The sequence below is a fragment of the Sitophilus oryzae genome, unplaced genomic scaffold, assembly GCF_002938485.1.
Source record: "Sitophilus oryzae breed Bouriz unplaced genomic scaffold, Soryzae_2.0 scaffold_302_pilon_pilon, whole genome shotgun sequence".
Classification (NCBI taxonomy): Eukaryota; Metazoa; Arthropoda; class Insecta; order Coleoptera; family Curculionidae; genus Sitophilus; species Sitophilus oryzae.
This window is the reverse complement of record NW_022146866.1, coordinates 2,232,705-2,376,883: the sequence shown is the minus strand read 5'-3', so window position 1 is coordinate 2,376,883 and position 144,179 is coordinate 2,232,705. Positions and strand designations below refer to the sequence as shown.

The following is a 144,179-nucleotide window of genomic DNA, read 5'->3' as shown; positions in this document are numbered from 1 at the left end:
GCCGAAATCGACAAAATATCAAGAGACAACTTTTAATCGGCATTAAACTGCTTACACTATTTCGCTAACAAGAGAAAAAAAGTCATTGGTTTACATTTTTTTTTTTTGAAAAATATTCCAGTCATAACCCCATAATATGCACGTCCCTGATAAATATGTCGACCCTTTTTTAGCTTTAAAATATGTCGCATTTATAGTAACTTTTGCCCTCAAAATCTCATTCGAAACGCTAAAAGTACTTGGACGAAAATTATAATAAATCGAAAAAATATTAAGACTTTAACACCCTGTAGCTAAGAATCGGACACATGTTGATATGAAAAATATAGCTTATTTTTACGCGAGGAAAAAACGGATAAAAAAAGGAATCAAAAATACAAATTAACAACGATTTTAAATAGTTTTATTTTTAACTTTTTTAATTGGAAGATTCCTGTTTCAACAAACATTTTTCAATAACAACCTCTTCAAAACTACCAAATAAAATGATGTACTCCAGATCTCACAGTTATCTGAAGTAACCCACATATCCTATATTTTCTAAAGAGTGCTATTGAAAGGAAATAACTCAATGCCATCAGACACCGTCAATTTTAATTGTAATTGTTTCTAATTGATCTTAAATACTGCCGAATGCAATTTTCTAGAACGTTCCAAGCAACGTAGGCACCTCATGTTGGATAATCGTCAACTAATTCTGTTTTCTGAGGTTTGTCCAATGATTCAGCTCTAATAGATAGAAATATACGAGTTCCTGTAACAGCTGTTAAATTGAAATCCATTATTCATTTAATTACTTGTTTCATCTCTCCAGATAATTGACTTTACAGTTTTTTTTCTTGATGAACTTATGTTTGATGTATTTCTCGCTAAAATAAGTATTGTATTGTAGCTAATAGCGCAAACATTTATTTTATAATTAAAAAAAAATATTTCTGTGTATTTCAAATATAAATCTATAAAAACTTGTTTCTTGAAAAATTTAATTATCTTCATTTTATATGTGAATTTTAATCTACATTCACCGGCACGAAAAACAGTTTTTATATATTGTGTTCTAGTGGACCGATTTTGATGATTTTTCAGCAATTTAAAGCTAAATTATTTGACTTTCTAGTATCTCTTTCTAAATTAAAAATGAAAGTTGCCATCTGTCAATTATACGAGGAAAAACAAAATGTTGATATATTTTTTGTGAAAGTTTGTAACACCCTGTGGAATATGTTAACAAAGCAGGGAATTTAAAAATAATTTTATCATCTAGGGGTATCTTTTCTCGATAGTTTGTTTTTTGATTCATCTTAATAGCTTTATTTCATTTGGAGATATTCGAATTTTTTACATTAAAACCATGCCGTTGCTTTTGGTCCTAATCAACAGACCTATTGTAATCGCAAAACATTTCCCGATGCACGTCATCAATCATATCGACATTGACACTAAAGTTGTAGCGTTTTTTAAACAACTACCATTGCGAACGGCAGCTTTTCGTTTGTAGAGCAGTCGTGGATAAGGTATTTCACTGGAAAGAAACTAATTAACAATAATAACTCGAAATTATAAATATTGGGCGCCAGGCATGTACAGAGAAAGAAAACACAGTTGTATATTACTTAAAACTAATGACTATATCTATTCATGATGTTCTTAGATGGTACATGACATTGTAGAGTTCTAATAAATATATAGTGGTTATATGTCAAAGAAAGTGGTGGTAAGAGTCGTACTAAATATCAATGAAAACAACTACGATGAAATACAAGACATGTAAAGTTTAAGAGAATATATGAAATATAGCATTACTTTAATTAATTTGATATATTCCATATGATGCTAAATCGAAGATGTTGCAACCTGTAGATTCTAGAATCTATGTTTGGTTATTCCTCTGTTAAAATAGTGCGATAATAATATCTATAAAAGTAATACCATTACAATATGTAATGCAATGAAACCTAAGATCTAAATTATATTTAATATTAATATTTATATTAAATATTAAATCGACATGAATGTTCTTAACAACTAACCACTAAACATAGTCTGTACGATATTATTTAAGATGTACGTTATTGTTTAAGACTGTAAATGTTTTAAATGTTAAATGTAAAACTATAACTTAAATCTACACTTAGCTGTTCTTTATGTAATCTTGCTTTAAACAGTAACAGCGTGAGGTGGTCTCGCATCTCTGTACTCAGCCATCCAACACAACCAAAGGGGCCAGAATGAGGGCACCATGAATTGATACAGCCGTAACTAACTAGTTACAGCTGGGAACGAAGCAGCATGGGACTCAAGCTACATAAGATACTAAGCTACTTTAGATACATAAATATTAGCACAAAGGTTCGTTTAATCGACATTAGTGAATTAGCTACACAAAGCGATTTTAGGAAATTCATCCTCTTAGAGAGTAAAATTATGTCGGAACAGGTTGTTGTATGAAAATTCCTTACTATCTGGTCTAGAAGAATGAAATTCTACAAAAAGAAATAGAAGAATTTTTTAAAATTCATCAACCAAATGGGTAAAGTTAGTAAAAATGTATATAAAACTTTGTGACCTCTGGATTATAAACATAAAAATTGGCACAAAGATAAAGCGATTTTATGAAATTTATACCCTTAGGGAGTAGAATAGGGAATGAAAGTTTGCTGTAGGAAAATGCAATACTATAACATTCTAAACCAGACAGTATACAACTTTATACAAGGCTTTATTTAGTGACATTATAACGAAATATTTCTTCTTAAATTATCCTTCAAAGAATAAAAAATAACGTATAAAGAGAGTATTAGTGCTCTTAATAAATAAAAAAAAGATGAAAAATAAAAAAATATCAAGGGAGTATATCAAGAACAAATATTCAATTGAAAACTTTATATGTCAAAACTATTTATTTTAGTAATACAGTTTATATGGGACCATCGCCATCGGTAGGGTTCTATCTATAGGGGGTAAATAGTTATTTCACTATTTATTATTTTGGAGAGATTTTCTTTTTTCAGATTTTTTTCAGATTTTGGAAAATTTCGTCTCTGGTTCGATTTCTAAAATACCCTATACATAATTAAGAAATAAAAAACCACCATGGAAGATCGCCATCCACCCTCTAACAAACCATACATAATTAGTTTCAGTCAATGGAAGTAGTTAGAAAAAATTAAAAAAAAAATTTTAAAAAGCAAGATTACTAATTTCAGACGGGTGTAATCAAAAGTTTTTGGTATACAAAGTGTATCATAAAATCATATACAGGCGATGAAAAAATAAAAAACGGTTTTTAAATTTTTGGATATTTTTAAATACACATAATAATATTTAAAGAAAATAAAAATGTTCTTGAAATTGGCATATTGATGGTTTTTTTATAAATTTTAAGTAAAAAATGTTTAGTAAGTTTAGTGCAATTATCCTTAACGGTAGTATATTTGACCCCAGAAACACGATTATGGGTTTTTTGAAACACGATTGTGAAACACGATTGCGAAATTTCTTTTTGAAAATTTGGAATTTTTTGAAAAACCTTTTAGATTTTTTTTAGTTTTTAGTTAAAAACCATAATTTCTTGATAATATGGCAACAGTTAAACAACCAAAAAGCTGCAGTGATTCTCAAAATTTACGCAAGGTAGTATATTTGACCCCAGAAACACGATTATGGGTTTTTTAAAACACGATTGTAAAAGACGATTGCGAAATTTCTTTTTGAAAATTTGGAATTTTTTGAAAAACCTTTTGGATTTTTTTTAGTTTTTAGTTAAAAACCATAATTTCTTTATAATATGGCAACATTTAAACAACCAAAAAGCTGCAATGGTTCTCAAAATTTACGCAATTTTTTTTTTTATTTTTAAAGTAAAATAACTCGGTTATTTTGGAGTTGTTTGATAAACGGTAAAGAGAAAATATCATTTTTTTTATCGAGATCTACCAGCCCTGAAAATATTTGCACTTATTCAAGACTTGCCCTGTATAATACTTAGAAAATCGACAATTGATAACTTTCATATGAAATACGAGTAGCTCTAAAACTCTTAAAAACATAGTTTAAATAGTGCATTTGTTTTGTAAGGCTCACTAGCTCTATCTATAAAGAAGTGAACAATCATTTAAATCAATGCATGAACGATTCGAGGTGTAAAGGTGCGTATATATATATATATACCGCACTTTCATTCGTTCGTTCGTTCATTCGGATAATGAATACGCACCTTAACGCGAACGTATTAAGGTGCGTATTCATTATCTGCACGAACGAACGAACGAATGTACGCTAGTGGTATGGACGGGGATCGCACGATAGGACCGCACGAGAAGACCGGAGGCATTTGTTGGCGAACGCCTTTGATGTACCGACTCGAAACGGATGGTCGAGCGAACGAACGAACGAACGAACGGCCGCATGCGTTCGGTCCCCATCTAAATATACCGCACTTTCATTCGTTCGTTCGTTCGTTCGTTCGTTCGTTCGTTCGTTCTGTTGCGGGCCGGTGTGGACTCGACCTAACCTCACAATATGGCCCGCCCTCGGATGACCTTAACATCGCATAGACACCGCAATGATTCATTCGTTCGAGAAGAATCGAGTCCCACTGGAATGGACGAGTACATACGAGAACATTCGAAAACCTTCTCTACGCACCTAACGATCTATGGACAATTCTAGAGTTCTTTACCTGCCGGTATCAAAGCCGGCGGCCGTGGCCTACAGGGGGCAGTTATAAATATACCAGTGCAGTTGACGCGCTAAAATTCAAAATAAATTCTTAGTTATAAATCGTTTGTAAATAGTTCTATAAGTCTTTTTTATCGTTATTGTTTTTGTTAATAGTGTTAAATAAATAGTGTTTAAATAAATTGTGACTTTCTATCCACACGGAACCGACGAAAAACGTAACAATTGGTGTCAGGTGTGGCGTGTGTGATAAGAAAAATAAAAAGACTAACAATGGCTCCGAAGAAATTGTTGAAAGACTTGAAAGTGTCCGAACTGAAATCCATATTGGAAGAGAGAGAGTGCGAGACAGATGGAAAGAAAAGTATTTTGCAAACCAGACTGAGAGACGTTTTGAGGGAGGAAGGCGAGGATCCGGACACATTTTGCTTTGAGTTCGAAGGTGACCTTGACTCGTGCCTACAAAAATTAGAAGATAAAATGACGGAAAACTCTCAAAAATTAGAAGACAGTTTGAATGACAAAATTACAGAAAATTCCCGAGAATTGCAAGACAATTTAAACGGCAATTTGAATAATTTAGAAGATAAAATCAGTGATAAAATGATGAAAAATTCCCAGGATTTAATTAATATTTTAGAAGATAAGATCGCAGAAAATTCTAAAGATATACAGGCCAGCTTTATTAATAAAATACAGGAATTAGAAGAAAAGATAATAGATACACAAGATAAAATAACAGAGATTGAGGAAGATGTAAATAGAAAAATCGAAATTTTAAAACAAGAAATAGCAAAGGCAAATTCACCAAAATGTCAAGAAACATCGGAGGCACCGAAACTATTCGAAAATAAGTATATCTCAAAGTCAGTTATTAAGCCTCCACAGTTTGACGGAAAGACCGCTTGGGCCAATTATTTTTGCCAGTTTGAGGCCGTTGCGAGAGCGAACGGATGGACAATCGCTGAAAAGGCTACCGCTTTGACTGTCGCACTGCGAGGAGATGCGACTGATATTCTGCAGACATTGTCACCATCGGAACAGGGAGATTATCAGCAATTGGTACGACATTTAGAAATGAGGTACGGCCAAGCTCATTTGGAACATGTCATTCCCAGCTAAAAAATCGCATTCAAAAGTCAAATGAGTCTCTGCAGGAGTTTGAAGCCGACGTAGCCCGCCTCGTTCGCCTTGCGTACCCTGCTACGCCAGAGAATGTTATGGAGCGGTTGGCAGTACAGGCATTCTCCGACGACTTACGTGACAACGAGACAAGACAAGCACTTCTCCTAGCCCACCCAACGCACTTGGTGGATGCTTTAGCACGTGCCCTAGAATTTGAGGCCGCGAAACAAAGTTCTCGGTCTTTAGGAAGAGTACGGGCCATCGACGAATGTTCTGACGAATCCGTGGAAGGGATTATTCGGAAGATAATGGACCAGTACATGGGCAAGAAGGGACCGATTCATTGCTGGAACTGCGGACAGGTAGGACACGTGCGAAGCCGTTGTAAGGAGAAGAACGAAGAACCGGCTTCGTCGAGGTCGGAAAACTACTAAGGGTCGAAATGAAGGGGCACACGTCGACCTGTACCCAACATGCCCCAACGAAAACTGCTCGAGTCGCCTCGCTACAACACAAATTCAACAGCATGTTTGTGGATGGTTTTGTTGATGGAGAGTTCCGGACTATGCTGTTGGATACAGGAGCGACGAAAACTATTATCAGACCGGACATTCTTAAAACATCGAAGAAGGTTAAAACAACACAATGGCGACTACGTACTGCTACGGGGGGCTCTGCTGCTGTCCATGGAGAAGTAAACCTTAATTTTGTTATTGGGAGCACCAGTTTTGAACATCCAGTGGTAGTAGCAGATATCGAAGATGAACTTATTCTCGGAATGGACATCATGGCCACTAGAGGTTTTGAACTAAACTTCAAACAGGGAATTTTGAAAATAAATGAAGAAGAAGTGGTTCTACATCGAAAATGTGAGGAGACGCTTCGCGTGGTGGTAGCAGAAGATGTTTCGATCCCTGAGCGCTGTGAGATATTTTTGGATGGTTGCCTGGAAGATAAAATGAATAATGGGAGTATTATTCTGTTGGAGCCAAGGAACCATGACAGCGAAATAGGACGGGGGATCGCTGTTGGAAAAGCCCTGCTACGAGCGAAGAAAACTGTACCGGCGAGAGTAATGAACACAAATTATTATTCTGTATCCTTGAAGAAGGGAACCCTTTTAGGGTACTGTTGTTCGGCTCCTCAGTCATTCGAAGCGTGGAAGCCTCCAAAGTTTCGACTTCAAAAATTCCGGACAAAATGGTGAAGGAGTTAGTAAACGTTAAAGGATTATCTCCCGAAAATAGTAGAAAATTGAGAAACCTAATAATCAAGTATCAAGACGTGTTTGATAAAGGAGAAGCAGGAGATAGAGGTCGTACCAATTTAGTACAACATAAAATTGACACCGGAGATGCACGACCAATCAAACAAAATCCGAGAAGACTTCCGCTCGCCAAACGTGAAGAAGCTGACAAAATCCTTCGAGAAATGAAAGAAGAGGGTGTCATCGAACCATCTAACAGCCCGTGGACATCGCCGGTAGTACTAGTAAAGAAGAAAGACGGTACCACCAGGTTCTGTGTTGATTATCGGCAGCTCAATAATGTTACCAAGAAGGATAGCTATCCCCTGCCGAGGATAGACGATACTCTAGACACATTGGCGGGGTCAACGATATTCTCTACGTTAGATCTGAAGAGTGGATATTGGCAAGTCACATGGCGCCGAAAGACAGAGAGAAGACAGCGTTCTCGGTGGGCACCGGACTGTGGCAATTTACCGTCATGCCTTTTGGATTGTGCAACGCGCCAGCTACCTTTGAGAGACTAATGGAGTCTGTGTTAAAGGGTCTATCCTGGACTACCTGTTTAGTGTACCTGGATGACATCATAGTGGTTGGGAAATCCTTTGACGATCATCTGAAGAATTTGGAAGAAGTTTTCAAGCGACTAGGGAGCTCTGGTTTGAAACTTGGGACATGTAGTCTCCTCCCAAGGAGTTGCGGTAGATCTACAGAAGACCAAGACAGTGGAAGAGTGGCCAATACCTAAAGATAAACATGAACTACGAAGCTTTTTGGGACTATGCACATATTATCGCCGCTATGTACAGGGTTTCGCCACCATCGCAAAACCATTGACCAGACTTACCGAAGGCGAGAGGCGTTTCTCTTGGGACTCAGATTCTGACGAGGCATTCCGAAAATTGAAGAAGGACCTGACTAGTGCGCCCATACTTAGCTACCCTCTTGGCAACGGAAACTTTATATTGGATATCGACGCTAGCAATGTTGCGTTAGGCGCTATTCTGTCTCAGATCCAGGATGGTCAAGAAAAAGTCATTGGATATTTTAGTAAGACCTTGTCAAAACCGGAAAGGAACTACTGTGTAACCAGACGAGAATTACTAGCAGTAGTTAAAGCAGTGGAACACTTCTACAAGTATCTCTATGGAAGAAAGTTCTTGTTAAGAACAGACCATGCTGCTTTGAAATGGGTGTTGCAGTTTAAGAATCCTGAAGGGCAGGTAGCTAGATGGATTGAACAATTACAAGAATTTGACTTCGACACAGAACATCGAGCTGGGGCAATCCATTGGAATGCCGACGCACTTTCCAGAAGACCTTGCGCTAAGGACTGTAAGCATTGTTCCCGAGCAGAAGAGAAAGAAGTGAAACTCCTAAGAACAACTGTGGTTAATGATAGTTGGCAACCCGAAGATCTTGCAAATGACCAAACCAGTGACCCAGAATTAGGTTTAGTAATTAACTGGAAAACACAGGCCAAAGACCAACGTGGGAAGAAGTTTGCAGATATTCGCCGAACGTAAAGTCGTACTGGGCCCAGTGGAATTCCTTGGTAATAGATAACGGACTACTTCGCCGTGTGATCGAGAGACCGGAGGGACAAGAAGAGAGAAGGCAGATCGTCATTCCAAAGAAGAGGGTCCCAGAAGTCTTGGAGGAAGTTCACAATGGAACCAGCGGAGACATCTTGGTGTTACCAAGACACTTGGCAAGCTGCGTGAACGGTTCTACTGGGTGAACTGCAAAGAAGATGTGAGGGCCTGGTGTAAGAAATGTGACATTTGCGCAGCCATTAATGGGCCACAAAAGCGTGGTAAAGCCCCTATGCGCCAGTACAATGTTGGTAGTCCCTTCGAACGAATAGCGATCGACGTGGCTGGTCCTTTCCCGGAGACGAACGATGGCAACAAATACATTGTGGTAGTAATGGATTACTTCAGCAAATGGGTCGAGGCCTACGCGTTGCCAAATCAAGAAGCGTCCACGATTGCTGATGCCCTTGTTAAAGAATGGATCTGCAGGTTTGGTGTTCCCATGGAGCTTCATTCAGATCAGGGAAGAAACTTTGAGTCCAATCTGTTCCAAGGCGTCTGTGAAGTCCTGAACATCCGCAAGACCAGGACGACTGCTCTACATCCACAATCCGATGGGATGGTTGAACGCATGAACAGAACTATCAACCGTTATCTGGCCAAAGTAGTCTCTGACCACCAAAGAGACTGGGACAAATTTCTTCACCTGTTCCTGTTGGCCTACCGTTCATCCGTCCAAGAATCTACAGGGCAAACTCCAGCCAGCATCGTTATGGGACGGGAAGTGCGCCTACCCTGTGATCTGAAATTTGGTTGCCGACCGGGAGAAGAAGTCGCCGGAGAAGATTATGTCCACACACTACGTCAAAGGATGGACGACATTCATCAGAGAGTCCGCCTAAATATTCAAAGTGCTAGTGACCGAATGAAGGAACACTACGACATTCAAGCTGAGCATGGAGGATACCAACCAGGGAAGTTGGTGTGGCTATATAACCCGCAGAGACGTCGTGGGTTATCTCCGAAGCTACAATCCTCGTGGGAAGGGCCATACGAAGTCATGGATAGAATTAATGACGTCGTATACCGTATCAGAAAATTGCCAAAAGGAAAACCGAGGGTAGTCCATTTCAACCGTTTGAGCCCCTACCAAGGCGAAATAGAAGATCGTGCTGGGACCGTGAGAACCTGCAGCTTTGATCCCCCTGATTCGGAGATGTCCTTTGACGATTTCATGGCCCGATACAACAGCAGTGAGAAGGCTCGCTATGGTGTAACCAAAGAAGATCAACGAGACCTCTTTTCCGTGCCTCCTGATTATTCGCTCGCTCATTGTGTGGCTCGAGATTTGCGGATGTCCAGAGGAATCGCTGCGACGTTCAATGAGAAGTTTGGGCGTGTCGGAGAACTACGCCGACAGGATCCAGAGGTTGGAAGCGTCTTGAGGCTAACCGACAATGCACATGGTCAAGCAAGGCACATCTTCTACCTGGTCACCAAGGAATGGTCCCCGAGTAAGCCGACTTATCTCAATCTATGGAAGACCCTGATTGAACTGAGAGAAGCCCTGCTAAACAACAACATTGCACGATTAGCCATTCCGAAGCTGGCGTGTGGACTCGATGGTTTGAGTTGGCGTACAATCCGGAACATGATTGAAGTCTTGTTCAGATTTACGGGAATCGAGATCCTCGTTTGCTGCTACAACCCAAAGCTGAGATCGGGAGAGAAAACTGTAGACTGCTATTTCTACCAGACTTCGCAATGTACCAGGGGCCAGCTTTGCAAATACCTTCATTCACCGTATACATCTCGGGACGAGCATGTACCTAAGAAGGGGGCAGTGTTGCGGGCCGGTGTGGACTCGACCTAACCTCACAATATGGCCCGCCCTCGGATGACCTTAACATCGCATAGACACCGCAATGATTCATTCGTTCGAGAAGAATCGAGTCCCACTGGAATGGACGAGTACATACGAGAACATTCGAAAACCTTCTACGCACCTAACGATCTATGGACAATTCTAGAGTTCTTTACCTGCCGGTATAAAAGCCGGCGGCCGTGGCCTACAGGGGGCAGTTATAAATATACCAGTGCAGTTGACGCGCTAAAATTCAAAATAAATTCTTAGTTATAAATCGTTTGTAAATAGTTCTATAAGTCTTTTATCGTTATTGTTTTTGTTAATTAGTGTTAAATAAATAGTGTTTAAATAAATTGTGACTTTCTATCCACACGGAACCGACGAAAAACGTAACAGTTCAATGAATACGCACCTTAAAGGTTGAGTAAAGGCACCTTGAACGAACGAACGAACGAATGAAAGTGCGGTATATTTAGATGGGGACCGAACGCATGCGGCCGTTCGTTCGTTCGTTCGCTCGACCATCCGTTTCTAATCGGTACATCAAAGGCATTCGCGTCCGGTCTTCTCGTGCGGTTCTATCGTACGGTCCCCGTCCATACCACTAGCGAACATTCGTTCGTTCGTTTGTTCGTTCGTTCGGATAATGAATACGCACCTTTATAGTCGCGGGAAAAAGCTAGTTAGTTATTAAATTAAAAATAAAACGAAAAACTCTTTTTTAAAAAATGATATAATAAATATATTGTTTGTCAATTTTAAATTAAGATTAATCTCATAAATCCATCATAATCGCTGTTCATGATTTAGGTAATGTCACTGTCTTTGAAAAATCATATTATTATTGTCTGTTGGGCAATTACTCTGGAAAATATGGTTTTAATATGGAGGATATGGTCTTAATCTCATAAATCCATTACAATCGCTGTTCATGATTTAGGTAATGTCACTGTCTTTGAAAAATCATATTATTATTGTCTGTTGGGCAATTACTCTGGAAAATATGGTTTTAAGTCCAAAAGTTTATCTCTACTATGATCAATCAAACCAGCAATAGCCGATACTTCAGAACTTAAAACCGTCTCTACCATAGTAAACGTCAATACACAATAATAATATGACTTTTGAATGACAGTGAGATTATAAAAACAATAAACACTATTTTATAAGTGTGTTGATGAGAACCCAAAATCAATGCTAAAATTGCGTCAAAATCGTCACTGTGTTATTCAAAAGCGAATATCTCCAATAAAAATACAGCTATTGAGATGAATAAATAAACAAACTATCCAGAAAAGACGTACCTAAATAATAAAATTATTTTTAAATTCCTTACTTTGTTAACATATTCCACAGGGTGTTTCAAACTTACACCAAAATATCAACATTTTGTTTTCCCTCGTATAATTGACAGATAAAAATCTTCATTTTTTATTTAGGAAAAGCCAATTAATTTAGCTACAAATTTCTTAAAAATCATCAAAATCGGCCCACTAGAACACAATATATAAAACTATAAAATACAGGAAAATTTTAAGGTGTCCGTTTTTCGTGCCGGTGCGCGGTGGGTGTATAAAGAAAAAAATTCCAGAAATGTTAGATGATCATTAAAAATATCGACCTACCGAAGGAAAAGAATATCAGAATAAATATTAATTTAGTACATCAATTTACGGGTTATTTTTCTTACCAATAACTTGTTTGCTTGTACTAAGATTTATCGATTGCAAATATACAAAAATAGCGTTATATTGACATTCCTTTTAGTAGAATATCACTTCAGATCGCCCTTCCCAAACTTTTATTACAGATAAACTTACCTAAGTATCTTTAAAATAGATAGCAAAGAATATCAATTAACAGAAAATTCATTTCGGAATTTCATTACTTGTATTTATAAGAAAGTTTGTCAGTTTGGACTATCTTTTCATATTCTTTCAATCGGGCTTCAAGTGGTCTTTTCCCGCATCCAGATGGATATGGGTAAGGTCCCTTCTGTCTTAAGTCTTTCTTTATATTTGGTGTTGAAAAGAGACACATTTATGTCTGTATTCATAGACAAGATGTGTTGTAGAATAGTCGTATTCAAAACAAAAACCTACATTATGACTTCTTAACGATTTATAGTTTGCATAATGGTCTTAAGATGGCTTTTATAAATATATTCGTTACTATATCTATCATAATCATCATTTTCAGCTTATTCAACCACATTAGCGTAACTAGCAACTTATTCTATGGGGGGCCTGGTTTTTTTTTTTTAAAAAAACACATTTTTTGAATGAAACCTTTACATGATTTTCTCTATCAATAAATTTCATATACTTGATTATCAAACCGTGTTCCCGTAGATTACTTAAATACCTACAAATTTTCTAAAAATATAAAAATTAATACATTTTTTGCACACAAAAAAATAATATCAACTAAACATAACTAGAAAACGTCTTTTTTACTACATCACAAGCAAATAAAAATTAATACGGAGCCAAGAGTCATAATTTCAAGATTTCTCTTTTTTCAAGGGGGGGGGGGCAGCAGTACCTGGAGGGGTCCCGGCACCCCCGGGCACCACTGTAGTTACGCCTATGTTCAACCATTTCTAATTATGCCTCCTTCACATATTTAGATACTCTCTTTGAACTAAAACCCATTGTTGTTTAATGTTGGGTTTTTTTCCGGTGAGGGGGAAAAAATCTTGCATAAGATACACACAGTTGGGTAGTGCCGGCTAAAAAAACCCTCCTCCAACTACCACTTTACACTGGAATCCGCTCTCACATTGCTTCAGTGCAAAGGGTGTCTATAGATTTATGATGTTCGTTGTCTCTCTTCCATCTCTTTACAACTTATTATATTTCGGACTATCCGATATACTAGCTTCCATTGTACTTCCCCTTTAAATAGGTACATCATAAATGCGGGTAAGTCAAAGTCTATGCCGGTTTCTGTACGGAATTCTTCCCTCAGGACCTGCCATCGTTCACACGCAAATAGTGTATGTTGAACATCATCATCTTGACCACAGTAGATACATGATGCACTATCAATCCTACGATGATCGTATAAATATTTTCTAAAACACCCATGGCCAGACAATGCTTGACTCATGAGGTAATCGACTTCTCCATATTGTCTGTTCAACCATAGTTGTATGTCGGGTATTAACCTGTTAGTCCATCTGCCATATATTCCGTTATTCCATTTCTCTGTTGGAGAAGTTTTGTCCTTGCTAGATTTTTATCTATACCATGGTATCTATCATATCGTTCAGCAGATCAATAGGCGCTATTTCAGCTATAACTCCAATAGCCTCTCCAGATACAGTTTTGTATGTGCTGCATACCCTCATACCCTAATAGACATAATGCGTTGTATTCTGCGTAGTATTTGCATTAGCTTGCGATTGTTTGTGACTTTATGCCATACCGGTGCAGCATACAACAGCTGCGAGTGTACAACACTAGCAAGTACTCTTCTTTTGGATGCTCTAGCACCTCCTACATTTGGCATGAGTAAGGCTAAAGCGGTGACAGTTTTCTCGGCCTTGGTGATGGTTTTATTAATATGGTCCGCAAAATTCAATTTGGTATCCAGCCACACTCCTAAGTATTTCAAAGAATTACTTGGGTAAATTACAGTTCCTTGTATATAAAACTGCACCGGGGATATTTTTCTTTTTCTGGTCAGCAATACTGCTTCAGTTTTATATGAAGCTACGGTCAACAGATTATTCTCCATCCAGTTTACAACTCTTTGGATTGCCAAGTTGACGGTGTTCATCAGTACATCTTCATCCTTTGCACATGATACAATGGCAAGGTCATCTGCAAAAGCAACTAAAGTTGTTTCATCTGGCATTTGTATCCTCAGTAGTTCATCATAGAGTACGTTCCAGAGCATAGGTTGAAGGAAGAAATTTTTAATAATCAATTTTTGAGGTATTTGAGTAATTTTATCATTTAGGTACTATTTTATTCATTTTCATTACATTATCAAAAAACAATTAACTGCGGCAAAAATAGATTTTTCTATTTGTATGCTGTGCCATTTAATTAATTACAAAAAGACGCAAGAGTTAGATAAGGAAAGTAAAATTTATTGCATAATATTTAGTTACTAATATTAACATGTTTACCTACTGTACATATACGTAAACAAAATATATAACACTAAAAAAATGTATATACATAAGCTGTCAAGGGAGATAGTAATAAGATAATAAACGCCTACACGTGTTTGATGTTTGTCATTTTTGCATTATAAATAAAGCAAAAATCGAGGCAAGAATTATGAAATCATTTAAAAAAATGACTTGTATAAGATTGTATATTAAGGTAAATTAAAATATGAGTTGCTTGTTTAATTCGTTCAGGGTTATAATATGTCTTTTTTGGGAAAATTATGAGTTTTAGTCCAAAAATAAATCGCCATATTTATCTAATACAATATCAAGATCACGTGCGAAATCGTATTGGCGCCAAGAAAGAAATCTAGTGGCACCAGATTTTGTTTATTCAGCTATCGGAAATTCTAAACTACACGGGAGTCAATAAATTAATGTCACTATTTTATTTTGCAAATATATTCAGAGAGAGAGATTTCACAAAGATTTAGTGCGATACCTGAAGCCTTACCTATTGGAGGTATTAAACTTTGAGTGTAACTTTAAGGGCCGTTTAGACTCGTTAATTTGAGCAAACTGTTTAGGAATAATATTAGGCATAATAGGCATAAACCAAACTGCACCAATATTAAGCTATCTTCGTAGATCAATGAAACAAGTTTAGATTGGAAAGTGCCCATAAGGAGAATGTAAACACTATTTGGAGTTATTCTTGCAACGGTCGCGACCCAAAGCTTTTGATAATATTTGAGCTTTTTCCAGAATTATGTCGCCAAATATTATGTATTCAAATTTATTATTATTTTCTTTTAATTTTATAAATGAAATACTGTATGTTGCATACAAGAAACTTTATTTTATATAAGGACCTGTATGAAATACCTATGAAACATTGGAATCCAACGTTAAACCACGATCCAAGATGGTTTTTGCAGTTTACAGTTCACAGCACAGCTTTTTAAGTTTATAATGCCACTTTTTCACAATTATCACGGGTTTGAGTAAATAAAATTTAAATTAAGCTTACAAGATAGCAATAAATACTTTGAAAATGAACACTTTTCGGTATTTTTTCAATTAGAGCGGTTTAAATTTTGAAAGACTTTATAATTTTTGAAGATTCTGACTGATTCTGACTTTGACAGAAGGAATTTTTAGAAATTCCATTTCCAAGGGGGTGAAACCACACCTTAAATATTACAATATTTTTTATTTAAAAAACGGTCAAGTTTCAGAAAAAACGCTTAAACACGTAATTTTATTTTGTTTTTTACATATTTTAAAATTTTTTAAAAATGTGTACAGGGTGTTTCGAAAAATCTGGTTATTGATTAATCACGATCCTGCTTAAAGCGCTTGACGTAAAAAGCTGATTTTTGGAAAACGGATTGACTTTCGGGTGTAGAAGTTCGATAAGAAGGGATTTTTCGAAACGCAAATTCTAAAGCAGTGAAACCACCTCTCAAATATTAGAATATTTTTATTTAAAAACCGGTGAGTTTTTCGGAAAAACTCTTAAACACGTATATTTTATTTTGTTGTTTTACATATTTTAAGATTTTTTAAAAATTTATACAGGTTTCATAAAATACCATTGAGTAATCACGATTCTGCTTAAACTGCTTGACGTTTAAAGCTGATTTTCGGCAAACGGATTGACTGTAATTGAAGTTCGATAAGGAGGGGTTTCTCGAAACTCAAATTCCAAAAGGGTGAAAACGCCCCTCAAATATTACTATATTTGTTATTTAAAAAATGGTTAGTCTTTCTGGAAAACGTTTGGACACGCATAATTTATTTTGTTTTTTACATATTTTGAATTTTTTTAAAAAACTATACAGGGGATTCCAAAATGTTGGGTAATTGATTAACCACGATTCTGCTTAAACTGCTTGACGTAAAAAGCTCATTTTTGGGAACGGATTTTCGAAAGTCAAATTCCAACGAGATGAAACTACCCCTCAGATATTACCAAGTTATATAATAATATCGCCATATTGTTTTTCTCATGCTGACATAAATGTGAGAAAATTTTATCCAGTTTGTATGTTAATGGAAATTCTTGCTTTGCTTTATCATCACCATTACAAATGATTAATTCGACACGAACGAAATCGCGGGTACACGCTAGTAATTTATATACAGTTGTGGAGATTCTAGCATTTTCAAACATGTCGTCACTAAATTACAAAATATCAAATGTGACGTTCATGCTTCATTTAATCGCTACTATGCAAAACATAAATATCAGTCATAGCCCCCCCTCTCGCGGTTTCAGTTCACCTCACCATCACCTCAGTTTGGTTGTGCCTAAATTAACTAAGAGTCTGTCTAAACAGTCTGCCTAAATTAACTAAGAACCAACTGTGCCTAAATTAACTAAGAGCCTAAACGGCCCTTTAGGACTTAAGCTTTTACCTGAGCTGCCAAAAAGTGAAATAAAAATAAACAAGACGATCATACAGTTAAGAAAAATATACATATAACTTTACATATTTAATGATTTTATATATTTATTACTTAAGTCTTTAATTAATAAATTTTATTAATTAAAAAAACAAGTAAAATTTTTTTATGAAGAATGCATTTTTCTCAAATTGTCAATAATAAAAAAGTTTTTCCTCTTGTAAAGACAATCGGGCGACATATTGTATATGTTCCAACAAATATTTTTTTTTGCATTAAGATAAGCTATGATATTAAATAAAACGTAAAGTACGACAGACACTTAACGCGTTTTTTTCCTAAATAAGGCCACCTTATGGCATCTGTCCTACTTTTAGAAAAATCGTATTTGTACATACGACAATCTAAAGTATGTTATACAATTACATTGATGTCTGTTAAAATACCTTGACAGGTAAAACATCTGAAATATAAAGTATTGTACTATAATATTTTTTTCCATTAAACAGGGCAAAAGAAATATTATTGTTGTAGTTATTGGAATATTCTGCAGATGCTATAAAACGTAAAATATATTTTAACACTCTAAAAGCTATATAATTTCACTAATAATTTAAAACAAAAGCAGATGATCTAATTATATTAAGAGCATCTTCGTAAAACATTTTGTTATTGGAAATCAAAATAATTTAAAAACAAAGCAAGTGTTAACAAATCATGCAATAATTTATTTAGCAAATATTATCATAACAAATAATGTCTACACGTTTGTATAGAAAACAAACCAAAAACTTTAGAAGATTAATATTGGCACCACAAATATAAAATGTAAAAAATACTAAGTCTCGCAAGGCAATTTTTCCCATACATAAATTTATAAGATCTCATCACAGATAACGTATAATCCATTACTAAATTACTACCGTGATTACTATGTTATCTGTGCATATACCGGGTGCATTTCAAAAGTGGCTCACCCCTATAACTTTTTTATTTTTTCAGGTAAAAAAAAAAGAAATTTGATATGTTAGTATATAACATAAATTAGGATTTATTGACGTATTCAATTGTTTTTGGTCACTTCCTGTTTTACCGGAAATGACTACAACTTTTGATTTTTAAATGACACCCTCGGTATTTTTTTACTTTATTTTATAGAAAATAACACTCTCAATAGAATGACATATCATATGTCAACTTTTGACGTTTTCGCATATGGTTTATTTTAAATTATAACTTGCAGTTCATAACGAAAATTTGACTCGAAATACCAAGTGTGTGGTATCAAATTATTCGTAGAAAAATGCCTTTTCCAAATATGCTAATGAGCCACCATCGTTCTATTTGATAAAAATTAGATACGATTAAAAATACGATTTGAGCATTTTCTAACTGGCCAGGATAAGACCCTAAAAACATTAGACTATCCAATCTATTTTTCCAAGGCTCCTTGATTAAAAATTAGTGTTTTTAACACAGTCATGACACTATAGATTGAAATTTAAAATACAATTGTTTATTAAGCGAGAATGTCAAAAATTGACGTATGATATGTCATTCTATTCAGAATGTCATTTTATATCGAATAAAGTAAAAAAATACCGAAGGTGCCATTTAAAAGTCAAAAGTTGTAGTCATTTCCGGTGAAACAGAAAGTGACCAAAACCAATTGAATACGTCAACCAACCCTAATTTATATTATACAGGGTGGGCTGCTGAAAACTTACAATGGCTATAATTTTTAAACCAAAAAAGATACCTAAAAAATACCGTTTCTATAATATCGAGGGGGAATACATATGACGTATTTTTTGAACCACCCCAAGCTACCCCTTAGGCGGCACCTTGACTCACTAGAAAATTTGCCCATGAATATCTTATTACCCATTATTTTATCTAAAAAAATAAAAAAGTTATAGAGGTGAGCTACTTTTGAAACGTACCTGGTATGTTATTTTAACCATTAAATAAAACTAGGGTACACGTCTTCTCTTTGCTTTCTTTGGTAACATCCTTTATATTTTTGGTACAATCTTCTATCTAATAAGATTGGGACATATATATTCTATACTCCTATACAGGGTGAGTTTTAAATAAGTGCAAATATTTTTAAGGGTGGTATATTTTGACCCCAGAAACATGAGTTCTATGAGTTTTTTAGTTTTTAGTTAAAAAATATAATTTCTTGATAATATGGCAACATAGGTAGTTACTAAATTAAATTTACAAGAGAGAAGATCCAGTGGTTCTCAAAATTTAAGCAAAAAATCTCTATTTTTCAAATTTTCAAAGTAAAATAACTCGATTATTTTGGACTTATTTAAAAACTGTAATGTTTCTTTTATGGAGATCTACCGGTCCTGAACAATTTTTGAACATATTTGAGACTTGCGCTATATAAAATTTGTAGCAATGAGACAACGGAGATAATTTATTTTAATCAAGATAAGAAAAATCCTGCTGTATATTAATTAAACATGGTTTTAAAGCCAAACAAAAAAGTTTTAAGCAAAATAATAAGGAAATTCGTGTAGCCTTCAATTTAATTGTTTTATATAGAAATATCTAGGTTATTTTTTAATTTCACCTCAGATCAATAATTATCAGTTACTAGAAACAATTAAATCACAGTCTCTATGTACTAAACACCTGAACTAAAGCAGTTCAAACAAAAGATTGGTGAATAAATAGGGATTCTTACCCAATCCATTTTTTTATATCTTATGTCATCGAAGAAATTCTAGAAAGATGAATGAGTTGCTGTAATTCGCCTTGGAAATGAACGATTAGGGTAAAATTACAATAAAATACCATTTATGTTAATTTCTTCATATACAGAATGTCCCATTTTCATTCGTTTTATATGGTTTTTTGCTTATGATTGGACATAGAAAGTTGCGGTTTTTGCAGTAGATGAATATTATTAATGAAACAAAAGATTCCGTGGTAAATTTGTCATAGCCCTCTTGGTTTCCATTATAATGATTTTCATAAATTGTCGTATTCAAACATCGCTTACATCGCAGGCATCTAAAAAGTTAATGTAAATATCATAATTCATCTTTATAGAGTCCTTAACGTTGAATACAGAGTGGTATAATAGTAAAATACACTTGTAGTTGAAACTTTTGGTGTTATAACAATAGAATAACACACTAATTCACCATAATTCACCAAGTCATTCTACTTTTAACACTGGTCGCGCGTTTCTCTGACCGTGTCATTATCAGCAAATGATCAAAACTACCGTGTTAGTATGTTATACTAATATAGCAGTGTTATAAATAGGGTTTCCGAACCGGGATCCCTGGGCATGTTTAATCCCGAAATCCCGATATTAAATCCAGGGATCTTGAAAATCTCGAAGAATTTAAATGCCCAATCTAAAATGATTCGGCTTGGTTAGGTTAGGTTATAATCCGAAAATTATCGATCCCGAAAATTAAAAATCCTATAGTTATAAAGTAACTTGAGTATGTTAACAAGCGCTTAAGTATGTTCAAAGCGTAAAAAAACTTTAGCAGCATTATCAAAACTATTCACTAAGACGAACATGATGAGAAGCCTTGAGGGAGGAAAATTATTATGGGAAACAGCAAACAGATATATAATAATTTACTAGTAGAAAAGAAGATAAACAACGCCACATCATGGTGTAGGTAGGAATGTTCGGTCTTAAGATTTCAGTGCCGGTATCTGGTATCACAAAGTACCGGTCCTACAACCGGTATACCGGTTGAAAGAATTAGGTCGATGGGACCGATAGTTAACCGGTATACCGGAAGACCGGTTGGACCGGAATACCGGATGAACAGGAATATCGGAAAGACCAAAATAACAGTTTGGGTTGCTGTGCCAGTGGGCATATACCGCTGATACCGTATAAAAAAATGTAAATGTATCAGATAATTATTAATTTAATTGTTACAGAGGATTTGTTTACGTTTTTGTCCTCGTAGCCTTCGAGAAGCCGTGACTTTTTAATACGACCACCCAATAATAATAATTAACCGTGTTAACGAACAACCCCTTATCTGACGGATTAAAAAAGTTAAGATCTTGTTTGTTAATATTTGTAAATAAAGCACTTTATATAATATAACCGTCGGATTTACACTTGAGAGTATATTTCATTACACTACAAAAAGTGGATTTCAAAGATAAAGCAAGAGAAGGTCTTTTTTTCTTTTTATTTATCTAGTTGGAAAATATCTTTGATTTTTTAATAACACACTTGAACCTTGAAAGGCATTTTTCTTTAATAGGTTAGAATTTTGTATGATTCTTGTATTTCTATGTGAGTTTTGTTATCAGAAAGAAATAATTAAGCTATAATGAGGATAATATAATATAACAAGATAACAGTTTGATATATTTATTACATACAAAACAAGAACTTATATTATAAAACAAAACTTTCTACTTATATTACCGTTGTTAATAAAAAAATAAATTATAAAATATGAAAGGAAATGCTATACATTATTTATACAAACCTAATGTATATGCTTATACCGTATGATTTGGTTTTGGTTTGGAAAAAAAACGGCGACCAGTTGGCTTGGAAATGACGATCGATGACATTTTCCATATAATTTTACATATAAAGTGATAGCGATCTTCATTTCATAGCCATCGCTGACACCGTTTTTATTCGATCATACGGTACTTAGAGTATGGAAACACAATCAGCTCTGTACAAAATCCGGTACCGAAATCGTTATATATACAGGTTTTTTAATTATCATGAACCTATTTTTCTGTATCGATTGAAAACTCCGTCTTCCGATAACGAATTTCCGGTATCGGTACGCAAACCGGTCTTCCGGTACCGGTACCGATACCAAAACTGGTATACCGGTTTTGTAAAAGACGACACCGATACAGAAATATTTCAAAAGTACCGATCCTGGTACCGGTATACCGGAGGACCGAACATGCCTAGGTGTAGAATTTCTGTGTGTGTAAATATGTGTAAAATACTTGAACTAGTATGAGGAGGTTTTTTTTAGCCGGTAGGAATCCGGCACTACCCAACTTTGGGTGTCTTCTGGAAGATTTTTCGCTCCTCATCGAAAAATAAAGTATGTTAACGGTTTAATGTATAAATATTTTTTACATATTGAATTTTCTTCTTAAAAATTAGAACATTACTAGCAACTCAATTATATTCGAAAGTTTGTTCTATTTCACAAACTTTTTTAAAACTGATAACATATTATTAACTCAAATAGGTACACCAGCGAAGGTGTTATTTCCTATGAATAAATTTACTGCGGAATGTAGCAAATTTTGTCTGTGTATTCCAAATAGTATTATTTACCAATCTATTATAACAAAGTTAATAACTTGGGACAATATATTACAGAGACTTTTGTTATTTTCTTTATCATTTATCATTGAAGTGAAAAACATTTTTGAACTGTCTCACTACATTTTACATTACTACGTATAAACCAGTTTATTTTTCAAGGAAAAGGTAAGGAAATAAAACTGCGCCACTTGGGTAGCATTGCCAAAGAGTAATTCTTAATCTTTGCCATTGCGTTGTACAAAAAATTAGTTGCTTCTTCAAAGTTGCTGTAAACAAGTCTAGAGTAAGTAGTTGGGTATGGATTAAAATCCACTTTATGATATCCATCTATTCTTTTACGGTAACTCTTGGTTATTCCCAGCATATTTCGTTCCATTGAGCGTTGTGCGACCTGCAGTTTCCTTATAATGTCCGTTTTAAGTGTCCAGGTTCCTCATGCATATGTATATAGTATAATGATGAGTTTGATTGAGTGAATATGATTGAGTTTCTTCCGTGAGTACTCCATGCTAACTTAATTCTTCTGTCGATTTTTGCTAGTAAAGATCCCGAGCTGTGTATTAGTTGTCCCAGAGATATATATTCTTCTACTCTTTCCATTGTTGTGTTATTTATTAGAATCTTTTTTTTTATTAGAGTCTTTTCTTTCCACTAGTTTGTTGTACATCACTTTAGTTTTTGCTAAAACCCACTTTATTTCTGACTGTATTTAGTTCATTAAGTTGTGTTTGCAGTTTTCCAGGGTTATTAGTAATTAGGACTATATCATGAGCGTATGGTTAAGATATTTTCCATCTATTTTCAATTCTTTGTTGTCTAGTTAACCGAAGATTTCTTCTAGTGTAGCGGTAAACAGCTTTAGGGATATCTTCAACAACATCTTCATGCCGTATTCCTTTGCCACTTGGGAATTCTGGGGTTGTTTTATACATCATTACTCTAGCTTTAGTTTCTTAGTATATATTGACAAGACTTTTTAGAAAAGATATTTCATCAGAAGTTCATATATACCTACAGTGCAGTAAATTCAGTTTTAATATCATTTAATAATACCTATCTTAAAAGTATTTTAGTTAAATTACCGTCACGGATATAACTGCTGTGTTTAATTTTGTACAGCCACTATTGAAAGCTAACATACACATAATATATAGAAACACCTATACATAATTCATGAAAAAATAAAGCATCAAAAAGTGTGAATGCCTATTCTTTTTGTTTTGTTTGTGACACGCTCAGTAATAAAAATGCATTTAGAACAACGTCAAATTTTACGCTACGTAAATAATAATACCATAAAATGCACCGGGTAATCTATGAAGTTTCTGAAGCGTGAATATTTTTTTCAACGAGGCATTTTCTCCGCTTCCTGACATGGCTGCGTTCAGTTTTCGATTAAAAATACAGATAAAAAGGGTCCATTAAAAAATGTTCATTTTAAAATTATGTAAGCAAAATACAGTAGTAGCTGAAAAACTGTTCAAAGCTCTAGATCTTTATTCTAATAGATGAGAATGCCGATGTGGTGTCTGATTGGAGAATAGAATTTCTCTAAATATTTCCAAATGTAAAAAATAACAATCTCTTTAAAACAGCAAAATTTACAGTTTAACTATAGGATGGATAAAATGGTTTTAAAGGAATCTCATGCAAAAAAGCCGCAGATGCAACAAAAACGCAACGGAGAAATTTTTAGTCAAATTAGAAGTGTTATGTTTTTGTTATTTTTAGCCCTATTTTCATGATTTTTTTAGCAAGCTGTATATTATCATTATATCTACTTTAATTCGTAAACTCAGTTTACTAACTTTAAAACACCCTGTGCAATAATTTCGTGTGTATATTTTCCTAAAATATAATTTTACGGTCAGAACCATGTCTCCAGAGCCTTTTGTTTCTTGATTCATGTCAATACATGCTTTGGTTAATTTTTAAGAGCGAAATGAACTGATCACGATCAATTTGCAATTTTTTCAATTATCATTACTTTTTGATGTAATTTTTTAATATGACGAGATGGTTTTGGTAGCTATTTTCGTAACGTCATATTACGCAGCATCGGATGCTCTATACTAAATTAAAAAAACGTTAAAGACTCATGTGTAATATTCACGTATACAGACAGAAAAAGAAATTGTAAAAATTACCCTAATACTTTGCATTGCTGCCCTTGGCTACTATTACTGCCTGCATACGTCCGTTCATACTGTCATTGAGGCTGCATATATCACATTATGTTATGCTTTCCCATTCTTCTTTAAGAACCAAGCGAATTTCATTTAATGAAGTTGGTACCGCTTCGCGACCTTTAACCCTCCTGCCAAGCATGTCCAAAACGTCGAACATGATGGGCAGTTCATAGTACTAAAGAGTTCACAATAATCACCAAAGCCAGCTTATCATATCGGAAAATAACTTCAAATAGAAATGATAATTGAAAAAATTGCAAATTGATCGTGATCAGTTCATTTCGCTCTTAAAAATTAACCAAAGCATGTATTGACATGAACCAAAAAACAAAATGCTCAGGAGTCATGGTTCTGATCGTTAAATTATAATTTAGGAAAATTTACACACGAAATTATTGCACAGGGTGTTTTAAAGTTAGGGTAAAAAAACAACCCCTCGATTAGCCCTGTATAATATGCCGAATACTAAAGTTTATAAAAAACTGAGTTTAAGAATTAAAGTTGATATAATTATATACAGCTTGCTAAAAAAACTCATAAAAATAGGGCTAAAAATAACAAAAATATAACACTTTAAATTTGACCAAAAATTTCTCCGTTGCGTTTTTTTTGCATCTGAGTGTAGAAAGGACCTTAGAGTTTATATAGTCGTTTAGCTACATAGCGAGACCAAGCAGGCATCATTGAAAATGCTTGGCTTTGTAATCCGCACTGTGAGAAAAACTTTACGGAGAGTCATCATCATCATCATCATCATCAACCAACCACTAAAGTCCACTGCTGGACGTAAGCCTACTTCGTTTGCTTCCATAACTCCCTATCTTGACCTCTTTACATCCAGTTACTGTGGATACGTCTTAAATACTCATGCCATCTAGTTAGAGGACGGTCTCTGCTCCTGCTCCTCATTGCTAAATTCGTTTTAAGATCCACATTATTGCTGGCTGTATTTAGTTCATTAATTTGTGCTTGTAGTTCTTTTATGCAGGACTACTGGTCATATATCATCAGCGAATTTTTTTTTTTCGATGAGGAGGGAAAAACCTTCCATAAGACACCCATAGTTGGGTAGTGCCGGATTCAATGGTTTTATCTACATGTATATCCTTTTCATGTTTATTTACTTGTATGTCCTGGTATATTGTTAGTTGTAATTATTGAAATAGAAATAGTTTATATGTTTTACCAATGCATATTTCTATATTTGGTTTGGTTTGTATGATATTTTATTAAATACATATATTAGCTTATGTTGTATTAACAAAAAAGGGTAAGTTAAATTAAAATTCTTTATATTTATAAATTTCTAGATATTTTTCAGATGTATACTCTTTTTTTGTTTTTTTTTATATTATTTTTTATTTATATATTTTTTCCTTCGGATCAAACGGTGCTTTATTCAAGACTCGGGATATTATCTGAGAGTCTTTCAAAGCAAGTTCCGAGGGGAAGCGTAAAGATTAATGTTACTGTATTATATCATGTTTGTTTGAATAAATTATTATTATTATTATATTATTATTATTATTCCTACCGGCTAAAAAACCCTCCTCGTTCAACTAAGCACACCACGCCGAAACCGCTTACGCATTACTTCGACGTGGGGGGCTGTGGCGTTGTTCCTCTTCTTTTTTACTTAGTATATTATGTATGCATTTGTTTACTGTTTCTCATAATAATTCACCTCCCTCAAGGCTTCTCATCAAGTTCGTTTCAGTGAAAACTAGTCCACTCTCCTTCTTAAAATTATCTCTCTCATCGTTCCATCTGGGACAATAGACATACATACATGTTCAACATCGTCTATTTCACCACAAAATAAACATGACTCAGAGCTTGCCCGCCGCATCTTATAGAGGTGGTTTCGGAAGCACCCGTGTCCAGCATCAATGGCAATCTTAGATGGTTAAGATATTCTCCATCTATTTTTAATCATTTGTTGGTCCAGTCTAGTTGACGGAAGATTTCTTCTAATGTTGCTGTAAACAGCTTTGGGGATATCGCGTCTCCCTGTCGTACTCCTTTGCCAGTTGGGAACTCTGAGGTTGTTTTATATATTATTACACTTGCTTTGACTTCTTTACTATTTGTTTTATATTGGCTAGAGTCTCTATATAAGGTCTGTCAATACCTTGTTTCGCTAGGGCTTCTATTATTGCCTCAGGACATGTCGAGTCGAAAGCCTTCTCAAAGTCTATAAAGGCTATGGCTAGTGGAAGTTCATATTCTTTTGTTCGACAGTCCTCTATATAAATTTACATAAATTTGCGATGTTTGAAATGTGTTATTTAATTTTTTTAAGAAATATTTATTGTGTATATTGGTGTGTATTTTTGAATTTATATTTGTTTAATTGTCTTTTATTTGAGTTATGTCTGTTGGACAATAAACTATTATTTCGTCCCATTGGTGCCAAAACTCACTAACTTACTTTTTATTACTTCCGAGAAAAATGCGTCTAAAGATTATTGCATTGCATAAAGTTTTTGTTAGTGACTAAGTATTCGGTATTAAAATCCAGCATAAATGGCCAGAAATCGTAGTTAATAAATTTTTCAATAGATTCTCGGCTTCAATACAGAGGGTGGTCCGAACTGTATTCTGGAAACTTCGGCAGCATATTCTGCAGATAAAAATAAGTAAAAAAGTTCGTATAAATGTATGTCCTAAAATGCTTAGTTTCTGAACAAGGTGTAGAAGTTTCATTTTTATTTTGATTTTTTCCAAATGATTCCTGAAGTAATAATAATATTTGGATGAAAATTTCACACCTCTACTTTTCAACCAATAACATGCTTTAATGTTGACTAGTTACCATGGCAACTGAAAAAATTTCCGGAAATTTTTTCGAGGCGCCACGAAACTTTAGTGGAAATTTTTTGACAGTTGAAAAGGTAAACATAAGATCTACAATCATAATGTGAATGAACTACAATGTCTATATATTGAAATATTACCCATTTGAGTTTTAGCATTTGATGTAACTAATTAAAAATATAATAATATTTGTTAATATTATTAACAAATTGAAATTATTTTAAAATGTCATGTTGGATTAATATTTTTTTTTTCAAATTTAGGTGTGAAATTTTCTTACCGAATACCACGCAAGCTTAAATTATTCCTGGAAATTTTCTTTCGGGCACGAATATTTTAGGAAAATTATCCCTCGTCTTCGACTCGGGATGATTTTCAAAATATTCGTGCCCTCAAAAAAATTTCCGAAAATAATTTAAGCTCTTGAGATATTATAAGTGAAAATTGGTGTCTGGGAGTTTTTTGACATGAGAAATTTGATTTTGATGTCAATATGACTTGTAGAGCGCTCCTACTTGTAGAGCGCGCCACCTACATGTTTTTTAACTGGTTTGAAGAGTAACAACTTTTTGTCCGTACCTGTATAAGACTACTGAGTAAAAAAAATATGCATTTACGACTCTTTTTACGTAAAAAAGGTCTTTTGGTAAAAATCGCTACGCGTAATGGTTCTCGAGATATTTGAAATCGAAATTATCAATACCTGTCATCATTGACATAAATTAAACATGTCGACTAAATGTGTAATTATTAGACCGATCATCAATTTGAAATGTTTTTGTGTCAAAGGTTCCACAAAAACTGTTTTATCATCATTTTTTCGAAGAAAAATTTATGATTAATTTAAAAAAATTAAAATTTTCCAAATTTCCCATTTCAGTCAAATAACTATCTACTCAATATAATAATATTATATTGAGTAGATAGATAAACATAATTTTATTTTTTGTCAATAATGACATGTATTGACTATTTCCATCCTACATATCTTGAGAACGGTTGCTCGTAGCGATTTTTACTAAGGGACATTCTTTACGTCAAAAATCACGGAAATGTATATTTTTTCACTCAGTAGTTTTATACAGGTACGGACGAAAAGTTATTAACTCTTCAAAACAGTTAAAGTTAAAGCATGTGTAAGTGGCGCCTCCTACAAATATGAGTCATATTGACATCAAAATCAAATTTTGATCAGACACCAATTTTCATCCAAATATTAATGTTACTTCAGAAATTATTTGAAAAAAATCGAAATAAAAATGAAACTTTTACACCCTGTATCCCCGAAACTAATAATTTTAGGACATACATTTATACAAACTTTTTTAGTTATTTTTATCTGCAGAATATGCCGCCAAAGTTTCCGGAATACAGTTCGGACCACCGACCGATTGAATTTTCAGGTTATTCGAACAAATGTTGGGTAGTGACCATTGGCAGCAATAGGACGATTTATTCATTTATTTACGATTTATTTAATACACCACGGTCATAAAAAAGAGAAACAATAAAATAGTTTTAGTAGGTAGTATTACTTTCAATATGTTTTCTATATTCCATACAAATGTGACAATTTTACGATGTAGATTTTATGTTTACTACAAAAAACTCATCATATGCTACGGGAATTTTAATAATAAGATATTTTTATGCATCTGAGAAACAATCTCCTTACCATTAACAATGCTTTCGTGCAAATATTATAAATGAATACAAATAATCAAATGCACTTTCAAAGCCATAATATACAGTGTGTCAAAAAATAGTGTATCTAACTTTAGTGGGTGATTCTACAGATAAAATAATACAAAAAGTTCCTATGAACATATGCTCTAAAAAGCCTCCCGAAGAAATTACAGCGCTCGAAAGGTTAAATAAAGATAGTATATTTTGTTTATTTTTAAGAACATATTGGTAAACCAATTTTCCTGAAATTTGGTACTTTTACACACATTTTAGTGCCAAAGCGAATGGAGATTATGAAAAATTTTGTAACAGCCCGGAGAGGGTACTTTCCATTGGGGTGGAGAGTAGAGGTGGGAATTCTAGTCCTTGGGAGGAACTAGTTCCTTAGTTCTAGTTCCTCTAGACGAATAGTTCCTTGAACTAGGTCTTTAGTTCACAATAGTTCCCTACTAACATTGACATCCCCCTTGCTTGATAATGCGTTTCGTTGTCAGTCAGAACTATTCACGTTATGATCTGTATAATTTTTATAATGTACGGAGATATAACGAGACGTATAATTGTGTATGCTAAAAACATGTAGGTAAGTTTTATTGCAGATAAAAAAAATAAAAAAGAAACTCAAATCAGAGTTTAAAAAACTATATCACAAATCAATTGGAGCAAATATTACAAAAATTTTACGAAAAATTGCATTTTTCCTCACAAAAATTCAGAATATCTACTTCGTTTTATAAGATATTTCTTAATTTTAGGGACCTAAAGTGAAACATTCCCGTAAAATATTAACTAAAAATCAAAAACAGTATCCACGACAATTTTCTGTGGTAATTACGCCGGCCGTGGCAATAGACAACGCCGAATCCATCGTCGTCGCCTTGTATTATATCTCGGATCTGCCGACTGAATAGATTCCCGTGAAGTAGTCTTATAATTAGTTCCTCTATGTCAGGATCCGATAACATACGGCTGGCACTCCCCACACCTGCCTAACATCAATCGCGCTGGCTGATCCATACGTAAACTAGTCTTTTATTTAGTTCCTCTAGTTCCTTTAAGTCCGGATCCGATAACATACGGCTGGCACTCCCCACTCCTGCCTAGCATCGATCGCGCATCGATCCTGGCTCCTGGTCTTTTATTTAGTTCTTCTAGGTCCGGATCCGATAACGGACGACTGGCACTCCCCACTCCTGCCTACCATCGGGCTACGCGCGCTGGCCGATCCATCGCCGTCGCATATTATTATATCTGTCACAGTCTCGATCCCGGAATAGGTCCTGAGGAACTAGTTCTTTGAGAAACCAAGAACTAGTTCCTTTCATTCCGGGGTCGGAATAGTTCATTGGAACTAGTTCGTTCACGAACTACACACCTCTAGTGGAGAGTACTACTGGTGGTACTTCTTTTATCCTTATAGATACAGTAGGCCTACACAATTTTGCTGACAAGATAAAAAAAGTTCAGTAAAATATTCCAGTGATAACCCATATGCACGTCCCTGATGAATCTGTCGACACTTTTTTAGCATTAAAATAATTAGCACTTTTAATAACTTTTACCCTCAAAATTTCATTTGAATCACTAAAATCACTTGGAAGAAAATTATAATGAATCGAAAAAAGATGAGCACTTTAACCCTAACCCCCTGTAGCTACGAAACAAAACAGAATCGAACCTATGTTTGCACATTTTTTTAAATACCCTGTATATCATAATGACACACGCCATTTTATTTCAAACGTAAATTGTTCTTGGCAATTTTTTATTGTTCGTCGAATTCTTCGTGAATTCGTTCCATTATTAGAAGGATTTTCTAAGCTTTTTCTTTCATTTAAAGAACATTTTATATTATCCTTCCATATTAAAATCGTTTAATGACAATCATAGCATAGAACACTTTACAAAACCGGAAAGTGATATTTTGCATCTCTATACCAAGCAGATTTAGTCAAGCATATTTCTCGTATATATATATATATATATATATATATATATATATATATATATATATATATATATATATATATATATATATATATATATATATATATATATATATATATATATATATATATATTCTCTGCTTTTACGTTTGCTTCTTCTTTTCAATGGAGTTTATTATTGAAAAGTACTTTATTAATAAACTGTTAAACTCGTTAAATAGCTCAAGTGAAGATTTGCAGCTCCAATATTAAAACGATCAATAATAAATAAACAAATCTAATCAATATTTATATTTTTATGGCTTACAAAACATTCATGATTACTTGTTGTCTTGTTTTTCATGTTTTCTTTAAATGCTACTGACTTTAAGAAACAATGACTGCATGATAAGTTTAAATGGTTCTAAAAAATCATTCTGTTTAGTTAATGAAATGTATTTACCTTTACTGCCTACCTCCATTGCTTTTGGATGTAAATACAAAATATTATAATACATTTTAGAAATTAAAAGAAAATTTCACTCGAACTTCCAATATTTGCTTGATTTCTGTCACATAAATGACATGGATTGACAAACAAAACTAGAAAAACCAGCCTTCTCACGCTGCGCTGGTTAGTTTGGTGACAGTTATAACCGAATTTTTCAGGAACTGTGTTCCGTAATAAGAAAACTTTCAGGAAACCGACGGAACATAAAACCATAACCAAGGTAATACACCCATAGATTTGTGAAAATCGCCCTTTCTATATACCCTGTATATTCTCTCGTGGGACAGATGAAAAACGTAAAATACCTATAACACTTAATATTTCAAATAGTTCTTTTATTGTTGCAAAACCAACAATCAAACCTTTGAATCAAACTACATAATGTCAATTTGACTGTCATATTTGGCTTTACAATTAAGAATAATAATCTTTCTAGCTAGATATATTCTTTGTAATAATCTAATAATATATTTCCGTATTTACAGGTTTGTGATCGTACACAATGGGCAATGCTAAGGAAGTTTTGGGCCTAAACGACGTTTCGTCATCAAAGGCGGTCAGCCAACTGTTGAAAGCTCTCCTTGCCGAATTTTTGGGCAATTTCCTGTTGAATTTCTTCGGATGCGGATCGGTGGTGATAATGCAGAGTACCGCCGAAGGTGCCAGACCAAATTTCGTCTTCGTAGCGCTCACTTTTGGACTGATTATTTTTATAGGAGTACAGGTAACTCATTTACCAGTTCTTTTTTTAGGAAAGAATTTTTTGACAATAAAGGCATTTATTTATTTATTTTGTTTTTTAAGAGAGAGTTTTTAAGAAAAAGTTTTATTTAAGAGAAAGATAAGAAGTACCGTTTGATCCAAAAAAAACAGCGTCAAAGATGGCTGGGGAATGACAGTCGATGATAATTTTAGCGTGGTCAATCACTAGACGCCGTTTACTAAAAATTGACATAAAACTTTACACAATAATAAACACTAATTACACAAAGATTAAAGAAGGATAGACGTTTTCCAGACACACAAATATATTTCCAAATAATTATTTTTGAAGTGAAACTTCTTTACGCGCGATGGGATAAAAATTGAAGGCTGTGACACACGAGACGCGACAAGAAAAGTGGTAACGATTGGAGGTTACGACAGAGCGTCCTAACACGGGCTGTATGTGATATAGGCGGTTCAAACCAGAAATGTAGATCTTTTCTTGATATTTTGACAACGTTTCGTGCACTACGTAACCCCATCATCAATGAATCAATTAAAAAAATCGTCCGATTTAAATGAAATTTGGTAGGACGATATATTGGACCAAAGCCAACTTGACCGTGTACGACAAGGCTACTATATTAAACAGGTTGCCTCGTAACTTTTTGACCAATAGGAGCGAAGCTGCAACTACGTCACAGGGATGCTACAGAACGTATAAAATCATAGTTGAGTTATAGATATGTTACGGTTAAAGTCCGATGTCGGGTTAATGTCGACATTACCCGGTTAATCTCGAGAATAACACGCAACAAAACAACCAAAAACATAACCTAACCCAAACATTAACATGTTAATGTCGACATTAACCGGACATCGTACCTTAACCGTAACAGATATACGCAGACATACGCAGACAATGATATACCTAGTACAATATTTAAATATGAAAATCGCAATCGCAGGTTACAGTCGCTGCGATTTAAAAATCGCAATCGCAGTTTCAATTGCGAATGGAGAATCGCAGTTTTGCTCATCTCTAGTGCACACAGTCCCACCCTGCAAAGTTGGATACGACGTTTCGTTTGCATTTTAATCAGGGTGGGACTAACAATTTGATATTGAAGAAAAATGTAGGTCGATTTCGGTATAATTGGGGAGGGGCTACAGGATAACGCCCTCGGCGTTTCGAACTGATACCTCTAAATGGAGCGAATTTTCAGGATTTTTCTAAATTATGGGTCTTCAGACGGACAGACAGACAGACGGAAGTAAGAAGAAGTTTCACATCATGCGCACACAATTTTTTTTAAATAACTTTCTTAGGGCCAATTAGCAGTAAGCGAAATTAAAAAAAATAAAGAAGACTCCGGACCAAGTAAATGACGTCTCGAGCTTGACCTCGCCAAAACTATCATCAGTTGTCAATACTCAGCTGTATATGATAGCCTTTTTGTTATTAATGGTATGATACTTATTTTGTATAGTCTGTGAAGCAAATAACTTTGAATTTGACAGTTCCCGCGGGCTTTTCTAGTGTTAATTTTATTAGGTTAGCAACTTGTGGCCATGCTGACGCAATGCCGTCTCTAATAGAACAGCCTCACTTGACTATGGCCGAAATCGCACTCCATAGTCAATGTAGATAGTTTTAGTGTTAAATAATTTAAAAAAAACATGTGGTCATCTTTTGACAAGTTTATATTAGTTTATTAATTGTAGTAAACATTATGTGGTGTGTGGTGTGAATATTTTATATGTAATTTTTTGGATTATATTCGACACTATTTTTTTCATATGACACAACACTGATGAAGGCTATAATGTTACCCGAAACGTTTTTTTTTACCAAATAAAAATAATGAAAAACCAAATAAAAACTTAATCAGCGTTTTTCCCGAACCTAAATACCAAGAAAATCAAAAATTTTAGAATAATTTTACATATAAAATGACAGCGATCTTTATTTCATAGCCATCGCTGACGCCTTTTTTTCTATGATATTGTATTATTTGCAAATATAATTTTTCGAACATTGATACTTGCAAAATATACATATAAATTTTGTGTTTTTTTGTTAAATTAGATCGATTTTCAAACCCCAAAATTTAAAATATATTTTACATTTTATCCATTTATTAGTACCTATTCATTATTTGTATATTTTAAAACATTTGCTGTATTTGTGTGGTTCATAATTTATTTGCCAAAGGATTTATTAGTATAAATAGGTATATGTATTGTATTTATTACCTGTATATTATGTATATTTTATATCATTTTTAAAATACAATGTTTATGAATGAACATGTATCAATAACAATGTATCATGAATACATGTTTTCCATGTATTCTACAACATATTTATTAATCCGTAGTATCTAACCAGCGTGACGTCATCAATCTCGCTCCGAGGCTGTTCTATTAGCGACGGCATTGGTCTGATATTTAGAAATGTCAAAAGCTGATGACATTTTACTTTTGGCAATTATGACATTTTGTGTTGATTTTTGCAAGAAGAGGAAGAACTGTCACTTGTTTTATTATTTTCCTTTTCTATTTCACGAAAGTAAAAAAGTTACCTATCTGATTCGTTCAGGCACTCAGTTTAAAGAATATCAGTAATTTTTTTGACAGAGGGATTTTATATTTAACATGTTGGTAAAAAATAACGGTCAAAATTCAAAGTTATTCATTTTATAGACTATAGTATCTATTTTATTAAAGAAAAAAAAGCATATAATTTTTACTAAACTAAACGTTCTCATATAATTTTAAACAAAATATACAGGGCATCTCAATATTCCATGGACATAGAACTATTATACTATGTATTTTTGAAACCAAAATAAGTTTATTAGACACAATTGAAGTAGTGGCTGTAATAACCAGGCAGCTCCACTTTTCACGAAAACGAGATTTTTAACTTAGTTACCGTTTAAAATTAGGCCGTCTATATAATAGAACATAATATGGCAACGTTATTAGAGCTACCTTCCTTTCTGTTTGCAGCAAAATGAAATCGAAATTATATGTCATAATATGTTTTAAATTTAGATAAATAGCTCTATCAAATTTACGATTCAGAAAGACAAAAGTTTCTGTCTGTCTTGTCTTTTCTAGATGTCCTTGTCAATAGAACACGAGACAGTAAATAATTTGTCAGTCAAACCATTCTCAAACATCGAAAAGAAGAATAGTTGAATATATTTGATTCTGCTTTGTTTCGCTTTTATTTATTTTTTTCGATTAAGTATAATTTTCTTCCATGTGCTTCTAGCAATTCGAATGTAATTTTGAGGGTAAAAGTTACTATAGGTGTGACATATTTTAATGCTAAATTAGTGTCGACATATTCACCAAAAACGTGCATAGAATTCAATTATTCATAATTTTGTTTCATTCATTAGTTTCTTTTTCGTATTAATTTCTTTTTATATTGAATAATTTGTTTTGTGAAATTGTTTATTATGTTTATTCATATTTTAATACTTTTTTCTTTTTTTTAGGCTCTAGGCCATGTCAGTGGAGCACATTTCAATCCTGCTGTGACAGTTGGACTTTTTTCAGTTTGTAAAATCAACCTGATCAAAAGCTTACTATATATTGTAGTACAGTGTATCGGTGCCTTAGCAGGATCTGGCACTCTTAAGGTATATTTCTCCCCCTTTTCATATCATAGTTTATAATATATCTATATATAGTTCATATCAAATAAACTTTTAGTCGCGTGATTAAACTTGACCGGCACAGCGTTGCCTAATTTTACATATTTTCTTTTAATCAAATTATTTTAGGTAAGAAAAATAAATTAATTATTAATATATAAACAGTTATTATTTACATCAACTAAACTCACCTTCTTAACAGCACTTAAGAGACATAAAGGGCCATTTCTACCGCTTTCCCGTTCAAAATATTCTAATAAAGTTGCGATGAGTTTTTTACGGCTATTAAGCTGTCTTGTACATTTCGCACTAAAAGAGGTTTTAAAAAGAACAATGTTCGACTGCAAGGTCTGCTAGTAAACATTTTTAAGCTTAAAGTATCACAACACTATTTATTTAAACCAAAAACTCGTAATACAAAACTAAAATGTCAAAACGAATGACGGAAAGTCAGGAAATAAATAAATAAATGTGGCAACTTGATATTTTTTACAGCAGAGTTACCACATGAATATTGAGTAAAACTTATTTTTAAATGGTGTACTTATTCTCGTGATTCAAGAAAATATTTTACCTTCAATATCTTTTTCTTAATTTTTTTTAGTTTTATTTTTTAATTTGTACATTTTTAATGTAGTTTAATTTGCACATTTTCCAAATAAACCTTAGAAATTTTACATCAGGGTAAACTAAAATTTAATTATTATATTTTAAAGAAAAAACGAAATAGAGGTACAACTAAATTATTCTAATTCTACCATTCTGGATATCATTAATTAGCAAAAATGGCACAAAAAAATATATTTTTAATAACAAAAGAACAAAACATAACTTTAATTTTTAGTTAGAGTATTAGAAAGAAAAGATCGGTATTGTTTTGTTTTAAAAAAAATTAATGGAACTAAAGACAAAGGATATGAATCGATTTAATTGCACCTATAGTCTTTTGTATAACCATTTTGCTATGTCATTTTTTATTCTACGATGTTGGCTAACGCTAGCTAATTAAGTTGATTAATTACGATATACAGAGTAATTCGATTGTAACGACCGTAAAAATAAAAATTTTAAAAGAACATTCTTCAGCTAAAAAGTTTATATAAACACGTGTCATACGAGGGTTGTCTTTTATATTTTGCGTATAGAAACGTAGTAGGCACTCGTCAAGAAACCAAACCAAACCAAACTAAAATCTAAAGAAATTTCCAATTTGGAATTTTCAAAGTTTGGAATTTTTTGAAAAAAATTTTTTTCGCAAAAAAAACCTCATTTAATCGTGTTTCTGGGGTCGAAATATACTACCCCTAAAAATATTTGCACTTATTTTAGACTCATCCTATACCGGGTGCGTCTCAAAACTAGCTCACCCCTACAACTTTTGTTTTTTTAGATAAAAAAAACGAGATTTGACATGTTAATATATGATATAAATTAGAATTGATTGAGGTATTCAATTGTTTTTGGTCACTTTCTGTTTCACCGGAAATTACTACAACTTTCGATTTTTAAATGGCACCCCCGGTATATTTCTACTTTATTCGATAGAAAATGATACTCTGAATAGAATGACATATCCTATATCAACTTTTGATATTTCCACTTAAAAAAATCGTATTTTAAATTTCAATCTAGAGTGCCATGGATGTGTTAAAAACACTAATTTTTAATCAAGGGGCCTTGGAAAAATAGATTTGATCATCTAATGATTTTCGTGTCTTGTCCGGGCCCATTATAAGATGCCCAAATCGTATTTTTAATCATATCTCAATTATTTCAAATGGAACAAGGATGGCTCATTAGCATATTTAGAAAAAGCATTTTTTACAAGTAATTTGGTACCGCACACTTGATATTTCGACTCAAATTGTCGTTATGAACCAAATGTTACAATTTCAAATAGGTAAACCACATGCGAAAATGTCAAAAATTGATATATGATATGTCATTCTATTCAGAGTGTCAGTTTCTATCGAATAATGTAAAAACATACCGGGGGTGTCATTTAAAAATCAAAAGTTGTAGTCATTTCCGGTGAAACAGGAAGTTTAAAGAAATTCAACCATATTTTAATGTTTGTTTTAATTTTTTCTGAAACGGTATGGAAATTCGGATAAGTATAAACGAGATTAACAATTTTAGAACAAGCAAACAATTTTATGAAGAATGCATTTTTCTCAAAATATCAATAATAAAAAAGTTTTTCCTCTTGTAAAGGACAATCCGGAAACATACTGTATACTTCAAACATTAGTTTGATGAATTAAAAAATATGCGCCTTTTGAGAGATTTGTCTGACTTTTAAGCTTGATTAAAACCTTTTTTTAATAATTTATTGTGTCATGTTTTAGGCTCTTCTGCCTGAAATCTACCACTACGCTGGACTGGGAAATACTGCCTTAAATCCCACTTTGACGGCTCTTCAAGGATTTGGTTTCGAATTTTTCTTGGGCTTCGTTCTCGTACTCGTGGTCTGCGGTGTATGTGATCCTAACAGGTTAGTACAAAAATTATACATGTATCTAAATGATTTCATTTCATACTGCATCGTAAAACACGCCTTTACAGTAATAAGTCTCAGGAGCGCATATATGGGAGGATTGGTAATTACCCCCCAAGAAAGAAATTATTGATAAATAACATAAAATAAAATTCTCACATAAGAAGACATATATGTCGCATAGTAAATAGGGACTAATCCAAGTTTATTTATTCTACAGTCACAATACCTTCGGCGAAAATTTAATTTAAATTTACTTAGTACTTTATTTAAATATTGCTACTACCCCTCCCAAACTCAGTCATCTAGATGCGCCACTGATAAGTCTGGTAATCTTTTTATTTTTTTTTGCCGTCCTGATGATATGAACTGCCCTGTATAGTATTGTTAGATTTCTCCAGAACTTTAATCCGAATTAGATTTTCAGTACTTATCGCTTACATTTTATGTTTTTTTTTTTAATGAATAATTTCCTTTAATAGCACTGACTTTTAGGTGACTCAACTGACGTGACCTAATACCCTAGAATTGTTGATTGAAGAAATAAGAAGATGCGCAACCTTTTGGGCGATTTCGTGGCACAAAACATGTCCGAGTTGTAGGTGGCGTTACCGTCAGCCTGTCTGAGATTTAGGTTAACTCTGCGCCGCTGCGCGCTGATAGTCGTTCACGTCGCAGAAATAAAGAATGCTGTACCGTAGTTCTGCTTTTAGTAGACAGAGCGAATGGTTGCTGGAGACAGTGTGCCAGAACTACGGATTAATCCGTAGATATACGGATTTTGGGTACAGTACGTTAATAATACGGATTTTCTATCATTAGCAGCACCACCTCAACTCAAGGCCAATCAACATGATATGGGCAAGGCAAATATGGCGGCGAAGGTAGCGCATTATTAAATTGTTTACCTTTAACCTGTAAAGCCGGAAGTGGTTTCTCGTTCCGATTGCATACCAGAAATAATTAATTATCTCTAGTTTGTTGTGCTTTGGTGGGTCAGCATGGTGGCCCGGCCGCGGCCGTGTTGCCGCTTTTCAACATGCCAGGTGTGACGTATTAAAAATAAAGTGCGGATTTTTATTCTGGGCTTTTTTGTTTTTATTTATTTTCTTAAGAACGACTTCAAATTTTTCGAAAGTGAGATATCAGAAAATTTTAGAATTAATTGCTTTATTCAATTATGCTAATTCCAAAATATAGTGAAAGAGCCCATTGTATTCATTTCCAAATTGAAACTGAAAATATAATAACCAAAAAAACTGAAAATGCTGATAAACATCACACTCGTACTGTAGCAGTTGATCTACTTAATTTGAGAATAATATCCCACACAACTAAACCAGTAACTCGGCAAAATCACCAACAAAAAATCAAATTTTAGGTTTTTGTTATAAAATAAGCTTTCTAAGCGTCTAATCTATCTATTATTGTCGCGATCTATAACTTTGGGAATTTTGGCTACGGTCACGTAAATTCCAGGTTCTCTCTTTAGATTAAGAAAACAATTATAAAAAAGGTCTATTTATTAAATAAAAACACAAATGTAATAAATACGAGGAAACAGTTTGGGAAATGCCAAGACAGAGTATACTGAATTACTTACAGAAACATCTCGGGACTGCGCGATCTCGCTGAGCTGACTATAACTCATCTACTCAACTCACCGACTCATTAACTGACTATTAACAATCAACTCATCATCTGACTGCCTGCGCTGTCTTCAGCATACTCTTTTATACTCGCCTTCACGTCGCAGTCATCGGCTGTTGCGTCATCTAAGAGTTACTACCACCGTATACCTTCATCAACGAGAGAAACTACCACCGTATACTTCCACCGCAGAAACCTGCGCCGAACTTCGCCTTGAATTCTCACGTTACGCCAACCTGATTTTAATTGTTTAATTAATAATGTTTATTATAATAATATCTATTAATGCCTTGGGTTTACATCGAATTGGCTTACCTACTAGAACACGATTTTTTCCAAATTGATATAAACCCAAGTTGACCTATACATAAGTCATGACATTATCTATCATCTTCCTTAGTGTTTGAAATAATAAATAACTTTCTTTTTTTCTACGTAGGCCTGAAGCTAAAGCTGCTGGTCCACTCGCCATCGGCATTGCTGTCGCTGTTGGACATCTAGGCGCTATTGGCTTCACCGGATCATCCATGAACCCAGCAAGGAGCTTCGGAAGTGCCCTCATAGCTTCACAATGGAACGATCACTGGGTAAGGGTTTGTTAGAATATCCTAAATTATGACAATATTTTCACTTTAGTGTCTCTAGAAGCCTCCACTGGTCTACCGAATCGAAGACCTTCTCAAAATCCATGAAGACAACTTAGACCGCTAATGTTTGTCTTCGTGGAATAATGAATATAATTTTAGATAAACAATATTTCCATCTTTTCTAGATCTACTGGGTAGGGCCAATCTTAGGAGGTATAGCAGCGGCCCAGATCTACCAAAACGTTCTAAAAGCACCATCACTAGACGAACATATCGTGGAAAGGTATAGAACGGTTGCCGAAGCAAAAGAAGTAATATATTTTGTCTTTTTTCTGTTCGTTTTTAACCCCCTGGTGACTGGTACTAACACACTTATTTTATTTTCTATAATTACTTATTTTGTTTGCAATAACAATAAAGTCTGCCCAACGAGAAGACACATGACAGTGACCTTTGTTGTCTGTCGTTTTAATTTAGATACAGATATTGTAATTTTTCTGTCATTTTTTGTATGTCTTCTGTCGAAATTTTTCCTGACTCGTTGGACAGACTATAGTTGGTAAGCCATCGTTTGTTTAACATTTATCTCTGTCAAGAAATGCTTTGACTACGCTACTGACTTTGAAAATTTAAAAAAAAATATTTTTCGCTTACATTTGGAGAACAGCTGGATCTTTTCTGGGTTTTCGTTCTTGTAAATTTATTTTACTACAATACCTATGTTGCCATATTATGAAGATGCTAGCGTGTACCCGCGACTTCATTCACGTCGAATTAATCATTTGTAATGGTGATGATAAAGCAAAGCAAGAATTTCCATTAACATACAAACTGGATAAATTTTTTTCACATTTATGTTAGCAAGAGAAAAAACAATCGAGAAACCCCTCCTTATCAATCCTCTACACCCCACCGTCAATCCGTTTGCCAAAAGTCAGCTTTAAACGTCAAGCAGTTTAAGCAGAATCGTGATTACTCAATGGTCATATTTTATGAAACACCCTGTATAAATTTTTAAAAAATCTTAAAATATGTATAACAACGAAATAAAATATACGTGTTTAAGAGTTTTTCCGAAACACTCACCGGTTTTTAAATAAAAAATATTCTAATATTTGAGGGGTGGTTTCACTCCCTTAGAATTCGAGTTTCGAAAAATCCCTTCTTATCGAACCTCTAGACCCTAAAGTCAATCCGTTTTCCAAAAATCAGCTTTTTACGTCAAGCACTTTAAGCAGGATCGTGATTAATCAATGACCAGATTTTTCAAACCACCCTGTATACATTTTTGAAAAATCTTAAAATATGTAAAAAAACAAAATAAAATATACGTGTTTAAGCAAGCGTTTTTTTGGAAACTTGACCGTTTTTTAAATAATAAATATTGTAATATTTGAGGGGTGGTTTCACCCTCATGGAACTGGAATTTCAAAAAATCCCTTCTTATCGAACGTCTACACTCTATAATGCCAAAATTGAGCTTCTTACGTTGAGTGGTTTGAGCAGGATCGTGATTAATCACTGAGTCAGTCACTTAAGGATTTTATATATTAGTATAGATTATGTTTTTTAACTAAAAATTAAAAAAATATCAAAAAATTGCAAATTTTCATCTTTTTTTTCGAGAAAAAACCTCGTGTAGACGTGTAAAAATGGACGTGTCTCTGGGATCGAGATATACGACCCCTAAAAATATTTGGACTTATTTAAGACTCACCCTAGCTGTATAATAATTTTATAAAATCAAAGCCAATCTATATTAAAACAATATTAAAATTAGAAATAATTATTTCTAAAATATATACTGATACGATTGATTCTAAATTACATTAAGACATGAAAAAGTCTATGTACTCATGAACATTTATTTAATATCTAAACTCTATACGTATAAGTGCATAACAAGTGCAAAAATTCGAATATGACAGCTTTTTGAGGAATAAGTTTTTTCCTATTGCATTTAAAATTCTTGACTTATACCAGGTGCGTCTCAAAAGTGGCTCACCCCTATAACTTTTATTTTTTCAGATAAAACAACGAGATTTGGTATGTTTGTATACGACATAAATTAGGATTGATTGAGGCATTGAATTCTTTTCAGCCACTTTCTGTTTCACCAGAAGTGACTACAATTTTTGATTTTTAAACGGTACCCTCGGTGTTTTTTAACTTTATTTGATAGAAAATGACACTCTGAATACAATAACATACCATATGTCAACTTTTGACATTTTCGCTTAAAACAAAATTGTATTTTAAATTTAAATCTAGAGTGTCATCGCTATGTTAAAACACTAATTTTTAATCAAGGAACCTAGAATAGATTTGATCGTATAATATTTTTAGTGTTTTATCCTGGCCGATTAAAAGATTCTCAAATCATATATTTAATCATATCTCAAATTTTTTCAACAGGAACGAGAGTGGCTCATTAGCATATTTGGAAAAGGCATTTTTTACAAATAATGTGGTACCACACACTGGGTATTTCGAGTCAAATTATCGATATGAACCACACGTTTTAATTTCAAATGGATATGCGAAAATGTCAAAAGTTGACATATGATATGTCATTCTATTCAGAGTGTCATTTTCTATCGAGTAGAGTAGTAAAATACCGAGGGTGCTATTTAAAAATCAAAAGTTGAAGTAATTTCCGGTGAAACAGGAAGTGACCACAAACAATTAATTGAATACGTCAATCAATCCTGATTTATGTCATATATTAACATACTCACAATCTCGATTTTTTCTCTGAAAAAAAAAAGTAATAGGGGTGAGTTAGGTTCTCTCTTGATGATCCCATAATCTAATATTCAGGACAGCATAGTTGGATTCTCTGGAATAGTGATCAGGGTTTCCTCTGCCGTGCTTTTTTACTCGTGAATTCTAGTCAGAGTACTGTACTCCTTTCATTTCATTTAATAAAATAAGTAGGGCTATTTACAAATTTAGCGTTTCACTTACATAACCTATTCTCCTCAAATTTCCCAAAATGTTGCTTCTGTCGGGTGCACATCCGAGGTAATCACAGTAAAAAAAAATTTAACACAACGTAGGTTCCTTTCTTTCATTTAAATTGCTTGTTATACAGTTGGCCAAAATATCACCTTTTCAACTTTGTTGACTACCCTGGGTTGTTATACAGGGAACCCTGTATGTCAATAACAAATATTTGCCAAGTATACGAGTCGTCTGAACCCGGCTTAAAATTCGAATATCAGAGTACTTGTAAACAACTTTGATAAACTAAACCCATATCTCCAAATGTATGTTATGCACTTAAAATTTTATTGTAAAAGGGTTTTATTTAGTAAGAGTTTTGTTCCAACAATCCAACTATGCTGACTTTTCTTCGAATATTTTTTCTGTTATACATTTTCTTCAATGGAATTGCTTCAATACTGCAATACTCTTATCGTCGGATTATGCTAGCTAGCGTGCAACCTTCAAATTACGTTCAGAATTATTGTCCATGGCAGTTTAACAAACTTATTAGTTTAAAAACTGTTATTTGCCTAATTAAAAGATATCTTTTAACGTAAAAAAATATTTTTCATGCCAATTAGTGACCGATTGTGAAAAACTTTTATAACTATATTTAGAGTTTAAATATTTAAAAAAGAAAAACTTCGTCTACAAGACTTAATTATTAAATAAGAGTGACGAATAAATAATTAAATGTTATTTTTAACATGTTCAATTAACACATTTTAGAAACAGGCACAGGTAACAAAATACCAGTTTTTACTACATTGATTTTTCTACTATATTAAAAAATAACTCTCATTAAGATCTGATTAATAAAGGTCAGTTTTTTGCTGTTAACCTAGATACCATAACGATATTCTTATAACTCGATTTCAGATCCTCAGAAACATACCTAATGATTTTATCTAGTTATCTTTCCGAAAAGAAAAACTTTAGAAATAAGCGTCTTTCAACCAGGGAAACGTGCACCTGTATTTCCGATAAATGTGGCAACGCCGCAACAGTACCCCGTCGCATTTTTCTCACTCCGACTTATTACGATCCCTACGCCATTCACTTTCACACATGTAAATACCGACCCAATAGCAAGACTTGTCCAGCGCAGTATACCTAGCCCCAATATACCGATTTGGTCATTTTAGAAGTGTGAATTTTAACGTGTAAGACAGAGAATAATATAAATGACCGGTTAGCAGACAGAGAGACAAAATCAAAAGCGGCATACAGTGTTGCCGGTTTTTACGTTTGTAGGAAGATTTGTGTAGAAAAAAAATATATAATATTTTAAAAACTTTCATGTATACTACTGAAATGAAGATAGTATATCTAAGCTAAATATAATCTATTACATCTGTAGTAAAATGAGTAACTAATTGTGAAAAATAAGATTCCAACCCTAGATGCGATATTTTCCATAAACGCCTACTTGTGCGATTTGAACTTTTGATGCAAAATTCGGCAATACCGTATAGAAGAAACATATCAACTTAATTTTTCTCTCTTTTTAATACATTTGATTTTCCATTAAGCTGCCTAAATCACTGTTTTATACGTTGAAATCCAGACCACACTTCTAAAAGGACCAAATCGGTAGACCTCTAGGCGTAGTCAGAATTTCTTGGCATTAATAATTTTGAAAAATATTTGGCTTTTTTTCCTTGTAGCTTGTATTCCACTCTAATAATTATTATCTACACTTTTCAGTTAAAGAGATTGGACGTCACTAAAGACAACTTTGCGTGAAGAATCACCCAGTGCAATGTATCACTAGAAGTACAACGTTGAGAAGGAAAATTGTGTGCCTCAAATTTAACGATATTTAATAAGAATTATTTATTTTGTGTTCACTTAATATTAAGCTGGGCATTTAGTCGTGGAGTTGCTTAATTGTTATTATTAGATGTAAGTTTGTATGCTTAATGTTAAATTAATCACTGTATATAAAGTTCATGTATTAATAAAGAAGATTGTCATTTTTTAACAAATTGTTTTGTTACCTTAACAACGAGTCTAACAATTAAAAACATTATATTATAGTCTGTCCAGCGAGAGAAGGGACGACTCTGACATCCCATATTTTTGGAAAAAACAATCTACTTTTGAATTAAAATGACAAACAAGAACTGTTTCTATTGTACCTATATTATTTCCTGATTGGTCAGACTATATCTAACCTCTTTAATGGCCTCATCAACGCTGCTAACTTCCCACAAATATGGAAATGTGCTCAATTAGTACTTGTGGAAAAGCCAAAAAAGGATGATGATAAACATTCATACCGACCTATATGCTTATTGGATTCTATGGGTAAACTTTTGGAAATGACCCTAACGACGAAATTGGAAGAAGAAATAGAACAAAAAGGAGGTTTGAATAAGAGACACTTTGGTTTTAGAAAAGGAATGAGTACAGTAGATCCACTTAGCAAGGTTACTAAAATGGTTAAAAATCTCAGAGAAATTAGCTTGACAAACAGGGACGTGATGCTGCTCATAACATTAGATGTTAAAAATGCTTTCAACACAGCATCCTGGAAAGTAATAATAAATGAACTCAATGGAATGTATATATATATATAAATGAACGTCAAATTGGAATGTTAGCCAGTATTTAAGTGAATGCATCAAGAGTTATTTAAGTGATCGACCGATTTTGGTGGCCGACTACGACATGGAAATGACAAAAGACGTGCCCCAGGGATCCATACTAGATCCGCTTTTCTGGAATATTCTATATGACGGACTTCTCAGGCTTCGATTCCCCTATGGAACTGAAGTAGTGGCCTCCGCTGATGACATCTTGTGACATCGCTTTAATTATTAGGGCTGGAAGCACAGAGGAAATAAGCGCGATGACAGAACAGGCAACGTCCCAGGTATGTTCCTGGATGGGAGAGGTGGGATTGGAAATTGCCCCTCACAAAACAGAATCTGTTGCACACGTAGGAGGTCTCAAATTATCAGGCCGGGACATTCTAGTAAAGTACAAAGCCATTGTGCTTAAAATCACAGTGAAATACCTGGGAGAAACGTTTCAGGCTGGAGGTAATTTCACTCAGCACATACGCACGGTTGCGGCGAAGGCAGAGAGGCAATGTATACTGCTATCAAAGCTTATGCCGAACTGGTCCATTATGGGGGAAACCAAGCGCAGAATGTTAGCCGCCGTTCAGACGTCTACCATTCTGTATGCTTCCGAAGTCTGGGGAAAGTCCGTTGAAGTGAAGAAGAATAGAGAAGGGTTAAGGGCAGTTCAAAGGCGATTGGTGCTGCGAATATGTCGAGGGTACCGCACTATATCAGCAGATGCGGCAGAAGTAATTAGTTGCATGATACCGATAGATCTTCTAATACAAGAGAGGATGCAGAGGAAGGCGTGTCCGGATAGATCGCGAGAGTATAACCGAGAAAAAATACTGAACACATGGAGCGACAGATGGAAACACAATATAGACGGGAAAGCACAGTGAACAAGACAACTTATACCACATATAAGAAACTGGATAGATAGCAGCCATGGAGAAATTACCTACGCTATGACACAATGTATAACAGGACACGGATGTTTCAAGAATTATTTATATAAAATGAAACTTACCGATAGTCCAAAATGCATCTACGGTGACAACGATAACGACAATGCAGAGCACACAATCCTGGAGTGCAAAAGGTGGACCTATGAAAGAAAGAAATTAATGGAGAGTCAATGATTCCAACAATGCTTAAGTCAAATGAGAACTGGAAAGCAGTCCGGGAATATATGGAAGCGCTGATATCTGCAAAGGAAAACGAAGCCAGAAGGTTTGGAAAGTAAAAAAAAAAGAATAATAATTTGAATGTACTTACCATACTGCTCTAGTACTGCTCTGTACTTACCACACTCGCTAGTGTCCAACTTTCACTGAAGTGCTCAATTACCTGCAACAACACACTAAAACTGCCTCCCCCAGAGGTAATGCCGAAAGGTAGTACTCCTTGGGGAGACACTCAAAGCGGTTTGTGGAGGTTTTTTTAGTCGGTAAGGTACCTCAACCATCCCGACAGTACCACTTACGGTCTCGGGTTTGCAGATTTTTCTCCCACGAAAAAAAAATTTTTATGTACGATATAAATAAAACCCGTATTTAGTTTCGTATCAATTAGAGATATAAATTCACAAAACAATATTCTTTTCTCTTAAAAAACACGCTCACTTATAACTTATAGTACTGTATAAAACATCTAGCAGTTAACTTAAACCAAGGAAATCATTAAAACCTGGGTGAGTTAAACTAAAATTGCACTAAAATACAAGTACCAAAGTACATATGTACCTATAAAAAAAAAATGAAAAAAGCATGGAATTATAAATAGTAACATTATTTTCGATGAAATGAGTAGTTGAGTTTTTTTTTAAATATGTACATTCTTATACCATATGATCGAAAAAAACGGCATCAGAAAATGAAGGGATGGTTGTGAACGCCGTTTTTTTTCGATCATACGGTGTTTATAACGTATGTCAAAAAATGTTATGATCTTTCCAGAAGAATTGTTAATCTGGAATCATAAATATGTGATCATGGAACTTTTTGATAACATTGTATACGTTACTAAATAACACAGCGCTCAGTTTTGGCTACTAATAGTCTGAGCTTACAATTCACAGTGTCACAAATTAACTACAACAGATGCGAAAGAAAGCGACTGCATCGGAAACCGCTCGGCAAACCCGACACGCCTATTGAGTGGTGTAAATACACCAGTCGTTTAGTCCGGAAACCTATGCTGTGTCGTATTCGCTTGTTGGAATGACATAGTGCGTGGTTATATGTTTCTTTTTAAAAACGCGTGTAGGATTTTTGTTGAACTTTTGAACTGTTATTTCTAAGTTTTGGTAATTTGTATATCTTATTTAAAATGGGATGCCAATGTGTTTATTTATAAGGAAAAAAAAAGATATTTATAGTATAAAAAATTAATTTATTTAACAAAATTTAATTAAAAATGTGACAAAATAGTTACCTTTCTATTGGTTCTATCGGACTTCTTTCGACTATATAAATCTTTATTTGTAAACTTTAATACATCAAATATTTTCAATCTAATAAATCATTTAATGATGTAAATAAGAGGAAATTTCTCACATGTGTGGTCAAATTTTATAGTTTTCACTCGAGTTTTCATTATATCAAACAGCCTCTGAGAAATGTTTTCAACTCAAAATGCCTTTAATTATGTTTGACTACATCATTAAAAAGGGTCTTCAAATACATCAATGTGATATTTGTCTAAAATTTGCGAAAGAATCCGAATCTCTGGATAACTCGAAATTATTTACCCATTTAAAAGCCTTTGATCATGAAAATGGAAAAATTTGTTAATTTTATTTACAGGCTGGAAAAATTATTTATATTAAATTTTGATGAGTTTTGCACTGAAGAAAACATTCAGAGGCTGTTTGATATAATGAAAACTATAGAATTTGACCACCTATGTGAGAAATTTCCTCTTATTTATATCATTAAATTATTTATTAGATTGAAAATATTTTATGCATTAAAGTTTACAAAAAATAAAGATTTATATAGTCGAAAAAAGTCCGATAGAACTAATAGAAATGTAACTATTTTGTCACATCTTTAATTAAATTTTGTTAAATAAATTAATTTTTTATACTATAAATATCTTTTTTTTCCTAATCTCCGACGAGCTGATATAATATGACGAGCAATCTATTAAATTACTGTGAGATTATACAGAAAAGTCCACAGACTTCGAGGCATAGAAAAATCAAGTCCATTTAGCGTGTGTCCTAATTTTGACAAGTTTTCAAAAATGACAGTTTTGTTTAGACTGACGTTTAATTTCACCTGACTTCTCGGTGAATTATTTCTTTTTATGGGGGTACATAAAATCTAAAATTTACGGCCATGAAGAAATTCAAAACTTGGAGCAGTTAAGGCAGAAAATATTTAATGCCTTTGACACTGTCACCCCTGATATGTTATCCAATGTGAGGAGGGGATTTTATGATCGTTTGGGTTATTGTTTAATGCAAGAGGGAGGCACTTTTGAACAATTATTGTAATTTTTTAAATTTCATTATCCTGTTTTTTTACCGTTTACCCATTACCTACCTTGACGAACATGGAAAACGAAGGTCCTTTTCAGGACCACAAATATTTTGATTGAGAAAATTGGTAACTTTTTTTTGGATTAAAAAACAAAAGTTGTTAATATAATACCAATTTAAAAGTGTTTTAGTAGTTTTAATACACACTATGATATAAAATTTATTATTATTACATTATTAATACTATTGTTCATTCGAAATGGCATTAAGGCCCAATTGCAACAATGATTTAAATTTTTCTTAAAGATAAGTAGAGCTTAGAATGAGCTATATTTATATTTACTTTAATATTCACCTTAAATGAGGGAATTTGACTGATACAATTTTTGAATTTGAATTGTTTTAATGATACTAACAATTTTAGTTCAATTTTTAATAAAATTTATTTAATATTAATAGAAATCCAAGAGATTTGAAACCTCTTTTAGCGATTTATAACATTCTCAAATGAATTACAGGTGCCTTATTTTCTATGAAAATCACACAGCTTTTTTCATAGTCGCTGCAGTTGCTATAGCTATAAAAACTAATTTTTTAAGGTGTGAAAATTGCGACACACGCTAAATGAACTTTCGTATGTCTCGAAGTCTGTGGACCTTTTTGTATGCCTCGATAACATATTGGTGCAGATTATTTTCACCCAAACAAATAATAACCCAAACTATACATTGATGCGGATTGTCTATGAACTCTTTCTGAAGGTCACAGAAACCTGAACGCGTAATTCGGTGTTCTTTCGCATCTGTTATAGGTAATTTGTGACAGTGTTGTGTTAATTCGCTACTTTCCGCGCCAATTTTAAATAACAACTACATTTTAAAACACAGATAATAATTTACCTAAAAGTACCGTATGATCGAAAAAAAACAGCATCCAGTTGACTTAAAAAGGACGATCTGTAACATTCCCCGTATAATTTTACATATAAAATGACAGCGATCTTCATTTGATAGCCATCGATAACGCCGTTTTTTTTTCGATCATATTGTAAAATCCCAATAAAAAAAACGAAATAAAACGGCAAATTTGTTTCATTAGAAAAAATACCACTGATAATTTGGTGTCTGTTGGATCAACTTAGTGGTGTTTACAAAAAGAAATATTTATTTTTCTTCTAGTGGCGAAAAACCCTAAAGTATTTTCAAGAAATGAACCCGCTACAAAGGTATACAAAAATGACATCTATGGTATACAGGGTGATTCATTGCCATGGCACGTTAGACTTTTATGAAGAACCGGTGATTGCTTGAACTGGATTTTTGCATAAATCCAGCACACAGACACTGATTAACACTTCAAAGAACCAATGAGAGTTGGACTAAATTTAAAATTGACAGCTGTTTGAATTTTTTACAAACCTCATTGGTTCATTTAACGTGTCGCTGAAGACTATACGAAGTTCTGAGAACGGGGCTTAAAAGCACCTGCTCCATCTGTCTAAATTATTTTCAGCATTACAGTGTTGTCGCTTCATACTAAAAGTGGTAGCATCTTTGTTATTTTAAATGGAACACCCGGTATATTATTATATCTTTCGAAACTACTTCCATATCTCAACATTTTTCAATCATACTAACCTACACCAATCTCTGATAGTTTTCAAGATAAAAAATAAAACGTGTAAAACTGACAAAAACATTATCTTGAATAAGCATTGGTTAAAAAGGTTAAATCATAAATTTGGCTTATTGAAAGCTAAAATTTGGTGTATATGTTGGAAAGTCGACATATTCGATCTGTCTAATAAATCGACTGATTGGATATCATACATGGAGATCAGAAAAAATAATTATTTCCGTTTGTTATAAAATCGTTCAAATTATTGTTAGTTTAAATTCAAGCCATGTATATTATTTAAAAAATCAAAACCCAAATAAAATTGCTTTTCAACGATATAATAATATCATGTTTCTATAGCTAAACCTTCAGGTTTCTTCAGTAAAGCCATTTAAAAGATAATAATAATTCTATTATAATTGTTTCGTTTAAAGAAAATCGTTACCACGACAAATATTCAAACTTTATAAGTATTTAATTCAAAGATAAGTATCAATTAAAGTACGTCCTTGGTCCTAAATTTCTAAAATTGTTATGGTAACGAAATGAAATTATAATAATAGGATTATTAATTTTTGAATATCTCTACTTAAGAAACCGGGAGATTTAGATATAGGAACTTGATATAACGTTGAAAAGCAATTTTATTTCTGATTTTTTGAATAATATACATAGGGATGAATTAAAAAAAAACAAAAATTTGAGTAATTTTATAACAAACGGAAATAAACAATATTTTTGCTCTGTATATCTAATCGGTGTATTTAGACAGATCGATTATATCGACTTTCGTTAACTTATAACTCAAATTTCAACAAATTGTTCAATTCATTTTTACCAATGCTTATTCACGCTCATGTTTTTTGTCAATTTTACACGTTTTTTTATTTCAAAAACTATTAAAGATAGGTACAGGTTAGTATAATAGAAAAATTATGAGGTATAAAGGTACTTTCCAAAAATGTAATAATATACTGGGTGTTCCATATAAAATAAAGAAGATGCCACCACTTTTCGAATGATGCGGCAACACTGTAATGCTGTAAAATTTTAGAAAGATGAAGCAGGCGCCTTTATGTAAAAATCAAAATTTTCAAAAAAATTCTATCACCGGTTCTCCATAAACATCTAACGTGTCATCGCCTTGAATCACCCTATAGACATACAGTGTGGCACCTCCCATCCTCCCATACGACGCGGAGGCTCCAAGGATATTCTGTTGAAATGAAATTTTGTGAGCATATAAATAAATAAATTTTTGTAAATATGAATTTTCTTGTACCTTCATAGAATTAGGATTGCTTACCAAAACGATATAATTATAAAAATAATCAGACAGTCCTACTTCTGATATCGGGCTTGTATTACTAATATAAATACAATGAAATGTATAACAATATAAATTTGACACATGCCTATATCTATTCTAATACTGTAAATTAGTATTAGAAAAAAGAACAAATATTGCGTTTAATTAGATATTTCTTTTTCAAGTTGAATTAACAAAAATGGTTTATTTAACTTAGAAATCATATCTTATTTTACATAGTTATCCAAGGAAATAAAAAAGTACATAAATACTTTTTTTATAAAAAACATATATTTTGTGTAAAAAACAACAAACATATTGTCCCTATCTCACGGAAAGGGGTAACTGAAAAATCGAAAAAAATAGTAATGCCACTTCAGACTTCCCTACAGGCAGTGGCGGATCCATGGGGATTCTTGGGTAAAGCCAAGTAATACGATATTATTAATTTCTTTGGTCACAAACGACTCCGGAGTATGTACTTTAAGTAAAATTTTGTGTCTAGCCCCTCTTTCCCAAATCCTGGATCCGCCCCTGCTTACGGGCGCAACTTTTATCTCAAGAAGTACTGTTACTGTAGCTATCAGGGCATCAAGACTGTGATACTATTCAGATTCAATGTATCTTAGAAAAATTACAATCATAATGGAGGTAATTTCTTATTCTGTTCTCTCTCAATCAATTTACTAAAATACGAGTCAGTACATGAGATAGGGGACAATATGTTCAAGTTAATTTTCACTAAATTAAAAAAAAACTCTATCACAGAACAAAACATGTCCTCAAAGTCATACCAGATCAGAATAATGAAATGATTTTTCTTATTATTTTTATAATATAAGAGAAATAATTCATATCATAAAGCACTACTATATACAGTCAATAAATAATACAGACTTTGAAACTTTTACATTATAAAATGTAACAGTAGATTGTTGAATTGTATCTCCTCTATTTAAAAATCTCACCTAATAAAAATTCCAAATATAACTGTTTAGAATTAAAAACCCTAGATATACTAAAAAGTAAATTTTGTTACTGCCATAATCCTGCATAGTTTCCTGTTAGAGTGGCAGGTAGAGGTCCACCCGCTGTAAACAATCTCGTACCGCTTGTATCATAACAATGTGTATATATTGCTGGTACATATTTAATATTGTGAATGTTGTCCATATACTCCTCGTCAGGAAACTACAGCAAAGAATAAAAATTAGTTATTTTACTTTGAATATAAAATTATGGTTACTTACCACATATCCTTTGCTTCCTTTTAATACCACAGTTCGAGATGTATTAATACTACTTTCTAGGTACTTCCCTGCCCTTAAGTCATAAAACATTAAAATACCTAATCCTGTTCCTACCGTTAATATATCTCCTTGAAAACTAGTAGATCTAACTCCACAGCCAGAATACCTCGAGGATACTTTTTTGACAGCCTGAAAAATACGTTTATTTCATTATTTGAAACATATCATTTTTATTCTGCATACTTGTAAAGTTCTACTATCTAAAAGTAAAGTGTAGGATTTGCATCCAATAGCGTATAATCCAGAATCCTGAATAGACATGCAGACATTTTCCTGTGAAGTAGGAAGTTTTCTAGATAGAGTTTGTCTAAACGTTTCAGCTGACCATATGTGTATGTATCCATTTAAACTTAAAGCAGCTATTTCACGATAATCTTTGTTAAAACACAAAGCCCTAATCTGAAAAAAAAACTCTCAATAAAATCTTCATAAAATATGCTATGACCTTACTTTCTGAGCATTCCTGCATTCTTTTAATGCTACAGGAGACAAGCTTTTATAAGTTGGCACTTCCTGTTTGGATTCCAGTACTTCTTCTGTAATTCTCCATAAAGACAATTTGGTATCTCTCGATCCTGAGACCAGAAATTCATCGTCCAACCAACACATGTCAAATACCTAAATAATATTTTATTTAATAAGCAATTTAAATTAATAAATTGTGTCGTTATTACCCAATCTTTATGAGCATTCTCTCCAACACATACTGGATCTAAAGTAGGTAATCTATAAACAGCAATGTCACAAGTATTTCTAGCTCCTGTAGCTAATAAGGTTTTAGATGGATTTAACTGTACGGTATGAATTCCACAATGTTGTTGGTCTATATGATTAGAACTTTCTCTCCTACTAACTAAAGAAGGAATTTGATCTAACTTATGAGTTTGTACATCATAAACCATCAACTAAAAATTAGTTTGTATAGCAAATTGATAATAACAAAAACCTATGTCTGTTACCTTATTGCATTTAGTACCAAACACAACCTGTCTATCACTTAACCACTGAGAACAAAAAACTTTATTCATATTTCCTAAATTAATAGCAGTCTCTTTAAACATTTCATGTGTCAATATGTGTCTATTTCCGTAGTCTTTAGTTATTGAACACTGCTTTGAGGTCTGAGCTTCACGATGTTTTACATAATCAACAAAGTTGTATGAGGTATTCAACGCATCTTTCAAAATAAATTCTGGCTCCTCTTCAGACTCGCTACAAACATTAATATATTATCTACTTTGAACAATATGTAGCTACAACAAATTTTACCTATCCTCGTACATAATAAAATCTTCAGGCTTCTCTGACTTTCTATTTTGTTCAAGTAATTTTAACACCTTTGCTTTATTTTTCCTCTCTTGAATTCTACTCTGTAATGAACATGGTGGATTTCTTCCATAAACAGACCGAATTTTCGTTTTAGACATTGTTGTGTTTACTGAAATTATACCAAATTTCACTTTCTTGGACAATAGCTCGAAAAGTGATAAATAAAATATGTAAATAAATACCTTATAAACGCTGTAGTCGCTGATATATTAAAAACACTAGGAACGGAATCGGTTTAAAATACTTTAGGTACTTAAAATTATTATTTGTGCTTAAAATTAGTAAAAAAACTATTTATTTAAAAAATAACCCTTTTAAAAACAACAAATGTGTTGTCAAAAAATATCAACATTCAATGACAGATGATACGTCATCGAAAAGTGACAAAGACTGGATCAGTTCACCGAAATACTAAATATTCAAGACCTATAATACAGGGTAGATTGAAACTATACTTCAGAATCTTACAGGGTGAAATAACTAATCGTGAAAAATACGCTTTTATTAAATTTGTCGGTTTAGTCGATTTGGTTATGTAGGGAGATATTTTGTTTAAATAGAAAATAGAAAGTACAAGACGACTTTCGAGCTGGTGATTAGAATTTGCACTAATTTATTTACACCCATTACATTACAATTAAAAAGTACTTAGAATCTTTGTTAGTTATCAGAGGAATAAAAAGAAAACAGAAATGACTGACAACTTTTATTGAAAAACATCAGATAAGTTTAGAAAATAAATCAGATAAAACACTTAAATATTAAAACAGTAAAAAAATATTATTATACAAATGTAAGCCTAACAATATACGCACAACGAACAATTCAAAAAACTCGTTTAAAAATTATAATATATGTATTTTCTTGCTTATGTGTAAAACTCGTCTGTTTTTTTATGAATTCTTTTGCAACTGTGATACAATAACAGTTTTAACTTCTGTGTATTGATTCAATCCATATTCTCCCATTTCTCTTCCATGGCCAGAGTCCTTGTATCCTGAAAAGAATCAAATAAATTATATCAATATGCCTAAAAACCAGGTTGCATTAGAGTAAAGCCACTTACCTCCAAATGGTGTTTGTGCAGTTAAAACATTGTAGCAATTCACCCAAACTGTTCCAGCTTTAATACCCTGAGCCAGATAGTTAATCTTATCAATATCTTTGGAGAAAATGGCTGATGCAAGACCATAGTTTGTAGTATTGGCACGCACGATAAGTTCATCCAAGTTTTTGAATTTCAACAATTGCTGGACAGGGCCAAAAATCTGTAAAAACATATCTCAGTTAGCTTATTTTCAGATGACACATAGATGTAAAATCAAATTCTGAACAAGGTTTTTCTATGTGGCTTTTCAATATTTTTTCGTTTGACCCAGCTTCTTAAAATACATTTTTGAAAATTGCCACTATGACAGTTGACGCATGACATATGCAAATATATTTTTTTTATTGGCCATGCTCAATTGGTTCCACATTTTGGAAAAAAAGATTAAGAAGGGAGCATATTAACCAGAATTGCAAACTGACAGAGGTAAAAAAAAACTTTGTCTTTTTTTGAATTTTTCAAAAGCTGACTTAAAACTTAAAATTTAAGTCTTTTTCAAAATCATTTGTGATTTTAAATCTTTATTCCTAAATAGCAAAAGAAGATTAAAAAGATTTATTAAGTCCTTTTATAAAAGGCCCAAGTCAGATTTTTATATACCGGGTGCGTCTCAACAGTGGCTCACCCCCTATATCTTCTATTTTTTCAGATAAAAAAATGAGATTTAGTATGTTAGTAAATGACATAAATTAGCATTGATTGACGTATTCAGTTGTTTTTGGTCACTTCCTGTTTCACCGGAAATGACTATTGATTTTTAAATGGCACCCTCGGTATATTTCTGCTTTATTCGATAGAAAATGACATTCTGAATAGAATGACATGTCAACTTTTGGCATTTTCGTATAAAAAATCATATTTTAAATATCAATCTAGAGTGTCATGCCTGTGTTATAAACACTAATATTTAATCAAGGAGCCTTTGAAAATAGATTTGATCGTCATATTTTTCGTGTCTTGTCCGGGCCAGTTAAAAGATGCCCAAATCGTATTAATCATATCTCAATTTTTTCAAATGAAACAAGTGGGGCTTATTAGCATATTTGGAAAAAGCATTTTATGAATAATTTGGTACCATACACTTGGTATTTCGAATCAAATTTTCGTTATGAACCTCATTTTACAATTTCAAATAAACCATATGTAAAAAGTTGACATATGATATGTAATTTTATTCAGAATGTCATTTATTAACAAATAAAGTAAAAAAATACCGAGGGTGTCATTTAAAAATCAAAAGTTGTTGTCATTTCCGGTGAAACAGGAAGTGACCAAAAACAATTGAATACGTCAATCAATCCTAATTTATCTCATATACAACATACCAAATCTAGTTTTTTTATTAGAAAAAATAAAATAGTTATAGGGGTGAGCCACTTTTCAGACGCACCCGATATCTTGAGTTCTAAAAAAAATATTTCTAAAGACTTTGGACTGTGTCCGCTCTTGTGACAGCTACTTCTTTACAAAGCGCATAGTGGGGTGTCCGCCGATTATCTTCTGTCAGCTATGGCCTGGAAAGTTCACCAATTTGTGTCAGCTATGGCCTGGTGCAATAAAAAATACTCGTTTTTCGACAGCGATTCAATAAAATTGGCTTGTCGCTTGAATGTGTTAAAAAATATTCATTTCTAATAAGAATAGATAAGTTCTAATAACTATTTAATAACAAAAATAACAGATGCGCTACTAAAACATAAAAAGATAAAGTCAAATTGACGTATCTTAGTATTATTTTTTACAAGTAGTAAGCTAAAGAGAAAATGCAAGAAAAAATATATAACTTTTGAACAAAACCATTTTGTATTTCAAATAAAATTCAAATGGATCAATTGAAACGTCAAAAAACTGTCAAATATGAGGGCCACGATGTCGTTTCCGCCTCTAATACATGATTATTATAAATAATATTGGACTCAGTCCTTTTATTCAAAAAGTCCACATAAACTTTCTTTCGATAACTAAGTAATATTGTTTCCAATTCGTTGCAATCTTTTTGGTCAACACTGTATACTAAGAGTCAGCATTTCTGGTCTTACTAGATTGCCATAACGACTCACTCCTATACATGTGAACGCCGACCCGAAGGTCCGCTTGCCAGCGGGGTATATTGCGTTGATTTCAACGAAATTTTAGTTTCTAAACTAGTAGTTATCGCATATAAAATTTTATTTGGTTTAATTCTTATAACTTATAAATAGTAATAAATACCTCTTCTCTGGCTATAACGTGGTGATCTTCAACATCAGCAAACACTGTCGGTTGTACAAAATATCCTTCATTGCCATGTCTTTGACCACCATGAACCAGTTTAGCTCCCTGCGATACACCTTCTTGAATTAATCCCAAAATTTTATTCATTTGCTCTTCATCAACCTAAATTTTAAAAATACATATAAAAATGCATCAATAATAAGTAATAAGATGAATTTTGAAAGCTTACCTGAGGTCCTTGTTCAGTTTCTGGATGGAATGGATCTCCAACTCTACGTTTCTTTGCTCTTTCCACTGATCTCTCAACAAACTCGTCGTAAATCGACTCTTCAATAAAGGTGCGAGTACCAGCACAGCACACTTGTCCTATAACAAAAAAATAAGAGATCATAAAACTGAAAAGATTTTTTAAATATTAGGCCAGTAGACGAGGGTTTTAGGGTCCGAATTCTGAACACCTGCACCGATTGACGAGAAATGCTAACAGTGAATAGAGATATATGTAAGAAACAAAAGTTACAAAGTAGCGATGTGTGTTTTCACCCTGGGTGTGAGTGGCACCCCTTTTCGGGGGTGAAAAATAAATCACCCATTTTAATTGTAAAAATCAATAAAGGAATGAATTCTAAGCAAAACATTTTCTATAACATTTTTCAGAAAATTAAGATTTTCCTAGTTATTTGGGATTGAAAATGTTGATTTTTCATCTAAAAACTGCATATTTTTCTGCCATTTTTTATAAATAACTCGAAAACCTTGCGTTTTATCGCAAAACTCATATAAAAAAAATGACGCTTTTAAAATAACTAAACGGTCCATTGTTTGTTGATTACCGTAGGTGTAATAATAGCCGAGTTATCACTCTGTAAAGGTGATTTTTTATTTTTGGAAAACTAAATTGCAACCTTTTACCGTAAAATAATGACAAAAGAACACATTTTTCAAAGAAAATGAATGTGACCGTTTTAAAGTGCTTGAAAAGATCTTTTAAATGCTTTCTTAAAAAAGTTCATAGCTCAAAAACTCGCGGAGTTATGATAAAAATAAAATGGTCACCTCATTATTTTGGAAAAAAATTAACAACAAAATCTATGCCTAAAATCATAAAAAGAAAAACTAAGCGTAATACATGTACAATTGGCTATTGTTAGGTACTAACAATGGACCCTGCAAGTTCGAGCGGTTTAGAATGCCTAAATTTGGAAAAAAAAGTAAAATTGAAGGTCTTTTTTGCAATATTTTTGCTTTTTTTTCAATTTTTCTGTAGATATCTTTATTTCGTAGATATTACGTTTTTTTAGTTTGACTTGCGTGTAAGGACCACCTTCTTTGAGCCATTAAAACCCAAAAATCTCGTGAAAATGAAGATCGAGTTCAAGACTGTTCAACTATAGAGATTAATTTGTAGCTCATGTAATTTCCTACAAATTGATAGTTTTTATTTTTATGACTCTAGTCATAGATTTTGTTATTTTTTCCGAAAAAATGAGCTGACCTTTTTATTTTTATCATAACTCCGCGAGTTATTGAGCTACGAACTTGAAAAGACCTTTTAAAAAAAGACATTTTCTTCGAAAAATGTGTTCTTTCGCCATTATTTTACGGTAAAAGGTTGCTATTTAGCTTTCGAAAATTAAAAAATTACGTTTACAGAGTGATAACTCGGCTATTACTACACCTACGGTAATCAGCAAAATATGAATCGATTCGTTATTCCAAAAGCTTCAATTTTGCTTTAATGAGTTTTGCGATAAAACGCAAGAATTTCGAGTTATTTATAAAAAATGGCAGAAAAATATAAAGAATTTTCAATCCTAAATAACTGGGAAAATATTAATTTTGTGAAAAAATGTTATAGAACTTTTTTGCTTAGAATTCATCCCTTTATTGATTTTTGTAATAAAAATAGGTAATTTATTTTTTACCCCCGAGAAGGGGTAGCATTCACCCCCAGGGTGAAAGCACACATCGCTACTATGTAACTTTTGTTTCTTACATATATCTCTATTCACTGTTAAAATTGCACGTCAATCGGTGCGGGTATCAAGAATTCGGAGGTAATACCCTATTTTTATCCTCGCTTACTGGCCTATATTATCATGAACTCAATACCTTGATTGAAATAAACAGCTTGATGAGCCTGCTCTACAGCCTTTTCAATATCAACATCAGCTAAGATAATGTTAGGACTCTTACCACCCAATTCAAGAGTGACACGTTTCAAATTACCAACTCCGGAGTTTTGTTGGATCAACTTTCCGACTTGCGTGGATCCGGTGAAAGCAATTTTATCGACCTATAACATAAATTAATATTAAGTTCAAATAAAAAGAAAATTATTTTTTTTTTATTTACGTTGAGGTTAGCGACCAAAGCTGCACCAGCATCACCATAACCAGGAACGACATTAAGAACACCTGCAGGGAATCCAGCTTCTTTAGCCAACTGAGCTACGTACAAGGAAGTTAAAGGTGTTTGCTCAGCTGGTTTCAGTACGACAGTGTTTCCTGTGAAAAAAAGCGCAAATAAAATTGTGTATACAAAGTATATTACTATAGCACAAAAGACATATTATACAGTATGTCCCGAATTGTCATTACAAGAGGAAAAACTTTTATTATTGACATTTTGAAAAAAATGCATTCCTCATAAAAAAACTTTGCTCGTTCCAAAATGGTTAATCCAGTTTATACTTTTCCAACAAGTTACTTAGGACTTAAAACCATATCTGCTAGAGTAACTGCCCAACAGACAATAATAATATGATTTTTTAAAGACAGTGACATTACATAAATGATAAACACTATTTTATAGGTCTGTTGACTAGGACCAAAAGCAAAGGCATGGCTTTAATGTAAAAAAAATCGAAAAAATGTTAGTGTCTTCTTCAAAAGCTAATATCTCCCAAAAAAATAAAGCTATTAAGATGAATAAAAAAACAAACTTTCGAGAAAATATACACCTTAGTGACAATATGATTTTTAAATTCCTTGCTATGTTATCGTACTCCACAGGGTGTTTCAAACTTTCACCAAAATATCAACATTTTGTTTTCCTCGTATAATGGACAGATGACAACTTTCATTTTTAATTTAGAAAGAGATATTAAAAAGTCAAATAATTTAGCTAAAAATTGCTTAAAAATTCATCAAAATCGGTCCACTATCATGAAAACTTTAGTTTTAAACCCGTTTTTCGTGCAGATGAGTATGTAAAATGTATAATAACACCCAAATGAAATAGTTTTACATAAACGAAAATTGATTTTGTAAAGAACAATACAGCAACAATTTCTAACCTAATGCAAGAGCGGGTCCAATTTTCCACGCCATCATAAGCAACGGGAAATTCCACGGGATAATTTGACCGCACACTCCCACAGGTTCGTGTCTGGTGTATGCGAAGAAATTTCCGTCCATGGGGATAGTTTTTCCATGATTTTTGTCGGCCCATCCGGCCATATACCTCAAAACTTTGATGGATCCAATAACATCGACTGGATAGGATTGATTGAATGGTTTTCCATTATCCAGAGTTTCTAAGCTCTGAAAGAAATTAAGGCAAAATATTAATTTCACGTAGAGTAATTTATGTTTAATAAAATGTCAAATGATAATAAAAACGTATTCATTCAAAATACCCATTTTAATATTAAAGACAATAAGGATTCCTGAAGAATTGATTATTTCATTTTATCACTATACAAAGCACACTTCTTGATCATATTTTTTTATTGTACAGGATGTCCCATTGTTATTAGTGAACATTGAAGGGTGCGATTTGCACAAACCTGTCCCACTTTTTTGTCAAACGGAAGATCCTGTAATTACAGTTGGAGGTTGGAACCTTTGATGTCACAACAGCAAAATAAAACACTAAATTGCCACAATACACCAAAACACTTTTACTTTTACACTGGAAGTTTTTAATCATCTGCTGATGACGCTAACATGGTTAGCGAAACGCGCATCCAGTGTAAAAATAAAAGTGTTTTGGTGTATTGTGGTTATTTAGTGTTTTATTTTGCAGAAGATGCTGTAAACAAAATTTTCATAGCCCTCTTCGTTTCTGAGCTACAGGATCTTTTCGAAAATTTTGCAATTTGGGACACCCCCCGATCTCTGTTATTGCGAAAGGTATCGAGAAGGTGAAAACTGTTTATTATAGAACTTTTTACGTTAATACGGTTTTGCTTAATACAGTGGCGTAGTCTGTTATTCTTCAAAAAGAATATATGTATTTGAAGATATGAACTAAAGTTATGTTTGCCATATATTTATAAATTATATTATCTGACTTGCCATAAGCTTCTCAAAAATATATATTACTCTATATTTATTTACTACAATATTAAGTTTTTATTAAATGATAATTTTATTAGTAGGCCATGATTGATAATAAAAGAAACTAAAAAATTATTAAAAGTATACTGCTATCTGTCACTTTTTTTTATTTTGGGCGCCACTAATAAATTCTTTATATATAGGGAAACTTGTAGCTCAGAAACGAAGAGGGCTATGAAAATTTTGTTTACAGATTCTACCGTTTAACAAAAAGGTGAGACAGGTTTGTACAAACCGCATCCTCCTATCTTTACTAATATCGGAGATACTCTATGATTTCAACTAAAATGGGACACCCTGTACTGTATTTAATAAATATAAAATTATTGGAAATTAAGTTGATATGTTTTGTATGTTGAATCTTCACCAAGCAAGCCAACATATCATGTCTCCTATTTTTGTGTTCCTATGGTCATATTTTTAAACAAAAACAATATATAATTAGTTCAATGATATATTATTAGCCCAAGGTTAAAATATAACATTCAGTTACAATATGTTATTATGTATATTCCATGGTATTCTATTTTGAACACAAAATATTTTTTGAAAAATAACAAAAAAAACGCTCAGGCATGTAAAAAATCCATTAATTCAAATACGTCGGTTATAAAGAGTTATATTTTGTACATTAAATTTAATAATAGATTATAATTTATTAATAGACTCCGAGATAGATTCCGAAAATCAAATTATGTAGTTTAACGAAAACTAGTTTACAAGTATCCTTTTATACTTTTAAGGCTTTTATTAAACTAAGAAGCAAGCAAACTAATTGTGTGGCAATAAGATATTAATTTATTAATAAATAAAATAAATGAACCGTTTGTAGATAATGACACGGTGTATTTTTTGACCCTTCACATCAATATCAACGATAATATTTTATCTAATATTTATATTGTCTAAAATATCCACAAACGAACAGGATAATTTGGGAAAATACACATAAAGTAGATAATGGAACCACCGATACGTTTAATGCATAATATTAAGTAAACATGTCAAGGATATGTCCCAACAAAAAAGATCTATGCATAGGATAGGTAAATTTACATGTATTTTAGGAGAAAATAATAAGAGGTAAAAAAAAATTCTGATATTCACTCTAGTAAAACTAGCTTGACCTATCGCAACCAGAAATTTTTATTCTCATCTTTTTTTGGGAAAAGTTGTGTCCAACTTGGTTTGAATATTGCCTCCACACACTTTTTTTTCTAAGGAGAACGTCAATATCTAAAGGTTATATTTCCGAGTTTGCTATATTTTTTTTTCAACTAGAATTGAATTTTTTTTTTAATCATTAAATATGAATGTTACTTTGTTTTGCCTATTTTAATAAAGCTCTTTTCTCATTTTCTTTTATTTTCAATTTCATTAAGTATTTTGTTAAATTAAATTTATCATTCTGATAGTCAATTTGGGAATCTCGGGATAATAGGTTCTAATCCCGGGATTTCAAAACGGTATCCCGATCCCGAAAATTGGAAACCATATAATATAAACATACATATAGCTTCTATTTTACAAAAAAAATCGGTCTTGCTCTCATTTTATCATTACCTCTTATTATAACAAGAAAAAAATTGGTCAAATGCGAGTCGGGCTCGCGCACGAAGGGTTCCGTACCATTCATTATCTATACAACATTAGACACTATATTATTATAAACTTTTTTTCCGATTTAGCTGAAATTTTGAATGCGCGTATAAGTATTTTAAACAAAATGAAGAAACACATTACTAAAAATTGTATTAATCAATAATAAATATGTAAAAATTATAAAAAAACTATTAAAAAAAGTCGCCTTGACTAGGATTCGAACCTGCCTTATTACGGATCCAACGTCATAGCAGCGTAAAGTCCTAACGCTTTAACCACGCGGCCACAGAGGACTTGAAAGATTCTATGTAAAATTCTTACTTAAAAGATAATGTTTAGTGAAAGTCCTTTTTGTTTATAAACATTTATTTAATTCTGTTTTTAGTATTTGTTCTTATAGCGGCAACATAGATATAGTAAACGCCACGAATGTTTGGGAGTGATTCATCGCTTGATGAAGTTAGAATCGACACGCGCGCTATCATTTTTACTTTAAAACGTAAATTTTTACCGCAGACATAGGTTTTTAAACGCCCAGTCTAATCATCTACCTGCGCTCCTCCTACTTATTCTAAAATGTTAGCGTGATTGATAAAGACGATACTATATAGCGTTTCTTTGATTGATTCGTTTTTGTGCGTCAGTCCATTGGTGTGCTTGCAGTGCGACCAATGGGGCATTCCATTTTATATTTATAACCAAATATATGTTTTGACAAGACTTTGACAGTTAAAACAACAAATTACAACAGATTATATATTGATTATTAGATGACTTGAAACACCACGGCACTGGAATTAAGTTTTATGTGACCTTGAACAGATTAGTTCACATGGTAGCGACCGATGAATCACTCCCAAACATTCGTGGCGTTTACTATACATTATCTGTAAAAATTTCAACTGTCTATATAGCTATAACTGTTCATAAGATAGACCTTTGTGACAGACGGATGGACAGACGGACGGACAGGGAATCTTAGTAATAGGGCTCCCGTTTTTACCCTTTGGGTACGGAACCCTAAAAACGAAGATTATGAGCTAAAAAGTGGCCTAACAGAAAAAAAATCGGTCTATTGTGTGGATGATAATGATATCTAAAATACATACGTTTTAAAATATTTTCTTAAAAAACGACAATTTAACATTAAAATCTTTATTTTAAAATGTTGTAAAGATATATTTAGTATACGTTATAAATGAGTTTATAACACACAATCTATTTATTTTTTAAAAATATTTTCTATAATCCTCTCACGTAATTTTTGTTTGTTTTGACATTTGACATCGTGAACGTGAATAGTAACAGTTTGGCTCGAAAAAATACCCAAGTAGTAGAAACAAATAATGCGAGCTGAGGTAGAGGTTGCGTTATATGGTATGGCCCATATTAAAATATTTGTATGTTAAAGATGTATGGATCTTTTTTTTTATTTTGCTTAACTTTTTTATTATCCCGCTAAGTTTTATTAGACACATTGTAGCAGCATTTAGAAAAATCATATGAACAAAAGTAATTGTTAAAAATTAAAATACTAACGATAATTACAATATAAATTAAATACTTTAAAATATACAAACAAGCTCCACCTTGTAGATCGACATGCATAAACACCGTATGGTAGCAATTTATTATATCATCTAGTATTGAGAAACAACGCGATAACAAGATATGAGTGCATTATCTGTGAAATTATAGTCTTTTCGAAATATAAGAGCAGTACAAATAAACCCATAGAATGTTTAACTTAAAATGTTATATTTTCGTAATGTTTGAATAAAAAAATGATAAAAATTCAATGGTACTAACAAATACAAAAATATAAAAAAAAAGAAATAGTCCTTGTACGAACTATAATCTTCTTGGTACTATACATAATCTGTGTAACTACCAGAGTTGGCATGAGTTAAATCAAGTGATTTTTTTAATTTTAATCATGTGATTTAAATTTAAAAAAAAGATAATTTTATTGAAACTTTAAAATAAATAATAAAAATTAACTGTCAAAGTTATAAAAATGTGTCCCAGAAAACTATAAAAAATATTTCTATAACAGATAATAAATCGAAAAATAATAATTGTAAATTTTATAAAACTATATAAAAATAGCTATTCATCAATTTAATTGTTGGGCAGATTTTTGAACTAATTTCGTGTGAATCCATTATACCGCTAAACGCAGGGATTTATTTTAAAATTTATGTACCTATAAGTGACAAAAATTCCAATATATATCATTCGCTAGTCTAGTGCAGAACTATGTTCTTCTAATATAGAGACTATATCTTCGTTCCCGAGAATCTATAATCGTTGTCAGAAAATATTTTGTTTTATATTTTTTTTGAAACGATTGTATGTTTCCAAATTCCTACCGACATTTTGATCTGCAGTAAGTACTTTACACTTTGACATTAGATAATACATACTAATTTCATTCTCGACTTAAGACTTTTTCCGAACAATAGTGTATTGTTTTATTAGGAGTAAAAATTATACTTTTTTTGACGATGTACCTTTGTACCTTTGAAGGACCACTGTAAAAAGTACCACTACAAAAAGTACATTTTTACTCCGAATAGAACATACTATTTTTTCTAAACATTACAAATAATTTCTTAATCAATTTCAAACATTGCAAATAATATAAACAGTAATCGAGCAACAATTTGAACACTCGTTGAATTTGACACTTAATATCAGTTTAATAATATATTTTTGTACTTTTGTGCATAGGCGAAACAGTGCTTTACTTTTACGCCTAGGCGTTAAAATGACAAAAATTAATATTTTTGAGACGTTTGAAAAAAAAATCCTTTTGATCTGAAACGAACGACTTTTTTGCGGAATATATTGGTGACCGATGTGGAAAAATCACACGCCCCATAGAATTGTTAATGTTATCGGTATCGGGGTATAGATTTAGCCATTTAGGATAGAACTTTAATTGGGAATAAGTCCTAGTCATTTGGAAATCTGATTTAAATATTATTTTGAATTAAAATCCATAAATATCTGATTTATATAAAAAAAAATCTGATTTAAATTAAAAAAATCTGATTTTTTTTTTATTTTTTTAAAAAAATCATGATTTTTTCCAACCCTGGTAACTACTGCTCAATAAAAATTCTATATTATTTATATTTATTACTTTTTTCTTTGAGCATTTTTTTGTTAAAATAGGCAATTCTAAAATTCAAAATCCGCACATAATTTGGGATTGTTACTCAATTGATTATGTATTTACATTCTATACAGTCTGTTGCATCGCCGACCTGAACATAAAAAATCTCAGGTAAATTTTAAAAATGATGGATAAGTTTTACCCACTTTATTTCACAGGAAAATATATTTGAAACTTTTTTAAAGAACTACTTAGAACGAAAGAAATTGTTCGCTTGAGTTAGGAAAGATACAAAAATACTAAATTAGGCGAGAATAAAAAAAGCCGAGAGGCACGTATTGCCGCCCATATGTTAATAAAAAGTTGGTAGGCAGTTCTTTTAGTTTCAAAGTAAAGGAATTTTTCCAATTTTGGTCCGCGGTTATTTTCCCTATCCGCCACCTCTTCTTTATGAAAAATTACAACAAGGCAAATACAGTCACTTTCGACTTAATTAACGAGTAGTGCAGAAGCCGTTTAAGACTTCTAAAAATTTGATATTACTCAACATTTTAGTATTTAGCTCTACTAAATACTAAAATGTAAACTACTATTTATTATTACTCACAGCAATATATGCGGCATCTCTTTCAATCAAGTCGGACAACTTATATAAAAGTCTGCCTCTTTCTGAAGCATCTAAGATTCTCCATGGTGAATGTAGACGGAAGGCTTCATTTGCAGCGTCTACCGCTATATCTAAAAATAAAAGAAATAAACAATCAACAACAGCAAAAACAACAATAACATTTTGACATTCACATTCAACTTTAAATATCAAAAAAAGATATAAATAAATGTTTCATAGAATTTTTAAAATCATCTAAAAGTATTAACTCTACAATTTTATGGGTTGGACTAGAGTCGTTGATTGAAGAAATAAAAAAATTCGCAACCTTATGAGCGATTTCGTGGCACAAAATCTGTCCAAGATATAGCTAGCGTTGCCGTCAGCCTGTCCGAGAATTCCGAGAGTTAGTTAAGCTCTGCGCCGCTGAGCGCTGATCGTTTACAGCGCAGCTGCGCGACAGAGTGTGTCGTTGCCGGAGACAGTGTTGCCAAAACTACCGATTAATCCACAGATTTACGGATTTTGGGTACAGTACGTTAATAATACGGATTTTCTATCATTAAACAATTTAATATAATATTATATGATTAAACAAAGAGCGACGTCAGAGTTGGCTTGGAAATGAAGATCACTGTTATTTCATATGTAAAATGTTATGGTAAACGTCAATAATCGTCATTTCCAAGCCAACTAAACGACTTTTTTCGATCATACGACATATTCAGTACCTAAAAAAAATTATTTTTATTATTTATTCTATGTTTAACACGAATAAACGTTCAATACATAACGCGGATTTTTCATTCAAAGATATTTTCGTCAAATCTGTTACAGATATTACACATTGTAATATGGCAACACTGTCGCTTTCAGATCCGTAGTCTTCGATATGTCTTCGCTGGCCGAATTAGAGAAAATAAGTGTTTTATGCATTGACCGCAGAACGATTGTTGTCTCCACCATACAGCTCTTAAGGGGAAATCAAAAAGTTGCCTATCTTCCCAATTCTTTCAATCAACTCTAGAGTTCTAATTACCAATATCGGCTTGAGAGCCACGCTGTACTTCTGCAATGACTTGTCCATTTGATGGATTGATTGTCTGAAATGTGGCGCCTGACTTTGATTTGTGCCATTCATTATTGATGAAGACCTGAAGAAAAAAAAAAGATTAAAATAATACACATAAAATCAGAACACCGTATCAGCAATTACAGTAGACTAATGTTTTATTTATTAAAAAAATTATCTAGTTAAATCAAAATTATTATGCTTCAATATGAGTTGGTTAGGTTAGGTAAACAATAATCTAATAACATCTATCATATATGCACATAGGATTTAAATTTGATATTATTTAATCTTTAGATTCGTGTGCGTGTAATATCTTGACATTTTCACAAAAAAATATGTATGTTTTTAATATGTAGACGACTAAACTTATCTAAACAGATAAGGTCAATCACATTTAGTATATTTTTAGATCCACCAATTTACTACCTAGCACTCGCACTGTTGATTAAGCATGCACAATGATTCGTTAGTTTTTTAAAGCAAATTAAAAATTTCAGGATTTACAATAATGGCAGAAAATATAATTTGCCTGTTGAAGTAAAATGACAGACTCTATAAACTATTAGAGATCCTGTCGTTAGGCAGACTATAGCTTAAGGTTAAGCTGTAGTATATCTATATGCATTTAAAAATCAGTCTTAAACCGTTGATTGAAAGAATTGGGAAGATACGCAACCTAATGGGCGAATTTGTGACAAGGCTGATTTGATTTCCCTTTACGTTTCAAGTGCTGTACGCTGTACGGTGGAGACACCAATAATTGTTCAATGTGCATAAAATGGCAAATGCATAAAACGCTAATTCGGCCAGCGAAGGTATATCGAAGACGGTGTGGAATTGAAAGCGACAGTGTTGCCATATTAAAATTTGTAATATTTGTAATACGTTTGACGAACATATCTTTGGATGAAAAATCCGCGTTTATATATTGAAAATGTATTCGTGTTAAACATAGAATAAACAACAAAAAAATTACAACCTAACTCTGACGCCGTTTTTTGTTTAATCGTATAATATTAAATTGTTTGATAGAAATCCGTAAATCTACGAATTAATCAGTACTTCTGGCAACACTGTCTACGGCAACCACTCACTCTGTCGACTGAAAGCAGAACTACGGTACAGTATTCTTTATCCACTGCGCTGTAAAACTGTAAATGACTATCAGCGCGCAGCGGCGCAAAGCTAAACTAAATCTCGGACAGGTTGACGGTAACGCCAGCTACATCTCGGACAGGTTTTGTCCCACGAAATCGCCCATAAAGTTGCGCATCTTCTTATTTCTTCAATCGACGCTTAAACTCTACTATTATAAAACAAAATATTTTTTAGGAAAGTTTACCACCCTGTATCTCAAAAGTTAAGATGTTTAAGACATGAATTCATATGAAGTTTGTTTCTTAAAATAGCTCCAAGAATCATTCCTTTACCTTTTTTTTTAATATTAGCATGTAATTAAGGAACACCCTGTATATTTTGGTTTGTATAGGAAAACATACAGGGTGTTTAATGATCAATTAATGTTCGGTTAGGTGGAAATTAATTATTTTGGTTTGTACCGGAAAAGTGGGCTAGTATCCCACTTTTCCTATACAACATCCAAGGGGGATGTTTTGTGCACTAATTAATAATAATTAAATAGCAATGGAGTACGTTTGGACATGTTTATACACACGTCATTTTTATATATATTCCATACCAATTTAAACTTTTAGTTACGTAATCGAGAGCGTGATTTTTAAATTCATTGTTGCCAACCATGGACATATTCGGCGCCAAGCTGACTGACTGGAATTTAAATTTCCCGCTGAGGATTCAGGTGGCAGCTCTGCTGCAAAAAATATCAAGTTGCCACATTTCTTTATTTCTCACCTGACATTGTCAGTCGTTTTGACACTTTAATTTTGTATTACGAGTTTTTGGTTTAGATGAATTGTGTTGTGGTGATACTTTAATCTTAAAAATGTTTACTAGCAGACCTTACAGTAGTGGAACACTGTTCTTTTTAGAAACTCTTTTAGTGCGAAGTGTACAGGGTGGGTCAAATTCGACGCTTTTAAAGGGAAACACCCTTTTCTATAGGAGATAGACGAAAACTAATATCGGTGTCTGGAGCTCAATTTTCATCAAAAACATGATGATGAAAACTGCACGTCAATATCTGTTACCGTTTCGGAGTTACGGGGTGTTTTTCAACAATGTCATTTTTAACAAATCGCTGTAACTTTTTTGCTATGGAAAATTTTGTATTTCTATGAAAACATTCCCAAAGCACCTTTTTACGTAGAATTTAATGGCTCAAGTATAATTTTTTTAAAATTAATAATTTAAGACTTATCAACAGGAAAATTGTTTTTTTTTTATTTGGGACACCCTCTATATTTTCAATTAACTGAAAAGTATTTAAAATTACCTTTCCAAAAAGATAGCACACTTGATATTTTGTTATAATCCCCTTCGAAATACAGAATTTTTAAAAGTTCGCCACTTTTAGCTAGTAGGCTTTGGACCCCTTATTGATGATATGCCCTTAATGGAACTCGAAAACATATTTTTCCTGCAAGACGTCGCACCGCCTCTGAACGCTGAAGTTATCAGCAAATTTTTGCAGCAAATTTCAAGAATAATTGAATAGCTAACCAAGATCCCAGCCGTTGGCCGTCGAGGCCGCCTGACTTAGTGCTCATGGATCGAATTCTATGGATATATTTGCGGAAGAATATAGGTTACTTATTCTTCCGTATAATCTAGACAAGAATTATAAATACTTAGCAGTTATGAGAGGGTACCTTTCATCCCCACTGAGTTAATGAATTCAGCGAGAAATGTTCAAAAACTGCCCCGTCTGTCCATAACAGAAGACGGTCGATATGTCACACCTGTAGCAAAATCTCATGTCTTGGTTTGCTATTTATTTTTATTGTTATTAGATATAATTTAAATGTGTTGATGTTGATTAAATATATTTTAAATTGTTATAAAATTCTGCATCTCTCATAGTAATAGCTATTTATGTAACTAGTACCTAAAATGATGTTTTTTAGGACGAATCATTACTGTTTGCGGACGAGGCGTTAGCCGAGTCCGAAATAGTAGATGAGTCCTAAAAAACATAATTTAGGTACGTGTTACATACACTATTTTTTGTCATACGCTTTTTACAGTTTTTTAGAACGCATATTTGCAAATTTTCCATATTTGAAATTATAATGTTTGAAAAAGTTGGCTTATAAATTCATATCTTAGTAACGAGTTTGTTTATTTCATCGCATTTTGACATGTCATTCGAAATTTGTCACAAAATCACACAAATTCATCAACAATTTTAAAATGTTCCAAAATCCCGAATATATTGCTAATAAGGCCAAAGAAATCGTGTTGGATTTACTTCCTGTGAAGTCTCGTGCCATTTACCAGAAAGAATATGATGTTTTTAATGAATGGAAAGACAAAAATGGCGTATTCGTTGTAAATGAAGATGTATTGCTAAATTATTTCCACGAAAAAGTAAGTACCTAGGTACCTATTTAAAAGAGGCTTTTAAATTAAAATATTCTTAAATTACAGTCACAAACATTCAAACCATCGTCAATTTGGTCGAAATATTCCATGCTGAGAGCAGTGTTAAGTGTTAAAGAAGATATTTATATTGACAAATTTCCAAAACTTATTGCTTTTTGAAGAGGAATTCGGTTGGTTACGAGCCTAAAAAGTCTAAGGTTTTGTCCATAAAAGAGATCGGTGATTTTTGGCCACGGCTAGTGATGAAACTTATTTACTTACTAAGGTAAGTTTGCGATAATGATTTTTAAAATATATAGATGGTTTCTTATTCCATTGTATTTGATTTTTAGGTAGCTCTTGTCATTGGCCTTTGTGGAGCATGTAGAAGAGAAGAATTGTACTCTCACGAGTGCAAGACATCATAGAAAAAGACAACAGCTGCCTTTTAGTTACCCTTGCGGATACAAAAACTAATATCAAAAGAGTGTTTCCGGTGGTGAACGAAGGGAACGTTGTCAATCCAGTTGAGTTGTATAGAAAATATGCTTGTCTTAGGCCAAAAAATGTACCACATGATTATGTCTTCATCTCTTATCGTAAAGGAAAATGCACCGTGCAACGAGTCGGCATTCATTCATTTGGGAAGATGCCATCGATTGTAGCAGCATTTTTAAAGTTGTCGAACCCAAACGAATATACAGGTCATTGTTTCCGACGTAGTTCTGCTACTCTTGCTGCAGATGCAGATGTGGATTTTACATCGCTGAAACGCCTAGGAGGTTGGAGGTAAAAATTTTAATATTTTCCGATCTTGTTCTAAACAACAATAATTATTTAGGTCGTCCACAGTGGCCGAAGGTTACATAGAAGAATCTATTGAGAAAAAGAAGAAAGTTTGCAAACTGCTAATGGGGGAAAAGAAAATCGCGACCACTTCCACGGATGTATTACCAAGTACATCATCGTTCGCATTTACTCCACCTCATCAGAAAGTAAATTTACCTGCCAATGGAGGAGTCGTTTCGATTGCAGATGCAAGTTTTCAAAATGCACAAAATTGTTCATTTCATTTTTATTTTTCCAAATAACTTAGCTTTTGATATTGTTAGTATTTAATAATTTAAAAATCAAATACAATGGAATAAGAAACCATCTATATATTTTAAAAATCATTATCGCAAACTTACCTTAGTAAGTAAATAAGTTTCATCACTAGCCGTGGCCAAAAATCACCGATCTCTTTTATGGACAAAACCTTAGACTTTTTAGGCTCGTAACCAACCGAATTCCTCTTCAAAAAAGCAATAAGTTTTGGAAATTTGTCAATATAAATATCTTCTTTAACACTTAACACTGCTCTCAGCATGGAATATTTCGACCAAATTGACGATGGTTTGAATGTTTGTGACTGTAATTTAAGAATATTTTAATTTAAAAGCCTCTTTTAAATAGGTACCTAGGTACTTACTTTAAAACAAATAACTTAGCTTTTGATATTGTTAGTATTTAATAATTTAATTATAAATATATGTATAATTTTATGTGATTTTGTGACAAATTTCGAATGACAAAATAAAACAACCAAATAACGAATTTAGACATTTTAGTCCATAAAGGTTGCCATGACGACCTTTACGGCCTAGGCCGAAAAAGAAACATTTTACGGACTGAAATGAGTCCGTAAAATAGCTGTTTTTGGGAGCGTATGACAAAAATATTATTTTCGTTTTAATTGATGCTCACAGCTAGAATTTTTTTGCATTACAGCCAGCCGGTGCCGTTCAAACCTATACTTATTTAAAGCGGGCGAATTGTTATATACTCTATATCTCGAAGAGGAATCGAGCAAAATATCAAGTGTGTTATATTTTTGGAAAGGTAATTTTAAACTCTTTTCAATAAATTAAAAATATACAGGGTGTCCCATATAAAAAATCAAATTTTCTGTCGATAATTCTTAAATTATTAATTTTAAAAAAAACATACTTGAACTATTAAATTCTACGTAAAAAGGTGCTTTGGAAATGTTTTCATAAAAATACAAAATTTTCCATAGCAAAAAATTTACAGCGATTTGTTAAAAATGCATATTTTTGAAAAACACCCCGTACCTTCGAAACGGTAACAGATATCGACATGCGGTTTTCACCATCATGTTTTTGACAAAAATTGAGCTCCGGACACCGATATTAGTTTTTGTCTATCTCCTATAGAAAAGGGTGTTTCCATTTAAAAGCGTCGAATTTGACCCACCCTGTACAAGATAGCTTAATAGCCGTAAAAAACTGATCGCCACTTTATTAGAATATTTTGAACGGGAAAGCGGTAATATACAATTATATATACCTTTATATCCTGTAAAACGGGCCACACGTTATACGATTTTGTATAGTAGTAGTACTACATGTTGTACAACACCAAATCGTTTCGACCGTTGTTGGATCAATGGTTGGATAGTTAGTGGCATTGTAGTACAATTGCAGCTCGACTCTGTCGTATCGTACGGAAGTACAGCATGCATCAAATCTGTAATACAACGCAGTAGTAGATACGATAGGTTTGATAGTTTGTGTGCAAGCACTTCTTGTTGAAACGAAATCTAAACATTTTTCGTGGTAAATTAAGTACAATACAGTTCATAAAAATTGAAAATAAAAAGTTTGGTCAGAATTTATCAAAATATATCGTCCCCCAAATTGGTGTGTGGGATTAATAAAAAATAAAGGAAAAATTACGAATACTCAAACAAAAATTAAAGAAGTGCATGTTATGAGAATCTATTGGAAAAATTAAAAGGAATAAAAGCAGATGCTACTTTGGAATATTTGATTACAATTTTTGGGAGGGTTTTTCATCTTCGACTAAAAAACTACCACAATTGCAGCTATTGTCCTTTTTGACTAACACAAAACAACGGCGAACAGGGCAAAATAAACTGGGAAACGATTTATTGTACGATAGACATTAAACTAGTAGTTTTCGTGGTAGTAAGTTCGTGGACAACAGTGCATTCAAATTTTCATCAAATTTGTGTTGTACAACCTGCAGTCCGATAAATTGTATCATGTGTGGCCCGTTTTAGTGCTGTTAAAAAGGTGAGTTTTGTTAATGTAAATAATAATTGTTTATATATTTATAATTATTTTATTTTTGTTTCCTAAAATATTTTGATTAAAAGAAAATATGTAAAAGTGGGCAACGCTGTGTCGGTCCAGCTTAATCACGTGACTAAAAGTTTATTTGATATGAACTCTACATTTTTATCGCCATTATGGGACATTATCGGGCTATTAAAATTGCTTATCTTTGATAAATAATAATACAAAAAATACAAGTCATCTTTTTTTGTATTTTAAATAGGAATAAAATTTTAATAAATACAATAAAATTGTGTAAAGGGTCCAGGGAAAAAACTTGATAAGCGCAAATTCCTTAATTTTAGGATTTTACAATATTATAGTAGGTCTAACTGGTCCCTACAAAATGTATAAACTCTGCAGTGCAATAAGTTGTTAAATTCTATCTATAATTGTCTATAATATATGCCTAGGAAAAATATAGTATACACTATATACGCAGCAAGAACCTGATAACAACTAACAACTACCAGCCGTCCAGCGCTCTCCTGTAAAATCAGTGAAATGGTGCTTATATTATTCCCATGGATCCCTCAATTACTAAAGCGAAGATTGATATTATTAAAGTAAAAAATAATATTTTCCTAGGTATATCGGATAACAAAGATTTTTTAACTAATAGAGTGATAAACAATTATTATGTAATAAACTTTATTTCGGTATATTTCTAGCTGTGATTTTTCTGTAAAACTGTTTTATTCTTTAAAGATTCTTCAAGGTATATGTTGAGAAGCTGCCAAAAGTTAACACGTGTTTAAAATTTATAGAGTGAAAAAAATATGTTTTCGTTAATTTAACTAAATACATATTCGTATGTTTGATATTAACAAAAATATCAGCAAATACTTAATAAGTAAGTACATGCGGTTAAAAATATTCCATACAAACATTAATTAATTAATAATCTTAACTTGTTTAATTTAATGTCAACAATTAAATATGTGATAGTGACATAATGACCGTGAATGATAATAAAAATTTAAATTAATGATATTAAAACAATCGATCCAAGTGTAAATACCGGTATATGCAGATTTAATTAAAAAATTAAAACTGCAATTATAATATGCAATTATTTATTCCAGTTTTTATCTAAACATTGGTATATCACGCATATAAAAACATAAAATAACGATAAAATAATTCCAAACCAAACAAAAAACGAGATTTGGTATGTTCAATGACTAAAGAATATAAGGACATGTAACGCCCCTATACGGGCTGCAGCAGAATTTGTGACATTAGAGACCTTTCTTTTGGTGGCAAACAATGAGTCATCATTTGGTCACCAGCGACAATTTTAGCGATTTTTAATAGTTTGTGTGTAGTAAACTTTGTATAAACTTTATTACAATGGTGATTAGTTGTTCAGCTTTCAAGTGTAAAAGCAGCAGCGATAAGAAAAAGCCAGGAGTTACGTTTAGTTACGTTTCATAGGTAAATAAACAGTCCACTCCAACTTTTTAGCGTTTTCTTATTGAATTCGATAATTATTCTTCAATTTCAATTAACATGTATATGTACTTGATATGTGCTATACGTCGATACTAGTTTTGTACCTTTTGTTAACATTTTAATACGTTTTTTTCGTAATTAATTAGGATGATACACCATAGGCGTAGTCAAAACAATTATCAAAAAATATAAATATTACTTCAAACAGCTAGGTTAAGAAAGATATGTACTACGGCACTGTTTGGTGACATCGTCACAATTTGCACTCGGGTGTTATTTGTCCTTGGATTCTTTAGTCATTGGGTATGTTAGTATATGACATAAATTAGGATTGATTGACGTATTCAGTTGTTTTCGGTCACTTCCTGTTTCACCGGAAATGACTACGACTTTTGATTTTTAAGTAGCACCCTCGGTATTTTTTACTTTATTTGATAGAAAATGACATTCTGAATAGAATGTCATATCATATTACGTCAACTTTTGACATTCTCGCTTAATAAATAATTGTATTTTAAATTCCAATCTAGAGTGCCATAGCTATGTTAAAAACAGTAATTTTTAATCAAGAAGCTTTGGAAAAATAAATTTGATCGTTTAATGTTTTTAGTAAAGATGCCCAAATCGTATTTTTAATCATATCTCATTTTTTTCAAATGAAACGAGGATGGCTCATTAGCATATTTGGAAAAAGCATTTTTTACGAATTATTTGATACCACACAATTGGTATTTCGACTCAAATTGTCATTATAAACCACATGTTACAATTTCAAATAAGCCATATTCGAAAATGACAAAAGTTGACATATTACATATATGTCATTCTATTCAGAGTGTCATTTTTATCGAATAAAGTAAAAAAATAGGGAGGGTGTCATTTAAAAATAAAAAAGTTGTAGTCATTTCCGGTGAAACAAGAAGTGACCAAAAACAATTGAATACGTCAACCAATCCTAATTTAAGTCATATACTAACATACCAAATATCGTTTTTTAACTGAAAAAATTGGCTCCGGGAGACACGTATAGCCGCCCATACTAAAATATGTTAATAAAAAGTTGATAGGCAGTTCTTTTAGTTTCAAAGTAAAGGAATTTTTCCAATTTTGGTCCGCGGTTATTTCCCCTATCCGCCACCTGGGGTCGCGTCCGATGGGAATTTGGAGTTTTCCACACGGATTTTCTCAAAAACGGACTACGGAAACACGGTATATCTCAAAAACTGCGACTTTGACTGATTTTGATGTTATTACAAATTTTGTTGCAAATATTATTTCTAATCTTAAATTGAAAACCGCGTTTCGCTAGCTACTGTAATTTTGGAGTTACGATTTTTTTAAATTTTTAATCACCTCCCATACCCCCTTACTGTTAAAAAAGGAGCCGTCGCGAAATAAAACTAATTCGTTGGATTCTCAACACAGACTAACTTTATTTTCAAAAATATCTTACAACTAAAAGACCATAAAAGAAACAATAAAAAACATATGGTCCAACTTTCCCTTAGAAGACAAGGGTTGAGGGTCACCCATAAATACTATCCAACATAGTGGCGTATACAATATTTTGGGCTACATTTCAACACTCCCATTAGCACAAAATATTATTGTAAACTAACTAAGCCTAGTTTATTTACAAACCTATTATGCTTCTCTGAACTAACACCTTTAGTTAAAATATCAGCGGGCATGTCAGCTTCCTTTACAAAATGATGCCTTATATCTATATGTTTCGACCTATTGTGAAACATTGGATTTATCGACAACTTTTGTGCACTCTGATTATCATTATTAATCGAACACAATTGTTAAATCCCGTAATCTCTGACAGAATATTTTTCAAAAATATATGGCTTCCTTAAAAACTTCAGATAAGGCCATATACTCGGCTTCGGTACTGGAAAGAGCTACAGTTCGTTGTTGGAAACATAAGAAATTACATGCAAATTTTGAACTGCTCAAATGAGGAGCAGACTTTCTAGATGCCATTTTGTCCATTTTTTCAAAACAAAGAAAAACTGAAGTACTATATTAGTAGACTTGAGAAATGGATAAAAAATCTTTGTAAAAAATCATAAAAATAGTAAACCTACAGTGAAAAATCTAGTTTTAATGATATCTGAAAAGATTGAAAAAAATTGTTGACTGCCTTTTAGACGTGAAATGTCTCTTCAATTTTCTGTTACCACGGTCCATATCCCCAACTACATGATTCCCAGTCGTAGTGCCCATTCATTATTTTAAGTAGTATCTATTATTCAAAAAATAGAGAAGTTGTAGTACAAAAAAACTCTTCATCTGGCAATGACAAACAAATACCAGTATGTTCACAGCATCTTACGGACATACTTCTGTTTGTTTGTCTATCGCCAATGGACATACAGCATACAGCACATAGAAAGATAGAAAGTATCAGGTATTTTCGCCATTTAATTCGAATTTCGAATGGGATAAACGCATTAAAAACTTCGTTTCTGACGTAATATTAGGTTCGTTCCAACCCGCGTAAGAAACGGTTTCTTACAGTAAGGAGTTTGCGCAGAAGTTGAAAAGCGTTCCAACCGGATTTACTGTGGGTTAGTAAATCATATATTTTCTGTTCCATCTTAAATTGAAAACTGTTTGAAAACTATCAGAACGGTTTGCAAAATTTTCATTTATCCGACGCATGCGTATTACCGTTATAACCACGCCATAACTAATACAATAATAGCAAATTTGATTATACTCGTATCTGTTTGAATAATTTTAAACGGGCTGTTTAACTAATTAAAGACTTGTAAATAGATATCATGAGTGACGAAGAGTATAGTAGTGAGATTAGTGACGTGTCGTCCATGGAAAGTAGTGATGAGGAGGATTTAGAATTGCTACTAGATGAGCACAGTATTTATAATCAAAATTATTTTGGTAAAATCGACATTTTTGCACATAAATTTATCTAATCTCTTATTGTGTTAATATTTTCAGAGGAAACCGTGCCTCAATATTCCAATGAAGTTTTCTTTGAATATTTTAGGCTTACAAGACAAAGTGCTAATCGCGTACATAGCTGAAAGATTTGAAATAAGCCAGCATTTTAATAGCCAAGTTGGCCAATATGGCAATATTCGTGCTTTGCATCAAGTAAAATATAAAATAATCATTTGCTGAAATTGGTATATATTTTCTTTAAAGATAATTACCTTGTTGAGCCATTTTCCTAGTTTTTTCGGAGACAACAACCACAGCAACAACCTTGTTTACTCATTGTTGCCTTAGACGAATTTTAGGTTATGTTATTTTATTTAAAATTGACACTTGACAGACAAAATGTTAAGCAGGTGTTCCTACCCTAGTTTCAAATTGGTCAGAAAACAATTAATTTTACAGACATGCGCATTGGACAAGATTTGCAAATTGTTGCAAATCTGTTTATGATTCATGGTTGGAACGAACCTATTGTAACTCTGCGCATGTAGTTTGCAATGCCACCTTTGTGGAAAATCTTAAAAAATGGACAAAATGCATTTTGTAAAGGTTCGTTCCAACCATGAATCATAAACAGATTTGAAACAATTTGCAAATCTTGTCCAATGCGCATGTCTGTAAAATAAATTGTTTTCTAACCAATTTGAAACTACGGTTGGAACACCTGACACATTTTAATATTTCCGGTGACAAATTCAAATTACTTAAAAACATAGAAACTCGATAAATAATCCTATTTATTGAACTAATTTTCACATTAAATCTATCGGCAACATCTCGAAAACTTGTAGTCTGGTGTCCCGTATACCACAATAGATGAGAACCTGAAATTAAGTTACATCTTTAAAGAAAATACCAATTTCAGCAAATGATTATTTTATATTTTACTTGATGCAAAGCAGGAATATTGCCATATTGGCCAACCTGGCTATTAAATTGGAATTGGAAAATAATTGGAATCTTGAGGCACAGTTTCCTCTGAAAATATTAACATAATAAGATATTAGATAAATGTATGTGCAAAAATGTCGATTTTACCTCAATAATTTTGATTATTAATTCTGTGCTCATCTAGTAGTAATTCTAAATCCTCCTCATCACTACTTTCCATGGACGACACGTCACTAATCTCACTACTATACTCTTCGTCACTCATTGCGAGTTAATTATGATATCTGTTTACAAGTCTTTAATTAGTTGAACAGCCCGTTTAAATTATTCAAACAGATACGAGTATAATCAAATTTGCTATTATTTTATTGGTTATGACGTGGTTATAGGTTATAACCATAGACTTAAAATAAAATATAGACTACACTATTTACATCTCAACGCGGTCAAACAATATTTTTTGTATACATGTTTACTTCTGGGTACAGTCGACCGAGCCTTCCTCATTCAGCCTATGTTGTCACGTCTTTAATATTATCAATATTTTTTTTCTTGTTACACACATATACTGAGATATTAATACTACAGTTTAATAAAGTAGGTTTTAATATTCCATAGATGTATTAAATAGTCCTTATACTACTAAATTATAAGTCGGATACTGTTTAAAAAGGATAAGTTCTTTACAATATGACAACACCGATTAGAGGCGAGGGAGCCTATTCATTCATTTATTACCTTGTAGTACGCATCGCACGTGTGCGGTAAAGCTTTGTTGCCGCTATGTCCCCGGCTGTTTTAACGCATTTTTTAGCTTGTAGTCCTTAAGTGTTTATTTTATTGACATTTTCTGTTCAAGAACTATAAAATATGGTTCGCCAATGCCAAATTTGTAGAAATTTGACTTAAATAATCCATTTAAGTCTTGAAACGACTTTCGACCGGTAGGCAACTCTCAATTTACCCATTGGGAGTCAGTGGCGTTGTTGTAGAAAGGCGCTTATTTAGATAATATTCTAGTAAAATGTAAAATCTGAATTTTTTCTCTTACATTACATTATTTACTTACTTACATTGTAACAAAATCATAATTATAACCCTGTTAATAATTAAGAATGTTTTTATTAAAAATATATTCCGGTTTATTCTAAAATTATCTTCAGAATCTAAAATAACATACAAGAATTTTAAAATGATATTACATTATGAAACAATATTTTTTAATATACCGGGTCGTATATTAAAAAACAAAAATCGTACAAAATTGGCTCACCCCCTATAACTTTTTTATTTTTTCAGATAAAAAAAAACAGATTTGTATGTTAGTAGGTATATGACATAAATTAGGATTTATTGACGTATTCAATTGTTTTTGGTCTCTTCCTTTTTCGCCGAAATGATTACATCTTTTGATTTTTAAAAGGCACACTCGGTATATTGCTACTTTATTCGATAAAACATGACACTCTGAATAGAATGACATATCATATGCCAACTTTTGACATTGTCGCTTAAAAACAAATCGTATTTTAAATTTCAATCCAGGGTGCCATGGTGTTGTTAAAAACACTAAGTTTTTATCAAGGAGCCTTGGAAAAATAGTTTTGATCGTCTAATAGGTTTCGTGTCTTGTATAGGCCGGTTAAAATATGTACACATCGTATTTTTAATCATACATATGTCAATTTTTTCAAATGGAACAAGGGTGACTCATTAGCATATTTGGAAAAAGCATTTTTTTATGAATATATTGATACCACACACTTGGTATTTCGAGTCAAATTGTCGTTATGAACCGCGTGTTACAATTACAATTAAATCATATGCGAAAATGTCAAAAGTTGACATATGATATGTCATCCTATTCAGAGTGTCATTTTCTATCGAATAAAGTAGAAATATACCGAGGGTGCCGTTTAAAAATTAAAAGTTATAGTCATTTCCGGTGAAACAGGAAGTGACCAAAAACAATTGAATGCGTCAATCAATCCTAATTTATTTCGTATACTAACATACTAAATCTTGTTTTTTATTTGAAAATATAAAAAATTATGGGGATGAGCCACTTTGGGACGCACCCGGTATAATAAAGACAGTACCGAGTTAAATAAATGTAGTTTTTATTTTATCCACTTCCTATCACCTTCCTTGCTTTAATGGAACAGATTTATGTTTTCTCTAATTTACATAATAAGACATCACTTAACCAGAAAAAAATTACAACAATCATATTTTTTCTCTCCCTGTCGCCGATTCTATTATATCTGTGGAATAGATCCTGTTTTGATTAATATTAGAAGTTGTAAATGTTTGACTAAAATTAATAATTTATTATTAATTTCAAAAATTACGTAATTTCGATTATAAAATTTCTTCTATAACGTGTATTTTATTATTTTTATCCTTTTTGGACTCTATATTGTTTCTTCTAAACTTTTATTAAAAAAACCTGTCCTAAATCTTAATAAAATATAAAAAAGTTTAAATACGATATATTTTTAATTTAATTATAGCTTCATTGAGAAACGAAAGACAGTGTTGTGTTTCTCGACAGAGTCGTCAGGGAACGACCGTTACGACAGAGACAACCTATCTATCGCTCGTGTCGCACTCGTTAAAACCTAAAACAATAACACAACAATAGCAAGACAGTGTCTGACCGCATGTTCCAGCTATTTATGAATGAGATGCTCGGTCTATATTTTATTTTAAGTCTATGGTTATAACGGTAATACGCATGCGTCGGATAAATGATAGGAGAAAATTTTGCAAACCGTTCTGACAGTTTTCAAACAGTTTTCAATTTAAGTTGGAACAGAAAACAAATGATTTACTAACCGTCAGTAAATCCGGTTGGAACGCTTTTCAACTTCTGCGCAAACTCCTTACTGTAAGAAACCGTTTCTTACGCGGGTTGGAATGAACCTTAAGTCTGCCTCTCAAATACTGGCTCCCCTGTTAAGTAAAATAAAATTTACAATTTATTTTATTAAAAATTTTATTTTTTGTTTAATAGAACACCCTGTATAGTTTAAGTATTTTTGAAAGATTTTTTCTTCAGATTTCAAATATACAATTTGTCTATATTTGCTTGAACCGTTTTTGATATACCTACATTGGTTTAGTCCTTGGACTAAAATAAATAAAAATAAATAGTCTAAGGTTTAGTCATTGTATTTAAAAGTTTCTTTCAATAAAATTCTCGACATGGTTTCAGTATATGTACAAGGTTTTCAGAGATAATTAGTGTGATAAAAAGTGTAATTATAAATTTTTCTGATCGTCTTTTGCCTTACAAGTCCTACATTTAAAGTTGTTTGCTACCTCCAATAAGGAAAGCCTGCATGTATAATCTGGTATAATAATGATAACGCACTAAATAAATGGTTGTAAATACGATTTAAGAATCTATTGAAATACCAGAGGAGATCAATTGTATGTTCTTCCCTGGAAATCCAGTCCAGTTGGCTTAGAAATGACGATCGATGACATTCTCCATATAATTCTACAAAAAAAATGATAGCGATCTTCATTTCAAAGTCATCTCCGACGCGGTTTTTTTTCGATCGAATATGGTGCAGTGAAAACAAATTAAGTACTCAAATATTTTTTTTTTAAGTCTCAAGGTCAATTCGCTATTATCTGAGAGGATACCTCTAAATAAAAAGTTAAATATAAAAGATCTATTGTAGAAAACAAGTTCCAAATATAATTTTAAAAAATTATTAAAGCGATATTAACTCAATTTTTTAAGAAATGTGTTATGTTCAATGGGTGTTCAGTGCATCCATAATATTTGAATAAATACTTCAGTTTACTGAAAAATCGAATATATTAAGTAAAGAAATATGTTCAAAAAAGATTAAAAGAACTAGTTTTATTTTAGGACTATAATATGAAAACAGTTTTACGCTAAATAAAAATTTCTATATTTATAAATTCAATGGACAAGGGAAATATTTCGGTTAAATAGTTTTACATTTTCTGTTCTAGATAAGTTATAAATCCCTAACCTATAGGCTTCTCACATTTGCATAGTTTTAAGTAGTAAATAACATATTATTTTACTTACTCCAGTATACAATACATTCGGTGTAACTTCTGGTTTAACTTGGGCAGCACTAGAAAACTGAGCCAAGTTTGGCAATTTATTAATTTTTGTTAATGTGTGCTTGGCTGCTTGAAGAACCCTCATTTTGATACTTTCTACTTAGATAAAAATGAATAAACACCGACTAAATTATTTATGCCACCGAACCGATACTAACGAAAATTATTAATAAAATAAAATAAAAACAATCTCACTAACCGGCAATATTGCCAAATCGTGCAAAATCCCACTCTTTAGCTCCTCCTTTAACAGCTGATAAAAGAAAATATACAGAACCGAACTTTATCTAATTCATGAAAATTAAATTTCAAAATCACATGAAACCAAAATTTTTCGGCATAAACGTAAGTTCATTTTTATTTATTAGATCGTACGATTATTTTATACAGGATTTTATCTTTTTTATATAATTTGTTATCTTTAAATGAACCATAGTTTAAAGATATTTATTATTTTATGGCAGAGTTTTATGGTTTAAAGATCCATTACGGATTACGGCTCTGAAATGTCACGTGACGAGAAAAAAACGAAAATTTAATTTGCCGAATCCTAAATTTGAAAATGATTGTCAAAACTTATTAATTTTAAATTAAATTATATGAAACTGTGCAATTATATCAGTTGTAAATACAGAAATACAGAACTAAATATATTAAATATCTGCAATCACAGTGGTAATGTATTTTGTCGTTGAAAGAATTAATTAAAATAAATATTGTAAAATGGAATATTACGGACTGGATACATAACTGAGCAAAGGCGGCAACATTGTTAACTTTTTTATAAATAAAAACTTGGCGGTATTTTATTTTTAATAAGGAAAAAAATGATATCTCTGAAATAGAATAGTGTTCATAGTCCGTGCTGCGCGAGAGTGCTTTTCCCTATTTAATTTTTAGGAGGTAAGGCGTTAAATATTAGCGTTTTTTCTTTAAAATAATATATATTTTCTTTGACTTTACCGACCTAACCTATTTTATCAAAATGTCAACTTTTTTGTGCTCCCATTCCAGGGCTTTTTAGGATAGTTTCAGAAAAAAAATAGGATTATAATGAAATATTAGCTATACAACAGAAACGCCGCGTTTTAAAGAATAATTTTATTTATACTCATTCGTTTTAATATTTGATTCAACCAGAAATATGAATGCTTCAGTGTTCTTTGATACTATTGGAACACAAGAACAGCCCTACTATAAGCTTAATAAAAACGAACACGGAGATTTACATATTATGGGTAACGATGTTGTAAAATTGGAGCTAAGTAAAGATATAATTGGACTGCCTCTAAATGTTCTTTCATCAGCCTATGCCGAATTAACTGGAAGGAATGATCGCATAGAAAATAAAGATATGGGTTTGTATCGACCGATCTCACCCAGCAATGATGAAAATTACAGTCCATATGGATATAGAAATTCACCTTCTCCTGGACAAGATGGTATATTTTGATAAAACGTTTAATTTCTAGTCTTAACAATAAATTTTAGGTGTCAAGTTTACTCCAAGGAATAATTATTCACATATCAACAATCAAACAGTGACGTTTGGTAAATTTTCTCATATATCACAAGAAAGTTTTGCAAATTCAAACAATTATCAGCAGCATCATCCAAACAACAATTATTCTATAATTAATAGCTGTTATAGAAACAACAATAATACCAATAGTTTAGATAATAACCACAATGCACATTTTTCCAAGAACAGGTATGTATATTTCATAATTACAGATCAATTATACAATTATTTCATCACAACTATTTGCTAAATAAAATTTATATGAAATAATATTTAATTTGTTGCTATATTCTGTGATAGATTCTCCTTTGAAATTTAATAAACAGGTATTATTTAATTCTGTATTAGTTTGTTCGTAAAAGAACATGTTTAAAACATTTCGGAATCCAAATACATTTAAAAAGTACCATGAGTGGGATGACACCCATGAAGGTTGAAGATTAGACAAATCAATATTCTTTTGAAGCATCTGTTTAAAAGCAAATGTTAAAGGAATAGGGATCTAGAAAAGAACAATTAATAAAAGGTACTTAATAATTGATAAACAACTTGCTTTAGTGCAAATGAAGCCACTAAATATATATGACACCCATGCCCCAGCTAGAATCATAGGTAAATGATTAGCTGAGTGTTCTCGTATAAGACTAATATATTGTTCTCCTTGATCAGGTAAAACCGGTTGAGTTTTTTTTGATTGAAATGAACAATGTTGAGTGTTCATTAACTCAATTTGTTTCTTCAGAAATTGTCTTCTATTTTCGAATGCCTGCATATATTAAGGTGTTTAATGATGTTCACAATCAATAATACTTTATTTACCTTTTCTGGTATGTATTGGTAGTTGATTTCCAAAGCTGCTAATTTATTTTTTAAGTGAATTTTTTTTATATCACTAATTGATGATTTTGATGAGGTTTTAAAACATCTTAAAGCATTATGTGTGAGAAATTCAACTAAGAATGTAAATAGAACAATAGGTAGGAACACCCAAGTTCTAATGTGAGAATCTAATAAAAGATCTTTGAACATTTTTCTGGTAGAAATTCTATAATTTTCTTGACATATGCCAATAAATAATGTCAAAATGATGAATTATACAGAGGCTGTATTTGAAAATGAAAAATTGTGTAGTGATATCCCATTTGATTTTTATGTCTTATTATTCAACTGTATGATCGAAAAAAACGGCGTCCGGTTGGCTTGGAAGTGGCGATCGTTGACTTTTCCTATATAATTTTTCATATAAAATGACAGCGATCTTCATTTCATAGCCATCGCTGACGCTGTTTTTTTTTTCGATGATACGGTATTTTATTAATATTTATAGTGGAGTGCCCAGAGACTTTTACCTCGGAATTCAATTACTGTGAATGTATTTATGTGAAACCTTCTGTATTGTGTTTTATAGATAAAATACTAAAATGTTTACCAATTTTTTTTCGTTGCTTTTAATTTTTTATTTTAGTAATTTTAGTAAATTCTTAATTATTTCCTTCTTAAAATTTTGATTTTTTTAATTCTTTTTCTAAGTAAATTTATTGAAATAAATAAATCTAATGTATAAGCTATACCCGAGGCTATACCTATTCTGCTTATATTCTAATCATTGAAATTTTGATTTAAATCGAATTATACAGAGTGACGTGTCATATACGACGCGGTTTTTGCAAGGAGAACAAAAGTTTGTATTGAATTGAAATTTTGTGAGCTTATGTAAGTCAATTTAAAACATTTTCTAAAAATATGTAGAGTTCTACAGGGTGTTCCCAAAAAAAGTTACACATCAAAGTTATGTTTTTTGTAATGGAACACCCTATATATTAATTGATTTTTGGATTCTAGTAAAAAATAAAGGTTTGTTTCATTAGAAAAGTATATGACTAAAATGTATAGTTTTTGAAATACATTCACCAGCACGAAAAATGGGCACCTTAAAACTTTGATGTATTTTAGGGTTAATATATTTTATTTTAATGGGCCGATTTTGATGATTTTTTAAGCAGCGTGTTGCCAAATTATTTGACTTTTTAGTATATTTTTCTGAATAAAAAAATGAAACTCCCCATCTGTTAATTATACGAGGGAAAACAAAACGTTGATATTTTGATGAAAGTTTAAAACACCCTGTGAAATACATATGTAAAAACAACAAGAAATTTAAAAATTATTTTATCATCTAGATACATCCTTTCTCGAGTTTTTTGGTTCGTCTCATTAGCTTTATTTTTGTTGGAAATATTCGGTTTTAAAGAAGGCACTAACATTTTTTCGTAATTTTTACATTAAAACCATGCCTTTGCTTTTAGGCCTAGTCAACACATCTAGTAAGTTCTGGTCCCGAAGCAGGCCTTCTTGACATAAGATTTGCTTTATTTAATCTTCTTCTTGTAATCCGTTAGTTAATATATACTGTCCTTAAGTGCAATTCATTATCAATTTGAAAAGCTGGGAAACGGCGGTTTCTTAGCGATAAACTTACAATAAGTCGATCGTCTCAATTAGAAGTTCTTATACGAAGGTTCCTGGACGTCTAGATTGACTTCCTCATGGACGTGGTCATAATTCAAAGACCATTTAGTATACTCTATGGTATTAAGATATTTTTGGAACCGGATTTTTATAGCAAATTCACTGAACTCGAACAAATAAATGATATATATTTAACTCACCCTGTATATCTATAAAAATATTTTTGAAATGTGAAATACCATTAAACATATATTTTGTAAAAGGTCTGGATTGAAAATCTCAAATAGGAATCCTGATACAGAGCTTTTCCGGAATCCGGAGCCATCTTGTATGTGTGTGTTTATTTAAATACTAAAGTGAAAGCAACGAATTTAAAACTTTGTAATATATCTTATTAACAATACAATGCAAAAAGTTTTATAAAAATTCGTTCACAGTAAATGATAAATAAATAAATAAATAAATAAATAAATAAATAAATGCCTTTATTGTCAAAAAATTTTTCAATTTGTGGACAAAGGTAAACTAACAAACAAAGTAAAAAAAAACAAGGTACACAAACAAACAAACAAAAGAAAATACAAAACATTATACAAATAATATTGTCAGTCTTATTGTTAAAATAAACATATATAAATGTTTACAATGTCAAAGAACAAAAAAAATTAAAATAATATTCAAAAATATTTAGCCAGTTTATAGCAAAATATCAATGACCTCTAAATAAATTAATTTCGATGTCATTAGTAAATATAGCAATAGCAAACATTAGACCAGTGTTTTCAAGATCAAATTCGATTTTCAATTCAAATTCATTTACGGCGTAGAAAGCCTTTTCTAGTAAATAAGAGTTCAATGCTTTGCGAAATGAAAAAAATGATGTTATGGATTTGATTTCAAATGGCAGGTGATTGTGCATTTTTTTCGAGTTGTATAATATTGAACTTTTAACTAACTCTGAGCGTGGGGTAGGTAGATAAAGATCTTGCTCCGCGTTCCTGAGTGGATAAGTGTGAGATGGCCTTTCTTGAGAAGCTGATACATGTTTACGTATTAGGCAAACGGATTCAAATATTAATAAGGAAGGAAGAGTCAATATTTTTAATTCTCTAAAAAAGCCCCGGCAATGAGTTCTGCTGTTTAGTCCCAGTGAATACCGAACAGCTCTCTTCTGGAGCTTGAAAATGCGGTCAAATTGAGCCGCACAACACGTACCCCAGAATGGAAGGGCATACCTGAGGTGCGACTCAAAAAGTGCATAATAAACAGTTCTAGCCACTGACAAGTTAAGCTCCTTAGAAACAGACCTTAATGCAAAACAGGCAGAGCTCAATTTTTTCGACAAAGCTTCGATATGAATCTATAATAAAATAAATGAATTCCGAGGTTTGGATCCCATAAGGGCTTAAAGTACTCCACTATTAGTTGATAAATATGCATATGCTATTAGACATAAACTATGATTTTTAGAGTGAATCAACCATCTCAACAAAATAATTCAAACAACTCGATTAATAGAGAACAACGACGGAAGCCTTTAAATACATTTTATCGTTACGGCTCTGATGTTATGATTAGAAGAGCACATGGGTTAACTCACAGGTATTATTTTAGTCTTTTTGGATAAAGTTTTCATACATTTCTTAATGTTTGGTTATTGAAAATATGATGATTATTGAGATATGAAAAAATTATTATTTTTTAAAGCGCGCTTATGTAAAATGTTTTATTGGAAAAAAACTGTGGAAACAGAACATATTACAGCATTATATAATTCTTTTAAGGTTTAGATCTCGCTCGGACATAATGAAAATCGATCCAAACCCTCCACAACTACTCAACGGTGGCGCCTACGACCAACTAAGTCAAGCAATTTGGGACGTCTTTACAATGAAAGCTCAGAAAATCGAGACCTACGAAAATAAAATCTCTTTGTGGAAAGACTTATTCTTGTACATCAGAGTAATGACAAACTATACAGTAATTTACTCATTGAATAATTTAATTTATCTTCTAGAAATGTCTAAACCATTATGCTCTGTATATAGTCGGATCAACGATGACTGGATTCGGTTTGAACACCAGCGACATTGACATGTGTCTGCTTATAAAACCTTGTACTGAAGATCCAAGATTGGATTCGGTACACCAGTTACATCATATTAAAAATTATCTTTTAAGATATGGTAAAAAGAACAGTTTTTTTAGAATGCAACTAATTGAGAATAGATTGTTTTCTGGTTTTGTGTGGACCGTGATATTTCAATGTTGATAATTTGCTGATTATGCAAATATGGTTGCCAAAACATGTTAAAACAACTTGCGATTTCCTCTTATGGACTTGTTATACCATAATCTTTGGCTTAAGGAGAACGCGCACTGAATCGACTTCGACCGGTCCACTTAACTAAGAGCTATCGGCAGTTTTATCATAGCAGCGACTATCGTAGGTATACAGGGTGAGTTTTCTACGATGTTCTCTATGGGTATCTCGGAAACTACTGGGGATCTCTCTTCAGTCCTTCACCCTACGGGAGAGTATGAGTATGGTGACATCATGTGTTGATTCCCTTCACTTCCTCGGACCAAGTTGTTCTACACTGCGCCATATGTGAGGCTTCGGGGAGGTTGTGGCCCACGAGGGTTTTGACTTGGTCTACCCTAGAGGTGGGAATTCTAGTTCCTTGGGAGGAACTAGTTCCTTAGTTCTAGTTCTTCCAGAGGAATAGTTCCTTGAACTAGGTCTTTAGTTCACAATAGTTCCCGACTAACATTGACATCCCCCTTGTTTGCTAATGCGTTTCGTTGTCAGTCAGAACTATTCACAGTATGATCTGTATAATTTTTATAATGTAGGGAGATATAACGAGACGTGTAATTGTGTATGTTAAAAACATATAGGTAAGTTTTATTGCAGATAAAAAAAATAAAAAAAACTCAAATTAGAATTTTAAAAACTATATCACAAATCAACTGGAGTAAATATTACAAAACTTTTACGAAAAATTGCATTTTTCCTCACTTCAAGCTTTTTGTTTTTGTCTAAAAATTCAGAATATCTACTTTGTTTTATAAGATATTTCTTAATTTTAGGGACCTAAAGTGAAACATTTCCATAAAATATATAAAAAACAAACTAAAAATCAAAAACAGTATCCACGACAATTTTCTGTGGTAATTACGCCGCGCCGGCTGTGGCAATAGACAAGGCCGAATCCATCGTCGTCGCCTTGTATTATATCTCGGATCTACCGACTGAATAGATTCCCGTGAACTAGTCTTTTAATAGTTCCGCTATGTCCGGATCCGATAACATACGGCTGGCACTCCCCACGCCTGCCTAGCATCAATCGCGCTGGCTGATCCATACGTAAACTAGTCTTTTATTTAGTTCCTCTAGTTCCTTTAGGTCCGGATCCGATAACATACGGCATACGGCTGGCACTCCCCACTCCTGCCTATCATTGGGCTACGCGCGCAAGCCGATCCGTCGCCGTCGCATATTATTCTATATCGGTCACAGTCCCGATCCCGGAATAGGTCCTGAGGAACTAGTTTTTTGAGAAACCAGGAACTAGTTCCTTTCATTCCGGGGTCGGAATAGTTCATTGGAACTAGTTCGTTCACGAACTACACACCTCTAGTCTACCCACCTTTTAGGTGAGCTTCCAGGTGATCGTCTTCCCTCTACCCTCCCCTCCACCATCAGTCTCTCAATTGAGGTGGACTCCTGGCAGTATGGCCAATCAAAATATCGGGGGATTGACTGATTCAATTTGGTAATCAGACGTGTCTCAATTTTTAGTTCTGCAATAATAGAAATGTTTGTTCGATGAGCCGTCCATGGTATTCGCAGCAGCCGTGGATATACCCACATCTCCAAGGCGTTTATTCTTTGCTTATCACTTTCCTTTAGTGTCCATGTTTTAGAGCCATACATAGCTATGGCGAAAATGAGGGAGTTCGCAATACGCAGTTTAGTTTTCCTTGTGATTACTGAAGTCTTCCATGTCTTAGTCAGCTTTGTTGTTGCATTCCTCGCCATTGCGACTCTGCGCCTGATTTCAGCCTCGCTTCCTCCAGAGTTGCTATCATGGAACCTAGATAGTTGAACTGGCTCACAACCTCGTATCCAGCCACTGTTCGGACATCAGGATGGTTGTTGCGGAGGCGGTCAACAATCATCGTCTTGGTTTTCCGTTTGTTTAGTTCCAAGCCATATTCTTTACTAATAGAGCACAGTATAGCCATGACTTCTGCAACTCTTCTTTGCCGGCGGCTATAATCACGGTATCATCCGCGTATCTCAGGTTATTTATCCTCCTGGAGATAGAGAGTCAGTTAAATTGGGAAAGAATTGCAGTTTTGTGGGCTCATAAATATGCGCCTTTCAGATTTTTGAAAAAGTTCATGGCTTACTAGATATTTAGAAAAAAAAAATTTCGGCTATTTTAAAAATTGTCCCTAATTCCATTATAATCTATTTTAGACAAAGTTTTCAGATAAAAGTTGTAGATAATCATATCCTTAATGAGATTGTGTCCTCCGTTTTTTTCTAAAGCCTGTCATTTTTGACATATGACACAAACATGTTTTTTATAGAAACCATAGTTGGCCATGACTTAATAAAAAATGCCATTGTTTAAGCTTTTCAGCGATATAAGCTATAATATGTTTCTTTCGAAAAATTACTGAGTTATTGCCGAGCGTATATATATATACTTACTGAGCGTATAGTATTATTGGTTCAAATTTTTCTTGGTTATACATTTTCGAGGATCCGGTGAACGTTACGTTTTTTAGAGAACGGGTTTCAAGTCATGTTAGAAAAGTTAAATTTAAAGACTCGCGCATCAATAGAGTGGTTCCAACATGACTTTCATTATAGTACCCCTCCCTCCCCCATAATGAAAGAACTTAAATAATGTGAAAAAAGAATGTTAAAAATTATTTATATCATAATTATGCAAACTCAGGGATAGGAAGAGGTCGGCCAATTGCATGGGCCTCCTCGATCACCTGACCTACCCATTTTAGATTTTTTATGGGGTATGGTTAACAGCAAGATTTACGAAAGAACTTCTGAATTAAGAGAGGCACTTGAAGAGGCGGTACGGGAGAAGTTTAATAAAGTCGACCGGTCGTTCTCTGAGAATAGCTAGTAATTCATTTTTAAAAAGATGCATTTTATGTACTCAAAACAATGGATTTTTTTAACATTTTCGAAAATAACTTAAAATGTATGTAGTGATATTATTTTTTTTAAGTTTTATTTTCTGTAACGTAAATTGTAAAGAACCGTTTAATAATATATTTTTATAAGTTATAAATCATAACAGAATAAGAATAGCATGCCAACTAAGTGAAATTAGCGAAAAAAAATAAGAATTGGATATAAGTCAATAATTTTTCGAAAAAAACATATACCTAATATCGCTGAAAACTTAAAAATTGCGCTTTTTATAAAGTCGTGGCCAATTAGGGTTTCCATTTAAAAAACATATGTTTTATGTCATATGTCAAAAATGACAGGCTTTAGAAAAAAATCGGTGAACTCAAACTCATTAGGGATGTGATTATCTACAACTTTTATCTCAAAACTTTTTGTCTAAAATAGATAATAATGGAAATAGGGACGATTTTTGAAATAGCCAAAAAAAATTTTTTCGACATCTAGTAAGCCATGGACCTTTTAAAAAATCCGAATGGCGCATATTTATGACACCGCAAAACTGCAATTCTTTCCCCATTTAACCGACTATTTATCTCCAGTAGTTTCCGGGATACCCATAGTGACTTCGTAAAACATCGTAGAAAACTCACCCTGTATAGAGATAGGAGGCGGCGCGGCGTCTACTGGCCGAAGTTTTTTAGTGAACGCTGTCGAACGAATATCTACGATGGCCGCAGTCGCTGTTTAGTCATACAAGTTGTATCACGGCCCTGATCCAGAAACCAATCTATTATTGTTATAGTCACTGGCTTTGGAAACCTTCTGCTCATTGCTAACTTCTTTCTAGGATTGATAATAGATTCAGAGCTGATTCTTGCCAAGGTTCCGATTCTGAAGTTCCGCGAGCAAGCTACAGGATTTGAAATAGACCTAAACTGCAACAATTCCGTTGGAATATACAACACGCACCTGCTCTATTGTTACGCCAGGCTAGATTGGAGAATAAGGCCTTTGGTGGTCATGGTAAAATTATGGGCGCAGGCGAACAGGATCAACGATGCTAAAAACTTAACAGTTTCAAGCTATTCGTGGACTTTAATGGTGATACATTTTTTACAATGTAAGAAGAGTTTTTCTTGTTATTAAAAGAGGAGTAAAACTCTGAAATAACAACTGTTTTAGGTGGGGTTTCGCCGTTGGTTTTACCTTGTCTTCATACCTTGTATCCGGAAAGATTTAACTCTGACAAGAGCAAAATTACAGACGTACATGAGGATATAAAATCGTTGGAGAATTTTCGTTCTTATAACACGGACTCTTTAGCAGAACTGTTTATAGGTAAATTAACATAATATGTAGTTTGTTCAGCAAGGGAATATATATTATGATTTCGACAGTCGACATCCGAAAAATAACAACAAACCTTTGAATAAAAAGACTAAAGCTTTGAATAAGAAGACTAAGGAAGGAGCATATCAAAAATCTTAGGTACACCGCGATGGGCCTCAAATATGGCCGACTTAAATTCCGGTTTATCAGTGTCGGTCTAATTTTATTTAAAAAATGTAAAACTATGATGTAGGGTAGACGTGGGGTAGACTCAATAATTTGTTGTTTTATTTTACGTTGTGAATAAATGTTGGTAGTTATTAAAATTGTTATAAAAATATATAATTCTAATAAAAATAGAGAAGTTATAATAAGTATTTATTAACACAAACATCCGATACGCTACTGAAGCAGGTAAGTCAAATTAACGTATCTAAATTCTTTGACATCTAATCTTTGACAAGTAATAAATAAAAGCTAAAATGCAAGAAAAATATATAATTTAGTTAATTTAAGTGAATTTCGTAAATGATCGGTTTACTACACGTATGTATATTATATAGTCACTTACTAGCAAAAAAGTTGTTCCATTATTTCACTCAATTTTTGCCGAGATCTACCGCACGCTACACAACCAACTATTTTAGAGTCTTTTTTCGATAAATCGCGATAGTGTCACTGTTAATTTAAGTTCTGCCACAATTTCCATCTAGATTTACTACCTTTATACAACTATCAGTAGTAGAATAAATAATAAATAACATAAAATAAGCTCCATAAAGACTGACAAATCCACAAAATTTCAAATCAAATTCAAATGTGTCAAATGAATCGTCAAACAGAACTGTCAAGGATCCCTACCCTAGAGAGCTTTTATGGTGCCTTTTCCGCCCACCATGCATGAATACATGGATAGCATTATGCTCCTTCCTTAGTCTTCTTATTCAAAGGACTAAAGCTTGATTTTCATGCCTCCGTTATCCGTTGATACGATGATCCGATGGCGCTCTGATTGGTCATAGCGTTTTCGCGCCACTTCTCATCCGTAATTTTTTTAGTCCAGTCCGCCAACAGAGAAAGTTAAAATAAATGTAACTTTTCGTACGATAACGGACGTTTTGACACTTTTTAACAAATTTAATCTGATCTAACCTTAATAAAAATGTAATAATACAAGAGCTAGCAACGTCGGAAAAACGAGAATTTTAAGAAAGCCTGTTCTTTAATATATCTTTTGCTATGCCCTCCTGACCAAAGTGCGAGCAAAGTGCGGTTCCGTCAGGCTGCGGGTAGACTCTGCGGTTCACTACTGCGCGTCACATCTGTACAGGGTATCCCCTTTTCCTGTGTTTTATGGGATTTCTCGTTTATTCCAAAAAGTTCCAAAAATGTTTGAATTCTTTTGTGCAACAGCATTGTTTGCGCAACGCGTTGTGTAGTGTATGTGTGTGTTGCGCTTCGTTGTGCAATATTTTAGTTTTCATCCAAATTCTTTGTTTTCTTTTTCGTTTTTTGGTATCATCTACAACATCTAGGGTATATACGATAATAATTGACGCAAGGACATAATTGTTTCTCGAACAATGCACAACTTTTAATAAAAAGTTTGATCAAAATTCTACTAAGTGCATGGGTGATGCAGTTGTGCAACGCAACATTGCGCGTCGCTTTGTTGCGCAATTTGTTTGATAATGTATGAGCCGCTGAATCAGTTGTGCAACGCAACATTGCGCGTCGCTTTGTTACGCAATTTGTTTGATAATGTATGGGCCGCTTTAGTTCCCGAAAGACAGGCCGAATTTGTGATGCGCAGTAGTGAACAGATGTTGAATACAGATATAATGCGCAGTAGTGAACGGAACGTCTATCGGCAGCCAGACAGTTCGCACTCTGTTGCACGAGAGCATAGCAAAGATATATTAAAGAACCAGCTTTCTTAAAATTCTCTCTCGAAAACGTTGCTCTAGCTCTTAGACTGTAAATAAAAACAGCGAAATCATTATGGAAATGAAAAAATAAAAACACAAAAATCAAAAGCAAATCGTATATCCGAAAAACTGCGTAATTTTCTAACCAGTCGAAGTCTTTAAATTCAACCAATAAAATTAATACCGTATCGTCGTATCGTTTGACAATGGATGCATGAAAATCAAGCTTTATAAATGGTGTAACTATAGGCCAGTCATCTAAGACATTTAAAAAGGCAAACATCGCAAACGGGACTGTATCTATCATTTTTTAATATATTGTTAGGACCCATGAGACTAAGTTATGCCCAATTTTGCAACCCTCAAAACCCCGTGCTACTCCCGTGATACTTAACCAACCAAACCAAAAAACCTCAAAATTTTGGTACTTATTTCAGTTTTTTTGAAAAAACTACGTTAAGAAAGCGTTTTTCAAATTTAATTGTTCTATACTTTTATAAAGTGAACTAAATTTCCTACAATTTCAGCCCAACCCGAACCCTCTAGGCCAATTCGTTGTCGAAATACAGCCAATCAAATATCGGCTATTTTTTTGAAAAACTAAAAATGTATGAGTACGGTCACATTCCAAAGCACGTATCGCCTAAAATAATGGCTCTAGAGAAAAGTCATTAGGAATGAAGTTGTAGAGAATTTATTCAGCTTTAATTTGATGTAAGAATGAGGTCGCTAGGCGTCGTATTTTGCTCAAACACGAAAAAATTTTGTGAATGAGCTAGAACCATATCCGCTGTCCTTTTTCACTCAAGAAGGAATGCGCAAGGGTACTAAATCTTCCTTCTATTCAGCATTTACACCGGTCGCTAAAAACATTATCCCAGGAAACAAGGCGTTCACAGTGGTCGATGGTGGTTATCTCCTGCACAAGGTAGTCTGGCATCGAAATCATTCAGTCAGAGATATTGTGGCTGGATACGTCAGCTACGTTTTAAACAACTTTGGTAAAAATGTTGCAGTGGTTTTTGATGGATACCCAGAAGGTGCGGCTATGAAAAACACTAAATCAGCTGAACCTCTGCGGCTATCTGCTTCTCTTTCCTGTGGTGACATTTTGTTTGATGAAGCGACACTCATCAAAGTGCCTCAAGCAAAAGTGCTCTCATATGAATCGAACAAACGCCGACTGATCACCATGATGTGTACCGAATTTGAGATACAGGGTATCGAGGTACATCAATCACCAGAAGACGCCGATGCTGAGATAGTGAGAACTGCCCTCTCCAAGAGCTCATTGTACGACCAAGTTTTTTTTCATGGGGGAGGATGTTGATTTACTGGTTCTCCTAAATGGCTTGAGCTGTGGACAAACAAACGTCTACTTCCAGGAAGGCGGTAGAGGTGGATCTGAGTGCGCTCAATATGAGGCAAATTCTTTCTTAAGTGGAAAAATGCAGCTTCCAGGAGATATGGTTTTGTTTCTGCATGCAATCAGTGGGTGTGACACCACTTCTGCTCTTTTCTGGCAAGGCAAAATGAAGTGGTGCGAATGTCTACAAAAAATCTCCACTGGATAGACCTCGCCACCATTTTCTTTGATCCAAACTCGACGCAGGAAGAAGTAGGAAATGCTGGCGAGAAGAACCTCTATGTGAAGAACCTCTTGTTGAACCTCTATGGATCAGGGCACGCTGAACAGCATGGCATTCGTAAAATCGGCAGGAATGGCCAAACTAAACCTTGCCCGCCTCCCTCCAACTACAGAAGGTGCCAAATATCATTTTTGGAGAACCTACCACCAGGTCCAAAAATGGTTTGGTGGTCGAGAAAAATCCATCCGACTGAGAATGGACCACCAGTCAACAGGGTCTTATGCCAATAACTATGCATGCTCCTCAAAACCTGCTTAAGATGGTTGCTTACAGATGCAAGAAAGGCTGCATAGGATCCTGCACTTGCAGAAAAGCAGGACTGAAGTGCTCCATCCTCTGTTCCTTTTACCAAGGGCGAAGCTGCAGCAACGTTACTCCCATGATCTTGGATGAGGAGGACGAGGAATTGGACGATTTAACATATGAAGACCCACCTCCATCGTCAGAGAATGGCCTTCCTCCTCCTCCTCCCCCCTCCCAACTGATCCGGAATGGATGGGGCCCGGTCCTTCTAAGAGGGCCAAGTAAAGTAGGGCTTTTGTATTATATTTTTTAGTTTATACATATTATATTTATGTTGTTTATTTTTAATTACGTTTAATAAAATATCTTTTCATGATACCCCCAAACTTCGATGTTTTACTATATTTTGGTTTTTGAGCAAAATACGACTCCTAGCGGCCTCATTCTTACATCAAATTAAAGCTGAATAAATTCTCTACAACTCTTCTCTCTTCTCATGACTTTTCACTAGAGCCATTAGTTTAGCCGATACGTGCTTTGTATATAATCGCTCGATATAACCGTACTCATAAATTTTTAGTTTTTCAAAAAAATTGCCGATATTTGATTGGCTGTATTTGAACAACGAATTGGGCTTAAATTATAGGAAATTTAGTTGACTTTATAAAAGTATAGAACAATTAAATTTGAAAAATGCTTTCTTAACATAGTTTTTTCAAAAAACTGAAATAAGTACCAAAATTTTGGGTTTTTTTGAGTATCACGGGAGTAGCACAGGGTTTTGAGGGTTGCAAAATTGGGCATAACTTAGTCTCATGGATCCTAACAATATATAAAAAAAACCGTAGATACAGTCCCGTTTGCGATGTGGGATGTCTTAAATGACTGGCCTACTAACCCTATTTTGTTTTATTTGTTTAGACTCGCATAACGTCAAATAAAAACTCCTTAATTGGAAAATTAGCGTTGCCATTTTCAAGAGGAAAAAGATACTTTCTGGAAATTTATGGGGTATATTTTTGTTTTAGATTTTTTTGGATATTACGCCAACTTCGATTTCAGTCAGTACGCCATATCGGTACGCGCAGGCGGTAGAGTTCTAGTCGAAGACTGTAAACAAGTGAAGGCGCCCAAAAACGATCCCAACCAGTGGAGATACATGTGCATCGAGGAACCCTTCGATTTCACCAACACCGCTAGATCGGTGTACGACATCGCAGCGTTCAGACACATCAGAACCGTCATCGCGAAGACCTACGAAGAATTGCTGAGAACGAAAATGTTGAACAACGTACTACCCGTCGCTTTCAGCCCAGAAACGTCTCTAGTCATGTAGAATCGACCGTAGGAATTGAAGACGGAATTTTATAGGTGGATTTGATAGTAAAATTGCAAAAGAACACACGATAAAAAGGTAATACAGTTCATTTATCTTCGATTGATATTACCAGTAGTTCAAATGTATCACTTACTATTTCACCGGCAAAAAAAACTATTTCAGATATGCAGGCATATTTTTTTACTCACCATTTACGTTCTTGTGCAATATTTCGTCTAGCTTGCGTAATCCATCGTTTGTTGTTTTTGTTATCGCGCCTAAACGCATTGAAAAAGACTCTGTGGCATTTAAAGACTGTATTATATCTCCAGTATTTTTGTGTATGTATTCAAACACAATACAGACTGCCGATTGGTAACATTCGGATACAGATATACAAAGGCTGTTATACACATTAGTCAGATTTTGTGCCATTAATAAACTCGTCAATTTAATTATTTATAATATACAAATCACCAAAAAAATAGTTTTTAAAGTGTGTTGGAAAAAATATATATAATCTCAAATCATACAGCGTTAAATTTCTAAATTAGTACTATTTTACATTTAAAATGCTTCTAAACAAAGTAGTAACAAAGTACATAACTATTTTTAGTATACAAGGTTTGTCAAAAAGTTGTGAAAATATTTATTCAAATTTAAAAAGAAGTTTCTGCGGAATTTCTTCAGTATACCCAAAAAATTATTTTGACATATATTATGACATTTATCCCAGGACATATGGAAAAATATTTTTAGTGGTTACGCTGAAGAAATTCCGCATTAATTTTTTCACAATAATACTAAAACATTGTCAATATTTAAAAAGTCCGTGGATGAGTATTGAAACGCATTGTTTGAGTTTTGCAAAAATCATATTATCTTTTTCGTTTTATGTGATTTATTTATGTATTGTGATGTCTCTTTAAGTTCAAAAGTTCCTAAAAAAATTATAAAATCTCAAAATCTTGAAAGTGAAACATTTATAAAAACACCACTTTCAAGTTAAAAAAATCAGTATTTTTATATTTAAGTTTTCGGTAGGTACTTAAGTTTATTTGATATTATTTTCTATTGTAATAATGTATACACCCACTACAAAGTTGTTATATATGTATTTGTCTGTTAAGTTGAAGCAACAGTTTGAAGAAGTGACGAAAAACGGTTTTTTGTTAATACGTCACTTATTCTAGCTTTTCTTAATATATTAATGTTAAATAGTGAAATAATATAATCATTCAAGTATCTACAGTAGTTATTGAGTAAGTGTCAAGAATATATATCATAATAGTAAACTTGATAATAAAAATGACAGAAGACAGGCCTGAAACCTGCCAAAATATCTTTAAAATAATAATAATAAACGATACATATCATTGTGGGGCCGTTAATAAACTAAGTTATATCTAAGTAGATTCTTATAGCAACGATAAATGTTTTTTTTTTCCTTATTTGGTAATATATATCAAGTAAGGAAATAATTATTAAAATGTATAAATGTGATCTTTTCTCGTTTTTGATGTAGAATAAATAATAATTAATTCAATTAAAAAAAACACAAAAAAAAACTAGATAAGAATTTAAAAGAAAAGAAAATGGTATATTTAAAATTTGCGGTATTTAGTAATATATTAATCAAATAGTGTATTTTTCTGGTTAAATATACCATTGCCTTTTTTAATGTATGTCTCTCTATATTAATATTTGTTTAGATAATAATAAAAATCACCTTTTGATAATAATATGAAAACAATAATACTGTTAAAAAAGTATAGGTTATTTTTTTGGAAAATCTTTAACATAAATAGAATAGCTGAAATATATCGTAGAGGAACATCACACATTTCAATCGTGATTTTTTTTATTTATGTGATCTCAGTGAACGACTAGTTTTTTAGGAATGAGTTACTACCGTAAAGTTGTGGCCATGAATATTAAACCTACCCAAAGAAAGTCATTAAAATATTATATAATTCTATATAGGGTAACGTATTTAATAATATCTCATAAAATTTGGATATTTTCGATTTTAAAAATATAAAGAAATAAATTTGGGAATTTCTTTATTTTTTTTACATGAAAATATTATTCTAAAAAGGGATCAAATTTCGTGAAGAATTATTAAAAAACTCTAAAATAGTTCAAAGTAGTTCAATCGTACGAGTGTGAATCGAAATAACATGATTTTAGTCATTGGTGCCAAAAAATATCTATTAATTTGATCATTAACAAAAAGTTAGACTATATTAAAATATCTAAATTACATGGTTGTGTCAAAGAATAGCAGTTAAAAAAAATAAATGAATTTATAAATAATGCGAAAGTTATACTCTATGGCACGTCCTCTTTATTATACAGACAATATTATAAAAATCGAATACAATAATCATACAATAAAGAATTGAAAATATGTATGGTGAATCTCTTTAGGTTGTATTAAATTTAGATATTAAAGTTATTATTTATGTCAAATTAGGTGTCCAATCAGCTTTCTTAACCTATTATTTTTCGATATATATATATTTATACATTGTTATTGTGTACACTTTTGTAATTGTTATGATTAAGAGTATGAATTTATACACGCTGTTGGATACCTACTGTCAAAATATACTGTACAGGCCAATTTATTATAGTATACAGGTTGTTGCAATTACGTCTAAACGGTTACATATTTACAGACACTTTTTCTTGCAAATTATTCAGTACCTCATATAGAGCAGGCTTTAACAAGTAGGTATTAAAACTAGGATTAATCTGGATATTCCTTTATAGGGTATTTGCGTTTAAAAAGAAAATAAAAATTATAAAAATTCATAACCTTTTAGACGCAATCCTCCACCATATCTTCGATTCATTACCATATACAGGGTGTTTCAAAACAAATGCGAAAAATTTCAGGGGGTGATTCCTTGTTCAAAATAAAGGGTAGTTTGCTTTATAAACGTTGGGTCAAAAGTCAACCATTAGGGAGTTATCGCGGTACAAAGATGGCGGAAAAATAATGTTTTTATTTTTTATCTTGAAAACGAAAAATGATAGACTAATGAAATTTTATGGAAGCATTACTGTTATGAAAACATACTTTCTGGTAATTTTCTCACTTTTTTAAAATGAGTGGAAGGGGTTGAAATAAACTACCCCTATCATTCTTGTTAACGAAATTTAAAAAAATCTTATCAAACACATGCAAAAAAATTAATTTGGATAGCTTGGTATGTTTAGATACTTTTTTATCTCTTGTGTTTCTTTGATAAAACTCGCCGATTTGAAATTAAAAATAAAATGTAAAGCATTACATGTCAGGATAAAAAACATTTTTAGATAAAGAATCTAGTGATAATAACGCTAATAATAAGAATCTAGATAATAACGTATTGCAGTAGAGTAATGTCAATGAAATAATATTAGAAACATCCTAAAAAGTGACAGCGGCCCACTAGATTTTTTTCCTAAAAAATTAGAGCAGCCCACTAGATTCTTTATCTAAAAATGTCTTTTGTCCTGACATGTAATGCTTTACATTTTATTTTTTTAATTTCAAATCGGCCAGTTTTATCAAAAAACACAAGAGATAAAAAGTTTCTAAACAAACCAAGCTATCCAAATTAATTTTTTGCATGTGTTTGATAAGATTTTTCTTTAAATTTCGATAACAAGAATGATAGAGGGTAGTTTATTTCAACCCCTTCCACTCATTTTAAAAAGTGAAAAAATTACCAGAAAGTGTGTTTTCATAACAGCAATACTTCCATAAAATTTCATTGGTCTATCTCTTTTCGTTTTTAAGATAAAAAATAAAAACATTATTTTTCCGCCATCTTTGTACCGCGATATCTCCCTAATGGTTGACTTTTGACCCAACGTTTATGAAGCAAACTACCCTTTATTTTGAACAAGGAATCGCCCCCTGAAGTTTTTCGCATTTGTTTTGAAACACCCTGTATATATAAACATTTTGTGAAACACACCTTTATAGACATTATAACTCTTTTTATGTTCTGGTTGTAACTGGTTATAACTGTATATTTATTTTTGTTAATTATAATATTTTGACTTGTACTGTAATAATAAAATGTATCTTTATGTAATAAGACTTTTCAGCATACTCCAAAAATTTTCAAAGGTAAAGTAAATTATGCTTAAATACTTTCGTTTTCAAAATTTACAAAACTTAATATACATTATAGAAAAAAATTGTACTTTTTAACAAATATTTTTACGAATAGAAAAGTCTGGATAGATTTTTTCTGTTTTTGGAAAAATCTTTACAGATTCAAAACAACAATGTATTTTTCATGGATAATAAATTTTTCAATAAAGAAACTAAAACTGCCAGGTTATTTAATTTTTGTTGTCCTTACTAAAATCCTTGTTTATATATACAAGGCTAAAATGAAAAATACTTCTTTAGGAAATATGTTTTAAGTAAAATAAACACATTCTTTTTTTAAACAATGATATATTACTTTAAACAACACGGGAAAATAACAATAACTTTGGTGTAAATACCTTTTCAGGCATTTATTGCTAATAGCATAATGTACATACATAAATTATAACAAATTTAAATAAAATTAAAATACTACAATACATATTCATAGAAAATGTTTTAATTCTTACCAATTTTACGTATGTTAAAAAATATATATTAGTTGTGTTTTTAACACTATAAATATTACAACATTGAACACATTGTATAATATTAATATTGTAATGTTAAATCAGGTACAATAATATCTAAAAAGGCACATATCTTCATTATTTTGAAGAGGAGAATTTAAATGATTGATTTCAATTGGAGTAAACGAGTCATTGCGGTTAGAATAATAAGGTGTTCGTAACATTGTTGAAATCTCTAAAGAAAGTAACGCATGATCGAAAAATAAAACGGCATTAATAAATCAAAAAAAAATAAAATTTGCACTCAAGCCACAGTGTAAGAGCGCTTTCACACACGCCGGCAAAATCGGTGCCGGAGCTGAAATCGATTGCAATATAAATAAATTAGTAGTGATGGGATAACTCGAGCGAAAATTCGCTCGGGTACTCGATTATTGAAATAAACGAACGCAAGCGATCCTAGAATGAAATAAATTAAAATCCGGTTTTAATGTGACATATTCGATAAAAAGCCGAGCGAATTTTCTACATACATTGCAGGTAGCAAATTTATACGACGCCGTATATACAGGGTGTCCGAAAATTAATGCAACAAAATTTGGTCATAGATTCTTGAAAATAATGGTGACCCGTATTTTTTTTAGCCAGTGGCCCCCTTTTCGGATTTACAGACCCCTGAGTTTCGCCCCTAAAAAGAGTTTTTTTTAATATCTCAGGGCGCTGTTAGACGAAAAGTTGTGGAAACGAGTTGTTTGTGAATTTGTACGTTCGGCATCATTCGGATGAAAATCGAAACTCCTTCGGCTCGATACGTTTGCGTTTTGTACATACGTAAAGGCACGTAAAGATACGTATCACGTATCCGTAAACGCAAGTGAATTTCTCACTGCGCAAGCGTACATGTCAAACGATACGTTTACGTCTACGTCTTTGGCCGTGCTTTAACTGTCTAATGTTGTTCCAAATTTACTGTGTGTGTATATTTTAAAAATAATTTTTATTAAAAAAACAGTGGCGTACCATTTTTTTCTTCAATAATATTTAGTTTAAATACCGTAGGGACGCCACTGATGAAAATAAAAAAAAAGTTAATAGCATATCAAAAAATGTCATTTTATGGTAAAACAACGTGTACCAAATTTGGTGATTTTCGTCCAACAGGGCCCTGAGATATTTAAAAAAAAAACTCTTTTTAGGGGCGAAATTCAGAGGGCTGTAAATCCGAAAAGTGGGGCCACTCGTCAAAAATAAAAAAAACGGGTCACCTATTTTTTTTCAAGAATCTATGACCAAATTTTGTTGCATTAATTTCCGGACACCCTGTATATTTATCCGTTGCGTATCTGAGGGAGAAAATTTTACGACCTACATCGACAATGCTTTGAAATAAACTAAATCAAGCGAATCGCTCGTCGCTTGCTACTTGCCATTCATCACCGAAAGAATATGTGCCCTGCGCACGCAACTTACTGCTTAAGCGACGGACGAAAAACCGTATTTTTAAATACGAGTGATATTTCGCTCGAGCGATCACTCGGTTATTGCAATCGCCTTGAAACTCGAGTACACGATTATTGAAATTAATTGGTTTTCCCATCACTATAAATTAGCTTCTTCACAACTGTCAGAAGGTGTGCAAAGCCGGCGCCGGCTCCGGAACCGATTTTGCCGGTGTGTGTGCAAGAGTCTAATTCAGTTTAAAAATACAGGGTGTCCCAATATTCCGTGGACATAGAACTACTACGTATTTTTAGCATCAAAATAAGTTCATTGGACACAATTTACCTCTATACAAAAGTGCTTATTTTGTCCGCCAGAGAGAGAGCTTTAAAAAAATTAACACATTTTTTCAGATATTTTAAGAACCGTTATTACGATTTGAATGAAATTTTGAGTGTCATGTTTTGCTAAGTGCTTTAATATTTGACTTTCGCAAAAATCAAGAAAAAGTACGGGTATGGTAAAAACTTTTTATTGTTAATCTAAGGTAAAAACTCCCCCACCCCTGCATAAATTTAGTATATTTTCCAACTCAACCTACGACCGATTTTTTTTTTCGTAAAATGGTCGTAGGTCAAATGGTATGGTCGTTCTAGAATTTACATTTTTTGACTCTTGTAAAAAAACCGCCACCGCGCATACCTTTTGAAGAAAAAAAAGGTCCCAAAAAAACATTTTTTGTCACATCACACCCTGTATATTTACTTCGTTTTCATACTTCTGAGAAATATGGCCAGGACACCATTAAAGTATAAAAAAATATCGCGAGAACCAAATGTAAAATTTTTCAAAAAATACCAGGAGTAAAAATACCAAAGGTGATAAAAATAAAAAGATAAAATTGTCATATTTTTTGAACGTCAGTGTCAAAGAATACATATAATGTGTCCAACAAGAAAACGTGTCAGTGACAGGTGTCTGTCGTTTTAATTGGAAATTGTTTTTTTCTGTCAATAATTGGATGAATGACAAAATTGTCTTTTCTCTTGCTGGACAAACTTTATAAAAAAATATTTCAGTATCTAACATTAACAAATAATAGGTAAAATATAAAGTAATTCTGCAAAAAACACACAAAACATTAAAAAAAACATACAAAAGCCCTATACACCAGAAGATCCAGCTTGCAGATCCGGCCTTCGGATTCAATCTTTGCATTTGTGGCTCAGACCAAGTCTTTGGCAGGCCAAGCCTTCGGCGGGCTAATCCTTTCACAGGTCAAATCTGAAGACTTGGCCTGCGAGATTATATGTGTCTAAAAAACTATTACTAACTATTTACGCCAGCATTCATTTATTTTAAATTTAAACTACTAATTATTGTACTTGGCCACGGAGTACAATAATAGTCGTGAAACATTTAATAATTTATCTTAAGTCTATTTAGTAAATAATTATTATATTAATCATTAACAATGAATAAAAGATCAACTCTTATTTACATATATACAGTGTGTCCCACAAAGCAACAAAAGTTACGAGTTGCTTATTAGGTATATCAATCCCTGTGATACAAAAAATAATAAAACTATAGGCTTGGTGCATTCTCCGCCGGTACTGCCACCATCGGAGAATATCGTACACAACTAGTACTTACACGGGTTTAAATAGCGAAAATACGAAAAATGTATTATTTAAGGAAAGTGTTAGGAAGTATAATAATTTATGAAAATTCTAAAAATAAAAATAAAAAAGTAAATATTTTGATATCTTCAGAAGGTCTAACTTGTATTATAATTTATTCCAGTTAAAAAAACTTTTTAGATGAGTTCAACTACGGTAGCGAGCATAGTTTTAATCACCGGTTTTGCTAGTGGGGCATAATTGAGGCTATTTCGGCTATAACAAAATTTTTTAAAGGTTCATAAGACATTTATAATCACTAGTCGATTAAAAAATTTATACCATTAATATTGCCAAATTATATTTTATCCTTTCATAGTATATGTCTATATAATTTTTTGATTATGTAACGAGCACTTTGTTTACTCACTTGTTTCGTCGAACTGCTTGAATCCATTTTTGCTTTTGATCAAATCGGTGTGAAAACTATGAAGCTATAAAATGTTGTTTCGGGAGAGTCAATATCCGGGAAAGTTGAGTTATTGAATGTTATTGCACCCAACAACGCCCTAATTATGCACTCTCCTTTACGCGTTAACATATTTTCGGCAATTTTATTAACATTTGAAATTGTCACAACACAACACGACGCCTATTTGGATTTCTTTTTCACTTATTTTTTACTACCCGAAACAGCGTTACGTCACACAAACCTCGTACCTGAGTGTTTTGTAGTCTCAATAACTGCACTAGCAAAAAACTAAAATACTTAAATATTATGACAAAACCACGATTTCAATATTATTTTAATGCGATCAACATGACGGCGCGGCGGAGTGAAATAGATACTGATAATTTCTGATTTTTGCCGTTGAAGCGCTGCGGTCGGAATTTGTTGAAATCAACTGAAATGCACCAAGCCTATTATAGTAGTAGGTCTCTCTTACACAATATAATACGTTTTCGGTTGTTGTTCATTCTTAAAAAACATAGACGAACGCCGAACCTATTAAATATGAGTGATTAAAACTTCCAGAAATTTTAAAAGATTGCGAGCCAGACCGAAACTGCTACAAAACGTCGAAAGATCTAATCGGCAGGCCAAATCCGCAGGCCGGGCCTTCTGGGGTATGGGGTACTAATCATTTTGTATCATAGACAAAGCTGAAAACATGACGAATAAATTTGAAAAAACAACTTAACCGTATATATAAATAAATCACACACCAAACACTGAAATCTTATTTAAAAAAACTAAAATTACTTATTTGGTTAAAAATATCAACAGCCTCTGTACTATTATAGTTTCAGTCACACCAAAAACTGAAATATGACTATAATAAAATAATAAAATTATTTATTTAAAAAATATCTACAACCTCTATACTAATACACTTTAATGACATTCCCTGTGGACAGTTACGTTCACCTCCTCTTGAGATGGATTTGAATGACAGTCAGGCAATTGTTCCTGCGAATTTGATGCACTTTCTAAAGGAGGTGTAGATTGTGAAGGTTCTCCAGTAAACGCACTAACATCTATGTATTATAACCATTAAAAAACAGTTAAAAAAATCGATTTAATAAGATATGATATGGTTTTGATAAGGATACCAGGTAAAAAAGGTGACCAGGAAAAGGATTTAAAACAGGACATCATATTTCTGGGAGGTGCCAGGACTACCAATAGTGGATTTTTCTAAAATTATGAATCATTCAAATTAACAAAAAAAAAATGCTAGATACAGGGTCCGGTAATAGTGCATCGGGCATCTGTAGCTTCTAGAATAAAAAATATTTGAAATTTTGTTTAAGTACAAACCTAAAGTAAGTAGGTACCGAGGTAGGTACTAAGATGTATTTCGGGAAAACATTATTTTAACCTCTACAGGGTGACTCGAAAAAGTGTGAGTGGATATGGATGATTTTTTTAATGAACCCTTTATATATTTTTTTAATAGATGGAATATTAAAAATGATTTTTTTTTGTATGATGAGTATTTCAAAATTTTAACGTTTTCGCAGATATTTGCGATTTTATATTTCATATGGCATTTCCACAGTAAAGTTTAATCAAAGCCAACCAATGATTTTTCTCGCATATTTTACTGTTGAAAGCGCCATATGAAATAATACTGCGTGTATCCGGAAAACTATTAAAAATTTTGAAATACTTTAAAAATACAAAAAAAAAATTTTTTAATTCTCCATCTAATAAAAAAATAATATACAGGGTGTTCCATTTAAAAAAAAACGAAGAAAAATTATTTTATATTTTAGAAAGTTTGGTTTGGTTTGGTTTGATTTAAGATTACGATTATTTATAGCAAAGTAAGTATAGACCATCTAAAGTAAATACCTAATATAGTTTTGAATTCAGGACAATTCTCGTATTTGTAATAATTTTTTTAAAGAAATATATACAGGGTGATTTTTAACCTATACGCGTAAACTTGGGAAATTATTGCTGATGACAAATAATGACTAAAAATGAAAAAAAAAGTTAGTAAAATATTTTTATTTACGGAGATAAACTATTTGAAATAAAAACAAAAAACGCAAATTCCATAAATTGAATGTGCACTAAATATTTTTATTTACGGAGATAATAACTATTTGAAATAAAAATAAAAAACGTAAATTCCATTAAATTGAATGTGCATTTACTGATAAAGTTGATAAATTTTTGTGAAAAAACTCAAATTATTTCTGAATCTAAAAATATTTTACTACCATTTTTTTTCATTATTAGTCATTATTTGTCATTAGCAATAATTTCCCAAGTTTATTCGTATAGGTTAAAAATCACCCTGTATATTTTGTATTTACTTATTAATATCTCTGAAACTATCAAAACATATTTAAAAATATTTTAGGATTATGTAAAGTGATCAGAAAGGAAGCCAAAAATGCAATAATATACAGGATGTTCTATTTAAAAAAATAATTCCGATCCACTCACACTTTTATGAGCCACCATGTAGTATCTGCAAAATTGTTAAAAATTTTGTAATATTCTAAAAACAAAAAATTTTCATTTTTTAATTCTCCACCTATTAAAAAAATAATATACAGGGTGTTCCGTTAAAAAAAAACCAAGAAAAATTATTTTGTATTTTAGTAAGTTTGGCGTAGAATTTTGAAGACCCTGTATGATTTAAGATTACGATATTTATAGCAAAGTAGGTACAGACCATCTAAAGTAAAGGCCTAATATAGTTTTGATTTCAAGACCCTTGTATTTTTAATAATTTTTTAAAAAAGGCCGAAAAAATATTTTTTTTATTTATTTATTAATATCTCTAAAAGTATCAAAATATATTTTTTAAGATTATGTAAGGTGATCAGAAAGAAAATCAAAAATGCAATAATATACAGGGTGTCACATTTAAAAAAAATAATTCCGATCCACTCACACTTTTATGAGCCACTCTGTAGGCTTTAAAATATTTTCCTGAAATACATCTTCGTACATACTTCAAGTATGCACTTAAACAAAATTCTCAAGTTATTTATTCTAGGAACTATTGATACCTGACGCACTGTTGCCAGACCCTGTATAAGTTTTCTCAATAATTTTTTTTCAAACAGTTTTTAATTGAATGGTGAATGATTTTATCATTGCCAAGCCAAACAAAAATCTTACCTGTTTCTCCACATATTTGTGTGCAATAAGTTTCTCTAATAATGTGGCAATTTTCTAGATTGATTTTCATAAACTTCTGGCCAAAAATAAAATAACCAAATCCACCTCCTATTAAAGCTGATATAAAAAGCCACGCATCATAGAGCATAACAGACAACATTATCAAATATCCAATATTTTGTAACAAGACCCATAATGAAACTTCTGTTCCAAACAAGAGTATTCTAAAATGGAATTTAATTAACTAGGTATTAATTTATTAAAAATAATAAACATGTAAAAGTAAGACCAGAAATGTTTATATATCAAATAAAGTAATTTTTAATTAACTTTAATACATTAGTCTAACATAAAAGCTATCAATTTATTTAATTTATTAAAATTATTAAAATATATATAAAAATAAAACAAGAATGTTTACCTATCAAATAAAGTAATATTTAAAGGATTTCTAGGATTTGTAATTGTTTTTGCCAGTAATGTAGCACTTTCTGTAGGGCATAATTGCTTAATTTGTTTCGCTCGTAGTACAAGTTCCCTTTGCTTACTTTTTGTCTGTAAAAATCTGAAAAAATATAACTTCAATATTATTCTATAACAAACATTTCAACATCATTATTTTATTTAAAGACAAATAATTATATAAAAACTGCATACAAAAATATTGTACTTATTACACGACAATCTGGTCATATTATCTCACCTTAGATATTCAAATATAAACGCCATAACTCCTACAAAAACACATACTGCACTTAGAGCTCCAGGACTTTTAACGTCTATACCTTTTATTAAATAAGTCCCTAGGGCACTGCTAAAGAAAAAATATTGTTCATGCATTTTAAAATGTGTATAAACCGTTTATTCACTGTTTGCTGATGGTAAATTCATTGCAATAACACTTCACATTGTTCGATATGAATTTTAAGTGAAATTGTTGGTTCAAAGACTGAAATGATAAATGTGGATAAATGATAAGTTTTCAGATAATCAGCTGTTCCCTTCAAATTCAAAACACTGTTGTTATAACACAAATACCTATAGAAACTTTAATTAAACATGTTCTATATATTTCTTAGAATCACGACCATATGTTTATAGAAGTAGAGAAGTAAATATAATTATTTATTTATATATTTATGTGATATTTATATATAAAAATTAATAAATTAGAAAAATAAATAAATGAATACTATATAGGCAATACAAATGCAAGGGTGTATTTGAAGTTGCATATATTTGAAGTTTCATTCCAATATTTTTAATGTCAAATGTAAACACGTGTGTCACTTTTTAAATTCATCAACTAGAATTTTTTTTATTCATTATGTCCAAGAGAAAAAGTGCCGAAGTAATAGCTTTAAATAAAGATGAACAGAAAAAGGTTTCAAAACAAACAAAGAAAATTAAAAAGGCTATTCAGGTAAGTAATTTATTAGCGGTACTTCAAAAGATAACCTAAAATATATTACTAGGAAGGAAACATTTCTGTGAAGGATAAAAAGAAAGAACTAAAAATCAAAGCAGAACAAAATAGGGGACTTATCTATATTGGGCACATTCCGCATGGTTTTTATGAGGAAGAAATGAAGGAATATTTCAAGCAATTTGGTAGAGTTACTAATGTTAAAGTTTGTCGATCAAGAACAACAGGAAATAGTAAAGGATATGGATATATAGAATTTGCACATCCTGAAGTAGCTAAAATTGCTGCTGATACAATGAATAATTATGTTATGTTTAAAAAACGGATAGTGAGTAAGTATTTGTAAAATAAACATATTTATTATTCTACATAGCTTCGTTTTTTTAGCCGAATTTGTTCCCTTTGAGAAACGTCCCAAAGGTTTATTTTATGGAAAATCTAGCTCAAAAGATAACACTTCTGTTAAGACACGAAGAGGTAAACAAAAATATACAAAAAATAAGGTACTGGATGACCAAACAGTGGTAAAAAAACAGAGGAAGACCCTCAAAAGAGTGCAGTCAAAACTCAAGAAGCTTAAAGAACTTGGAATTCAATGTGACATAAAACCAGTAGGAATAGACAATACCTCATTAGGGGAAACATTAATAAAGAAATCTGAAGATGACAGTGATTCTGAAGTTGAGTTTAAGAGACCTGATGCGAAAAAGCTTAAGTCGCAAAACGGCTCTAAAACTTCAATAAATAGACTACAAAGTGAGAGGGCAGTCCTTACAAAATCACTGGACTCAGTTAAGAAAATATTATCGAAGAAATCTATTACCAAAACTCAGACTGAAGAAACTCAAACTGATCTTCCTAAAAAGAAACAAACTAGGAATATTAAAAAGACTATTAAGAAAGAGAAGAAACCATTGCCTTTGAACAAAGAAACAGTGAAAAGAATTGCAAGAGAACTTATAAGGAAAAAGGGCAATCCTTTGCTCCACCTAGTTTCAAACAAATCAATTAAGAAAAAATCATAAGTGTCAGAATAAATTTGTTTCATAAAAATTGTTCTTTTTTTTTTCAATAGTCCCACTTAGTTCTATAAGGGTTCTATCCTTGTTTAGGTTATGTTTATATGGTTCTATGTACTGATATTTCACAGGCATGCATTGCTCATACTTTCATTATTTTCAAAAGTTTAATCAAAATAAATTGAATTTCAAATAAATAAATCAAATGTAGTTATAAAAATGTCAAATTCTTAATCTATTAGGTTTAAAATATTTTCCAGGTAATTGAGAATGCAAACTTTAAATACAGATAACTTTCTATATTATCGGTTCTTTAAATAAACAAAGTTATTTATTTGAAAATTGATTTTTTTGTTTGTTTCTGTATAAAACTGATTATCACGCTTTTATCACTTATAAAAAGGATTTATCTCTGGATTTATTTTTCTATCACAGAATTATACACCCTAATTCTGTGCTTTCTATACTGCACTCATTAGATTGGAAAGCCCTTATTCAAAGGGAAAGCCCCAAGGATACTATATAGAATATATACAGTCCTTGGGAAAGCCCGTAAAAATTTTAGGTCGCGATCTGGCGCTGCTATAGCGGTCGCTAAGAACAACGGCAAACAAAAACAGAAATAATTTTTCTCTTGTCAAAGTCAGAATCTTCAAAAATCATAATAATCTTTCAAAATCTAAACCGCTCTCATTAAAGAAATTCCGAAAAGTGTTTATAGCGTCCATTTTCAAAGTAATTATTGCTATCTTGTGAGTTTAATTCAAGTTTTATTTACTCCAACCGGTGATAATTGTAAAAAGTGGCATTAAAAACTTAAAAGCTGTGCTGTGAACTGTGAACTGCAAAAACCATCGTGGATCGTGGCATAACGTCGGTTTCCGATGTTTCATAGGTATTTCATACATGCGTCCTTATATAAAATAAAGTTTCTTGTATGCAACACACTGTATTTTATTTATAAAATTAAACGAAAATAATAATAAATTTGAATAAACAATATTTGGCGATATAATTCCGGAAAAAGCCGAACCGCTCCGAAATTTTCAAAAGTTTTGGGTCGCGACCGTTGCAAGAATAGCGCCAAATAGTGTTTACATTGTCCTTATGGGCACTTTCCAATCTAACTGCACTGACATAAGTCTGAAATATAATCTAATAATTTTAATAAATCTGCAGGAATGTAATGCATGCCAACCCTGCTAAGGTATTTTACCTATAGAATATGATTTTACCTGCCATTTTTTAAATAAACCAATAAAATTCACACAATATTAGGGACTATTGATACGCGACTTCCAAGAATAGTATGATATTTACAGAACATGCTGATATTCTAAATGACTTTATAAAAACTTAAATACAGGGTGTCCCACTATTCCGTGGACAGAACTACTATGTATTTTTGGAATCAAAATAAGTTTATTGGACACAATTTACCTCTATACAAAAGTTTAAAATAATAAACAATTTTATTCAAATATTTTAAGAATCTTTATCCCGATTTGAATAAAATTTTGGGTGTCTATGTTTTGCTAAGTGCTTTAACATTTGACTTTCACAAAAATCAAGAAAATTACGGGCAAGTTGAAAACTACCCCCACCCCTACATAAAATTATTAGTATAAGTATTTCCAAACCAAACTCAACCGACGACCGATTTTTTTGTAAAATGGTTCCTCTAGTATTTACTACATTTTTTGTCTTGTAAAAAAACGCCGCCACGCATTGCATAGTTTTTGAGAAAACATTTTTTGGAGAATTTATTTCTCCAAAGCACACCTACAAAATAACCAGGAAGTTAAAATATTCCGGGCACATAAAACAAAACTATTTTTTGAATTAAAATAAGTTATAATTTACACATGCACATAATTTATACCTACCTTTATACAAAAGTGTCTCGTGTCCGTTATAGAAGGCATCAATAAAAAATAAACCCATAAACCCAAAGCATAAACCCGAACGTTAATTAATTTATAATTTATTATTTTTTTTTTTTGAAGCTTATATACTGTCAAATAGGGAATGCAATCCCGCAAATGCTGGATCCCGCAAATGCGGGATCCCTCTGAGATTCCGCGGGATCAAAGTTGCGGGATTTACCGTGCGGGATCCGCGGGATCGACCCATTACAACTGGGTAACCGAATCGATCTCGATCAGGGTCAAACCGTTTCGTTCCGGGCCGATGCGTGGACGGTCGGAACCCGGGGGATTCCCCTTACGGCTTGGCCATTAAAAATAAGTGAAACAAACTGGTTACTTGTTAGATTTCTTTCTGGCGTATGTGCGTAAGTGAAGAAAAGCGTTTAACTAGTACTGGTGGACAATTTCGTCAAATAAACTGCCGGACATATGTAATTATCGGGACAAGCAAAATTTTATTGTAAATTTTTTAAGTTAAATAGGTATCTCTGGAACTAAAAAAAGATTTTGTGATGCGGTTTGGATCATCAGTCAAATATAATTTATGGTATTAACAGTATTAACATAAAATTTCATGTTTTCGCCAACTATTATTAGAGCATAATAGATTTTATTCGCCCCCGCATATAGCTTGATGTGACAAAAAACATTTTTTGGGAGTTATCAACTTCGGAAATTTTTTTTTCTCAAAAAGTATGCGCGGTGGCGTTTTTTTACAAGAGTCAAAAAATGTAGTACATACTAGAAGGACCATTCTACGAAAAAAAAACGGTCATCGGTTGAGTTGGAAAAAATTTAAATTAGAATGTATGTAGGGGTGGGGGTGGTTTTAACCTTTCCCGTACTTCTTCTTGATTTTTGTGAAAGTCAAATATTAAAGCACTTAGCAAAACCTAATTCAAATCTTAAAATATCTGAACAAAGCACTTTTGTATAGAGCTAAATTGTGTTTAATGAACTTATTTTGATTCCAAATATACGTAGTAGTTCTATGACCACGGAATATTGGGACACCCTGTATGGTGGAAATTATAAATGTGTCGAAAATTCTATCTTATCTTAGCTCTTTGATTATTTATCTATTATCTCTCTTTTTTAACTAGATATTCACTGTACCCTGTACTTCATCAGCGTTATTCTTTTATTATATTAATATTTATTTTAAAATTTAATATAGAATTCCTATGTTTTAAATCTACTAGGTATAGATTAGAGATGACGGGAATTTGACAGGAATCTCAAAAGCGAAAAAATGCTGGAGCAGCATTCCATTAATTATTGTTAAAAAAAAGTTAATGTGCGCGCTCTATTGCTCGCATATTGAAAAAAATATTCATTAATAACAAAACTGATATATGGAGCTTTTTCTGAACAGTGCGTCACCCTGTACATAACAACCGTCATCTTGTAAAGATTTATATTCAGATACATTAGTTATTGTTATTATCATAATAATGACGGCATGGATATCTAAGGTTTTGGGAGATAGAATTAAAGACATCAACAAAATTATAATAATTATTTATTGGAAATCAACAATTTGACCACTGCAGATAGATGATGCCAATAAATATATAATTTTAATTAAACCTACACACATACATTTTATATAAAATTATCATTACAAACTTAAATTTAAAAGATGTTACATTATTTATATACATACAAGCGCTTAATTAACACTTATTTTTAGCTTTAAACAATTTCTTTGATATTTGGCCGCACCTAGTACGTTTCCATTTCATCCTTCTGTTTTGGAACCATACTTTTACCTGTAAAAAAAAATTACTGGTGAAAATTTTTACGTCTGTAAAAATAATTCATATTAATATAGAACCGCTCTATCAGTCTGTATGGTATTTACGAAGCAGAATTTCCAAACAATAACGATATAAATAAATATCCATACCATCGAGAAAAAAAAACGGCGTCAAAAGATGGCTGGGGAATGACAATCGATGATAATTTTGACGAAGTCAAGCCCTAGACGTCACCAGTTTTATTTTTACGAGTACATAGAGTAAAAATGATTTTTAAATGGCGCAATTCGAGAAAAATATTTTTTTTGGAAATAGAGATTTGTTTGTCTGGGAACTGGGAACGTTCTATTCTTTTTTAATTAAATTTTAATTATAAGAAATTAGTGTTAATTTTGACAGGATTTATGTCAATAGAATTTCTGGGGTCCCTATTATCAGCATACTTTTTCCGCGCGAAAATTGCACTTCGATTAAAATTGGTACATTTCTCCAAAGTAGCTTTCTCGATGTTATTTTTTTATTCAGTAATTAACAATCACTAAACAACGAACTTCCTCATTTATATTTTTTGTCGTTAATAGGGGAAAACAAAATGGGGTTCCATATTACCACTGTGTTACCACCTTAGATTGTTACCACCCTTCCTCTACTTATACAGGGCCCGGCAGTAGTGCGTCGGGCATCTTAAAGTTATGAATTTTGTTTAAGTGCAGACCTAAACTAGGTATGTATTAAGATATATTTCAGGAAAATATTTTAATCTCTACAGGGTGGCTCAAAAAAGGGTGAGTGGATAAGAATGATTTGTTTTAAATTGAACACCCTGTATATTATTGCATTTTACGCTTCCTTTTTGATCACTTTACATAATCCTAAAGTATTATTAAGTATGTTTTGATAGTTTCCAAGATAATAAATAGGTAAAAAAACTATTTCTTTCAGCCTTTTTTCAAAAAATTATTAAAAATACAAGAAATGTCCTAAAATCAAACTATATTAGAATTTACTGTAGTTACTAAAAGGTCACTTTGCCACTTAGGGTATTGTATTACAAGTTTGTCGATTTACCCAGGTAAAATGTTCTGAAAGCGCTGTAAAATATGGTATAGGAAGACGATACCGGTAATATCGGTAATCGTAAAAAATAAATATACACTAGGCTAGAAGCCAGAAGCTAAATTAGCCAGAACTTGAAACGTGTTAGGCCGGTGGCGAAGATTTACTAGCACTGTTCAGTGTTCAGTTTCAGTTGACACCTTTATTACTATAGTAATAGATCTATTACAATATTTTCTTCTCTAACGCTATTAAAATATTCATAATTTTTATTATTGTTTGGAAGGAATTAGAGTAAATATTTCAAAATAGTGTTATGTTTTTCGTCGGTTCCGTGTGGAAAGAAAGTCACAATTTATTTAAACACTATTTATTTAACACTAATTAACAAAAACAATAACGATAAAAGACTTATAGAACTATTTACAAACGATTTATAACTAAGAATTTATTTTGAATTTTAGCGCGTCAACTGCACTGGTATATTTATAACTGCCCTCTCTAGGCCACAGCCGCCGACTTTTATACCAACAGCAAAAGAAATCTAGAATAGTCCATAGATCGTTAGGTGCATAGAGAAGGTTTTGAATGTTCTCGTATGTACTAGTCCATTCCAGTGGGACTCGATTCTTCTCGAACGAATGAATCATTACGGTGTCTATTCTTTAATGCGATGTTAAGGTCATCTGAGGGCGGGACATATAGTTAGGTTAGGTCGAGTCCACACGGGTCCGCAACACTGCCCCCTTCTTAGGTACATGCTCGTCCCGAGATGTACACGGTGAATGAAGGTATTTGCAAAGCTGGCCCTGGTACATTGAGAAGTCTGGTAGAAATAGCAGTCTACAGTTTTCTCTCCCGATCTCAGCTTTGGGTTGTAGCAGCAAACGAGGATCTCGATTCCCGTAAATCTGAACAAGACTTCAATCATGTTCCGGATTGTACGCCAACTCAAACCATCGAGTCCACACGCCAGCTTCGGAATGGCTAATCGTGTAATGTTGTTGTTTAGCAGGTTGTTGTTTTTCTTGACACAGATGACATTTCTTGGGGCTAAGTTTCAAACCAGAGCTCCCTAGTCGCTTGAAAACTTCTTCCAAATTCTTCAGATGATCGTCAAAGGATTTCCCAACCACTATGATGTCATCCAGGTACACTAAACAGGTTGTCCAGGATAGTCCCTTTAACACAGACTCCATTAGTCTCTCAAAGGTAGCTGGCGCGTTGCACAATCCAAAAGGTATGACGGTAAATTGCCACAGTCCGGAGCCCACCGAGAACGCTGTCTTCTCTCTGTCTTTCGGCGCCATGTCGACTTGCCAATATCCACTCTTCAGATCTAACGTAGAGAATATCGTTGACCCCGCCAGCGTGTCTAGAGTATCGTCTATCCTCGGCAGGGGATAACTATCCTTCTTGGTAACATTATTGAGCTGCCGATAATCAACACAGAACCTGGTGGTACCGTCTTTCTTCTTTACTAGTACTACCGGCGATGTCCACGGGCTGTTAGATGGTTCGATGACACCCTCTTCTTTCATTTCTCGAAGGATTTTATCAGCTTCTTCACGTTTGGCGAGCGGAAGTCTTCTCGGATTTTGTTTGATTGGTCGTGCATCTCCGGTATCAATTTTGTGTTGTACTAAATTGGTACGACCTCTCTGTCCTGCTTCTCCTTTATCAAACACATCTTGATACTTGATTATCAGGTTTCTCAATTTTCTTCTATTTTCGGGAGATAATCCTTTAACGTTTACTAACTCCTTCACCATTTTGTCCGGAATTTTTGAAGTCGAAACTTTGGAGGCTTCCACGCTTCGAACGACTGAGGAGACCGAACAACAGTACCCTAAGAGGGTTCCCTTCTTCAAGGATACAGAATAATAATTCGTGTTCATTACTCTCACCGGTACAGTTTTCTTCGCTCGTAGCAGGGCTTTTCCAACAGCGATCCCTCGTCCTATTTCGCTGTCATGGTTCCTTGGCTCCAACAGAATAATACTCCCATTATTCATTTTACCTTCTAGGCAACCATCCAAAAATATCTCACAGCGCTCAGGGATCGAAACATCTTCTGCTACCACCACGCGAAGCGTCTCCTCACATTTTCGATGCAGAACCACTTCTTCTTCATTTATTTTCAAAATTCCCTGTTTGAAGTTTAGTTCAAAACCTCTAGTGGTCATAATGTCCATTCCGAGAATAAGTTCATCTTCGATATCTGCTACTAACACTGGATGTTCAAAACTGGTGCTCCCAATAACAAAATTAATGTTTACTTCTCCATGGACAGCAGCGGAGCCCCCCGTAGCAGTACGTAGTACGCCATTGTGTTTATCATTTAAAGCCATTGTGTTGTTTTAACCTTCTTCGATGTTTTAAGAATGTCCGGTCTGATGATAGTTTTCGTCGCACCTGTATCCAACAGCATAGTCCGGAACTCTCCATCAACAAAACCATCCACAAAAATGCTGTTGAATTTGTGTTGTAGCGAGGCGACTTGAGCAGTTTTCATTGGGGCATGTTGGGTACAGGTCGACGTGTGCCCCTTCATTTCGACCCTTAGTAGTTTTCCGACCTCGACGAAGTCGGTTCTTCGTTCTTCTCCTTACAACGGCTTCGCACGTGTCCTACCTGTCCGCAGTTCCAGCAACGAATCGGTCCCTTCTTGCCCATGTACTGATCCATTACTTTCCGAACAATCCCTTCCACGGATTCGTCGGAACATTCGTCGATGGCCCGTACTCTTCCTAAAGATCGAGAACTTTGTTTCGCGGCCTCGAATTCTAGGGCACGTGCTAAAGCATCCACCAAGTGCGTTGGGTGGGCTAGGAGAAGCGCTTGTCTTGTCTCGTTGTCACGTAAGCCGTCGGAGAATGCCTGTACTGCCAACCGCTCCATAACATTCTCGGGCGTAGCAGGGTACGCAAGGCGAACGAGACGGGCTACATCGGCTTCAAACTCCTGCAGAGACTCATTTGCCTTTTGAATGCGATTTTTTAGCTGGGAATGATAGACATGTTCCAAATGAGCTTAGCCGTACCTCATTTCTAAATGTCGCACAAATTGCTGATAATCTCCCTGTTCCGATGGTGACAGTGTCTGCAGGATATCAGTCGCATCTCCTCGCAGTGCGATAGTCAAAGCAGTAGCTTTTTCAGCAATTGTCCAGCCCTTCGCTCTCGCAGCGGCTTCAAATTGGCAAAAATAATTGGCCCAAGCGGTTTTTCCGTCAAACTGCGGAGGTTTCATAACTGATTTTGAGGCATACCTATTTTCGACTAGTTTCGGTCCCTCCGATGTTTCTTGACATTTTGGTGAATTCGACTTCGCTATTTCTTCTTTTAAAATTTCTATCTTTCTGTTTACATCGTCCTCAATTTGTGTTATTTTGTCTTGTAGCTCCGTTGAATTCTCTATAATCTTTTCTTCTAATTCCTTGTTGTATAAACTTTCTTCTAAATTAAGTATTTTATTATTAAAGCTGGCTTGTATGTCTTTAAAATTTTCTGCAATCTTATCTTCTAAAATATTCATTTTATCATTTAAAGTTTCTTGCAAATCCAGGGAATTTTCCATAATTTTATCACTAATTTTCTCTTCTAAATTAACTTCCAAGTCAATTATTTTACTATTTAAATTGTTCAAGTTGTCGTCTAATTTTTGTAAGAACGAGTCAAGGTCACCTTCCAGCTCAAAGCAAAATGTGTCAGGATCCTCACCTTCCTCAACCAAAACGTCTCTCAGTCTGGCTTGTAAAATACTTTTCTTTCCATCTGTTTCGCATTCCCTCTCTTCCAGTACGCATTTTAATTACGACACTTTCAAGTCTTTCATCAATTTTTTCGGAGCCATTGTCTGTCTTCTAATTTTTGAGAATTCTCTGTGATTTTATCACTGCCCTCTCTAGGCCACAGCCGCCGGCTTTTATACCAACAGACTTTGAAAGAAAACTTTCGACCAATGTGCATCACTACCAGTCATGACCTATGCATGCGAAACCTGGACACTTTAAGTCGCACAATACTCAATGGAATGAAATATGATGGGAATAACCAAAAAAGACCGTAAAAGAATAGAGTGGACTCGACAAAAAACCCAGGTAATAGATGTCATCCACAGAATCAAATCCCTCAAGTGGCAATGGGAAGGACACCTGGCAAGGAAGACGGACAACTGATCAAAACCTGAGATTCTGAGATGGGACCATGATATTCGGAAATTAGTAGGGATAACTTGGGCCCGCATAGCCAACCATAGACAACAAGGCCCAACTACAAAGAGAATATCTAAATATGTGAGGGAGGCTACACCAAAATTGGAAATGGTTGAATAAGCTGAAAATGATGTTGATGGTGATAAAATAGGTTAGTCTCGCACCAGAATTCGACTTGTTACATTACATAAGAAACGAATAATTGCCAGCCACACAAGTTCCAGTACACTTGTGCAAGTCTAGTTTAGAACGTGTGTGAAGATTTTATAGACTTGTGCAAGCCGCAGGAGAGTTTGAATTTTCAATTCCGAGACTTGTCCAAGTCTAGATTGCGCTAAGTCGCTAAACGAAGTTTTTACCACCTAGGCGGCTACAGACGTTCATGCATACTTGACAAGTGTACTTGTGCAAGCGTACTTGTATAAGTTTGCATTGACTCCACACAATACAAGCGCACTTGAATTGTTTTACTCTGGTTTTAAGTAGATAAAAATGGACGAAGAAGACGCGCTAGCTCTTGCGATGTTCGTTATTCTGCTTAAACAAAAAGAAAAAAAGAAAACCCGTCGATTTTGGTGCAAAAACTGCCTTCTAAAAAGGAATATTTATTCGCGTACTAATATTTTAAACGAATTGAAGTTTTACCCTGCTAAATATTTGTTCTTAAACTGTTTATTTTTTTACAATCGAATCGCGGTTTGCAGTTTTATCAGTTGCTTGCAATTTTGTAATTAAACTTTTATATGCAGCCTTGATTTTACTTCCCATAAACTAAGAGATTCTCTATAAATACCAATGAACTACACCAATACCTTGCGCATACTTTTTTCATGTTCACTAGCCATTTTTATCTATCTTCTGGTAACAAACAAATAAGAAACGAGCAATAAACCTACTAAAATCAACTTTAGGCTTGCGCAAGTTTGATACACACGTTCATGCATACTTGTGCAAGTCACTGGGACATGAAGAAAATTCGTACAAGTCTATGCCACTTGCACAAGTTGAAATACTTGTACAAGTTTGTTCCTACACACGTTCAAAATTCTTATACAAGTACGCTTGCACAAGCACACTTACTTGTCAAGTATGCATGAACGTCTGTGTCTGTAGCCGCCTAGGAGAGAAAAAAAAAGAATTTGTGCAAGTCTAGACTTGCGGTAGAATACTGGAACGTGTGTGGTTGGCTTTAGTGGATACGCAGAGTTCCATGAAAATTATGGTAAATCCACTGGCTGTCTAATGAATCTAGGCTGTAGTAGATACATACGCAATGTTATTTACATGGCGTCATAACGTCATAACGTTCTTAAATCATCATTTGCGGGTATCATTTACCTGTCTTTCAGTTAAATCCAAGGCCACAGCTATTTCGTATCTTCTCAATCTAGTTAGATAGTTCGAATTGAGGAATTCTCTTTCCAGTTCTGTAATTTGGGATTTGGTGAAAGCGGTTCTTTCTTTTCTCTGTTTCCTGGCAAGCCTGCGTTTGATTTCTGGAAAAGTAAAAAAACTTGTTAAAGTGTTGCTTATAGTGTGCAGTTTCAATGCTTTTATTTGAGGAGAGCTATGGTCAGGTTCTCACAGGAATTTTATCTCTAATTAATCTCTCATAGGAATTGGCCTCAAATCCAAGGAGACAATAGAGAAAAGGAGATATATCCTCTATTATAGATCCGGGACTTACGGGACTACAACGATAAAGAGGAGTTAAAGAAGTAGATAAAATAGGTATCTGAACTATGGACAAGTTCCTCGACTGTGAACTACTATACATAAAATACATATACATAGTAGTTCATCAGATATCAATTATACCCAAAAGATCGAGTTTACTATAATAACAGCAAATTATGAGTAATAAACCTCATTAAGAAAAAGCTAAACAGCTGTTTCTTGTGCAACAAAGAAATCTTAATAGATGAAACTGGATTAAATGCCAAGAAATTGGAATTTTTAAATAAGCCATTTAGATCAAAGAAATTTAGCCGCGCAGAGATGCAGCCGTTCTTTATGTGCGAGTGAAAAATTAGTTTAGCTCCGTCAAATAGTTTTGTAAATAATGCCGTCTGGTTAACTTCCAGTTAGTCTACAGTCAATTTTTTCCAAAGCTTTTAATTCCACGACTTGTCTATTTTTTTAAACACCAATCGGACATATCGTAAATAAAAATAAATATATTTATTTAATTTAAGCATGCACGAAATAGCCTTTCTTATTTAATGGAGCCTTACTTAATAAATATGTAAATAAACAGTGGCCGGGCTTTTGTGGCGTATAAAGCCGGAGGCAAATTATACAGGGTGAGTCTTAAATAAGTGCAAATATTTTTAGGGGTAGTTTATTTCGACCCGAGAAACCCGTATGTGAGGTTGTTTTCGCGAAAAAAAATTGAATATTTGGAATTTTTTAAATTTTTAGTTAAAAAACATATTATCTTCATAATATGACAACATAGGTATGTAGTAGATTAAATTTACAAGAAAGAAAACCCAGAAAAGATCCAGCAGTTCTCAAAATGTAAGCGGAAAATCAATTTTTTGGAAATTTTCAAAGTAAAATATCTCGGTTATTTTGGACTTATTTGAAAAACGGTAAAGAGAAAATATGTGTCGTTCATCGAAATCTACTAGGCCTGAAAATATTTGCACTGATTTAAGACTCACCCTGTATAGGTACTTTCTTTAGATAACATAACTCTAGATATAGTACGTCTCACGTAACTATTCATCGTTTCGACATTTACACTTGACATTTGATTTTGTGGTAATACTTTCACTCGAACGAAAAAAAAAACCGTGTATAAAAATGTGTTCAGTAGTGGACGCTGCGTTAGTGCGTTACAGCCCGTATTAGAAATTATATTATTGTTTTTTTTTAATATTCCATCTAGTCTTTAGACTAGAGCACTTAAGTTTTAAGTTATGCTCACTGTCCACGGAGGCGTAGCTTCATAGACGCTTCAAAATACGCCGTGCAGCATGTGTAGCTAAGCTCTGTCCTCGAAGCGTATTACAAATTACAAGCGTACCATTTCATCTATAGTCTGTCCAACGGAAGGATCCCTGACAGTGACAGATGTATTTAGGTTAAGTGGAAGAGCAGCTCACCGGACGTTGTTCGGTAAGGGCTGAAGTTCGCCCTTGTTCTACTTTTAATAATTAATATCGTTAAAAATTGTATTTTTGTTTACTTAGAACAATAAAGTCATTATTATTATTATTATTATTATGTGTCCGTGAATTCAATTCACAAGCAAATTGTATTTTGTGTCAGTTTTTGTATATCGTCTGTCGAAGTCTTCCCTGACTCGTTGGACAGACTTTATTTACGAGATTACAGACTTTATTTATTTATTATAAATTTATTTTATATACTATATCAGACGTCGCAAAACACGGCGATTATGGTGGGAATCAGCCGGGGCAAAAAATTGGTAGTAGCGCCCCCTCTCTCCAGCGCTTGAAATAAATTCATTTAAAAAACTTACAAATATCTAGATATACAGTTCATATCAATTAAACTTTTAGTCACGTGATTAAACTCCGGTCAAGCTTAATCACAGCGTTGTCCACTTTTACATATTTTCTTTTAATAAAAATATTTTAGGTAACAAAAATAAATTAATTATAAATATATAAACAGTTATTATTTACATCAATAGAACTCACCTTGTTAACAGCACTTAAGACATAAAGGACCATTACTGCTGCTTTCCCATAATAAATTTGCGATGAGTTTGTTACAGCTATTAAGCTATCTTGTACACTTCGCACTAAAAGAGCTTCTAAAAAGAACAATGTTCGACTGCAAGGTCTGCTAGTAAACATTTTCGAGCTTATAGTATCAAAACACTATTTATTTAAACTAAAAACTCGTAATACAAAACTAAAGTATTAAAACGAATGACAATGTCAGGAAATAAATAAATAAATGCGGCAACTTGACATTTTTTTACAGCAGAGCTACCACCTGAATCCCCAGCGCGAAATTTAAATTCCAGTTAGTCAGCACGGCGCCGGCGTCGAATATGTCCTTGGTTGGCAACAATGAATTTAAATATCGCGCTCTCGATTACGTAACTAAAAGTTTAATTGATATGAAATATAGGTAGGCATTTTTCGTAAACGGAACAGTTTAGACTAACTGGACGTTTTAAAATTAAATGAATACTTGATAGAACGTAAGGTGCATACTAGGCGCTTTGTGGGGCATTTTTTTTCATTTTCAACCATATTATATTATGATTTTGGCGCCCCCTGATACTGGCGCCCAGGGCAGGCGCCCCGGTTTGCCCCTCCTTAGATCCGAGGCTGGTGGGAATAAAATAAAATGGACAATGGACAAGTACATAATATATATTTTCTATTAAATCATTTGACATTAGTCTAGCTATGCTTTTAATTATTTTAAATTTATTTAAAAAAAATCTGTAAATCTGTAAATAAAAATATGTAGTGCTTTAGCTTTAACTTTCAATTCATATATAGAGCGCTATTTTCTAAACTCCATATCTTGAACCGCTACTGTCTTGTGGTATTTAAGTATTAATATTTGCTATAATGTACATGACAAATTTTACTTCTTTTGTATTGGTGGAAAAACCTACATATACATCTGAGTAATCAACGTGTTAACATAAAATGTGTCATTCGCCAAATATAATGTAATAAGATGACTAATTTATTAACTATACATATAAAAAAATTAACCAGATATTTCTGAATCACAAGTACTATAATATTTTTGATCCAATATCAGAGTGCCACCGCATGTAAATAAAACTTCTAAAAAACTTATTATTATCTTCACAACCAATTATCTGTAGAATTGATTTTTTTGGCAGATAAACCATTTCTGTTAAGAGTCCATTTCACTAGTCCGAAAAAGTAGCAAAATAAGCGTTCGGCATTTAACGTTTTATGTAAAACTGGCTAAATATTTTTACACAAATAAAGAAGGAAATTAAAGATAAAGGCTTATACTATATCCATATTGTAGCACATTTTTAGAAAACTTCTTTATTTTTAAGATTTTGAAGGTCAAACATCAACAAAATATTCCTTATGTTTGGACTAAATTTTCTCGAAAATAAAGACATAATTTAAAACTCCGTTACAATATGGAAATAGATTGAAGTTTTGTGATTACAGCGATATATAATTTGTATGGTTTTGTAACAAATTGCTCGCTATTTTATGGCAAATGCTGAAGCTCTGCAAACCTTAATCAAGCCTTAATCAAAGCACGTGTGTTTTAAATTTTGGGTGTGGCTTAACACGACAAGATCGAGCTAAGCTTTAGGCAGATTTCTAAAATATAATATATATTTGTTTCGGCCACACGCATTATTTAAATGAATAATAATTTTAAAAAGCACATTTTTTGAATAAAACGTTTTCCATGAAATTCTCTATCAATAAATTTCATATACTTCGTTATCAAACCGTAATCCTGTAGATTACTTAAATACCTACAAATTTTCTAAAAAAATAAAAAATAACACATTTTTGAACACAACAAAATAATATCAACTAAACAAAACTAGAAAACGTCATTTTTCTTGCATCACAAGGAAATAAAAATTAATACGTAGCCAAGAGTCATAATTCAGGATTTCTCTGGGGGGTGCCCAGTAGTACATGGGGGGAGGGGCACCCACGGGCGCCCTTGTAGTTACGCCAATGGCCACACGCCCGCTTTACCCGACCCCTGAGAGCGACCCGAACAGTACGGCGTAATAGATTCTTAAATGAACCACTTTTCTGACATAAAGTGATCAAAATTTTAACGTCTATATTAACAGCTAAGTAACGCTGACAACTGACCTAAAGGCGGGTCACTGAAGAGTTATATTTGCTATACGATTCTTTATTTCAAAATTAATCAACGAACAAAAGATTAGAATAAAACAAAATAAAAACGAGTGCAAGTGTAGTAGCTATTTGAACATCTTGTTTTTGACACACCCAAGTAATTACAGTTGGGGGTTGGAACCTTTGATGTTACAACCAAGCAACCTAACGAAATAGTCAATCTACTTAAAAATCCGATATGGTTTAATATGAAATTGTTAATTACACCCGGCCCGTATACCAAATTTAAGCTTTTTATAGTCTCTATTTCTTAAAGCTTGAGAGCACAATACCATTATTATGAATGGAAAAAGCGTTTATCCTATGCCAAAAGATGGGATCAATTTTATTTTAAGGGTATATTATAGGGGCCTATTATATATTATATTAAGGCTGTATATATATATATATATATATATATATATATATATATATATATATATATATATATATATATATATATATATATATATATATATATATATATATATATATATATATATATATATATATATATATATATATATATATATATATATATATATATATATAAAATAAACTGCAGCACTATGGGTTCAGGGATCATCTCTCGAATGGTTTAAGTCGTATCTGAGCAACAGAAGTCAACTTGTGAGGGTGGATACCACGTTGTCTTCTAGCAAGCCAATAGAATGTGGAGTACCACAAGGCTCAGTACTAGGCCCTATTTTGTTTCTTCTTTTTATTAACGACATTGCTAACATAAACATCAGTGGCAAAATGTCTTTTTGCGGACGACACTAGCTTCACTTGGAGCAACAAGGACATCACGGCACTTCATAAGATTATATCAAATGACTTAATCACCATTAAATCTTGGTGCGATTCGAACCTCCTGAGTCTCAACATTTCTAAAACTAAAGCTTTGTCGTTGCAACAACAAAAAACAAACTCGTTGCAGCCTTTTGTACTTAACAACACCACCATTGACGTCGTCAAGTCTGTAAAATTCTTAGGGCTTGTTGTGGACAATTCTCTGAAATGGGACATACATATCGAAGCTTTGTCGAAAAAATTGAGCTCTGCCTGTTTTGCATTAAGGTCTGTTTCTAAGGAGCTTAACTTGTCAGTGGCTAGAACTGTTTATTATGCACTTTTTGAGTCGCATCTCAGGTATGCCCTTCCATTCTGGGGTACGTGTTGTGCGACTCAATTTGACCGCATTTTCAGGCTCCAAAAGAGAGCTGTTCGATATTCACTGGGACTAAACAGCAGAACTCATTGCCGGGACTTTTTTAAAAAATTAAAAATATTGACTCTTCCTTCCTTATTTATATTTGAATCCGTTTGCCTAATACGTAAACATGTATCAGCTTTTCAAGAAAGGCCATCTCACACTTATCCACTCAGGGACGCGGAGCAAGATCTTTATCTACCTACCTCACGCTCAGAGTTAGTTAAAAGTTCAATATTATACAACTCGAAAAAAATGCACAATCACCTGCCATTTGAAATCAAATCCATAACATCATTTTTTTCATTTCGCAACGCATTGAACTCTTATTTACTAGACAAGGCTTTCTACGCCGTAAATGAATTATATTTTGAAAATCAAATTTGATCTTGTAAACTCTGGTCTAATGTTTGCTATTGCTATATTTACTAATGACATCGAAATGAGTTTATTTAGAGGTCATTGATATTTTACAAACTAGCTAAATATTTTTGAATATTATTTTTATTTTTTGTTCTTTGACATTATAAACATTTATAAATATTTATTTTAACAATAAGACTGACAATATTATTTGTATAATGTTTTGTATTTTTCTTTTGTTTGTTTGTTTGTGTACCTTGTTTTTTTACTTTGTTTGTTAGTTTACCTTTGTCTATAAATTGAAAAATTTTTTGACAATAAAGGCATTTATTTATTTATTTATTTATATGTTCCAATGAAATTCAGATAGCTTTAACACGTTTGTCGATGAACACATCCATTCATGAATTTTTTCACACTTGGTTATTTATACCCTGTATAATAAAAACAATATTTTTTCATTCTGTTTTCGAAAATAATGGGATGAAAATTTTAAACCTGTTGTTTTTAATTATCTCCGGTAGAAATAAATTTAAATCTGGAAGTAAACAATAACAGAAAGGTCGTATATTAATGGACATCTATTTTTTTTGGAAAAGACGTGTAAAGTTCCGGAGAGTTTTTAATTTTCTTTGGAATTTTGGTTTTAAAGAAAACATTGCCAGTTCAAAAAATAAAAAAGCTCTTTCTCATGTGCTTTATCAAATAAGTACTATCCAAACAAGGGTACTATTCAACTATTCTTGTAACTGAAGATATACCTAATTAAAATGCTTATAAATATTTTAATCTAATAGAATAGTTAAGGATATAAAATGATAATGAGTGAAATACACTTTTTTGGAAAATTTTTGAATAAAAAGAATAAGGAAGTAGTGTAATGCTATCCATGTATTCACGAAACTCCATTTTTGACTGTTAGTTTAACGTTTCATTTGACACATTTGAATTTGATTTCTAAACTTCCAAAATTCCATTTTTTTTTCCAGATTCCAAAATTTTTAAAATAAAAGTCGATAAAATGAAAACATAATGAAAAAAATACTGAAGGATAAAATTAATTTTACTTTAAATTTAAAATATGCCAAAAGTCGTAACCGAATACGATATTTTTAATCCTGAATTACTAAAACTCCACCACCGAGGGCTTAGCATTCTTTAGCACTGTGACAAATTGGTTCAAATGAGGCGATGAGGCGTATAAAGAGGATTTAAAGGGATTTTACACTTAGGAAGAACGATTCCACTGTGGCAAAATAAACAAAAATATTTTATGAACAGTAGATAGCGTCTTGTGTGGTCTACATAATAAAATTTAAAACCTGTCACTTCTTAGAAAAAGGTTTAAGTATTATTATTATTTTAACAGACTGGAGCTAGATATGAGCGGAATTATTGAAATACTTTTGTAACTTTTTGTGTTGCTTAATTATGACGAGTGCTTAATTACGACTATACAGTATGTCTCCGGATTGTCTTTACAAGAGGAAAAACTTTTTTATTAATGACATTTTGAGAAAAATGTATTTTTTATAGAAAGTCCTACAAATCAAAACGCGTTTTAATATAAGTTCGATTTCATTCATAGATAAATTGTTATAGGTAGAATTATAATTAACGTCATATTTTTTGCTGTTTTAAGATCTTAAAGAAGCACAAACTTTATTTAGTTCAATGCTAGCCAAAGGGTGATAATAGTTATCAGAAAATGTGATTTCGGTTCCACTTTTTTATCGAACGGAAGATGCCGATAGCAATATTTTCATAGCACTCTTCGTTTCTGAGCTACAGGGTCTTTTTATCTCAGGGTTTACTACAGGGTCTGTATCTCTGTTATTGTTAAAGGTATCGAGAAGGTGGAAACTGTTTATTATAGAACTTTTTAAGTAGAATACAGTGACGTAGTTTGTTATATATATATATATATAGATATGAACTAAAGTTATATTTTCTTAAACGGAACACCCTGTATATTTATAAATTATATGATCTGGCTTGCCATAAGCTTCTAAAATATATATACTGGGTGTCCCAGGCTGAGCGTGCATTAGAAGTTTCTGGAGAACCACAATATCTAGATCGGACATTTTTTGCACATCATTCTTTTACAACGAGATCTATCGATTAAAATATTTTCAATATGGCGGCACTTCCGGAAATACCGGAAGTTGACAGCATCTTTCTTATCTTAAATGGGTACCCCAATTTTTTTATTATTCATTTAAATTTTCTGTAAAATTTTATGAATTTTGATATCAAACACTCCAGATCTAACACTAACCGTTTTTGAGAAAAAAATATTTAAAATTTTTAGAGGAAAAAAACTACCTGTCAAAAAAATTTGTATAGCCTAAAAGTCAAATTTAATGATTACCACAGTCACTGTGACATAAAAAGAAAACATGTAGCTATCTATTTCAAAAATTAAATTGTTCGAATGTGATATAGTAATGACGTTAGCTGTCATTAAATTGAGCGATTAAAAAATTATCGTAAATCATTTTTTTCAAATGGAATCCCATTTTTTTTATTTCACTAGTGAAAAGGTTTTCCAATTCGTTACATTTTGAGTATACATGTTCCTATACATAAAATAAACCGTTTTTAAGTTATTTAAGATTTAGTTTGAAAACGTATATTTTCCTTGATTTTATCTAGATTCCTTTGACAGTAAGTGTCAATTTGTCAGACAATTTATTTCAATCTATCAAAAAACGAATTATTTGAATTTTCTCCATTACAAATACTGCCTGCCCTTAGGAGTTTAAAAAGTGTATTTATAAAAATATATCTCGTATTTTCGCTCTTTGGTGATATGTAATAGTTGATATTATTAATAATATACCGTATGATCGAAAAAAAAACAGTGCAAAGTTGGCTTGGAAAGATAATCGATAAAATACTGCTTTTTGAACAACGTGTCAAAATATGACATGGCCAGATCTTGTTTTGCTTGACTTGCACTTGACGTTTAAAGTCATAAGCTACTGGTTAAAATCAAGAAAAATATATGCTTTAAAACTAAATCTTAAATAACTTAAAAGCAATTTCTTTTAGGTATAGGAACATGTATAGTCAAAAAGTAACGAATTGAAAACCTTTTCACTAGTGAAATAAAAAAAGTGGGTTTCCATTTGAAAAAAATGATTTTTGATAATTTTTTAATCGCTCAATTCCCTGATAGCTGCCGTCATTATTATATGACATTCGAACAATTTAATTTTTGAAATAGATAGCCACATGTCTTCTCTTTATGACACAGTGGCTGTGGTAATCATTAATTTTGACATTTAGGCTATACACAAATTTTTGACAAGCAATTTTTTTCGTCCAAAAATTTTAAATATTTTTTTTCTCAAAAATGGTTAATGTTAGATATAGAGTGTTTAATATCAAAATTCATAAAATTTTATAGAGAATCTAAGTGTGTAATAAAAAATGGGGGCACCCATTTAAAATAAGAAAGTTGCTATCAACCTCCGGTATTTCCAGAAGTGCCGCCATATTGAAAATATTTTTAATCGATAGATCTCGTTGTGAAACAATGATGTGCAAGAAATTTCCGATCTAGATATTGTACTTTTCTAGAAACTTCTAATGCACGCTCTGCCTGGGACACCCTGTATATGACTCTATATTTATTTTCACTATTTACTGCAATATTTAAAAGTTTTTATTAAAGATCATATTTATTAGTAGGCCATGATTGATAATAAAAGAAACTAAAGAATTATTAAAAGTGTACTGTTATCTGTCTCTTGTTTTATTTTGGGGGCCACTAATATATTAGGGGAACTTAAAACTCTCTACCGCTATTTGTAAATCTCGGAAACTATCGTACCGGAACTTTTAGATATTCCTTTAGCTAATTTACGTGAAACATACTCTCAGTAAGATGAGGCTCCTCCTCATAACTTCGAAAATATTAGAATTTTGTTAAATTATTATTTCTCAAATCAATGAATTAGGATTTGTCCGTTCTCGATTTCTGATTTTGAAGATTTTCGAAATATGAAATATATCGTGGCAACTACCACAATCTCGAACACCTAGAAAATGCTTTAATAATGCAAGCTTTTAGATATTTGCAAACTTATTCCGTTATAATAAATTCCGTTATAAAAAAAAGAAAAATATACTCCGAGATTCCGTGTAAAGTTCGCAGAAGCCCTGGGGCTATATTATTACATTACTCTGAGGAAAATAACGAAAATAATCGATATTTTTGACTCCGCCCCGAAAGGTTCACGATTTGTCCTCCAGTTGGCAGCACATTTTGTCTAGTCGGTTGGGCAACTTTAAGAATATATAAACAAGGCTAAAAAGTTCTACAAGAATTAGTTTTCACCTTCTCGATATCATCCACAATAACGGAGATACGGAGGTTGTGAAGAGGGGTATGACAATTTTGTTTACATCAGCATCTTCCGCATGACAAAAAAGTGGGTTTGTGCGCACTGCATCCTCCTATCTTTACTAATAACGGAGATACCATATGATTTTAACCAAAATGGGACACCCTGTAAACAAGAGCCTGTAGTTAGTTACATTAAAATTTACCCATTATACATTTAATCAGATAAGAATCAGTGGCCTTGATATGGTTTAGAGCCAGTCAACATCTTGGTCACTCTCAAATTGAGCTGGCGGTTGTCTTGTAGCAGAGCCATCATAAAGAAGAAAAGTATCGTGGGGAACAAAGGGTGCAGAGGGCAAAGGTTTGACCAGAATTAAATCTAAGATTCCGATGAGCAGTGAACCAAGCGATACAATGACGCTTTAGAATAAACCTAATGAAAGATGCGTGGAATTGCGACCTTTTGACACATTTGTTTAGAAAGTAATAGATTGATTTAAGCCTTAGGAGTCCATTTCACTAATCCAAAAAAGTAGCAACGTAAGCGTTCGGCATTTAACGTTCTGTGTAAAACTGATTAGGTATGTTTACACAAATGAAGAAGAAAATTAAAGATAAAGGATTATAGGTACTATATCCGTATTGTAGCACATTTTTAGAAAACTTCTTTATTTTTAAGATTTTGGAGGTCAAACATCAACAAAATATTCCTTATGTTTGGACTAAATTTTCTCGAAAATAAAGACATAATTTAAAATTCCGTTACAATATGGAAATAGATTGAAGTTTTGTGATTACAGCGATATAAAATTTATATGGTTTTGTAACAAATTGCTCGCTATTTTATGGCAAATGCTGAAGCTCTGCAAACGTTAATCAAGCCTTAATCAAGGCACGTGTGTTTAGAATTTTGGGTGTGGCTTAACACGACAGGATCGGGCTAAGCCTTAGGCAGATTTCTGAAATGTGATATATATTTCCTTCGGCCACACACCCGCTTTACCCGACTCCTGAGAACGACACGAAGAGTACAGCGTAATATACTCTTAATGAAAGAATGAGAAAATTTAGTTTATTTCTTTTGAAGACGCATAAAATTAGGGATTCATGTGACCACGTGCACTTTTTTAAGAACCGCCATGCCATTGCTAAAAATAATATCAACAAATATATATCAAACTAGTTAATTAAGATTTAAAGATATGCAAAAACGAACTATCTATAATTTATACAAAATCTACCTTGCAAGGCCCATAATTGACATTAAATAAGGAAAGTGTACGCGTTAAACAAACACTAAAGTATTTACTGCTTTTCCCATAGGTTGATAGATCGTATAGCGTGACCTGAAACAATTCTTTATGTTTAGACTAGTATAGAGGTGAAGCCCAGGTGACATTTACTTTATTTTTACTGTAGGTTGCAAGATAAATAAAGTGGGTGGATGCATTAATCCCATATTAAATCACGGTACAAAGTTAGGTTTCTACGTAATTGAAAGAGATACTCAGAATTGACATAAAATGTTTCACAAAAAATTAAAAAAAACTAATTATTAATATATCATGCAATAATGCAGTATTTTAATTGAGTTTATTCAAAACAAGAACAATTTTTTTCGTAATTTTTTACAAATTAGTCGTTTCAATTAGCGTAGAAGTTTGTTACTTTAATTTTCAATTAGTAGCAAAAGTTATCAAACTTTTAACTTTTTCAGTAAATATACTTCAAAATTTGCGAGAAATGTCATTTTCGTCTTTGATTATCTTCCGTCAAGAGAAATTGTGGTTGGAAATCAAAAGTTGATTGTTTTATAAGCTAAATATTAGGCTTTCTCTATGGATACAACTAGGGAATGGAATCCCGCAAATGCGGGATACCTCTGAGATTCCGCGGGATCAAAGTTGCGGGATTTACCGTGCGGGATCTGCGGGATCGACACATTACTACACAAACCCGGGGGATTCCCCTTACGGCTTGGCCATTAAAAATAAGTGAAACAAACAGGAGTTGTTAGATTTCTTTCTGGCGTATGTGCGTAAGTGAAGAAAAGCGTTTAACTAGTAGGTACTTGTGGACAATTTCGTCAAATAAACTGCCGGACATAATTATCGGGACAAGCAAAATTTTAGGGTAAATTTAAAGTTGAATATCTCTTGAACTAAAAAAGATTTTGAGATGCGGTTTGGACCAGATTTTAGATGCAATATTGTGATTAAGATGCTATGTAGTTTTCACTAAATATATTTAGTGAATTCTCGTGTACAGGGTGTTTTATAAGAGTGTGAAAATTTGGTCAAGAATCTTTTTTACCGCAAATTTACAATTTTTAAAAAAATCGAAATTTTTACCAAGTACGACTAATCTGTATTGAAATTAGAAATAACAATTTGATCGGTTTTTTAATTTTTTTTTGTTTTAAGGAAAATACGACGTTTTTTCAAAAAATATGCATTTTTAGTCATACGTATGGTCCTAAATGGTACAAAAAGCTTTGTACATTCTGCATATGCCAAAAAATTATTGATATAGAGTGTATCTAAAAGCAGATAACTAACACAAGTTAAAAAAACTTCAACATCAGAATAATATTTTTATATGTATATAAAATAAATAGATAAATTATAATAAAATGTAAGCTTATTTAATATATTTTTTGAACACTCTGTATACATCGGTCAAAATTTCTGTACAGCTAGTTTAAGATACACGCTATATCAATATATTGTGGGCCTATGCAAAATGTACAATGCCTTTTGTACTATTTAGGACCAAATGTATGACTATTGTTTCCAGTCCCTCAATTTTGCGGATCGCGGGTTTGCGGGATTGAGTTTTTAGTGCGGGATTGCATTCCCTAGATACAACTGAAACTGACTATAAGCAAGGATACAACTTTTAAAGCAAGCTGTTGCTACGATATTCTATTAATTTTAATTATGTTTTTTAAACATTGTGAATGATCGTAAACTAAAAAGTATAAAGTGTAACTGAAACCGCTAATTTATCCACGCGAGGTTTTGAATGAAGGTTAAAACGAAGAATAACAGAATTATTCATTAAAAGCATATACCGTATGATCGAATAAAAATGGCCTCAGCGATGGCTATGAAATGAAGATCGCTGTCATTTTATATGTAAAATTAAATGGGAAATGTCATTGATCGTCATTTCCAAGCCAACTAGACGCCATTTTTTTTCGATCATACGGTATTTTTAAAACAAGTAAATCTTTTAAAAATATATTTTTCTGCCAATATTATAATAATAACTGAAATACTTGTTTGAAGAATGATGTCTTAGTAGAGAAAAATATTTTGAATAGAAGCATATATTATATTCAAGAATTTTAATTTTCTTGGTTTATAATACGTATTATTTATTTTAAAAATATTGTTTTCCTGTGCACTTACAAAAGCAATTGATCTGCGACATTCGCACAGCAATTTTAGCGAAAATCATTTTTGAAGAAAGATCGTAATTTTGTTTCGCCCTATATAATCAAATAACTTTGTAGGAAAATATATGGTGCAATTTGTTTTCTTTTATTTATTTGCACACTATACAGGGTGAGTCTTAAATAAGTGCAATTATTTTATGGGTAGTATATTTCAAAACCAGAAAAACGTCTATAAGGTTTTTTCGCGAATATTGTTTTTAGAATATTTGACATTTTTTGAAAACATTTTTTTTTGGTTAAAAAATATAATTTTTTCATAATATGGCAACATAGGTAGTAGATTAAATTTACAAAAAAGAATTACGCAGAAACCCAGAAAAGATCCAGTGGTTCTCAAAATGTAAGCAAAATTTCTTTTTTAATTTTCAAAATAAAAAAAGGTGCCTGGTGGCGTAGAGGTACTTGCTCTCGTCTACCAATCTCAAGGTAGTGGGTTCGAATCCCACACCCGGCATTTGATCAGCCGACAATTTTTATTAAAAATAAAAATAGTTTGGGTACCTAGGTCGACTCAGCCTTAAATGAGTACTTGGGATTCACAATCCTGAGGTAATAATAGGCAGTTGAAGCGTAGTGCTAGCCACATTACCTTCCTTGTATACCGAACGGCTCCAGTATGGCAAGCTCTACCTTGCTACTCCCAAGGCGTTAAACGCTATATACGGGAGCTATTATTATAAATAAATCTCCGTTATTTTGGACTTATTTGAAAAACGGCAAAGAGAAAATATGTTTCTTTTATCGAGATATACCAGCCCCGAAAATATTTCCACTTATTTAAGACTCACACTGTATAAAGTATACAGGGTGGTCCAAACTGTATTCCGGAAACTTCGGCAACATATTCTGCAGATAAAAATAAGTAAGAAAGTTCGTATAAATGTATGTCCTAAAATGGCTTAGGAGATACAGGGTGTAGTAATTTCATTTTTATTTCGATTTTTTTCAAAAAATTTCTGAAGTAACGTCAATATTTGGATGAAAATTGGTATCTGGGAGTTTTTTGACATGAGAAATTTGATTTTGATGCCAATATGACTCCTATTTGTAGGGGGCGTCATCTACATGTATTTTAACTGGTTTGAACAGTAATAATGTTTCGTCCGTATCTGTATAAAACTACTAAGTAAAAAAATATACATTTACGACATTTTTTACGGTAAAAAGGTAAAAAGGTCTCTTGGGAAAAATCGGTACGAGTATTGGTTCTCGAGATATTTGGAATCGAAATTATCAATACCTGTCATCACTGACATTAACACAATTAAACATGTTGACTAAATATTTATTAGACTGATATCATGAATTCGAAATGTTTTAGTACTAAAAGTTCAACAGAAATTGTTTTATCATCATTTCTTTGCAGAAATATTTATGATTAATTAAAAAAAAATTCCCGAATTTGTTATTTCAGTCAAATAACTATCTACTCAACGTGTTTATTTTTTGTCAATAATGACATGTATTGACTGTTTCCATTCTAAATATCTTGACAACAGTTGCTCATAGCGATATTTACCAAGAGACATTTTTTACGTAGAAAATCACGAAAATGTATATTTTTCCACTCAGTTGTTTTATACAGGTACGGACGAAAAGTTACTACTCTTCAAAACAGTTAAAACACATGTAGGTGGCGCTCCCGACAAATCGGAGTCATATTGACATCAAAATCAAATTTCTCATGGAAAAAAACACACTAACACCAATTTTAGTCCAAAGGTAGACAATAGTTTAGAAATTATTTGGAAAAAATCGAAATAAAAATGAAACTTCTACACCCTGTAACTCCGAAACTAATAATTTTAAGACCTATATTTATACGAACTTTATCACTTATTTTTATCTGCAGAATATGCTGCCGAAGTTTCCGGAATACAGTTCGGACCACCCTGTAAAAATAAAATAGAATTTTTAATACGAAGCTTACCGTTATCGCTAGAACTCTCCACCGAATGAACATCAACAAAGGCTTCATCACCATCAAGGTGAAATTGTTGTAAACCATCTTCAGTTAATTCATTATATTCTCCACAACTCCCCTCAATTTTTTCCTTATTTTCACAAGTTTCCTCCCACCTAACTTCGCTTCTATTTCCACTATTACCCCAAAACTCATTATGACAAGGTTGCTTTTGCAAAGCATAGTATTCTGCACTGTCCCCATTGAAAACACATTCAAAACTACCATAGAAATTTGGATTTAAGTAAAATATCTCGTTGTGAACATAATTTCTATCGTGGTAACATAAATTAACGTTGTTTAAGCTCGCACTTTGATCAAAAAACGAAGGATTTGGTTCCGTTTTGATACCAAGCGATGTACGATGCATTTTGACAAAGAGAAGATTCAGGAGCTGGTGCTATGACGCTGATTTTTGTTAAACTAATTAAGAAAACGTAGTTTTTCAGGACGGGATGTCGTCTTAATTAGCATTTCAGCTGACGGTTATCTTTTCAGTGGACCAATGACGATTTCGAAACATCTTGTGGGTGGATGTTGTCACAGACACGAGGGGTCGGGATTGGCTGGGAAAATAAAGGACCCGGTGCCAGGGCTGTTTGAGATTAAGACTCGTAATATATGGTAGTGAAAACATTATCTTTTTTATTTTTAATATTCTTACACTGTGTTGTCTACATGTCCAGATAATTTGATATGTTATAGTTAAAGTGTATGTTTACTTGCCTTTAATTAATTAAAATGCTGCTGCTAAAAAGTAGACACTTTTCACAGTACAGACAATAAAATATTAATATAAATAAAATATGTAACTTCTGCAAAACAAACATATTTCAAGCCATTTTGTGATTTGCGTTTAGATTAACTTTTGTTGTTAAGATATGTGCTACATACATTTAAACTATACAATATAGATTGTTTACGATAAAGATATGTTATAGTAAGTCCGCGGTTACATTGGACGCGGGTCCGTGCGTTTTTTTAAACGTGCGAGCTCTGACGTAATTTAGTCGCACGACTATTTTATTGTAGTGGTTACATTAGATGCGCGTTCATGGTGTCCTATGTGTCGAGTTTGTCAAAACGAACGCCACTACTTTGATGCTGTCTGAGGATTTAATGTTAAAATAACTACTTATGAACAGAAGAAAATGTTGGGTAAATGATTTATATGCAAGAAAAGGAAAAGAAAATAAATATGTAAAATATTTGGTGAATTAAAACAGCAACCGGTCAAATTTTTTGAATATTATAGAATGTTTCCATCAACATTAATATATCCTAAATAAAAATATATAAACCTGGTATTCAAAAATATTCAAATTTTTCGGGAATGTATTGGGTCCAGAGTTATAAAAATTCGAACGCTCGGACGTGCACATATTAAACAAACAAACCAGTTTGTTTCATCCGACCAACAGAAATTGACGTACGTGCACGCACGCGCAAACTCCGATGCAATGTAACCGCCTGCGTAGATACCATTTGTTTGTTTTTTGCTGCGTGCATTTCCGAGCACGTACGACCAAAAAAACGTACGGACACGCATCCAATGTAACCACAGGCAAGTCAATTATTTCGACGCTCTCGTCTTTCGACCGGATGCCAATAAATAGACGAAATCATCAGGATTTTTCCTAATTATGGGTCGATTGGAACCAAACTCGACACGTGGATAGAGGTACCCGAACGGAGTCAGACGGACAGACAGACAGACGGACGGAAGTAAGAACTAGTTTCACTTCAAATATGCACACATAGTGCACACATATTTTTTTGTAATTTAATTACAAATGTATAGTTTTCAGATTTTTCCCTATAGGCTTGGTGCATTTCAGTTGATTTCAACAAATTCCGACAGCAACGCACTCTACGGCAGAAATCAGAAATTATCAATAAATAGTTCACGCCGCCGCCGTCATGTCGATCGCATTAAAATAATTGTGAAATCGGGGTTTTGTCGTAACATTTAAGTATTTTAGTTTTTTGCTAGCGCAGTTATTGAGACTATAAAACACTCAGTTACGAGGTTTGTGTGATGTGACGCTGTTTCGGGTAGTAAAAAATAAGTGAAAAAGAATTCGAACTAGGTGTCTTGTTATGTTGTGACAATTTCAAATGTTAATAAAATTGCCCAGAAAAATGTTAACGCGTAAAGAAGAGCGTAATTAGGGCGTTGTTGTGTGCAATAACATTCAATAACTCAACATTCCCGGATATTCAACTCTCCCAAAACAACATTTTATAGCTTCATAATTTCTTACACCGATTTGATCAAAAGTCAATAGCAAAAATGGATTCAAGCAGTTCGTCGAAAAAGTGAGTAGTAATTTCTCTATACACCACATTTTATTGACAAAATATTAAACGAAATACAAACCCCAAATCATAGACACAATGATAACAATACACAATATATACAACTTACAATTCCATACATCCGAGGCATTTCGGAAAAAATAAGGATAGGAAAACAATATAACATACGAACATCTTTCAAAACACAAAATACACTTAGATCCATTTTATCACATACTAAACCAATGAATACAGAACAACAAATAAAAAATGTAATATACCAAATACCATGTGAATGCGATAAATTTTACATTGGTGAAACATCTAGACCCTTAAATGTTAGAATTAAAGAACATAAAGATTATTAAAGAAAAGGAGATTTTCACAAATCTAGGATTTGTCAGCATTCATGGGACACAGGGCACAGAATAAATTTTAATAACGCCAAATTATAATGAAAGAAGCGATAGCCTCTAAAAGAAAAACAAAAGAGGTTTTTTTAATTCAATCTAATAAAAATAAATGTATTGCTCATACATCTGTAGATATTAGTAATGTATGGCAATCGCTTCTTTGATTTTAAAGAACATAACATACATAAAATTTAAAAATAATCATACAGAAATTTTGGGGCTTTTTGGTTTTACCTTATTAAGTAATTGTTATTAGGTAGTAATTGATAATTTTAAAGTTTAACTTTTCTTGTAGACGTATCTGTTTTAAAAAAAGTAAAGTGTTCTGGAATAGTTGAATTTAAATATTTTAAATAGTTTTTTTTCTTTATTCTTTGTATTTTTTTGCTTCGGACGACGGAAAGAGATAAACTTTCCGAGACGTTAAGCATTACTTTCTTTGTTAGGCAAATTTGTATAACTGTAAACACAACTTCTGACAAGCAGTGTCCGTTTAGGTTTAACGCAGAAGTGTTTACAAAAAATAACTATTTTATTTTGTAAATTTTCTTGCAATGCAATGGCGAAATACCCATAAAGGATTTTTTTGGAGAGATCATAATTTAA

General features: G+C 32.6%; 8 protein-coding genes across 12 annotated transcripts in view; 3 read left to right on the top strand and 5 right to left on the bottom strand.

The window, feature by feature from the left end:
- LOC115884570 (aquaporin AQPAe.a) overlaps positions 1-45,507 on the top strand; it is a 60,944-nt gene extending 15,437 nt beyond the window's left edge. Inside the window, exons 2-7 of one of the 2 annotated variants that reach the window (XM_030903192.1) lie at positions 31,913-32,151; positions 35,645-35,788; positions 38,152-38,297; positions 40,390-40,537; positions 40,723-40,820; positions 45,233-45,507. In XM_030903192.1, the coding sequence (XP_030759052.1) occupies positions 31,930-32,151; positions 35,645-35,788; positions 38,152-38,297; positions 40,390-40,537; positions 40,723-40,820; positions 45,233-45,236 (762 nt within the window). In that variant the 5' untranslated portion in view covers positions 31,913-31,929 and the 3' untranslated portion in view covers positions 45,237-45,507. Of the gene's footprint in view, positions 1-31,912; positions 32,152-35,644; positions 35,789-38,151; positions 38,298-40,389; positions 40,538-40,722; positions 40,849-45,232 lie in introns of both variants that reach the window. The other variant, XM_030903190.1, reaches the window with a different exon arrangement.
- A 4,807-nt stretch (positions 45,508-50,314) lies between these two features.
- On the bottom strand, positions 50,315-55,587 carry LOC115884541 (DDB1- and CUL4-associated factor 12). Its single transcript, XM_030903149.1, has 8 exons — positions 55,330-55,587; positions 55,088-55,256; positions 54,778-55,030; positions 54,493-54,723; positions 54,269-54,436; positions 54,002-54,217; positions 53,759-53,947; positions 50,315-53,699 (listed from the first exon to the last, which is right to left on the bottom strand). Exons 2-8 carry the CDS (start codon positions 55,243-55,245, stop codon positions 53,544-53,546), a joined length of 1,371 nt encoding a protein of 456 aa, XP_030759009.1. The 5' UTR covers positions 55,246-55,256; positions 55,330-55,587; the 3' UTR covers positions 50,315-53,543.
- Positions 55,588-55,838: 251 nt separating this feature from the next.
- Positions 55,839-85,524, bottom strand: LOC115884540 (aldehyde dehydrogenase, mitochondrial). Its single transcript, XM_030903148.1, has 10 exons — positions 85,247-85,524; positions 69,182-69,296; positions 68,143-68,273; positions 61,768-62,014; positions 60,825-60,976; positions 60,582-60,765; positions 58,699-58,835; positions 58,467-58,631; positions 56,214-56,415; positions 55,839-56,144 (listed from the first exon to the last, which is right to left on the bottom strand). The coding sequence occupies exons 1-10, from the start codon at positions 85,367-85,369 to the stop codon at positions 56,041-56,043; spliced, it is 1,560 nt and encodes a 519-aa protein (XP_030759008.1). The 5' UTR covers positions 85,370-85,524; the 3' UTR covers positions 55,839-56,040.
- A 370-nt stretch (positions 85,525-85,894) lies between these two features.
- Positions 85,895-103,839, top strand: LOC115884548 (poly(A) RNA polymerase gld-2 homolog A-like). 3 transcript variants are annotated; one of them, XM_030903166.1, is made up of 9 exons: positions 85,895-86,187; positions 86,425-86,726; positions 86,776-86,995; positions 90,746-90,877; positions 91,060-91,237; positions 91,293-91,461; positions 95,296-95,568; positions 95,631-95,786; positions 100,626-103,839. In XM_030903166.1, the coding sequence occupies exons 2-9, from the start codon at positions 86,429-86,431 to the stop codon at positions 100,931-100,933; spliced, it is 1,734 nt and encodes a 577-aa protein (XP_030759026.1). In that variant the 5' UTR covers positions 85,895-86,187; positions 86,425-86,428; the 3' UTR covers positions 100,934-103,839. The 3 variants fall into 3 exon arrangements, with proteins under 3 accessions (XP_030759026.1, XP_030759025.1, XP_030759027.1); XM_030903165.1 differs by having other exon boundaries at positions 86,299-86,726; XM_030903167.1 differs by having other exon boundaries at positions 85,896-86,187; positions 86,442-86,726.
- Positions 87,006-87,874, bottom strand: LOC115884549 (ER membrane protein complex subunit 3-like). Its single transcript, XM_030903168.1, has 3 exons — positions 87,626-87,874; positions 87,360-87,572; positions 87,006-87,308 (listed from the first exon to the last, which is right to left on the bottom strand). Exons 1-3 carry the CDS (start codon positions 87,833-87,835, stop codon positions 87,024-87,026), a joined length of 708 nt encoding a protein of 235 aa, XP_030759028.1. The 5' UTR covers positions 87,836-87,874; the 3' UTR covers positions 87,006-87,023.
- Positions 103,840-109,413: 5,574 nt separating the features above from the next.
- On the bottom strand, positions 109,414-113,392 carry LOC115884572. 2 transcript variants are annotated; one of them, XM_030903194.1, is made up of 4 exons: positions 112,950-113,386; positions 112,668-112,811; positions 112,247-112,470; positions 109,414-110,139 (listed from the first exon to the last, which is right to left on the bottom strand). In XM_030903194.1, the coding sequence occupies exons 1-4, from the start codon at positions 113,084-113,086 to the stop codon at positions 109,997-109,999; spliced, it is 648 nt and encodes a 215-aa protein (XP_030759054.1). In that variant the 5' UTR covers positions 113,087-113,386; the 3' UTR covers positions 109,414-109,996. The 2 variants fall into 2 exon arrangements, with proteins under 2 accessions (XP_030759054.1, XP_030759055.1); XM_030903195.1 differs by lacking the exon at positions 109,414-110,139 and adding an exon at positions 110,157-110,299 and having other exon boundaries at positions 112,950-113,392.
- Positions 113,393-113,490: 98 nt separating this feature from the next.
- Positions 113,491-114,733, top strand: LOC115884571 (MKI67 FHA domain-interacting nucleolar phosphoprotein-like). The gene is made up of 3 exons (XM_030903193.1): positions 113,491-113,669; positions 113,722-114,004; positions 114,060-114,733. Exons 1-3 carry the CDS (start codon positions 113,574-113,576, stop codon positions 114,695-114,697), a joined length of 1,017 nt encoding a protein of 338 aa, XP_030759053.1. The 5' UTR covers positions 113,491-113,573; the 3' UTR covers positions 114,698-114,733.
- Positions 114,734-118,156: 3,423 nt separating this feature from the next.
- On the bottom strand, positions 118,157-141,248 carry LOC115884597 (homeobox protein Hox-C8-like). The gene is made up of 3 exons (XM_030903226.1): positions 140,830-141,248; positions 124,990-125,147; positions 118,157-118,391 (listed from the first exon to the last, which is right to left on the bottom strand). The coding sequence occupies exons 1-3, from the start codon at positions 141,230-141,232 to the stop codon at positions 118,296-118,298; spliced, it is 657 nt and encodes a 218-aa protein (XP_030759086.1). The 5' UTR covers positions 141,233-141,248; the 3' UTR covers positions 118,157-118,295.
- Positions 141,249-144,179: the final 2,931 nt, after the last annotated feature.

Bases quoted from the DNA above. Each gene is read 5' to 3' on its own strand.
- LOC115884540 (XM_030903148.1), bottom strand. From the start codon at position 85,369: ATGAGGGTTCTTCAAGCAGCCAAGCACACATTAACAAAAATTAATAAA. The intron at 60,766-60,824 runs GTAAATAAAAAA...TTTATGTTATAG, and splicing joins CTTTGGTCGCTAACCTCAAC to GTCGATAAAATTGCTTTCAC. The intron at 58,632-58,698 runs GTAAGCTTTCAA...TTTAAAATTTAG, and splicing joins AAACTGAACAAGGACCTCAG to GTTGATGAAGAGCAAATGAA.
- LOC115884571 (XM_030903193.1), top strand. From the start codon at position 113,574: ATGTCCAAGAGAAAAAGTGCCGAAGTAATAGCTTTAAATAAAGATGAA. The intron at 113,670-113,721 runs GTAAGTAATTTA...ATATATTACTAG, and splicing joins AAATTAAAAAGGCTATTCAG to GAAGGAAACATTTCTGTGAA. The intron at 114,005-114,059 runs GTAAGTATTTGT...TCGTTTTTTTAG, and splicing joins GTTTAAAAAACGGATAGTGA to CCGAATTTGTTCCCTTTGAG.
- LOC115884597 (XM_030903226.1), bottom strand. From the start codon at position 141,232: ATGCATCGTACATCGCTTGGTATCAAAACGGAACCAAATCCTTCGTTT. The intron at 125,148-140,829 runs GTAAGCTTCGTA...TTACTTTTCCAG, and splicing joins GGAGAGTTCTAGCGATAACG to AAATCAAACGCAGGCTTGCC. The intron at 118,392-124,989 runs GTAAATGATACC...TTTTTTTTACAG, and splicing joins TGGATTTAACTGAAAGACAG to GTAAAAGTATGGTTCCAAAA.
- LOC115884572 (XM_030903194.1), bottom strand. From the start codon at position 113,086: ATGCATGAACAATATTTTTTCTTTAGCAGTGCCCTAGGGACTTATTTA. The intron at 112,812-112,949 runs GTGAGATAATAT...ATATTTTTTCAG, and splicing joins TTTATATTTGAATATCTAAG to ATTTTTACAGACAAAAAGTA. The intron at 112,471-112,667 runs GTAAACATTCTT...ATTCCATTTTAG, and splicing joins AATATTACTTTATTTGATAG to AATACTCTTGTTTGGAACAG.
- LOC115884541 (XM_030903149.1), bottom strand. From the start codon at position 55,245: ATGTCTAAAACGAAAATTCGGTCTGTTTATGGAAGAAATCCACCATGT. The intron at 54,218-54,268 runs GTAAGGTCATAG...TTTTTTTTTCAG, and splicing joins AATGCAGGAATGCTCAGAAA to ATTAGGGCTTTGTGTTTTAA. The intron at 53,700-53,758 runs GTAAGTAACCAT...TCTTTGCTGTAG, and splicing joins AAGGAAGCAAAGGATATGTG to TTTCCTGACGAGGAGTATAT.
- LOC115884549 (XM_030903168.1), bottom strand. From the start codon at position 87,835: ATGTTCAAAGATCTTTTATTAGATTCTCACATTAGAACTTGGGTGTTC. The intron at 87,573-87,625 runs GTAAATAAAGTA...TAATATATGCAG, and splicing joins ACCAATACATACCAGAAAAG to GCATTCGAAAATAGAAGACA. The intron at 87,309-87,359 runs GCAAGTTGTTTA...GTTCTTTTCTAG, and splicing joins GTGGCTTCATTTGCACTAAA to ATCCCTATTCCTTTAACATT.
- LOC115884548 (XM_030903166.1), top strand. From the start codon at position 86,429: ATGAATGCTTCAGTGTTCTTTGATACTATTGGAACACAAGAACAGCCC. The intron at 86,727-86,775 runs GTATATTTTGAT...AATAAATTTTAG, and splicing joins ACCTTCTCCTGGACAAGATG to GTGTCAAGTTTACTCCAAGG. The intron at 91,238-91,292 runs GTAATGACAAAC...TTTATCTTCTAG, and splicing joins ACTTATTCTTGTACATCAGA to AAATGTCTAAACCATTATGC.